This window comes from Eleutherodactylus coqui, chromosome 1, assembly GCF_035609145.1.
Source record: "Eleutherodactylus coqui strain aEleCoq1 chromosome 1, aEleCoq1.hap1, whole genome shotgun sequence".
Lineage (NCBI taxonomy): Eukaryota > Metazoa > Chordata > Amphibia > Anura > Eleutherodactylidae > Eleutherodactylus > Eleutherodactylus coqui.
In genome coordinates this window covers 149,098,911-149,216,393 of record NC_089837.1, presented here as the reverse complement: position 1 = coordinate 149,216,393, position 117,483 = coordinate 149,098,911, and the positions used below count along the sequence as shown (strand labels likewise).

The window sequence follows — 117,483 nt, the reverse complement described above, 5'->3', positions numbered from 1 at the left end:
CAACCAACTTTGTTAATAGTTTTAGGGCTTTTACCCACTAGCGTTTTTTTTAACGCTGCGATATCACTGCATTTTTATCAATGGGACTTTCTAATGTTGAAATCGCATCACACAAAAATTGCAAGTTTGTGTTTTTGCGTTTTTTGTTCGATGCGATTTTAACATTAGAAAGTCCCATTGAAAAAAACGCAGCGATATCGCAGCATTAAAAAAAACGCTAGTGGGTAAAAGCCCTAAAACATGCAAAACATTAATCCTATAAATACATGACTTTATTAGGGCTTTTACCCACGAGCGATAGCTTTCCCTGCGATGCGAGATTGATGATTATGAAACCAATGATTTTCAATGGTTTCACACTAATTTGCGATTTTTCACTCCAGCTTTGCATCGCAGTGAAGAAATCTGCAATACTGCTCAGTGTTGTCAATGGGGCCACGGCAGCCGCACTAGCTCCATTGTAAACATAGGGGTATATTGCCGACTTCTGCCACACCGCGAGCATGAAGGAATCCTCTGCCACAGCTGTGACAGAAGTCCAGGATACTATCCCATTGCTTTTAATGGGGTGGCGCTGCTTTGGCCCTATTGAACGCAGTGGATTGTACGCAACCCCCGCAGCGATGATTTTTGGGGAGGTGCTTGAAATATAAGCCCTTCCCTGAAAATCATCTCTAGCTGGTGAAGAAAAAAAAAAATAAATATATATATATATATATATACACGCACCCATCCGCCGCTCAGGCACGTACTCCGGCTGGCTCCCCGGCACTGCTGTGATGGTCTTTCAGCAGGCGGGGATTTGAAAATTCCCGCCTCCTGAAAGGGCTGTGCTGATTGGCTGAGCGCACAGCCAATCACAGGCAGCGCACAGCCATTCATCAATGAATCATCAAAAATCATCGCTGCGGGGGTTGCCTACAACCCACTGCTTTCAATAGGCATACAGCAGCACCGACCCCATTGAAAGCAATGGAATAGCATCCTGGACTTCTGCCACAGCTGTGACAGAGGATTCCTTCATCCATGCAGTCCCCGATGTAATGCTGCTTTGATGGTCTACACATAGGTCCCTAAGCTTATGTACAACTTCCTGTAATTCTACAGTATCACCCTTTATTGTACAGTGTCAACTTCTCCTTGTTGCTGCCAAACTAGATTAACTTCTTCTTACCGCTCATGTCTACGGGTGTTTTTCACCGTGTATTATACATGCGATGCATGGCTGCGCAATACGCGGTGAATGGAGTAAATGAAAGACTTTCATTGATCCATGCACATAAGCGTGTAGACACTGTGTGTAGATACACACGAGAAATAGATTGCAGCATGTTCTATTTCCTGGCGTAACATGCAGCGTGGGCCCTATGCTTTGTGTAGGTTGGGTATGCAGATGCTATCCATATGCAATACATTGCGTAAAAGTGGCAATTTCATATGCACCCCGCTCAGAAACACAGCTGGGAATTTTTAAAAATAAAGACAGAGTCACACTGCGCATGACCGTTTGCGTGTGACCCGCGGGCATACGCAGTACACTCACTAGCCCATATGCAATCCCTGACAGCTCTCTGCCAGCAGAGCTGGTGTTTACAAACACAGTAAAATGCTGTGGAAAGACAGATACGACTGTGGACAGGAGGCCTTAAAGTGGTTGAGCTACAAAATATGAAGTTATGTATGGACACCAAGTGAAATCTAATATCACCAATATACTGTTAAACTGAAAGCAACACAGGTGTCCCACCATCAGCGCGGCCTGGGTACCAGACCTCTACTTCTGCATTTCAGCAAACACAAGAAAGCACTTACTTCCAGCGTGCTCCCCGTGTCAGTGACATGTATGAGGAGAGCCAACATATTGCTGACAATTATTCCGACACAGGACATTGCTTCCCCTCTGCTTCCTCTGTTGGTAATGTATAAGGGAGTTTGGTAGTTAAGCTCAGTTCAGTAGCTAACCCCACCCCATTGTCCATCACAGTTTAGCTACTGAACTGAGCTTGACTACCAAATTCCCTTATACATTACCAACAGAGGAAGCAGAGGGGAAGCAATGTCCTGTGTCGGAATAATTGTCAGCAATATTTTTGAGATTTTTAAGTGGGTGTAGTGGCCTGGAGGGTCCTCCAGAATAACCACAAAATCCGCAATCCTTTAACACCTGGCTATGCACTCCTATGGAGACATAGAGGGTGTTTTACATAAGAAAGACCCTGTCTTTCCCCCTTATTCATGAGCTTAAGCTACATTGCCTGGCGTTAGCTTTCTGCTGATTGGCCGATTGCCACAACAACCCTGATTGGTAGAGGGGGTGAGGGTAAGAGTCAAGAGCGGGAAAATGAGCAGAGTGAGGCAGGATGTGAGGAGGAGTTTGGTAGAAAGTGCGGGAGTTGGACAGGAAGTGAAAAAGGAGGGAGGGAGTTGTCATTGGGAGGAAATGTAGGAGGAACTAACATTGTCCGTGGTGGAAAGTAGGAGATTTAAAGCTGCAAAACAAAGTGCAGTGTGGAGGAGAAGAGATTGGGACCTATAACAGTGAGTTCTACGAGCCCCTGTTAAGCAAAGCCAGGGAAAGTGAAAGTGGCCCAAGGCTCAGTTACTTCAGTACCTGCATAATAATCATTTGGAAACTATCATCAGATAAGTGGGATTCTGTTTAGAGATGAGCGAACACCAAAATGTTCGGGTGTTCGTTATTCGAAACGAACTTCCCGCGATGTTCGAGGGTTCGTTTCGAATAACGAACCCCATTGAAGTCAATGGGCGACCAGAACATTTTTGTATTTCGCCGATGCTCGCTAAGGTTTTAATGTGTGAAAATCTGGGCAATTCAAGAAAGTGATGGGAACGACACAGCAACGGATAGGGCAGGCGAGGGGCTACATGTTGGGCTGCATCTCAAGTTCACAGGTCCCACTATTAAGCCAGAATACCGGCAATAGTGGGGCCCCCCCCCTCCCAACAACTTTTACTTCTGAAAAGCCATCATTAGCATGGCATACCTTTGCTAAGCACCACACTACCTCCAACAAAGCACAATCACCGCCTGCATGACACTCCACTGCCACTTCTACTGGGTTACATGCTGCCCAACCGCCCCCCCTCCCCCCCACAGCGCACACCAAAGTGTCCCTGCGCAGCCTTCAGCTGCCCTCATGCCACACCACCCTCATGTCTATTTAGAAGTGCGTCTGGCATGACGAGGGACCGCAGGCACACACTGCACAGGGTTGGCACGGCTAGGCAGCGACCCTCTTTAAAAGGGGCGGGGCGATAGCCCACAATGCTGTACAGAAGCAATGAGAAATAGAATCCTGTGCCACTGCCATCAGGAGCTGCACACGTGGGCATAGCAATGGGGAACCTATGTGCCACACACTATTCATTCTGTCAAGGTGTCTGCATGCCCCAGTTAGACCGGGCTTTTTAATTCATAGACACAGGCAGGTACAACTCCCTATTGTGAAGTCCCTGTCGACCGACAGCATGGGTGGCTCCCTGGAACCCACCGGCGGTACACAAAAATATCCCATTGCATTGCCCAACACAGCTGAGGTAGTAATGTCGTGCGTAATACAGGTGGGCTTCGGCCCACACTGCATGCCCCAGTCAGACTGGGGTTCTTTACAAGTGGAAACAGATGCATTTATAATTCCCTGTGGACCCACTGCCTGGGTGGGTGCCAGGAAGCCACCGGCGGTATATAGAAATATCCCATTGCATTGCCCAACACAGCTGAGGTAGTAATGTCGTGCGTAATACAGGTGGGCTTCGGCCCACACTGCATGCCCCAGTCTGACTGGGGTTCTTTAGAAGTGGACACATGTAGGTTAAACTCCCTGTGGACCCACAGCATGGGTGGGTGCCAGGAAGCCACCGGCGGTACAAAGAAATATCCCATTGCATTGCCCAACACAGCTGAGGTAGTAATGTCGTGCGTAATACAGGTGGGCTTCGGCCCACACTGCATGCCCCAGTCAGACTGGGGTTCTTTACAAGTGGACACATGTAGGTTACACTCCGTGTGCACCTACAGCATGGGTGGCTCCCTGGAACCCACCGGCGGTACACAGAAATATCCCATTGCATTGTCCAACACAGCTGAGGTAGTAATGTCATGCGTAATACAGGTGGGCTTCGGCCCACACTGCATGCCCCAGTCAGACTGGGGTTCTTTACAAGTGGAAACAGATGCATTTATAATTCCCTGTGGACCCACTGCCTGGGTGGGTGCCAGGAAGCCACCGGCGGTACATAGAAATATCCCATTGCATTGCCCAACACAGCTGAGGTAGTAATGTTGTGCGTAATACAGGTGGGCTTCGGCCCACACTGCATGCCCCAGTCTGACTGGGGTTCTTTAGAAGTGGACACATGTAGGTTAAACTCCCTGTGGACCCACAGCATGGGTGGGTGCCAGGAAGCCACCAGCAGTACATAGAAATATCCCATTGCATTGCCCAACACAGCTGAGGTAGTAATGTCGTGCGTAATGCAGGTGGGCTTCGGCCCACACTGCATGCCCCAGTCAGACTGGGGTTCTTTACAAGTGGACACATGTAGGTTACACTCCGTGTGCACCTACAGCATGGGTGGCTCCCTGGAACCCACCGGCGGTACACAGAAATATCCCATTGCATTGCCCAACACAGCTGAGGTAGTAATGTCGTGCGTAATACAGGTGGGCTTCGGCCCACACTGCATGCCCCAGTCAGACTGGGGTTCTTTACAAGTGGAAACAGATGCATTTATAATTCCCTGTGGACCCACTGCCTGGGTGGGTGCCAGGAAGCCACCGGCGGTACATAGAAATATCCCATTGCATTGCCCAACACAGCTGAGGTAGTAATGTCGTGCGTAATACAGGTGGGCTTCGGCCCACACTGCATGCCCCAGTCTGACTGGGGTTCTTTAGAAGTGGACACATGTAGGTTAAATTCCCTGTGGACCCACAGCATGGGTGGGTGCCAGGAAGCCACCGGCGGTACATAGAAATATCCCATTGCATTGCCCAACACAGCTGAGGTAGTAATGTCGTGCGTAATACAGGTGGGCTTCGGCCCACACTGCATGCCCCAGTGAGACTGGGGTTCTTTACAAGTGGACACATGTAGGTTACACTCCGTGTGCACCTACAGCATGGCTGGCTCCCTGGAACCCACCGGCGGTACACAGAAATATCCCATTGCATTGCCCAACACAGCTGAGGTAGTAATGTCGTGCTTAATGCAGGTGGGCTAAAAATTTATTTGATTACACTGTAGGCGAGGGCCCACAAAAATTGCTGTATCAACAGTACTAATGTACATCCCAAAAATTGGCCATGGCCAGCCAAGAGGGCAGGTGAAACCCATTAATCGCTTTGGTTAATGTGGCTTAAGTGGTAACTAGGCCTGGAGGCAGCCCAGTGTAACGAAAAATTGGTTCAAGTTACAGTTCCAACGCTTTTAAGCGCATTGAAACTTTTAAAAATTGTTTAGAAAAATTATTTGAGTGAGCCTTGTGGCCCTAAGAAAAATTGCCCGTTCAGCCTGATTACGTGAGGTTTCAGGAGGAGTAGCAGGAGGAGGAGGAGGAGGAATATTACACACAGATTGATGAAGCAGAAATGTCCCCGTTTTGGATGGTGAGAGAGAACGTAGCTTCCATCCGCGGGTGCAGCCTACGTATTGCTTACGTATCGCTGCTGTCCGCTGGTGGAGAAGAGAAGTCTGGGGAAATCCAGGCTTTGTTCATCTTGATGAGTGTTAGCCTGTCGGCACTGTCGGTTGACAGGCGGGTACGCTTATCTGTGATGATTCCCCCAGCCGCACTAAACACCCTCTCCGACAAGACGCTAGCCGCAGGACAAGCAAGCACCTCCAGGGCATACAGCGCTAGTTCAGGCCATGTGTCCAGCTTCGACACCCAGTAGTTGTAGGTGGCAGAGGCGTCACGGAGGACGGTCGTGCGATCGGCTACGTACTCCCTCACCATCCTTTTACAGTGCTCCCGCCGACTCAGCCTTGACTGGGGAGCGGTGACACAGTCTTGGTGGGGAGCCATAAAGCTGTCCAGGCCCTTAAAGACTGTTGCACTGCCTGGGATGTACATGCTGCTCGATCTCCGCACCTCCCCTGCTACCTTGCCCTCGGTACTGCGCCTTCTGCCACTAGCGCTGTCGGCTGGGAATTTTACCATCAGCTTGTCCGCAAGGGTCCTGTGGTATAGCAACACTCTCGAACCCCTTTCCTCTTCGGGAATGAGAGTGGGCAGGTTCTCCTTATAGCGTGGGTCGAGCAGTGTGTACACCCAGTAATCCGTTGTGGCCAGAATGCGTGCAACGCGAGGGTCACGAGAAAGGCATCCTAACATGAAGTCAGCCATGTGTGCCAGGGTACCAGTACGCAACACATGGCTGTCTTCACTAGGAAGATCACTTTCAGGATCCTCCTCCTCCTCCTCCTCCTCCTCAGGCCATACACGCTGAAAGGATGACAGGCAATCAGCCGGTGTACCGTCAGCAGCGGGCCAAGCTGTCTCTTCCCCCTCCTCCTCATCCTCCTCATGCTCCTCCTGTACGCGCTGAGAAATAGACAGGAGGGTGCCCTGACTATCCAGCGGCATACTGTCTTCCACCGCCCCCGTTTTCGAGCGCAAAGCAGCTGCCTTTATGGTTTGCAGGGAATTTCTCAAGATGCATAGCAGAGGAATGGTGACGCTAATGATTGTAGCATCGCCGCTCACCACCTGGGTAGACTCCTCAAAATTACCAAGGACATGGCAGATGTCTGCCAACCAGGCCCACTCTTCTGAAAGGAATTGAGGAGGCTGACTCCCACTGCGCCGCCCATGTTGGAGTTGGTATTCGACTATAGCTCTACGCTGTTCATAGAGCCTGGCCAACATGTGGAGCGTAGAGTTCCACTGTGTGGGCACGTCGCACAGCAGTCGGTGCACTGGCAGCTTAAAGTGATGTTGCAGGGTGCGCAGGGTGGCAGCGTCCGTGCGGGACTTGCGGAAATGTGCGCAGAGCCGGCGCGCCTTTACGAGCAGGTCTGACAAGCGTGGGTAGCTTTTCAGAAAGCGCTGAACCACCAAATTAAAGACGTGGGCCAGGCATGGCACGTGCGTGAGGCTGCCGAGCTGCAGAGCCGCCACCAGGTTACGGCCGTTGTCACACACGACCATGCCCGGTTGGAGGCTCAGCGGCGCAAGCCAGCGGTCGGTCTGCTGTGTCAGACCCTGCAGCAGTTCGTGGGCCGTGTGCTTCTTATCGCCTAAGCTGAGTAGTTTCAGCACGGCCTGCTGACGCTTGCCCACCGCTGTGCTGCCACACTGTGCGACACCGACTGCTGGCGACATGCTGCTGCTAACACATCTTGATTGCGAGACAGAGGAGGAGGAGGAGGAGGGTGCTTTAGTGGAGGAAGCATACACCTCCGCAGATACCAGCACCGAGCTGGGGCCCGCAATTCTGGGGGTGGGTAGGACGTGAGCGGTCCCAGGCTCTGACTCTGTCCCAGCCTCCACTAAATTCACCCAATGTGCCGTTAGGGAGATGTAGTGGCCCTGCCCGCCTGTGCTTGTCCACGTGTCCGTTGTTAAGTGGACCGTGGCAGTAACCGCGTTGGTGAGGGCGCGTACAATGTTGCGGGATACGTGGTCGTGCAGGGCTGGGACGGCACATCGGGAAAAGTAGTGGCGACTGGGAACTGAGTAGCGCGGGGCCGCCGCCTCCATGATACTTTTGAAGGACTCAGTTTCCACAACCCTATACGGCAGCATCTCAAGGCTGATGAATTTTGCTATGCGGACGGTTAACGTTTGAGCGTGCGGGTGCGTGGCGGCGTACTTGCGCTCCAACAGTTGCGCAAGCGACGGCTGGACGGTGCGCTGAACTACACTGCTGGATGGGGCCGAGGACAGCGGAGATGAGGGTGTGGGTGCAGGCCATGAGGCGGTAGTGCCTGTGTCCTGAGAGGGGGGTTGCATCTCAGTGGCAGGTTGGGGCACAGGGGGAGAGGCAGGGGTGCAAACCGGAGGCGCTGAACGGCCTTCGTCCCACCTTGTGGGGTGCTTGGCCATCATATGTCTGCGCATGGTGGTGGTGGTGAGGCTGTTGGTGTTGGCTCCCCGGCTGAGCTTTGCGCGACAAAGGTTGCACACCACTGTTCGTCGGTCGTCAGGCGTCTCTGTGAAAAACTGCCAGACCTTAGAGCACCTCGGCCTCTGCAGGGTGGCATGGCGCGAGGGGGCGCTTTGGGAAACACTTGGTGGATTATTCGGTCTGGCCCTGCCTCTACCCCTGGCCACCGCACTGCCTCTTGCAACCTGCCCTGCTGATGCCCTTGACTCCCCCTCTGAAGACCTGTCCTCCTGAGTAAGCGTTGCACACCAGGTGGGGTCAGTCACCTCATCGTCCTGCTGCTCTTCCTCCGAATCCTCTGTGCGCTGCTCCCTCGGACTTACTGCCCTTACTACTACCTCACTGCAAGACAACTGTGTCTGATCGTCATCGTCCTCCTCACCCACAGAAAGTTGTTGAGACAGTTGGCGGAAGTCCCCAGCCTCTTCCCCCGGACCCCGGGAACTTTCGAATGGTTGGGCATCAGTGACGATAAACTCCTCTGGTGGGAGAGGAACCGCTGCTGCCCAATCTGAGCAGGGGCCCGAGAACAGTTCCTGGGAGTGTTCCCGCTCCTGAGCAGGTGTCATTGTAGTGGAGTGAGGAGGCTGGGAGGAAGGAGGAGCAGCAGACAGAGGATTCGGATTTGCAGCAGTGGACGGCGCAGAACTGCGTGTTGACGATAGGTTGCTCGAAGCACTTTCTGCCATCCAGGACAGGACCTGCTCACACTGCTCATTTTCTAATAACCGTCTCCCGCGTGGACCCATTAATTGGGCGATGAATGTGGGGACGCCAGAAACGTGCCTCTCTCCTAATCGCGCAGCAGTCGGCTGCGACACACCTGGATCAGGAGCTCGGCCTGTGCCCACACCCTGACTTGGCCCTCCGCGTCCTCGGCCGCGTCCACGTCCTCTAGGCCTACCCCTACCCCTCAGCATGCTGTATTACCAGTGATTTGATTTCACAGGCAGGAAATAAATTGGCGCAAGACTGCAGGCCAAATATAATTTTTTCCCTTTTTTGAAAATGAAAGGCCCCACTGCCTCTAGTGAATGAATAATCTAAGTTTAATAACTGTGCTGTGGCCCTCCTAATGTGTCACAGAACGTGAGGGTAGCAGAGTTATTATAACTCTGGCAGAGCAGGTATTTTTTTCCCAATTAAGGAAAGCAAATGGCGAAGCCAGCAGTAAAACGTAGCTGGGTGCGTCTGATTTTTAAACGTTGCACACGCAGCCGACACGTACACACAGCCCTTAGGACGGACAGAGGCAGGACAAATAGAAATTTTTTCAGTTTTTTTCCACCAAAAGGCAGCACTGCGTATATTCAATGAACATGAGAAGTTTAATAACTGTGCTGTGGCCCTGCTAATGTGGCACAGAACTTGAGGGTAGCAGAGTTATTATAACTCTGGCAGAGCAGGTATTTTTTTTCCAAATTAAGGAAAGCAAATGGCGAAGCCAGCAGTAAAACGTAGCTGGGTGCGTCTGATTTTTAAACGTTGCACACGCAGCCGACACGTGTCCACCGCCCTTAGGACGGACAGAGGCAGGACAAATAGAAAATTTTTCAGTTTTTTTCCACCAAAAGGCAGCACTGCGTATATTCAATGAACATGAGAAGTTTAATAACTGTGCTGTGGCCCTGCTAATGTGGCACAGAACTTGAGGGTAGCAGAGTTATTATAACTCTGGCAGAGCAGGTATTTTTTTTCCAAATTAAGGAAAGCAAATGGCGAAGCCAGCAGTAAAACGTAGCTGGGTGCGTCTGATTTTTAAACGTTGCACACGCAGCCGACACGTGTCCACCGCCCTTAGGACGGACAGAGGCAGGACAAATAGAAATTTTTTCAGTTTTTTTCCACCAAAAGGCAGCACTGCGTATATTCAATGAACATGAGAAGTTTAATAACTGTGCTGTGGCCCTGCTAATGTGGCACAGAACTTGAGGGTAGCAGAGTTATTATAACTCTGGCAGAGCAGGTATTTTTTTTCCAAATTAAGGAAAGCAAATGGCGAAGCCAGCAGTAAAACATAGCTGGGTGCGTCTGATTTTTAAACGTTGCACACGCAGCCGACACGTGTCCACCGCCCTTAGGACGGACAGAGGCAGGACAAATAGAAAATTTTTCAGTTTTTTTCCACCAAAAGGCAGCACTGCGTATATTCAATGAACATGAGAAGTTTAATAACTGTGCTGTGGCCCTGCTAATGTGGCACAGAACTTGAGGGTAGCAGAGTTATTATAACTCTGGCAGAGCAGGTATTTTTTTTCCAAATTAAGGAAAGCAAATGGCGAAGCCAGCAGTAAAACGTAGCTGGGTGCGTCTGATTTTTAAACGTTGCACACGCAGCCGACACGTGTCCACAGCCCTTAGGACGGACAGAGGCAGGTCAAATAGAATTTTTTTCACTTGTTTTACAAGCAAAAGGCCGCACTGCGTATATTCAATGAATAATAACTGTGTTGTGGCCCTGCCTACACAATTCTTTCCCTGCAGTATCAATGGAGGGTGCAATGCTCTGCAGAGGCGATTTTGAGAAGAAAAAAAATATGCAGCACAGCTAACAGCAGCCAGCACAGTACTGCACACGGTTAAATATGGCCCTAGAAAGGACCGTTGAGGTTCTTGAAGGCTACACTCACTCCTAACACTCTCCCTGCCTATGCAACACTTCTGTCCCTAATGCCGGGTGCAACGCTCTGCAGAGGCGATTTTGAGGAAAAAAAAAATTTGCCACTGCTAACAGCAGCCAACACACAGCTATCAGTGGCCCTAATAAGGACCTTTGGGGGTCTTGAAGCCTACACTAACTACCAATTCTTTCCCTACAGCAGCTCCGGTACAAACAGCACTGTCCCTCATCTAACTCACAAGGCATCTGAGGCGAGCCGCGGGAGGGGCCGACTTTTATATTAGGCGGACACCTGATCTCGCCAGCCACTCACAGCAGGGGGGTGGTATAGGGCTTAAACGTTGCAGGGGGAAGTTGTAATGCCTTCCCTGTCTTTCAATTGGCCAGAAAAGCGCGCAAACGTCTCAGGGAAGGAAGTGAAAGTAACCTGAACACCGCATGGTGTTCGTTACGAATAACGAACATCCCGAACACCCTAATATCCGCACGGATATCAAGTTCGGACGAACACGTTCGCTCATCTCTAATTCTGTTCTAAATAATCTTAAATGCAAAGAGAGAAAGAGAGAGCATTGAAGATAAAACTGTCTAATATTATCTTGATACTTGGAACAACGTTACTTGCATGCAAAGCAAATCTCAGCATTACTGAGAACTGTAAATAATTCCTATTTTCTCAAGTTTGCTAAGTAAACTGTCTACCTTCGGTTTACAACTAAAGCTACGTAGACTTGTCCCAATTATTTTACCACCCATCATTCGAGTTCACTATAGGAAAAAGGGAGTAGCGTCATGTGACAAAACTGTTTAAAATGATTACTATTGTGCTTACTCCTGTTGCACTGCACTCAACCGAGCTAGGCCCTTTTCAACCATTGTTGGGAGAGATTACAGAGCCACCTGTGACATCCATCTTTTTTTCCCTGTGGTCTTCCCCACAGCGGCTTGCCTCTGCTCGGACGCCGCATGGGCAGTCATACATAACTTTTGCTTTTTCCAGATAACCCCTCTAATTGCTGTTGCAGAAGTTTCCCTTTCCTGGGTGACAGTGTGTGCCAGACAAATCTTAAATAAAGTGACTTAAATAAGGTAAGGGGCATAGCAAGTGTTTTCATTAAAGGGGTATTCCTTTCATGGACATTAATGACAAATCCAGAGGATATTTTATAAATGTCTGATAGATGCAGGTTCCATCTCTGGGACACACACCTGTCTGCAGAACTGGGGTCCTCTGATCCTGCCTTGGCTCATTACCCCAGTCATCAGTGGCCGAGCTTATGGAAACAGCTAAGCTGACTATTTTACACTGCTTCTGTAACTCCCATTCACATCTATGGCAGTTATAGCTCCCTATGTAAATCAGGCTGAGTCATCCAGTGGATGTACAAGACTGTCTTTACCAGCAGCCTGTTGGCCCCAAGGTTGGCCCCTCTCATCAATGACACTCCCAAGTCTTGTGCTGCTGCAGTCGTCAACCTGCATCGGAGAAATTTGAACTGTAATTATTAAGGTATGCTTTTATCAACTAGCAAACTAAACTACATCTGAAAAGCAGAAAACTAAACTACTGTAGAACCGGTCTTGGCTTGAAATAGTAAAATCTGATGACAGGTTCCCTTCAATCTGCCACTGGTTGAAGCAGACATGCATCTTTTATATTTCTTCTACATTTTTTGAGTCCAGAACCAACTACAATACATGAACAAAATCCAATTTGTGAACTAACTCCACCTGATAACTAGGATAACCTCTTTGAGTTACACAGACAACAAAATCATCCCTGTTGGTGCAAAGGTTGAGAACTATTTACAAAATGCAAGTTGGGTAATGTTTATAATCAAAGTTCATTGACCTTTTTCTGAAAAGACAGTATGTTCACAGTTTTTTTTTAATTCCCTACTATTGTCTGAACTTCACATCCCCATATTCCTCTGATTAATACCCACTAATCAGAGATCAGCGAAATCAGTAGCAACCATGAGACTCCTGTCCTTCCTGCTACTCTGCTCGCACTGTCTTGTTGGTTCTGCCAACTACTGTATCATTGAAGATAGGAATCATTTTTTTTTATACAGAGTTACAGACGCCAAAATAAAGGTTAGTAACGGTAAACGAGGCTTAACTTTTGTATTGTAACTGGAATTGCTGGTAGTTTGGTCTTTCAGCATGCACTGACCACAATCCAACATCATGCTTAGATTATGGCAGCTAATATTTATGATGGTATAGAAGCATTGTAGATGAATGTTTATCATCTGACCGTTATTGGATGCTCATGGTCATGAATAATTTATGATGATGATGAATATGTGCCATCAGAATGATGTTCATGATTTCTGTTATTGTATACGAGTGATACTGTTACTTAATTAGGTTTTCCTATAGAATGTCCAAAACAAATACACTAATAAATTCCATTTTGCTATTTATGCTGGTGTATTTCGCCAACATATAAGTGAAAAATTAATACATCTTGTACTTCAACTTTGATAAGTCAAATCTTTACTTTTATATCTACTTCGCTAAAGAGCTTTTGTAGGCTCTACATACTTTCTGGCAAATTGCATAACATTTTCAAAGCCACATGCATATGTCAGAATACGTAGCCATAGGGACTCCATGTGCAGTCCTGTAATGTTCTATGGGAAACTTTATAGCAACGTTTTGACCATTTGGTCTTCTCAGAGATGGTTGAAACGTTGCTATCTTTCATGGAGGAATAAAAGATATTGAATCTGATTGCAAGACTAATGCTGCCATGCATATCTTATTTCTGAGTACGTACTTTGGAGTCGTGATTCAGATTCCAGTGTGGCTTTGCATTCTGCTCCGCTGCGAACAGCTCTTAGGTTGTGTTGCTGGCATACTTTCTTTTTTCAGAGGAGATTACTATTGGTCTCTATATACAGCATCAGTGAGGAGGTTACTAATATAACACATTTTTTCCTTTCACTGGTAAACAAGGTGGGCTGCATCCGGAAATAAATCTGGCATTGATTAAGGAAGCTTCTATACTGACACTGATACCCACCAAATTTTGCGGGCAGTGCGATGCAGACATCAGGGTCTGAGTGATACAAATCCAGATGTTGGCTCTGTAAACTAATGATTTCTTTTTGTTGATCTAGCACCAGTGCCTGTAATCCAGCTAACTTCTCTTGGTAGGAAGCACAAAATTCCTGGAGTTCTGTAACTTGCTTCTGCAGGGCGGTCACTATGGGCCCCATGTTTAGGCGAGATTATTTTGTAACGTCTTACCGGCGCTGGATAGAAATCGTGGGTGTAGTAGCCGTGCAGGTCACTAGAGAGTAGTCAGAATAGCCAGTAGTCGTTATTGGGAACTTTTAGTTGCAGTACAAATGGATGAGGGGGAAAGTGTAGTCAGATGGAAAGCCAGAGATCAGCAACAAGTAATCATGGTTTGCAGGAGAAGAGCAGGTTTAGGAGATGACGCTTAATCAAGGCAATGGAGCACAATAATCTTGCAAGGAGCTGGGGGAAGGGCCAGGCTTTTATGGGAAATCCCGGGAGGCAGGAACTAGGCTAACAGAAACAAGGCTAGGGTATGCAGAGGAGTTTGTCCAAAGGCCTGGATGGCTCAACAGGGAAATACAGTGGTCTGGACAGAACAGAAGGTCCTCGGTTTGAGTCCCAACAGGAGACCTCAAAAAATCACAGAGGTGAGAGAAAATGCTCAAAGACATAACTCAGAGAAAAAGGATATATACTACAGGAAAGGCTCGATTGCCATTTAACCTGGTAGCATGCAGCAAGCCATTTTGCAATATAGAAGAGCAAAAATGTTCATGCGCAGACTGATTAAGCAATCAACTCAACCCAGGGGAGGGGTGACTGCTAACAAACTGCACCATATGAACCGATACCAAGATGACCGCCATAGATAGGTGCACCACACATACAGGCGACAGGAGACCTCATAGCAAAAAATGAAATTGTCTGTTCCTTCCAACACAAGACCCATTTTCGGTGTTGCATATTTGTGCGCATTGCATTTCCTATACTCATGATACTCATTTACACACCCAAAAAAAACCTGCAGTCATGATCTCATACATTGAAATAGCTAATTATCATAATTATGCTAATTAGCATATGATGAATTACATCCTAGGATACTAAAGGAAACAGCAGAGGTCATTGCCGAACCACTCACCATAGTCTTTGAAAATTCATGGCAAATAGGAGAAGTCCCAGAAGATTGAAAAAGGGCAAATGTTGTCCCTATTGTCAAAAAAGAGAAGAAGGCGGACCCAGGACACTAAAGGCCTGTGAGCCTGACTTATACACCAGGAAAGATCTTTGAACAAATTATTAAACAGCATGTATGCAAGTACTTGGATGAGAATTGAGTCATTAACTAGAGCCAGCATGGGTTTGTAACAAACAAGTCACACCAGACATATCTAATTTTCTTCTATGACAGAATTACCAACTGGGTTGATCAAGGATATGCAGTAGATATAGTATATCTTGACTTTAATAAGTCATTTGTCAAAGCATTTCATACCATACTTATTGAAAAAATTACCACATATAAGATTGACGAGGCTTCAAGTGGATTCACAACTGGCGAAGTAATCGCACTCAAACAGTGGTTATAAATGACTGCACATCCAAGTGGAAAAATGTCTCAAGTGGGGTACCACAAGTCTCTGTCCAAGGCCCAGTGTTGTTCAACAGTTTTATAAATGATCTAGAGGAGGAAATTACGAGAAAACTGATGACAAGCGAAATACACGCTTGTGAATGAACCCATTGAAATCAATGCACAGGAAGATGGAGTAAGCCTAGCATTGGGTAAACAATCCAGGCAGACATGAAGGAACATGATTAAGGGCAACGTGCTAGCCTGAAACATGTAAGGCGGCACATGCGCTCTGTTCCTTCATGTCTGTCTGGATTGCTTAATATAGACTAAAAGCTTTTGACCCATGGCTGTGCTTGCTTCGTTTTCCTGTGCATCAGTTGTGGCTTCCAGTCAGTCCTTTCATGGGAGCGACTGCAGAGGAGATGTCTTCTGGTTTAGATTCCATTGGAATCAATGGGTTATTTACACTGTGTATTGTGCATGCAAATTTTGCATGTACCAATATAGTCATGTGAATCTGGCTCCAGGAGGCCTTTAATGAGCAGAAATTATAAATAAGTTAAAAATATGCAAACATTTAAAATTTTCTTATTTGAGACATAAATGTCAAGGTTTGATACGTAGTGTTATTTTTTATACTTTATGTTTAATTTTCCCTTTCAGAATGAAGAAGATAACCAAAGTCCTAATTTTATTGAGTATGAAATACATGAAGGTTCCTGTGACGTGAAGACTAATGAATGTACACCAACTTATGCAGTAAGATTTAAAAATCTTTAATGAGTAATGTATAACAATAAAGGGGTTTTGTCCTTAAAACAAAACAGCGTCTGCAAGCTGGGCCCTACTTAAAATACCAAACGAGGGTATACTTAACTCTCCTGGGGCCGCAGACCTTGCTGATAGCCGGCGCTGGCATTGGTGGTGACTTCCAGGTAGATGGGCCAGGCAGGCGCCACTGGCATCAGCACTTATATACTGGCCACAATGATGCCAGGAGTTTGGGGATGTGATACTGTGGCATCTGATTGGTTGTCTGTTCACTAATTATATGATAGAGTTTGACTTGAACTGAAAAATGATGAAGCTATGATTTTTCTTACAAGTGATGCTGGTGTGCCCCTTGCAGCTCCACAGGGACAAACACTGTTACTGTGCAGGCAGACTAGATCATCTTTCAATTCAGACTATTCAGATGCGCCCCCTTCCCCCTCACAGTCCCGCTGAGCTGTGGTCCCCACCGCTCTGGTCCCAGAATAAGCTGCAGCTGTCATATTCCATTTGTTGTACATGCAGCAAGCAGGAGTTGGCAGGAATAGCTTGAGTGGGTGCACCAACTCTGGCCTGGTTACGGTGGTTGCTACTCTGCCTACAATGGTAGCTTGTGCGGCAAGTGGGATTGCAAAGGGGTTCTTGGCTTAAGCACTTAGTAATTAGTGTAAACTCTTTGTGACACCAGTGCCTTTGAATTAATGCGTTTTTGTGGTGAAATGAAGAGACACGTCCATAGGTGTAACAGTAAAACCAAAGGTACAGAGTTTATTTAGACTTGAGGACTGAGTACACTGTTCACATTTCTCTTATCGCAAACAGTAAAAGCTTCAGCAATTTCTTGAACACATCAAAATGCATACAGTAATTCCTTGACCCTCTCCTGAAGAATGTGATGAGGCTTCCAGGCTAAGTAAAGTGGTTGCTGAACTAGAAAGTTATTTGTGGAGGCATGGAGGGACAGTGCAGGCTCTCTTGTGGACACACTGACTGCTAACTGTGCAGGGACAAGTTAAACTCACAGTTGCAATGTCTAGCTTCCTTCCAGCTTGCAGGAGGATCTCCCCTGGCATAGGTTCCTCCTGACAGGGTTGAGAAAGACTCCTATCACTCTCTGGGCTCTGCCTGCTCTATGCTCCCAGCTCCTGCACTCCTCCAGCACTTGCTTGCTCCTGTCCTTACATCTCTGCTTCTCTCAGCCTTCCCGTCATCTCTTTCTGCTGACTCATTCCACTTTTCTTTCACTAGCTCACTTTTCCGGTCTCACTTGACTCCTCCCACTTGACGAATCCCCAGGGCTCTCTCTCCCCTGGGTCACATGGCCACCTTTGTCCAGTAACATAAATTCTCTCAGGATAGGAGGCAGACCAACCAGAAAATTAGCTGCAAGCAGCCAATCAGAAGGGGCACTGTTGCCTGGCAGATCATATTTAACTCATTATGCAGGGAAAAACAGTGTCTTTCTTCTTAAGGGTGCCTCCTATGTCCCCCTAAGGACTCATAGCGAGGTCCCTAGGACCTATTAACCCTGTGCCTACCCTGTAGGGCCCTCTGGGTCACTATAGTCCCCCCAAACTTAGAACACAGCCGTCCTCGGCGTTAACCATGGACGAGACATATTACCAATCTATGTTTATGACAGCTAGTTTATATTAAAAAGAGAATTGGACTACTTGCAAGTATATATTAATTTTGAATTGAAACGTTGGGCCAAGACAAAGTTGTAAGTCCCGTCTGGTTATGGGACCCTTACATTTCTCTTCTCCCCACATTCTTAAGATTGCACTAATCTCAGTTATGCATGAAATGACATTTAAATTGATTGTAAGACAGGCAACCTGGAATGGAAGAATTAATAGGTTAGCAGCAGACAAAGGCTATGGATCATAAGTCCCAAAAAGTCCACATTATTGAAACAACTGGGAAGAGAAAACATAAAATCATACTGCTAAGTCCAAGTTGAAAAGCCTACAGGGTGACCGCCTTTTAGCAATGGATTTTGAGATTGTCCCCGCTGCAAAAAAATGGCACACAGACCATAAGCTCAGAATGTACCTTGCGGCCCCCTAGTACCATGGCCTTCATAAGCAAATAAAAAACAAAAAACAAAACATCTCCAAGTAGTCTCTTGGGGCACTTCCTTGAGCGTTGCAAACTTGCAGAGTAGTCTCTCAGGGCACGAACCTTGTTATAACGTATCTGTGTAGTCTCTCGGGGTAACATTCTAAGTATTTGTAATCCACAGGGATAAACAGAAAAACACGCCAGAAAAATAAAACAAAACAAACCAACAGTTTTCATGAAAAGATTAAGAAGTAGGCAGTTACTTGCGATAACAAGTTGGTAGCTGTCCTCTGGTGCTCCTTGTGGACTGTCTGGAGGCCAGCACTGGGATTGCTGAGAGCCTTCTCCTGGGTCTAGGTGTAGGACGAGTAGGAATCTGCTGCGGAGTCTGCTGTGGAATCTGCCGTAGAATTTACTGTGCTGGAGACTGTAATATTATTAACGGGGTATGGCACCATGTCATTGGAATAGCCTGATCAAAGAGAGTGTAACACGGAGTGTCTTGCTGCTCATTCGGTTCGGGCTCCAAGAAAGTGTCTGTCTTTTGAGCATCAGAATCTGTCTGTTCCTGGGGTGGTCGCAGGACATACTTTAAGGCGATTGCGATGAACAATTTGAAGTCTCTTGTTGGTCTGGGTAATGTAGTATAGTCCTTTCTCTTGAGATGGAATTGATAATATGACATAAGGTTGTAGTTTCCTCTGGGAATCAAGCTGGCCAGTTCGATGTTCCTTTCGGAGCCAGACTCGATCTCCAACTTGTTACAAAGTAGCATGGGCATGCTTATTGAAGTCCATTTGTTGTTTCTGTTGTTGTTCTTTCATTGGGGTATCAAAAATAAGCTGGACTTCTTTAAAAACCCTGAAAAACCCACAACTCCTGTCCCTACCTACTTGCCCCCTTGGGCTACGCCCCAGGGTGACAACTGGGTGACGGTCCCTACACTTTCTAGGGAAGCGGGACACGAAAACTGAACAAAACAGACAGACACTGGAACAAATAACACAAAGGCAAGTCAGACTATCCGGGTCGGCAACAGGAGGGTATAAGGTACAGAAGGGTCAGGCAAAGGCAAGTCGGGTCCAAAAAGCAGAGAGTCAAATAGGAGTCAAATCACATGAAAACATGGGTGCAGGTGAAAGATCAAACTAACACTGGCAAGGATCTGAGCACACAGCCTGGTTTAAATACTGTCAGAGCTCCCGCCCCAGCAGCTGATTGGGGCGGGGATTCTGACAGCAACCGAGTACACCCAGCAATGCTGGGGAACCCGCCCCCAGCCCTGTAGGAGGCAGAGATGAAGATGCATGCTGGGTTGCCATGGTGCCAAGGACGCGGTGTATGGTAGCACCCGCCACGTCCCTAGCAACCCGGCGGCGAGGGTAGGTAACGAGAACCAGGGCTCCCCTGAGCCGCACCGCAGCCACCTGGATGACAGGACCAGTGGTGAGGGCATGGAGGACTCGCAAACCGCCGGTCCTGACAGTACCCCCCCCCCCCTTCTGCAGGGGAACCCTGTACCCCCAAGACCCAGAGCGGGCTTGAGGGGAAAGGCCCTACGGAAACGTCGAACCAACTGAGGTGCATGCACATCCTGAGCGGGGATCTATGTATGGTCCTCAGGGCCAAAACCCCCTCCAATGGACCAAGTACTGAAGAACGCCTCTAACCCGCCAGGCATCAATCAAACGCTCTACCTCGTACTCCAATTCCCCCTCAACGAGTGTAGGAGAGGGCGGGTTCTGGGAGGGCAGAACTGGGGTTACATATTTCTCCAGCAAACTCTTGTAAAAAACATCATGAATCTTTCATGACTGCGGAAGAGACAGTCTGTACGCCACAGGGTTCACCACCTGAGAGATGGTGAATTGACCAACAAAGCTGGGAGCTAGCTTTAACCCTCTCCAATCCACTGTCTGACGTCTTAAGACATTCTGATTTAGGGCTGTACAACTCTGATGTTGGAAGACATCTGTTGGGGTTCTCTTAATGTATATTGCCAGCCTCTCTGCTGTCGGAGCCTATCCAACGTGTCACTTCATGCAGTACTGGATTTAGCCAGCATCTAGCGCCGTTGTAGAACGGCAGAAAAAGAGTAAACCCCCAAGGAAAACCAGGATGTAAATTGGATTGGAAAGGGTTAAGGATGGAACTTTACGTTTCACTGTGCACAGTTCATCGATAGCATAATCCGCAGATGGCGTTTCAGAAACTGAGGGAGCAGAGAAAGAAAATCGGGGATGGAACGCATAATTACAAAAGAACGGTGAGACCTGAGATGACGAATTTACATGATCATTTATGGCAAATTTGTCGAGAGGTAGAAAGTTAACCCACTGATATTGATTATCTGAAACAAACAGTTGTAGGTATTGAATTAATTCTTGGTTCATCCTCTCAGTTTGCCCATACGACTTGGGATGAAAAGCCAACAAAAAGGATAAATCAAACTGTACTCCTCTATCTGAGACCACATCCTCAGGAATCCCATGCAACCGAACCACCTCTTTAATGAACATCTCAGATAGTAATTTAGCGTTAGGTAGCTTACCCAGAGAAACGAAATGTGACATCTTAGAGAACCAATCCACGATGACCCAACAGACCGTATTCCCCTGCGACGGCGGCAAATCAGGTATGAAGTCCATGGACAGATGTGAACAGGGCTGGATGGAATGGGCAAGGGAAGAAGAAGCCCCTCAGGACGTCTCCTGGCACTCTTCCCCCTTGCGCACACCAAACAAGCAGTGACAAACGCCCAAACGTCCCTAGCCACATGAGACCACCAATAGATTCTGGAAAGTAGTTCCTGAGTTCCCCGGGTGCCAGAATGACCAGCTAGGACCAAGGCATACGTCTCCTTTTACACCTTCAACCTCAACAGTAAAGGAACAAACCGTTTGCCTTCCGGAAGGGCTTCAGGGGAAGACTGCTGCACAGCCTGAATCAGAAGTGAGGGGTCAGAGGAGACAGCGGCGAAAATCACCCCAGGGGAGAGAACCACTGGGCACCGGCAACCTGGTTAAGGAGGTCGGGATGAGTAGAAGAGCATATTGGTTTCTGACTGTGATCCTATTTAGCTCCCTATAGTCAATACAGGGTCTGAGACTCCTGTCCTTCTTATCTACAAAGAAAAACCCCGCACCTACCGGAGACTCTGAGGGTCAGATGTGCCCCCTGGCCAAATTATCTTGAACATACTCCTTCATGGACTCCCTCTCCAGAACCGTAACGTTGTAGATGCAGCCTTTAGGAAGCTTGCCCCAAGGAATCGAGTCAATCTTACAATCCCATTCCCTATGAGGAGGCAATGCTTCAGATAACTGTTTCGAGAAGACGTCCGAGAACCCAGAGAAGTAATCGGGTAGCTCAATCCCCTCGCAGGTGGAGATACCCACCTCCACCGGCCACATGTGATTGGCACAGCGTGAACCCCACTTGATTAGCTTCAACGTGTCCCAGTTAACTATGGGGTTGTGTTCCCTTAGCCAGGGTAGCCCTAAAACTATGTCCACAGACAAGTCTCTCATAACCAGAAACGTGCAGGACTCAGTATGTAAGGCACCTACCATAAACCTTAACTCCAGGGTAACCAGATTAACAGGGAGGCCTGCAAAGGAGTGGAGTCTACCCAACAGATTAGCATAGGAGGGTCTAAACATAAAAAAACGACAGTTTGGCAACAAAATCAAAATTAACAAAATTTGCCGCAGCCCCCGAATCAACAAATTCTACGGTGCAGGCCAATAACATTTTAGACACCTCAGGGAGTACCTAAGCTCCTAAACAGTCCTCCCGACAACTGCCTAGGAGCAGAAGTTTTCCTGCCGTGGCTTCTTCTCACAGAAAATAACAGGGGCAGAGGGAACTACTTTATAAAGCCCTATTCACAGAAGAACCCTAAAATAATCTTTATTGATATACGTTAAAAACGTTGGGCTTAGAAAAATCCACAATTAGTGAAGACAAGACGTACACAAACAGACAAGACACGTGTGCTCTTCCTTAGCACAGTATTATGAAAAGGTGGTTCAAATGATGATTGTAGATGTACGTTATATCAGAAACTGACTTTTTCTGTAAGAACCTCCCACAAAGAATAAATAAAAATAGGAGATTGGAGGGTCTCCAGTATCTAAATTCGAACCTAGGAAATTTATGGGATATTGACTGTCATGATTCAGTACTGGTATAATATATTACAGTCTAATACTTATTCCCCCCCTCTAGGTTAATTAACTGGATAGACTACCTCCACTCCTATGAAGCGAATTAGCCTATGTAGGCAAACAGGTTATGCCCTAACATTTATTGATGTCCATGTAGGGTTGATGTCAATATAGTAGAATAGACAGTGGTCCCATAAATAGAGATCTACTGGTAAAGATAAATCGAGAGTATAATTTCCAAACAAGATAATTGTGGTTCAATGCATTTCAGTTGGACCTACAACTTTTCAAGAACCAGGTGGTCAGAGGTTTCAAAAATGACCGGGGGGTGTCTGGTGTATTGACATCCACTCCTAGATATTAGGGTGGAGATCTGATATATGTCTCCCCACCTAAATAGAACCGTAAGTGATTAAATGATAATAGATATGTTTTAGCGTCAAAATAGTTGCTTTCCAAGTCTCATATATTGAGACTGCGTAGATGTTTTAGAGTGCAGTGGAAGGTAGTGCTCCATTCTGATATATATTTATTTACAGCATATTCCGTACCTTGCACCCACTCACATCTACGGTTAATCTTAGACTAGACATACATGCCCTGTTAGCAGACAACAGAACAGGGTCTAACCTGTTTGATATTACGTCTAGCCAAGACCTAAGTCAATTAATATGACCAGATTAGTGCACACTCTGAGCTAAGCAACGACGCTGAGAAGGGGACAATACCCCAATAGGCTAAGTATAGATAGAAAGTGATATAGCCACCAACCCACCATCAGGGCTGGAGGCTATATCACTTTCTATCTACACTTAGCCTATTGGGGTATTGTCCCCTTCTCCCCTTTTGACTAAGCAGCCTGAAAATGATGTACATTCATGGGGTCAGGACAATAAGTCAAAAATTTCCTTTTGTGACAGGATCACACTACACACACACATGGTCATCAGTTCACTATTCACATACAGATTTCTTACCATAAAACATACCGTCTGTTGTATTCTTTGACATCGTTTTCAGAGTATGACAGTAGTGTCCTACTTGGTCAGTGAAGAGGGACAAACACAACCTCAGGGAAGGACAGATAATCTTGTAAGTAATAAGGTTTCTTACCTTTTGTTGGAAGACCGCTCTGTCTGTCCTTCCTGGGGAAGAGAAAATCACTGAATTCTTTGTTGGGATCTGATTGTGGTACAGCCCTGAAACTTAACACTCTCATTAAAGTCAAAGACATTACATTGCAACAACAACCTTTTGCAATCTGACAGTCACCATAACTTGCAAGTCGTAGTGTGACACCATTGACTTCAATGAAAGTGTAAGGTCGCTGGGCTAAACAGCAATCTTTGGTTATATGACCCTTGTCACAGCCAATGTTGCCTTGTAGCCTTAACCTAATTCTTCTGGAGGGGAATGCTCGTAGCACAGAGTGTAGGCTTAAGTGTTCCTGGGGTGAGCTTACCCTTCTGTAGCATACTGTCTCACTTCTTTTTTTGGCTCCTCTGCACGATGGCATGGTTACTGCTCTAAGCATATGTCCAACTCTGCACTAGCAAGAAGGACTGATCCTTAAATAAAATTTGCCACCAGGTTCATGTGAGAAATAAGGCATGTTTTACACCTATAAGCTCTAACACTGATGTGAAGCAAATATGGTGTAGTTCAACACCAATTGATTAATGCCTCTGGGGCCAGATACTGAAATATGTACAACTTTTTTTTATTGTATATACTTATGTCCATGTTCTGATGCTTAATTGTTGGATTCCTTTAAATTCCCATTTTCTATTTGCTTACTTTTGCTTGTATTTACTTCTTATCGTCTGTAAATGTCTCTGCCATTGCTTAGACTGTTTACTTCTGCCTCATGGTTTCCATTTATAATGGACCGACAGCATCCAAAGGACCTCATTAATTTATAATGGGGTCCATTGCATCCTGGTGTTCAGTATTCTGGCGAAAAAAATAAGCGTTACATGCAGTTCTATTTTATCTATCAAAGGTGATATCTTCAATGTAGACTCCAAATGGAAACGCGACACAGATATGATTATAATTTTAAATGTTATACTAGCCATACACTTTGGTTGGTTGTCAGTAGAGATGAGCGAACGTGTTCGTCCGAACTTGATATCCGTGCGGATATTAGGGTGTTCGGGATGTTCGTTATTCGTAACGAACACCATGCGGTGTTCGGGTTACTTTCACTTCCTTCCCTGAGACGTTTGCGCGCTTTTCTGGCCAATTGAAAGACAGGGAAGGCATTACAACTTCCCCCTGCAACGTTTAAGCCCTATACCACCCCCCTGCTGTGAGTGGCTGGCGAGATCAGGTGTCCGCCTAATATAAAAGTCGGCCCCTCCCGCGGCTCGCCTCACATGCCTTGTGAGTTAGATGAGGGACAGTGCTGTTTGTACCGGAACTGCTGTAGGGAAAGAATTGGTAGTTAGTGTAGGCTTCAAGACCCCCAAAGGTCCTTATTAGGGCCACTGATAGCTGTGTGTTGGCTGCTGTTAGCAGTGGCAAATTTTTTTTCTTCTCAAAATCGCCTCTGCAGAGCGTTGCACCCGGCATTAGGGACAGAAGTGTTGCATAGGCAGGGAGAGTGTTAGGAGTGAGTGTAGCCTTCAAGAACCTCAACGGTCCTTTCTAGGGCCATATTTAACCGTGTGCAGTACTGTGCTGGCTGCTGTTAGCTGTGCTGCATATTTTTTTTCTTCTCAAAATAGCCTCTGCAGAGCATTGCACCCTCCATTGATACTGCAGGGAAAGAATTGTGTAGGCAGGGCCACAACACAGTTATTATTCATTGAATATACGCAGTGCGGCCTTTTGCTTGTAAAACAAGTGAAAAAAATTCTATTTGTCCTGCCTCTGTCCGTGCTAAGGGCGGTGGACACGTGTCGGCTGCGTGTGCAACGTTTAAAAATCAGACGCACCCAGCTACGTTTTACTGCTGGCTTCGCCATTTGCTTTCCTTAATTTGGAAAAAAAATACCTGCTCTGCCAGAGTTATAATAACTCTGCTACCCTCAAGTTCTGTGCCACATTAGCAGGGCCACAGCACAGTTATTAAACTTCTCATGTTCATTGAATATACGCAGTGCTGCCTTTTGGTGGAAAAAAACTGAAAAATTTTCTATTTGTCCTGCCTCTGTCCGTCCTAAGGGCGGTGGACACGTGTCGGCTGCGTGTGCAACGTTTAAAAATCAGACGCACCCAGCTACGTTTTACTGCTGGCTTCGCCATTTGCTTTCCTTAATTTGGAAAAAAAATACCTGCTCTGCCAGAGTTATAATAACTCTGCTACCCTCAAGTTCTGTGCCACATTAGCAGGGCCACAGCACAGTTATTAAACTTCTCATGTTCATTGAATATACGCAGTGCTGCCTTTTGGTGGAAAAAAACTGAAAAATTTTCTATTTGTCCTGCCTCTGTCCGTCCTAAGGGCGGTGGACACGTGTCGGCTGCGTGTGCAACGTTTAAAAATCAGACGCACCCAGCTACGTTTTACTCCTGGCTTCGCCATTTGCTTTCCTTAATTTGGAAAAAAAATACCTGCTCTGCCAGAGTTATAATAACTCTGCTACCCTCAAGTTCTGTGCCACATTAGCAGGGCCACAGCACAGTTATTAAACTTCTCATGTTCATTGAATATACGCAGTGCTGCCTTTTGGTGGAAAGAAACTGAAAAATTTTCTATTTGTCCTGCCTCTGTCCGTCCTAAGGGCGGTGGACACGTGTCGGCTGCGTGTGCAACGTTTAAAAATCAGACGCACCCAGCTACGTTTTACTCCTGGCTTCGCCATTTGCTTTCCTTAATTTGGAAAAAAAATACCTGCTCTGCCAGAGTTATAATAACTCTGCTACCCTCAAGTTCTGTGCCACATTAGTAGGGCCACAGCACAGTTATTAAACTTCTCATGTTCATTGAATATACGCAGTGCTGCCTTTTGGTGGAAAAAAACTGAAAAATTTTCTATTTGTCCTGCCTCTGTCCGTCCTAAGGGCGGTGGACACGTGTCGGCTGCGTGTGCAACGTTTAAAAATCAGACGCACCCAGCTACGTTTTACTCCTGGCTTCGCCATTTGCTTTCCTTAATTTGGAAAAAAAATACCTGCTCTGCCAGAGTTATAATAACTCTGCTACCCTCAAGTTCTGTGCCACATTAGCAGGGCCACAGCACAGTTATTAAACTTCTCATGTTCATTGAATATACGCAGTGCTGCCTTTTGGTGGAAAAAAACTGAAAAATTTTCTATTTGTCCTGCCTCTGTCCGTCCTAAGGGCGGTGGACACGTGTCAGCTGCGGTTGCAACGTTTAAAAATCAGACGCACCCAGCTACGTTTTACTCCTGGCTTCGCCATTTGCTTTCCTTAATTTGGAAAAAAAATACCTGCTCTGCCAGAGTTATAATAACTCTGCTACCCTCAAGTTCTGTGACACATTAGCAGGGCCACAGCACAGTTATTAAACTTAGATTATTCATTCACTAGAGGCAGTGGGGCCTTTCGTTTTCAAAAAAGGGAAAAAATTATATTTGGCCTGCAGTCTTGCGCCAATTTATTTCCTGCCTGTTAAATCAAATCACTGGTAATACAGCATGCTGAGGGGTAGGGGTAGGCCTAGAGGACGTGGACGCGGCCGAGGACGCGGAGGGCCAAGTCAGGGTGTGGGCACAGGCCGAGCTCCTGATCCAGGTGTGTCGCAGCCGACTGCTGTGCGATTAGGAGAGAGGCACGTTTCTGGCGTCCCCACATTCATCGCCCAATTAATGGGTCCACGCGGGAGACGGTTATTAGAAAATGAGCAGTGTGAGCAGGTCCTGTCCTCGATGGCAGAAAGTGCTTCGAGCAACCTATCGTCAACACGCAGTTCTGCGCCGTCCACTGCTGCAAATCCGAATCCTCTGTCTGCTGCTCCTCCTTCCTCCCAGCCTCCTCACTCCACTACAATGACACCTGCTCAGGAGCGGGAACACTCCCAGGAACTGTTCTCGGGCCCCTGCTTAGATTGGGCAGCAGCGGTTCCTCTCCCACCAGAGGAGTTTATCGTCACTGATGCCCAACCATTCGAAAGTTCCCGGGGTCCGGGGGAAGAGGCTGGGGACTTCCGCCAACTGTCTCAACAACTTTCTGTGGGTGAGGAGGACGATGACGATCAGACACAGTTGTCTTGCAGTGAGGTAGTAGTAAGGGCAGTAAGTCCGAGGGAGCAGCGCACAGAGGATTCGGAGGAAGAGCAGCAGGACGATGAGGTGACTGACCCCACCTGGTGTGCAACGCTTACTCAGGAGGACAGGTCTTCAGAGGGGGAGTCAAGGGCATCAGCAGGGCAGGTTGCAAGAGGCAGTGCGGTGGCCAGGGGTAGAGGCAGGGCCAGACCGAATAATCCACCAAATGTTTCCCAAAGCGCCCCCTCGCGCCATGCCACCCTGCAGAGGCCGAGGTGCTCTAAGGTCTGGCAGTTTTTCACAGAGACGCCTGACGACCGACGAACAGTGGTGTGCAACCTTTGTCGCGCAAAGCTCAGCCAGGGAGCCAACACCAACAGCCTCACCACCACCACCATGCGCAGACATATGATGGCCAAGCACCCCACAAGGTGGGACGAAGGCCGTTCAGCTCCTCCGGTTTGCACCCCTGCCTCTCCCCCTGTGCCCCAACCTGCCACTGAGATGCAACCCCCCTCTCAGGACACAGGCACTACCGCCTCATGGCCTGCACCCACACCCTCATCTCCGCTGTCCTCGGCCCCATCCAGCAGTGTAGTTCAGCGCACCGTCCAGCCGTCGCTTGCGCAAGTGTTCGAGCGCAAGCGCAAGTACGCCGCCACGCACCCGCACGCTCAAACGTTAACCGTCCGCATAGCAAAATTCATCAGCCTTGAGATGCTGCCGTATAGGGTTGTGGAAACTGAGTCCTTCAAAAGTATCATGGAGGCGATGGCCCCGCGCTACTCAGTTCCCAGTCGCCACTACTTTTCCCGATGTGCCGTCCCAGCCCTGCACGACCACGTCTCCCGCAACATTGTACGCGCCCTCACCAACGCGGTTACTGCCACGGTCCACTTAACAACGGACACGTGGACAAGCACAGGCGGGCAGGGCCACTACATCTCCCTGACGGCACATTGGGTGAATTTAGTGGAGGCTGGGACAGAGTCAGAGCCTGGGACCGCTCACGTCCTACCCACCCCCAGAATTGCGGGCCCCAGCTCGGTGGTGGTATATGCGGAGGTGTATGCTTCCTCCACTAAAGCACCCTCCTCCTCCTCTGTCTCGCAATCAAGATGTGTTAGCAGCAGCATGTCGCCAGCAGTCGGTGTCGCGCGGTGTGGCAGCACAGCGGTGGGCAAGCGTCAGCAGGCCGTGCTGAAACTACTCAGCTTAGGCGATAAGAGGCACACGGCCCACGAACTGCTGCAGGGTCTGACACAGCAGACCGACCGCTGGCTTGCGCCGCTGAGCCTCCAACCGGGCATGGTCGTGTGTGACAACGGCCGTAACCTGGTGGCGGCTCTGCAGCTCGGCAGCCTCACGCACGTGCCATGCCTGGCCCACGTCTTTAATTTGGTGGTTCAGCGCTTTCTGAAAAGCTACCTACGCTTGTCAGACCTGCTCGTAAAGGCGCGCCGGCTCTGCGCACATTTCCGCAAGTCCCACACGGACGCTGCCACCCTGCGCACCCTGCACCATCACTTTAAGCTGCCAGTGCACCGACTGCTGTGCGACGTGCCCACACGGTGGAACTCTACGCTCCACATGTTGGCCAGGCTCTATGAACAGCGTAGAGCTATAGTCGAATACCAACTCCAACATGGGCGGCGCAGTGGGAGTCAGCCTCCTCAATTCCTTTCAGAAGAGTGGGCCTGGTTGGCAGACATCTGCCATGTCCTTGGTAATTTTGAGGAGTCTACCCAGGTGGTGAGCGGCGATGCTACAATCATTAGCGTCACCATTCCTCTGCTATGCATCTTGAGAAATTCCCTGCAAACCATAAAGGCAGCTGCTTTGCGCTCGGAAACGGGGGCGGTTGAAGACAGTATGCCGCTGGATAGTCAGGACACCCTCCTGTCTATTTCTCAGCGCGTACAGGAGGAGGAGGAGGAGCATGAGGAGGATGAGGAGGAGGGGGAAGAGACAGCTTGGCCCACTGCTGACGGTACACCGGCTGATTGCCTGTCATCCTTTCAGCGTGTATGGCCTGAGGAGGAGGAGGAGGATCCTGAAAGTGATCTTCCTAGTGAAGACAGCCATGTGTTGCGTACTGGTACCCTGGCACACATGGCTGACTTCATGTTAGGATGCCTTTCTCGTGACCCTCGCGTTGCACGCATTCTGGCCACAACGGATTACTGGGTGTACACACTGCTCGACCCACGCTATAAGGAGAACCTGCCCGCTCTCATTCCCGAAGAGGAAAGAGGTTCGAGAGTGTTGCTATACCACAGGACCCTTGCGGACAAGCTGATGGTAAAATTCCCAGCCGACAGCGCTAGTGGCAGAAGGCGCAGTACTGAGGGCAAGGTAGCAGGGGAGGTGCGGAGATCGAGCAGCATGTACAGCACAGGCAGGGCAACAGTCTTTAAGGGCCTGGACAGCTTTATGGCTCCCCAACAAGACTGTGTCACCGCTCCCCAGTCAAGGCTGAGTCGGCGGGAGCACTGTAAAAGGATGGTGAGGGAGTACGTAGCCGATCGCACGACCGTCCTCCGTGACGCCTCTGCCACCTACAACTACTGGGTGTCGAAGCTGGACACATGGCCTGAACTAGCGCTGTATGCCCTGGAGGTGCTTGCTTGTCCTGCGGCTAGCGTCTTGTCGGAGAGGGTGTTTAGTGCGGCTGGGGGAATCATCACAGATAAGCGTACCCGCCTGTCAACCGACAGTGCCGACAGGCTAACACTCATCAAGATGAACAAAGCCTGGATTTCCCCAGACTTCTCTTCTCCACAAGCGGACAGCAGCGATACGTAAGCAATATGTAGGCTGCACCCGCGGATGGAAGCTACGTTCTCTCTCACCATCCAAAACGGGGACATTTCTGCTTCATCAATCTGTGTCTAATATTCCTCCTCCTCCTCCTCCTGCTACTCCTCCTGAAACCTCACGTAATCACGCTGAACGGGCAATTTTTCTTAGGGCCACAAGGCTCAGTCATATAATTTTTCTAAACAATTTTTAAAAGTTTCAATGCGCTTAAAAGCGTTGGAACTGTAACTTGAACCAATTTTTCGTTACACTGGGCTGCCTCCAGGCCTAGTTACCACTTAAGCCACATTAACCAAAGCGATTAATGGGTTTCACCTGCCCTCTTGGCTGGCCATGGCCAATTTTTGGGATGTACATTAGTACTGTTGATACAGCAATTTTTGTGGGCCCTCGCCTACAGTGTAATCAAATAAATTTTAAGCCCACCTGCATTAAGCACGACATTACTACCTCAGCTGTGTTGGGCAATGCAATGGGATATTTCTATGTACCGCCGGTGGCTTCCTGGCACCCACCCATGCTGTGGGTCCACAGGGAGTGTAACCTACATGTGTCCACTTGTAAAGAACCCCAGTCAGACTGGGGCATGCAGTGTGGGCCGAAGCCCACCTGTATTACGCACGACATTACTACCTCAGCTGTGTTGGGCAATGCAATGGGATATTTCTATGTACCGCCGGTGGCTTCCTGGCACCCACCCATGCTGTGGGTCCACAGGGAGTGTAACCTACATGTGTCCACTTGTAAAGAACCCCAGTCAGACTGGGGCATGCAGTGTGGGCCGAAGCCCACCTGTATTACGCACGACATTACTACCTCAGCTGTGTTGGGCAATGCAATGGGATATTTTTGTGTACCGCCGGTGGGTTCCAGGGAGCCACCCATGCTGTCGGTCGACAGGGACTTCACAATAGGGAGTTGTACCTGCCTGTGTCTACGAATTAAAAAGCCCGGTCTAACTGGGGCATGCAGACACCTTGACAGAATAAATAGTGCGTGGCACATAGGTTCCCCATTGCTATGCCCACGTGTGCAGCTCCTGATGGCGGTGGCACAGGATTCTATTTCTCATTGCTTCTGTACAGCATTGTGGGCTATCGCCCCTCCCCTTTTAAAGAGGGTCGCTGCCTAGCCGTGCCAACCCTGTGCAGTGTGTGCCTGCGGTCCCTCGTCATGGCAGACGCACTTCTAAATAGACATGAGGGTGGTGTGGCATGAGGGCAGCTGAAGGCTGCGCAGGGACACTTTGGTGTGCGCTGTGGGGGGGAGGGGGGACGGTTGGGCAGCCCACTCTTGCCGGTATTCTGGCTTAATAGTGGGACCTGTGAACTTGAGATGCAGCCCAACATGTAGCCCCTCGCCTGCCCTATCCGTTGCTGTGTCGTTCCCATCACTTTCTTGAATTGCCCAGATTTTCACACATGAAAACCTTAGCGAGCATCGGCGAAATACAAAAATGTTCTGGTCGCCCATTGACTTCAATGGGGTTCGTTATTCGAAACGAACCCTTGAACATCGCGGGAAGTTCGTTTCGAATAACGAACACCCGAACATTTTGGTGTTCGCTCATCTCTAGTTGTCAGCAGAATGCTCATTTGGCCAACAGCAATTCCTCCTGACCCCCTATACAAATGCATACTTGGCTCATCCTATATGATGTATTAAGTGAAGAGTAGTGATGAGCGAGCATACCCGCTAAGGGCAATTGCTCGATCGAGCATTGCCCTTAGTGAGTACCTGCCCGCTCGAGAGAAAAGGTTCGGCTGCCGGCGGGCGGGGAGCGGCAGAGGAGAGCGGGGAGGAACGGAGGGAAGATCTCTCTCTCTCCCTCTCCCCCGCTCCCCCTGCTCACTGCCGCAACTCACCTGTCACCCGCGCTGGCAGCCGAACCATTTCTCTTGAGCGGGCAGGTACTCGCTAAGGGCAATGCTCGCTCGAGCAATTGCCCTTAGCGAGTATGCTCGCTCAGCTCTACTGAAGAGCATATTCAGTGTTTCCAAAACCAGCTAGACCACTATGTTGCAAAGTGTACACAATTGTCCTTACTATATAAATGGCTCCTTATTCTTCCAGTCTCTCCACTTTACTCATCTCCGTAAGTTATTGATTACCATGGAAACTTTCAGTGCTAATTCCTGCAGTGTGGATGAGATTTTAAAAATAAAAAACGTAATTTAAAATATTAAAACAAAAAATATATTGGAATGCAGCAGGGGCCATTAATCCTATAAAGTTGCAGTTTATCAGGTTGTTTTAATATAAATTAGATGCAAACATTGTTATTTGTAGAAATAAATTTATAACATTGGAATGATTAGTATTATAGTAAAAAATATTTCTTTTGTAGCTTCGAGCCAAGTGTTCTGCTTATGTTCGTTTCGACAAAGAAATGAAAATCAGGAGTGTGGAGTCTCAAAATTGCAGCAGTCCTAAAGGTAAATCATTTAGTCTTACTATTAATTCCAATAACAGCGGTGCCTGCAATTACAAGCGCTGGCCACCACACAGAGGTGGAGTAGTGGCTTCCGCTCTGAACCTAGTGTATCCCAGCACTGACAGCAGGCACTGATGGAAAACCCCTTTAGGTTAGATTTACCAATATGCTATATGTTGTGTGTATATCAATAATTACAAAATATTTTTCTACGTAATATTTTATGTCCAATCAATTGAGACTGTGTCAGGGATACATCCTATGGGCAAAGGGAGTCATAACACCCAGTTTTCAATCTATTCATACATTTCCAGGAAGATCAGTATTTGTCTCTGTATGGTTTAGTTTCTACTGAAAAAATACTGATTAGTATTTACCCAATATCAAAAGAGTAGAAACGGAGGCAAATATACAAAAAATAGGTCATGCTGAGTTTTTAATCCTTTGCAATCCAATTTTGGATTCAGAGTTTCCTAGGGGGTTTTCTCTTTCTGCCATTATACAACAGCAGGATCTGCTGGCTAGAGCCAGTACTGCGGTATGGGGCATGCTAAAGAGGCCCCCCGACAACAGAGCGGCCAGTACTGTACAGTAAGAATACCCTGCCGGACGTCTTCCGACATCGGAGCTGTACAGCCTTCAATCAGAATGTCTTTAGACGTCAGACAGTGGATTGGAAAGGGGTAAAAAACAGCAGTAAAAAATATGGCCATGTGAATAGATTCATAGATTTACACTGCAAAATACGGACCAAACATGGAACTAAAATATGCTAGTCTAAAAGCAGCCTATAAAACATACACAACTCTGAGATCTACAGTTACTGTACAGGCATAAATTACATAATGCATATCTCTGCACATTGGAAAAGATTAAAGGAGAAGTGGTGTCTCAGTTATTATTTTCCTATGGGAGCTGACAAAGGCAGAAGGGGTTGGGCACTGATAATCCCTAACTAATTTCTATGAAAAAGTGAGTGCCTTTCATGTATTTTAAAATGCAGAATGTACCTGTTATTATGGCATTAGCAAAAACGTTTTTGTTTTTTTTACAAGAAATAATGCTATTCTTGTCTATGGGCTGTGTCTCGGATTTATTAATGATATTTCATGTTCCTGATATCGTATCAACATATTCCATAGTGCTGTACTGCGATCATCATGAGGGCTTATGCAGACGGGCATGTATTGGTTTGGTTTTCACGCCCAGCCGATACACATTGCCCCTCTCTGCAAGGGGAGGAGGTGGGACGGGACGGGAGCTAGTGCACTGAGCTCCTGCCCCCTCTCCACCCTCTCTCTCTGCCCCTTACCACTGTTTGCAATGGAAGGGCGGGACAGGGGAGGAGCTAAGTTCTGCCCCGTCCCGCCTATTGCAAACAGTGTTGGGGAGCAGGAGCTCAGTGCACCAGCTCCTGGCCCATCCCACCTCCTCCCCTTGCAGAGAGGGGCAGCGTATCGTCTGGGCGTGAAAACCCGACTGATATACGTCCATCTGAATAAGCCCTAAGTCACGTCTATCCCTGTTCCCACCCACGCTCTCAATCTCCAACAAATAAATGGAAGCCAATTAACCTATTGGCATTGTATATTTTTGTACCTTGAAAGGAAACCAACATCCCCAAAGGAAACTGACACACATATGGGAAAAACATGCAAACATCTATATATATAAAGACGAAAGCCCTCCCTGACTCATTCACTGACTCACTGACTGACTGACTGACTGACTCACTGACTGACTTGCCAAAAGTTCTCCAACTTCCTGATGTCGTAGAAACATGAATTTAGGCACAAGCATAGATTATCTCCAAGAAAGGAAAAGTAATTGGGTCCCAACTCGATTATTCAATTCTAGCGCAAAAGAATTGGCGTCGAAATTTATCTCACTTCCCAATGTCATAGAAACGTAAAATTTGGCACGCGCATTGAATATGTCATAAATACGAAAAGTTCAAGGGTCCCAACTCAATGATTCAATTCTATGCACAAAAGAATTAGCGTTCAAATTTTATGTACGGAATCAAATTCTCTCACTTCCCGGTGTCATAGAAACTCGAAATTTGGCACGAGCATTGATTATGTCATAAACAGGAAAATCTAATGGGTCCCAACTCGATTCTTCAATTCTATGCGCAAAAGAATTAGCGTCCAAATTTTACGTACGGAATCTAATTTTCTCACTTTCCGGTGTCATAGAAACGTGAAATTTGGCACGAGCATTGATTATGTCATAAATAGGAAAAGTTCATAGGTCGCAACTCGATTATTCAATTCTAGCGCAAAAGAATTGGCGTCGAAATTTATCTCACTTCCCAATGTCATAGAAACGTAAAATTTGGCACGCGCATTGAATATGTCATAAATACGAAAAGTTCAAGGGTCCCAACTCAATGATTCAATTCTATGCACAAAAGAATTAGCGTTCAAATTTTATGTACGGAATCAAATTCTCTCACTTCCCGGTGTCATAGAAACTCGAAATTTGGCACGAGCATTGATTATGTCATAAACAGGAAAATCTAATGGGTCCCAACTCGATTCTTCAATTCTATGCGCAAAAGAATTAGCGTCCAAATTTTACGTACGGAATCTAATTTTCTCACTTTCCGGTGTCATAGAAACGTGAAATTTGGCACGAGCATTGATTATGTCATAAATAGGAAAAGTTCATAGGTCGCAACTCGATTATTCAATTCTAGCGCAAAAGAATTGGCACCGAAATTTTACATGAGGAATGTAATTTTTTTCACTTTCCAGTGTCATAGAAACGGGAAATTTGGCAAGAACATTGATTATGTCATAGATAGGAAAGGCTAATGGGTCCCAACTCGATTATTTAATTCTATGCGCAAAAGAATTAGCGTCCAAATTTTACGTACATAATCTAAATCTCTCACTTCCCAATGTCATAGAAACATGAAATTTGGCACAAGCATTGATTGTGTCATAAATATGAAAAGTTAATGGGTCCCAACTCGATTATTCAATTCTAAGCGCAAAAGAATTAGTGTCCAAATTTTATGTGCGTAATCTAATTCTCTCACTTCCTGATGTCATTTTATATGAAGGAAACGTCGCATGGTTACCTCCACGTGGTGTTTCCTGGGTAACGCAGAGAACTATGCAAAATGGTGAACATATGTTTTTCCTCAGTATCTCTAAAGTAACCACGACTTCATAAGATTTTCCGTGTGAACACCAGATAAACACCAGTACCAAATTAACTCGGGCGAAGCCGGGTATATCAGCTAGTATATATATATAAAGCTGAAAGCCCTCACTTACTCACTGACTGACTGACTCGCCAAAAGTTCTCCAACTTCCCAATGTCGTAGAAACATGAAATTTGGCGCAAGCATAGATTATCTCCAAAATAGGAAAAGAAATTGGGTCCCAACTCGATTATTCAATTCTAGCGCAAAAGAATTGGCGTCAAAATTTAACGTACATAATCTAAATCACTCACTTCCCAATGTCATAGAAACGGGAAATTTGGCACGAGCATTGATTATGACATAAATTGGAAAAGTTAATGGGTCCCAACTCGATTATTCAATTCTATGCACAAAAGAATTGGCGTCAAAATTTTACGTACATAATCTAAATCTCTCACTTCCCAATGTCATAGAAACGTGAAATTTGGCAGGAGCATTGATTATGTCATTAAAAGGAAAAGCTAATGGGTCCCAACTCGATTATTCAATTCTATGCGCAAAAGAATTAGCGTCCAAATTTTACGTGCGGAATGTAATTTTCTCACTTTGCGGTGGCCTAGAAACGTGAAATTTGGCACGAGCATTGATTATGTCATAAATAGGAAAAGCTAATGGGTCCCAACTCGATTATTCCATTCTAGCGCAAAAGAATTGGCGTCGAAATTTTACGTGCGGAATGTAATTTTCTCACTTTCCGGTGTCATAGAAACGGGAAATTTGGCACGAGCATTGATTATGTCATAAATAGTAAAAGCTAATGGGTCCCAACTCGATTATTCAATTCTATGCGCAAAAGAATTAGCGTCCAAATTTTACATGCGGAATGTAATTTCTTCACTTTCCGGTGTCATACAAACAGGAGATTTGGCACGAGCATTGATTAGGTCATAAATAGGAAAAGCTAATGGGTCCCAACTCGATTATTCAATTCTATGCGCAAAAGAATTAGCGTCCAAATTTTACGTACGGAATCTAATTTTCTCACTTTCTGGTACCATAGAAACATGAAATTTGGCACGAGCATTGATTATGCCATAAATAGGAAAAGTTAATAGGTCCCAACTCCATTATTCAATTCTAGCGCAAAAGAATTGGCGTCGAAATTTTACCTGCGGAATCTAATTTCTCCACTTTCCAGTGTCATAGAAACAGGAAATTTGGCACAAGCATTGATTTTGTCATAAATAGTAAAAGCTAATGGGTCCCAACTCCATTATTCAATTCTATGCGCAAAAGAATTAGCGTCCAAATTTTATGTACAGAATCTAATTTTCTCACATTCCGGTGTCATAGAAACGTGAAGTTTGGCACAAGCATTGATTATATCATAAATAGGAAAAGCGAATGGGTCCCAACTCGATTATTCAATTCTAGCGCAAAAGAATTGGCGTCGAAATTTTACGTGCGGAATGTAATTTTCTCACTTTCCGGTGTCATAGAAACGGGAAATTTGGCACGAGCATTGATTATGTCATAAATAGGAAAAGTTAATGGGTCCCAACTCGATTATTCAATTCTTTGCGCAAAGTATTAGCGTCCAAATTTTACGTACAGAATGTAATTTTCTCACTTTCCGGTGTCATAGAAACGTGAGATTTGGCATGAGCATTGATTATGTCATAAATAGGAAAAGTTCATAGGTCCCAACTCGATTATTCAATTCTATGCGCAAAAGAATTAGCGTCCAAATTTTATGTGCAGAATATAATTTTCTCACTTTCCGGTGTCATAGAAACGGGAAATTTGGCACGAGCATTGATTATGTCATACATAGGAAAAGCTAATGGGTCCCAACTCCATTATTCAATTCTATGCGCAAAAGAATTAGCGTCCAAATTTTACGTACATAATCCAAATCTCTCACTTCCCAATGTGATAGAAACGTGAAATTTGGCATGAGCATTGATTGTGTCATAAATATGAAAAGTTAATGGGTCCCAACTCGATTATTCAATTCTATGCACAAAAGAATTAGCGTCCAAATTTTACGTACGGAATCTAATTTTCTCACTTTCCGGTGTCATAGAAACGTGAAATTTGGCACGAGCATTGATTATGTCGTAAATAGGAAACGCTAATGAGTCCCAACTCGATTATTCAATTCTAGCGCAAAAGAATTGGCGTCAAAATTTTACATCCGGAATGTAATTTTTTCACTTTCCGGTGTCATAGAAACGGGAAATTCGGCACGAACATTGATTATGTCATGAATAGGAAACGCGAATGGGTCCCAACTCGATTATTCAATTGTAGTGCAAAAGAATTGGCGTCAAAATTTTACATCCGGAATGTAATTTTTTCACTTTCCGGTGTCATTGAAACGGGAAATTCGGCACGAGCATTGATTATGTCATAAATAGGAAACGCTAATGGGTCCCAACTCCATTATTCAATTCTATTCGCAAAAGAATTAGCGTCCAAATTTTACGTACATAATCTAAATCTCTCACTTCCCAATGTCATAGAAACATGAAATTTGGCACAAGCATTGATTGTGTCATAAATATGAAAAGTTAATGGGTCCCAACTCGATTATTCAATTCTAAGCGCAAAAGAATTAGTGTCCAAATTTTATGTACGTAATCTAATTCTCTCACTTCCTGATGTCATTTTATATAAAGGAAACGTCGCATGGTTGCCTCCACGTGGTGTTTCCTGGGTAACGCAGAGAACTATGCAAAATGGTAAACATATGTTTTTCCTCAGTATCTCTAAAGTAACCACGACTTCATAAGACTTTCCGCGTGAACACCAGATAAACACCAGTACCAAATTAACTCGGGCGAAGCTGGGTATATCAGCTAGTCTATATATATAAAGCTGAAAGCCCTCACTGACTCACTGACTGACTGACTCGCCAAAAGTTCTCCAACTTCCCGATGTCGTAGAAACATGAAATTTGGCACAAGCATAGATTATCTCCAAAATAGGAAAAGTAATTGGGTCCCAACACGATTATTCAATTCTAGCGCAAAAGAAATGGCATCAAAATTTTACGTACATAATCTAAATCTCTCACTTTCGAATGTCATAGAAACTTAAAATTTGGCACACGCTTTGAATATGTCATAAATAGGAAAAGTTTATCGGTCCCAACTCAATTATTCAATTCTATGCGCAAAAGAATTAGCGTCCAAATTTTACGTACAGAATGTAATTTTCTCACTTTCCGGTGTCATAGAAACGTGAAATTTGGCACGAGCATTGATTATCTCATAAATAGGAAAAGCTAATGGGTCCCAACTCGATTATTCAATTCTATGCGCAAAAGAATGAGCGTCCAAATTTTACGTACGGAATGTAATTTTCTCGCTTTCCGGTGTCATAGAAACGTGAAATTTGGCACGAGCATTGATTATGTCATAAATAGAAAAAGCTAATGGGTCCCAACTCGATTATTCAATTCTATGCGCAAAAGAATTAGCGTCCAAATTTTACGTATGGAATCTAATTTTCTCACTTTCCGGTGTCATAGAAACATGAAATTTGGCATGAGCATTGATTATGTCATAAACAGGAAAAGCTAATGGGTCCCAACTCGATTATTCAATCCTTTGTGCAAAAGAATTATCGTCCAAATTTTACGTACGGAATGTAATTTTCTCACTTTCTGGTGTCATAGAAACGTGAAATTTGGCACGAGCATTGATTAGGTCATAAATAGGAAAAACTAATGGGTCCCAACTCGATTATTTAATTCTATGCACAAATGAATTAGCGTCCAAATTTTACGTACGGAATGTAATTTTCTCACTTTCCGTTGTCATAGAAACGTGAAATTTGGCACAAGCATTGATTATGTCATAAATAGGAAAAGCTAATGGGACCCAACTCGATTATGCAATTCAATGTGCAAACGAATTAGTGTCCAAATTTTACGTACGGAATGTAATTTTCACCACTTCCCGGTGTCATAGAAACATGAAATTTGGCACGAGCATTGATTATGTCATAAATAGGAAAAGCTAATGGGTCCCAACTCCATTATTCAATTCTATGCGCAAAAGAATTAGCGTCCAAATTTTATGTACAGGATGTTCTTTTCTTACTTTCCGGTGTCATAGAAACGCAAAATTTGGCACGAGCATTGATTATGTCATAAATAGGAAAAGCTAATGGGTCCCAACTCGATTATTCAATTCTATGCGCAAAAGAATTTGCGTCCAAGTTTTACATACGGAATGTAATTTTCTCGCTTTCCGGTGTCATAGAAACGTGAAATTTGGCACGAGCATTGATTATGTCATAAATAGGAAAAGCTAATGGGTCCCAACTCGATTATTCAATTCTATGCGCAAAAGAATTAGTGTACAAATTTTACATAGGGAATGTAATTTTCTCACTTTCCAGGGTCATGGAAACGTGAAATTTGTCACGAGCATTGATTATGTCATAAATAGGAAAAGCTAATGGGTCCCAAATCGATTATTCAATTCTATGTGCAAAAGAATTAGCGTGCAAATTTTATGTACATAATCTAAATCTCTCACTTCCCAATGTCATAGAAACATGAAATTTGCCATAAGCATTGAATATGTCATAAATAGGAAAAGTTTATGGGTCCCAACTCGATTATTCAATTCTAAGCGCAAAGGAATTAGTGTCCAAATTTAATGTACGTAATCTAATACTCTCACTTCCTGATGTCATTTTATATGAAGGAAACGTCGCATGGTTACCTCCACGTGGTGTTTCCTGGGTAACGCAGAGAACTATGCAAAATGGTGAACATGTTTTTCCTCAGTATCTCTAAAGTAACCACGACTTCATAAGACTTTCCGTGTGAACACCAGATAAACACCAGTACCAAATTAACTCGGGCGAAGCCGGGTATATCATCTAGTCTATATATATAAAGACGAAAGCCCTCACTGACTGACTCACTGACTGACTGACTCGCCAAAAGTTCTCCAACTTCCCGATGTCGTAGAAACATGAAATTTGGCACAAGCATAGATTATCTCCAAAATAGGAAAAGTAATTGGGTCCCAACTCGATTATTCAATTCTAGCGCAAAAGAAATGGCGTCAAAATTTTACGTACATAATCTAAATCTCTCACTTCCGAATGTCATGGAAACTTAAAATTTGGCACACGCATTGATTATGTCATAAATAGGAAAAGTTAATGGGTCCCAACTCGATTATTCAATTCTTTGCGCAAAGAATTAGCGTCCAAATTTTACGTACAGAATGTAATTTTCTCACTTTCCGGTGTCATAGAAACGTGAGATTTGGCACGAACATTGATTATGTCATAAATAGGAAAAGTTCATAGGTCCCAACTCGATTATTCAATTCTAGCGCAAAACAATTGGCGTCGAAATTTTACATGAGGAATGTAATTTTTTTCACTTTCCAGTGTCATAGAAACGGGAAATTTGGCACGAGCATTGATTGTCATAAATAGGAAAAGCTAATGGGTCCCAACTCCAGTATTCAATTCTATGCGCAAAAGAATTAGCGTCCAAATTTTACGTGCGGAATGTAATTTTCTCACTTTCCGGTGTCATAGAAACGGGAAATTTGTCACGAGCATTGATTATGTCATACATAGGAAAAGCTAATGGGTCCCAACTCCATTATTCAATTCTACATGTAAAAGAATTAGCGTTCAAATTTTACGTACCTAATCTAAATCTCTCACTTCCCAATGTGATAGAAACGTGAAATTTGGCATGAGCATTGATTGTGTCATAAATATGAAAAGTTAATGGGTCCCAACTCGATTATTCAATTCTATGCACAAAAGAATTAGCGTCCAAATTTTACGTACGGAATCTAATTTTCTCACTTTCCGTTGTCATAGAAACGTGAAATTTGGCACGAGCATTGATTATGTCATAAATAGGAAACGCGAATGGGTCCCAACTCGATTATTCAATTGTAGTGCAAAAGAATTGGCGTCAAAATTTTACATCCGGAATGTAATTTTTTCACTTTCCGGTGTCATTGAAACGGGAAATTCGGCACGAGCATTGATTATGTCATAAATAGGAAAAGCTAATGGGTCCCAACTCCATTATTCAATTCTATTCGCAAAAGAATTAGCGTCCAAATTTTACGTACATAATCTAAATCTCTCACTTCCCAATGTCATAGAAACATGAAATTTGGCACAAGCATTGATTGTGTCATAAATATGAAAAGTTAATGGGTCCCAACTCGATTATTCAATTCTAAGCGCAAAAGAATTAGTGTCCAAATTTTATGTGCGTAATCTAATTCTCTCACTTCCTGATGTCATTTTATATAAAGGAAACGTCGCATGGTTGCCTCCACGTGGTGTTTCCTGGGTAACGCAGAGAACTATGCAAAATGGTAAACATATGTTTTTCCTCAGTATCTCTAAAGTAACCACGACTTCATAAGATTTTCCGCGTGAATACCAGATAAACACCAGTACCAAATTAACTCGGGCGACGCTGGGTATATCAGCTAGTCTATATATATAAAGCTGAAAGCCCTCACTGACTCACTGACTCACTGACTCGCCAAAAGTTCTCCAACTTCCCGATGTCGTAGAAACATGAAATTTGGCACAAGCATAGATTATCTCCAAAATAGGAAAAGTAATTGGGTCCCAACACGATTATTCAATTCTAGCGCAAAAGAAATGGCATCAAAATTTTACGTACATAATCTAAATCTCTCACTTTCGAATGTCATAGAAACTTAAAATTTGGCACACGCTTTGAATATGTCATAAATAGGAAAAGTTTATGGGTCCCAACTCAATTATTCAATTCTATGCGCAAAAGACTTAGCGTCCAAATTTTACGTACAGAATGTAATTTTCTCACTTTCCGGTGTCATAGAAACGTGAAATTTGGCACGAGCATTGATTATCTCATAAATAGGAAAAGCTAATGGGTCCCAACTCGATTATTCAATTCTATGCACAAAAGAATGAGCGTCCAAATTTTACGTACGGAATGTAATTTTCTCGCTTTCCGGTGTCATAGAAACGTGAAATTTGGCACGAGCATTGATTATGTCATAAACAGGAAAAGCTAATGGGTCCCAACTCGATTATTCAATCCTTTGTGCAAAAGAATTAGCGTCCAAATTTTACGCACGGAATGTAATTTTCTCACTTTCTGGTGTCATAGAAACGTGAAATTTGGCAGAAGCATTGATTATGTCATAAATAGGAAAAACTAATGGGTCCCAACTTGATTATACAATTCTATGCGCAAAAGAATTATCGTCCAAATTTTACATACGGAATGTAATTTTCTCACTTTCCGTTGTCATAGAAACGTGAAATTTGGCACAAGCATTGATTATGTCATAAATAGGAAAAGCTAATGGGACCCAACTCGATTATGCAATTCAATGTGCAAACGAATTAGCGTCCAAATTTTACGTACGGAATGTAATTTTCTCACTTTCCGGTGTCATAGAAACGCAAAATTTGGCACGAGCATTGATTATGTCATAAATAGGAAAAGCTAATGGGTCCCAACTCGATTATTCAATTCTATGCGCAAAAGAATTAGTGTCCAAATTTTACGTACGGAATGTATTTTTCTCACTTTCCGGTGTCATAGAAACAGGAAATTTGGCACGAGCATTGATTATCTCATAAATAGAAAAAGCCAATGCGTTCCAACTCGATTATTCAATTCTATGCGCAAAAGAATTTGCGTCCAAGTTTTACATACGGAATGTAATTTTCTCGCTTTCCGGTGTCATAGAAACGTGAAATTTGGCACGAGCATTGATTATGTCATAAATAGGAAAAGCTAATGGGTCCCAACTCGATTATTCAATTCTATGCGCAAAAGAATTAGTGTACAAATTTTACATAGGGAATGTAATTTTCTCACTTTCCAGGGTCATGGAAACGTGAAATTTGTCACGAGCATTGATTATGTCATAAATAGGAAAAGCTAATGGGTCCCAACTTGATTATTCAATTCTATGTGCAAAAGAATTAGCATCCAAATTTTACGTACATAATCTAAATCTCTCACTTCCCAATGTCATAGAAACATAAAATTTGCCATAAGCATTGAATATGTCATAAATAGGAAAAGTTTATGGGTCCCAACTCGATTATTCAATCCTTTGTGCAAAAGAATTAGCGTCCACATTTTACATACAAAATCTAATTCTCTCACTTCCCGATGTCATAGAAACTTGAAATTTGGCACGGGCATTGATTATGTCATAAATAGGAAAAGTTAATGGCTCCCAACTCGATTATTCAATTCTAAGTGCAAAAGAATTAGCGTCCAAATTTTACATATGGAATCTAATTCTCTCACTTCCTGATGTCTTTTTATATAAAGGAAACGTCGCATGGTTACTTCCCGTGGTGTTTCCTGGGTAACGTAGAGAACTATGCAAAATGGTGAACATATGTTTTTTCGGTATCTCTAAAGTAACCACGACTTCATAAGATTTTCCGTGTGAACACCAGTTAAACACCAGTAGCAAATTAACTCGGGCGAAGCCAGGTATATCAGCTAGTCTACTATATGTTTCCCTTTGAATTTGAATCCAGAAGGCAGGTGCTAAATGGCAAAACCCTGTCAACCACTGAGGCACAATGCTGCCCTGGAATTGCAGTCCAGTTCCATCAAGTGAAGAGGATGAGCTCCAATACTACACATAGTTGCATTCATTAAGTTAGGTTTGCATTTTCCTAAGAGAACAAATATCTCAGTCTGCAGCGCTGATAAAGGAAACCTAACAGAACGGAAGAAAACTGAATGCTTTCCATTTGCTTTCCAGTTTTCGAAAAATCCATTGACATCAAAAGGGAAAAAAACGGAAACGTTTATATCACTGGCTGTTTTTCCGGTGAATACAGAATACAAGCTGCTATAACAATAAGGATACCTACAATGATATTAAACAGCTGTATGCAGGATAGTTTAGCATACATCAATACTGCAAAGTAAATGATTTGTCTCTACTGATAAATTAATTTGAATTCTTGTGTTCCAGCTGTAAACAAGCCTCCTGTGAAAGCTGTTCAGTACCCGTGCCTTGGGTGTCCCCAACCCATAGATAAAGAGAATAAGGAGTTGCTGTGCTTTGTTCATTCAAGCATAGATCAAGTAAACAGAGATGCAGATCATCCATTCTACTTTGATTTGAAGTCTATTGTGAATGCCACACGCCAGGTTTGTACAACACATCTTAAGTTCTCATTAAAAAACATTTCCTCAGAGGAGGCTTATAAACCAGTCAGTTTGTATATAAATGAGTAAGTTTAAGATGGCCATATTGTAAAGATGTTGAACAGCCAGAAAGGCCAATATAGAGCATTTTCTGCTGACCATCAGCACTAGAGATGAGCGAGCATACCCGCTAAGGGCAATTACTCGATCGAGCATTGCCCTTAGGCCTTAGTCAGACGGGCGTTTTTTCGCGCGATTTGCGGATCGCATGACGGATGCGCATCCGCAAATCGCGTGACCGGTGCGCGCAAGTCGCCCACAAATCGCCCGAAAATCTGCTCCTAGCCGCGTTTCATTAGAAATGAGCCGGAGCTGTCCAGCGCATTGCATTCAATGGAGACGGCAATACAGCCGTCTCCATTGAAAGCAATGCGCTGCGGGCGAGCCCGGGATGAATTGTCGGTAGGGGCTTAAATATATAAGCCCTTACCTGCAATTCATCCTAAAATGTGTAAAAATAAAAAAAAAATTGTATACTCACCTTCTGCCGGCAGCCGGAGCTCCGCGCGGCCGTCCTGCAGTGCGTGTGAAGGGGGTGTGAGTCAGACCTGCCCCCTGATTGGTTCAGCGCTGAGCCAATCAGAGGCATGCCTCACTCACACCCATTCATGAATTCATGAATGGATGTGAGTCAGACCTGCCCCTGACTGGCTCAGCGCTGAGAGGCAGCAGTCACTCACCCATTCATGAATTCATGAATGGGTGTGTGAGTGTTTTCAGCCTCTGATTGGTCAGGGCTGTGACCAATCAGAGGCAGATCATTCAGCAGGCGTGAATTTTAAAGCCCCGCCGGCTGAATAGTGCCAAGAAGCAGTTCAGGAGAACTGACAGCGGCCGCGGCTGGACTCCGGCTGCAGCTGAAAGGTGAGTATACAATTTTTTTTTATTTTAACACATTTTAGGATGAATTGCCGGGAAGGGCTTATATATTTAACCCCTTCCCGACAATTCACCCCGCGCACGCCGGCAGCCCATTGCTTTCAATGGAGCGGCTGTATTGCCGCTCCATTGAATTCAATGGGCAAACATCGTTCTTCTCTGCCACAGCTGTTACAGCTGTGGCAGAGAAGAATGATTTGTCTTCTATATGTTCTCAATGGGGTCGGCGCTGCTGCCGCCGGCCGCATTGAGCGCATATACAGAAGAGAACAGGAATCGCAGATCGCACATAGGTGCGATCTGCGATTTTTTGTTCTATAATTTATCGGACGAGCGCATAAAAAGCGCTCATGTGTCCGATACCATTGCAAAGCAATGGTTTTAAAAAATCGCCGGACGCATGCGCATGCGCAAATCGCGGCTAAAAACGCCCGTCTGACAAAGGCCTCAGCGAGTACCTGCCCGCTCGGAAGGAAAGCTTCGACTGCCGATGGCGGGCGGGGAGCGGCGGGGGAGAGCGTGGAGGAACGGAGGGGAGATCTCTCTCTCCCTCTCCCCCCCCCCCCCCCGCTGCCCCCTGCTCACTGCCGCAACTCACCTCTCACCCGCGCCAGCAGCAGAACCTTTTCTTCCGAGCTTGGAGGTACTCGCTACGGACAATGCTCAATCGAGTAATTGTCCTTAGCGAGTATGCTCGCTCATCTCTAATCAGCACCTTTTTGTGAAACATTAAAGATGCCAACTGATGGCAGATGTCTGTTAAAAAGTACGTCTGCCACTTTGGACCTTTTAAGTCATTGTTTTATACTATAATGGTCAGTTTGTGGAAGATAGAAGTTGTAAGAGTTAGGTAAATAATGATTTAGATTTTTTCAATGTAGTGTTGAAAGTCCTTTCCTTGAAATGCAGAAGCTGCATGGACATTACAGAGGTGTTTGTGATGCCAAGTGCTAAATAAACCTCAAAGAAACTTACTTTACTTTCACTAGTAACAAATTTCTGCAACATATACTATATCTTTACATCTGTCACTATTTATTTATTACCTAGGCCATTTTGTAGAAACAGTGCAAGTGAATAAGGTGGGCTGCACATACCCATATGAAGACGCCCTAAGGCCCCCAGGGGCGTTGCGGTATCCCGCATCGGAGCTCCGCCGCAGGAGCCGTAGAAAAATCTCTGCCGGTCAGCCTAATTTGATAGATAGGCTGACCGCGGGAATCAGGGCAATTCGCAGCATGCTGGGATTGCCAGCCGCGAACGGAGAATCGCAATGATTCTCCGCTCGTGGACACAGGCTGACACTTTCCATAGCAATGCTATGGAAAGCTTCAGACGGCGTGATTTACCGCCGATGAAATCACTGCTGTGGACAGGGGGCCTTAGTGATGAGTCATTCAGTGAGTGAGTGAATCAGTGAAGGCTTTCGCATTTATATATACTTTATATATACAGATGTAAGGTAGATTGTCTTCAGTATATGTGCATAAGGACTTCTTCACATGAGCGTGTTTTAGTCCTGTTATGTGGCCGTGATAATCACGGACACATAACGAGACAAAATTAAACCATTGATTTTAAGCCTTCGGTTAGACAAACGTATTTTTGTGCATGAATAGGTGTGCAAAAAAAAAGCGGCACTCGCATGTGCCGAGATCGCATGAATGGGGCAATTTTTTAATGCGCAGAAGACCCAAGCTTCATGCACATGAAAATTAAAGTGTAGCCGCTCAAGGAGGAGAGAGAGAAGAAGCCCTGCAGGGCTAGGGCATTTCCCCATAGCAAGGAAAGAGAGCGGAGCTATAGGGAATTTCCCCATAGCAGAGAGAGACGGAGCGGAGCTATGGATTAATCCCACATAGCTCTGCTCTCTCTTCCTTCTCTAGGGACACCCGAGGGATTTCCCTCATAGCGCAGATAGAGTGGGCAGAGCTATAGAGAGGGGGCAGAGCGCTATGGATTCCCACAGAGATTCCCCATAGCAAACCATAGAGGCGGTGGGGCTAGAGGTGTTTGGTTAGGGGTGGGGCTAGGGGCAGGAGAAATACCCTGTTGCTTACATCAGGGCATTTGAAAGGTGCTGTCCAGAGGCACATTTTAAATGTCGTATTGTAAATTCCTGTTAGTCCCCGCAGGGATTAACGCAACCCTCAGGGAGCCCGCTTCTTCCTGCGGGGACTAACAGGAGCTTACAGCAAGACATTTAAAATGTGCTACTGGGCAACACCTTTTAAATGTCATGTTGTAAGCAGCGGGGAATGTATTTTCTGAGCAGGAGTTTCCATTAACTCCTGCTCCCATAGGAGTCAATGGAACCTCCTGCATATTTTGCAGCACGGACCTGCGATGCAGGCATGTAGCCACGCATGTCTTACCTTTGTTAGGTGCATGCCGTTTTGCACACCTACATTCTCTCATGTGAGTGTGTCTATAGGAACCCATTGGTTTTTTTAGAAGTGCTCTTTTTGCGCATGCAAAATCAACGCTCGCCTGACGGAACCCTTATGGTTTCATTTTCATTAATAGTATTCTCGCCCATTAATAGTGCAGGTGAGAAAAGATAAGACTTGCCTTATCTTTCTTGCACATAGTAATAACTACGGATTTGGGCAGATCTGTATGAGGTTATAGACCCTCTCAGATCATGTTGGGTAAAGATCTTGGCAAAACGGGGTCTCTCCAGCAATTCTGGGATTATGGGGAGAGAGTAGCGATTCTTAACAGTAACTTTATTTAGTTCCCTAAAATCAATGCATGGCCGCAAGGTTGAATCTTTCTTTTCTTCAAAAAATAAGGGTGCCCCTGCTGGAGACAAAGAAGGTCGAATGAAACCCTTCTTTAACCCCTTAGTGACAGAGCTTTTTTGCTTTTTTCCATTTTTGTTTTTTCCTACTCCCTTTAAAAAAATCGTAGTTCCTTTATTTCCATCGATGTCGCTGTATGAGGGCTTGTTTTTTGCGGGATGAGTTGTATTTTTCAATGGCACTATTTATTTTACCATATAATTTACTGAAAAACTTTTTAAAAATTCTAAGCGGAGAGAAATGGAAAAAAAAACGACATTCCACCATCTTTCGGTGCGTCCTGTTTCTACGGCGCACAAACGATTACTACGATAACAAACTTATATAGTATTTTTTTTGCTATAGTACTTGTATGTTTTTTTTAAGATATTTAATTTTTTTTCAATTATTTTCTGCGGTCATTTTGTGCGCGCAATAACTTTTTTATTTTTTCGTCGATGTAATTGAGCAAGGGCTCATTTTTTGCGGGATGTCCTGCAGTTTCTGATAGTATCAATTTGGAATACATATGACTTTTTGATCGCTTTTTATTTTGTTTTTTTCTGGGAGACAGGGTAACTAAAAAAGTGTATTTCTGGCGTTCTTTTTTTTTTTTTCAGGCGACGTTCACTGCGCAGGAAAAATAATGAACTACTTTGATAGATCAGACTTTTACGGACGCGGCAATACCAAATACATATTTTTATTTTATGATTTAGATTTTTTAATAATAGATATGGCAAAAGGGGGGTGATTTAAACATTTATAACTTTTTTTTTTTTTTTTACAATTAAAAAAACTTTATTGATTTTTTTTAACTTTACTTTGAAATCCCCCTGGGGGACTTTAACATGCGATGCTTTGATCACTCCTGTAGTATGACGTAATGCTATAGCATTACGTCATACTGCTTTTTCACAGGCAGTCTATCAAGCCAGCCCATGGGGATAGCTTGATAGGCAGTCTGCTAAGGCAGCCCTGGGGCCTTTCTAAAGGCCCCCGGCTGCAATGACACCTGCACGGCTCCCCCGATCTCACCACGGGGGGGGCCGTGCGGGATCCCCGAACAGCGTTCGGGGGATTTAAATGCCGGTGTCAGAATTGACAGCGGCATTTAAAGGGTTAATAGCCGCGATCGGCCGAACTGCCGAGCGCGGCTATTGCCCGCGGGTGTCAGCTGTAATAAACAGCTGATGCCCGCGCTGTATGGAGGGAGATAGCGGCGCTACCCCCCTCCATACACATCCTGCAACAGCAGGACGTAGTTTTACGATAGCGCCGTCACTAAGGGGTTAAATTTTCGTCCAGGTATTCTCTGCGTACTTTTAATTCTGGTTTAGAAAGATTGTAAATCCGCCTGAAAAGAATCGCTGTTCCAAGGAGCAATTCTATGAGACAATCATAAGGTCAATGAGGGGGTAGTTAATCGGATTTTTTCTTCCTGCGGATGCCATTGAAAAAATAGGTGGCAGCTTATCAGCATTCTGCTCACAATCCTCAGGGGTTAAACTATGTTCGAGTGCGAGTAGTGGCATCTGTCATTTTTATTTATAGTACTCAGAGGGGAAGGTAATGGTTCTTAAGTCCTAGTTGATGGATGGATTATGGGTAGAAAACCAAGGGATTCCTAAGATAGCTGGAAACTTGCAAGAAGGGATAAGGTGAAAACTAATAATTTCATGGTGATCAAGTTTAATAATGATTTCAAGTTCGATTGTCTCATGAGTTACAGGCCCCGAGGACAATGGTAAACCATCCACAGTTGCCATATCGATGGTATGGGTTTGGTCTTGCTTGCAATGTTATTATCAAGAGCATATTTAAAGGCCATGAAATTCCTTCCTGTTCCTGAATCTAACAATCTAACATAGCAGAGTATCGGAATGATGAAGTGGAAAGATAGGAGACGTGTCTTATCTTTCACTTGAGTGAGCAATGGGAAGACCTGTGACTTTGGACTCAGAGTGTCAGATTTGCCTTTGGTTTTGGCACTGGTAACGTCAATTTTTTTTAAAACTTGTAGAGGCAGTTAATCGCATAATGTATGGCACCTTTCCTTCTCTGCTAGGGAAAAAGGTTTGCAGATGGCATCAATCTGCATTGGTTCAGTGGTAGCTTCAGCGCTTTGCTGGGCATTTAATGCTGGTTGGCTAAAAGAAAAAGCTGGGTAGTTCCAAAAAGCCTGTAGCTTCTTCTTACATTCAGTAAGTCTTTGATCCACACGAATACACAACTGAATAAAGTTCTCCAAGTTGTCAGGGGTCTCGATTCCTGCAAGTTCATCTTTTACTGGTTCGGATAGTCCTCGTCAGAATTTACTCTTCTGGGTGGCTTGGTTCCATGTGGTATCTGTCACCCAGCGACACAATTCTACTCTATATTCGGCAACAGAGCGTCGACCTTGTTGTAGGTTAGGTAACCTACCCTCTGCTGTGACACAGCGATTCAGATCATTAAATACTTGATTCATAGCTGTAGTAAAGGCATTGAGGCTGTCGAGGGGTTATTGTTGGTCTCCACATATGCCGAGGCCCATGTAAGCGCCTCATCAGTGAGGAGGTTGATGATAAAGAATGCCTTTTTCTGTCACTGGTAAATGAAGTGGGTTGCATCTGAAAGAAGATTCATCACTGATTCAAGATTACTTGGTATTGGCAAAGATGTCCACCAAATTTCGCTGACAGTGCAATGTGGATATCAGAAGCTGAATTGTGTACCTCCAGGAGTTGCCTCTGTAATACCTTGATTTCTTTTTACATTAAAGCAACCCTTTCCTGGTAATAGGCACAAAACTTTTGGATCTCTGTAACCTATTTCCTCAGGGTGGCCACAATGGACTCCATTTTGGGCAAGATTATTTTGTAACCAGTCAGGTTCTTGGTTGGAGCCTCCAGTGTTGTAGTCCATGTGACAGAGAGCATAGTCGGAGGAGAACCAGGAGTCAGTAACAGGTGATCACAGTTCGCAGTACAAGAGAGCAAGAAGGTAACATTGTCAAGAGGAATGCCAGAGGTCAGTAACATTGGGTCTCAGTTTACAGTACAAGGGAAGAGGCAGGTAATGTTGTCAGGAGGAATGCCAGAGATCAGTAACAGTAGGTCTCACTTTGGTTGCAGAGGAGCAGGCAGGTAGTGGAGCTTGTCTATGGCTGTGAGACGCAATAATCTCGCGAGTAACTGGAGTAAGGGACAGGCATTTATAGGAAGTTCAATTAAGGAACAGGGAGGAGCCAATCAGGAACCAGGAGTAGGAGCTAGGGACAAGAACTAGGTTATGCAGAGGAGCTATTCAGACAGCTGGATGCCTCAGTAGGGAGACCTACCGACTGGAATACAAGAGATCCTGGGTTTGATCCTTGACAGCACTATTACTGTTTGGGGTTAAAACTGTGACATTTTTACTGTGTGGTGCATTGATAATGTCTATAGCACAATGCTCCAGCTCCACTTGTCCCACTCTAGTGCATGAGTTTTAAGAGGCTGGGTTAGATAGCAGGTCATGCATATTTAGCATTGTATTTCAAACTTACACAGAGCATGGAAAACACAGAAACCAGGATTAAGTGGAAGCAAAATACAGCCAGCCAGGCGTAGGAGGGATAGAGCTGACAGCAGCCATTGCCCAGTACTACAGTTCTGTTTTTATGTTTTCCAAACTCTGAGCATGCTCGGAATGCAATGATGAATATATCCAGTAGAGGATTATTTGCAATGGGGCCACAAAGTAAGTTATTTTAAAGTGTTGTGAGACTACAAGGAGTTGCAGAACATAACAAAATGAAAAAAAGTGAAAGGGTCTGAAGGCATTCCGAATGCATTGTAAGGTGGCCTAAATACTGAGCTTCAGAGACCAATATAATAGCAGTCTATTATACCAATTATCAAACATGACCCACTGAATAAAATTAATATATCATTTAACCTGCACAGTGCACGCCTTGAAAAAAATAATTACAAAAATGACGAAAATCGCTAACTTTGTATACTATGCCTAATAGAGATGAGCGAACGTACTCGTCCGAGCTTGATATTCGTGCGAATATTAGGGTGTTCGGGATGCTCGTTACTCGTAACGAGTACCACGCGGTGTTCCGGTTACTTTCAGTTTCCTCTCTGAGACGTTAGCGCACTTTTCTGGCCAATTGAAAGACAGGGAAGGCATTACAACTTCCCCCTGTGACGTTCAAGCCCTATACCACCCCCCTGCTGTGAGTGGCTGGGGCGATCAGATGTCACCCGAGTATAAAAGTCGGCCCCTCCCGCGGCTCGCCACACATGCCTTGTGACTTAGCTGAGGGAAAGTACTATCGTGCTGGAGCTGCTGTAGGGAGAGCGCTAGGAGTTAGTGTAGGCTTCAAGAACCCCAACGGCCCTTCTTAGGGCCACATCTACTAGTGTGCAGTACTGTGTTAGCACAGTATTTTTTTTTCCCAAAATTGGATCTGCAGAGCATTGCGCCCTGCAATAGGGACAGAAGTGGGGGTTAGGCAGGGAGAGTGTTAGGAGTTAGTGTAGGCTTCAAGAACCCCAACGGTCCTTTCTAGGGCCATATCTATCCATGTGCAGTACTGTCCAGGCTGCTGTTAGCAGTGTTGCATATTTTTTTTTCTTTCTCAAAACCGGCTGTGCAGAGCATTGCACCCGGCATTAATACTACAGGGATAGAATTGTGTAGGCAGGGCCAGAAGACATACATTATTCATTGAATACACGCAGTGTGGGTGTTCCTTGTAAAAAGCAGGGAAAAAATTCTATTTGGCCTGCCTCTTACAGTACTCAGGGCTCTGTGTACGTGTGTGCTGTGCGCTGAACGTTCAGAAAAAATCAGACGCAGTCAGCTACGTTTTACCGCAGGCGTGCGGCAATTTTTTTCCTGCATGGGAAATCTCTGATCTGCTGTAGGTAGCGAATTACTTTGCATCACTGCAGTTCTGGGACAAATTGGCAGGGCCACAACACAGTTATTAAACTTAGTATTCATTGAATACACGCAGTGTGGGTGTTCCTTGTAAAAAGCAGGGAAAAAATTCTATTTGGCCTGCCTCTTACAGTACTCAGGGCTCTGTGTACGTGTGTGCTGTGCGCTGAACGTTCAGAAAAAATCAGACGCAGTCAGCTACGGTTGAGTGCAGCCTTGCGCCAATTTCTTTCCTGCCTGGGAAATACCTGCTCTGCCACAGTTAATAACTCTGCAACAGTAAAGTTCTGTGACACTTTTGCAGGGCCGCAACACAGTGTCAGTTATTAAACTTATTATTCAGTGAATAGACGCAGTGGGCCTATCCTTTTAAACAAAAGGGAAGAAAGTATATTTGCCCTGCCTCTGTCAGTCCTAAGGGCTCTGGGTACGTGTGTGCTGCGTGGAGAACGTAAAAAAATGAGACGCAACCAGCTACGGTTGAGTGCAGCCTTGCGCCAATTTCTTTCCTGCCTGGGAAATACCTGCTCTGCCACAGTTAATAACTCTGCAACAGTAAAGTTCTGTGACACTTTTGCAGGGCCGCAACACAGTGTCAGTTATTAAACTTATTATTCAGTGAATAGACGCAGTGGGCCTATCCTTTTAAACAAAAGGGAAGAAAGTATATTTGCCCTGCCTCTGTCAGTCCTAAGGGCTCTGGGTACGTGTGTGCTGCGTGGAGAACGTAAAAAAATCAGACGCAACCAGCTACGGTTGAGTGCAGCCTTGCGCCAATTTCTTTCCTGCCTGGGAAATACCTGCTCTGCCACAGTTAATAACTCTGCAACAGTAAAGTTCTGTGACACTTTTGCAGGGCCGCAACACAGTGTCAGTTATTAAACTTATTATTCAGTGAATAGACGCAGTGGGCCTATCCTTTTAAACAAAAGGGAAGAAAGTATATTTGCCCTGCCTCTGTCAGTCCTAAGGGCTCTGGGTACGTGTGTGCTGCGTGGAGAACGTAAAAAAATCAGACGCAACCAGCTACGGTTCAGTGCAGCCTTGCGCCAATTTCTTTCCTGCCTGTGAAATCAAATCACTGCTAATACAGCATGCTGAGGGGTAGGGGTAGGCCTAGAGGACGTGGACGCGGCCGAGGACGCGGAGGGCCAAGTGAGGGTGTGGGCACAGGCCGAGCCAGTGCGGTGTCCAGGGGTAGAGACAGGGCCAGACCGAATAATCCACCAACTGTTTCCCAAAGCGCCCCCTCGCGCCATGCCACCCTGCACAGGTCAAGGTGCTCTACGGTGTGGCAGTTTTTCACAGAGACGCCTGACGACCGACGAACTGTGGTGTGCAACCTTTGTCGCGCCAAGATCAGCTGGAGAGGCACCACCAACAGCATGCGCAGGCATATGATGGCCAAGCACCCCACAAGGTGGGACGATGCCCGTTCACCGCCTCCGGTTTGCACCACTGCCTCTCCCCCTGTGCCCCAACCTGCCACTGAGATCCAACCCCCCTCTGAGGACACAGGCACTACCGTCTCCTGGCCTGCACCCACACCATCACCTCCACTGTCCTCGGCCCCATCCAGCAATGTCTCTCAGCGTAGCGTCCAGACGTCGCTAGTGCCACAGTTTGAGCGCAAGCGCAAGTACGACGCCACGCACCCGTACGCTCAAGCGTTAACCGTGCACATTGCAAAATTGATCAGCCTAGAGATGCTGCCGTATAGGCTTGTGGAAACGGAGGCTTTCAAAAGCATGATGGCGGCGGCTGCCCCGCTCTACTCAGTTCCCAGTCGCCACTACTTTTCCCGATGTGCCGTCCCAGGCCTGCACGACCACGTCTCCCGCAACATTGTACGCGCCCTCACCAACGCGGTTACTGCCAAGGTCCACTTAACAACGGACACGTGGACAAGCACAGGCGGGCAGGGCCACTATATCTCCCTGACGGCACATTGGGTGAATTTAGTGGAGGCTGGGACAGAGTCAGAGCCTGGGACCGCTCACGTCCTACCCACCCCCAGAATTGCGGGCCACAGCTCGGTGGTGGTATCTGCGGCGGTGTATGCTTCCTCCACTAAAGCACCTTCCTCCTCCTCCTCCTCCAACGCAACCTCTGTCTCGCAATCTAGATGTGTCAGCAGCACGTCGCCAGCAGTCGGTGTCACGCGGCGTGGCAGCACAGCGGTGGGCAAGCGTCAGCAGGCCGTGCTGAAACTACTCAACTTAGGAGAGAAGAGGCACACGGCCCACGAACTGCTGCAGGGTCTGACATAGCAGACCGACCACTGGCTTGCGCCGCTGAGCCTCCAACCGGGCATGGTCGTGTGTGACAACGGCCGTAAGCTGGTGGTGGCTCTGCAGCTCGGCAGCCTCACGCATGTGCCATGCCTGGCCCATGTCTTTAATTTGGTGGTTCAGCGCTTTCTGAAAAGCTACCCCCACTTGTCATACCTGCTCGGAAAGGTGCGCCAGCTCTGCGCACATTTCCGCAAATCCCACACGCACGCTGCCACCCTGCAGACACTGCAACATAGGTTTAATCTGCCAGTGCACCGACTGCTGTGCGACGTGCCCACACAGTGGAACTCTACGCTCCACATGTTGGCCAGACTCTATGAGCAGCGTAGAGCTATAGTGGAATACCAACTCCAACTTGCGCGGCGCAGTGGGAGTCAGCCTCCTCAATTATTTACAGAAGAGTGGCCCTGGTTGGCAGCCATCTGCCAGGTCCTTGGAAAACTTGAGGAGTCTACCCAGGTGGTGAGCGGCGATGCTGCAATCATTAGCGTCACCATTCCTCTGCTATGCATCTTGAGAAGTTCCCTGCAAAGCATAAAGGCAGACGCTTTGCGCTCGGAAACAGAGCCGGGGGAAGACAGTATGTCGCTGGATAGTCAGAGCACCCTCCTGTCTATATCTAAGCGCGGTGAGGAGGAGGAGGAGGAGGAGGAGGAAGAAGATGAGGAGGAGGGGGAAGAGACATCTTGGCCCACTGCTGACGGTACCCATGCTGCTTGCCTGTCATCCTTTCAGCGTGTATGGCCTGAGGAGGAAGAAGAGGAGGAGGAGGAGGATCCTGAAAGTGATCTTCCTAGTGAAGACAGCCATGTGTTGCGTACAGGTACCCTGGCACACATGGCTGACTTCATGTTAGGATGCCTTTCTCGTGACCCTCGCGTTACACGCATTCTGGCCACTACGGATTACTGGGTGTACACACTGCTCGACCCACGGTATAAGGAGAGCCTTTGCACTCTCATTCCCGAAGAGGAAAGGGGTTCGAGAATGATGCTATACCACAGGGCGCTGGTGGACAAACTGATGGTAAACTTCCCATCCGACAGCGCTAGTGGCAGAAGGCGCAGTTCCGAGGGCCAGGTAGCAGGGGAGGCGCAGAGATCAGGCAGCATGTACAGCGCAGGCAGGGGAACATTCTCCAAGGCCTTTGCCAGCTTTATGGCTCCCCAGCAAGACTGTGTCACCGCTCCCCAGTCAAGGCTGAGTCGGCGGGAGCACTGTAAAAGGATGGTGAGGGAGTACGTAGCCGATCGCACGACCGTCCTCCGTGACGCCTCTGCCACCTACAACTACTGGGTGTCGAAGCTGGACACGTGGCCTGAACTCGCGCTGTATGCCCTGGAGGTGCTTGCTTGTCCTGCGGCTAGCGTCTTGTCAGAGAGTGTGTTTAGTGTGGCTGGGGGAATCATCACGGATAAGCGTACCCACCTGTCAACCGACAGTGCCGACAGGCTTACACTCATCAAGATGAACAAAGCCTGGATTTCCCCAGACTTCTCTTCTCCACCAGCGGACAGCAGCGATACCTAAGCAATACGTAGGCTGCACCCGCGGATGGAAGCATCGTTCTCTCTCACCATCCAAAACGGGGACATTTCTGCTTCATCAATCTGTGTATAATATTCCTCCTCCTCCTGCTCCTCCTCCTGAAACCTCACGTAATCACGCCGAACGGGCAATTTTTCTTAGGGCCACAAGGCTCACTCATATAATTTTTCTAAACAATTTTTATACGTTTCAATGGTCTTAAAAGCGTTGAAACTTTAACTTCAACCAATTTTTCGTTAAACTGGGCTGCCTCCAGGCCTAGTTACCACTTAAGCCACATTAACCAAAGCGATTAATGGGTTTCACCTGCCCTCTTGGTTGGCCATGGCCAATTTTTCTGATGTACATTAGTACTGTTGATACAGCAATTTTTGTGGGCCCTCGCCTACAGTGTAATCAAATGAATTTTTAGCCCACCTGCATTACAGCTGACGTTACATCCGCTGTGTTGGGCAATGCAATGGGATATATTTATGTACCGCCGGTGACTTCCTGGCACCCACCCATGCTGTGGGTCCACAGAGAATTATAAATGCATCTGAAACCACATCTAAAGAACCCCAGTCAGACTGGGGCATGCAGTGTGGGCCAAAGCCCACCTGCATTAAGCACGACATTACTACCTCAGCTGTGTTGGGCAATGCAATGGGATATTTCTATGTACCGCCGGTGGCTTCCTGGCACCCACCCATGCTGTGGGTCCACAGGGAATTATAAATGCATCTGTTTCCACTTGTAAAGAACCCCAGTCTGACTGGGGCATGCAGTGTGGGCCGAAGCCCACCTGCATTAAGCACGACATTACTACCTCAGCTGTGTTGGGCAATGCAATGGGATATTTTTGTGTATCGCCGGTGGGTTCCAGGGAGCCACCCATGCTGTAGGTGCACACGGAGTTTAACCTACATGTGTCCACTTGTAAAGAACCCCAGTCTGACTGGGGCATGCAGTGTGGGCCGAAGCCCACCTGCATTAAGCACGACATTACTACCTCAGCTGTGTTGGGCAATGCAATGGGATATTTTGTATGTACCGCCGGTGGGTTCCAGGGAGCCACCCATGCTGTGGGTCCACAGGGAATTATAAATGCATCTCTTTCCACTTCTAAAGAACCCCAGTCAGACTGGGGCATGCAGTGTGGGCCGAAGCCCACCTGCATTAAGCACGACATTACTACCTCAGCTGTGTTGGGCAATGCAATGGGATATTTTGTATGTACCGCCGGTGGGTTCCAGGGAGCCACCCATGCTGTGGGTCCACAGGGAATTATAAATGCATCTCTTTCCACTTCTAAAGAACCCCAGTCAGACTGGGGCATGCAGTGTGGGCCGAAGCCCACCTGCATTAAGCACGACATTACTACCTCAGCTGTGTTGGGCAATGCAATTGGATATATTTATGTACCGCCGGTGGCTTCCTGGCACCCACCCATGCTGTGGGTCCACACGGAGTTGTAAATGCATCTGGTTTCCACTTCTAAGGAACCCCAGTCAGACTGGGGCATGCAGTGTGGGACGAAGCCCACCTGCATTAAACATGACATTACTACCTCAGCTGTGATGGGCACTGCAATGGGATATTTTTATGTACCGCCGGTGGGTTCCAGGGAGCCACCCATGCTGTCGGTCCACAGGGACTTCACAATAGGGAGTTGTACCTGCCTGTGTCTATGAATTAAAAAGCCCGGTCTGACTGGGGCATGCAGACACCTTGACAGAATGAATAGTGTGTGGCACATAGGTTCCCCATTGCTATGCCCACGTGTGCAGCTCCTGATGGCGGTGGCACAGGATTCTATTTCTCATTGCTTCTGTACAGCATTGTGGGCTATCGCCCCGCCCCTTTTAAAGAGGGTCGCTGCCTAGCCGTGCCAACCCTCTGCAGTGTGTGCCTGCGGTTCCTCGTCATGGCAGACGCACTTCTAAATAGACATGAGGGTGGTGTGGCATGAGGGCAGCTGAAGGCTGCGCAGGGACACTTTGGTGTGCGCTGTGGGGGGGAGGGCGGGCGGTTGGGCAGCATGTAACCCAGGAGAAGTGGCAGTGGAGTGTCATGCAGGCAGTGATTGTGCTTTGTTGGAGGTAGTGTGGTGCTTAGCAAAGGTATGCCATGCTAATGAGGCCTTTTCAGAAGTAAAAGTTTTTGGGAGGGGGGGGCCCCACTCTTGCCGCTATTGTGGCTTAATAGTGGGACCTGTGAACTTGAGATGCAGCCCAACATGTAGCCCCTCGCCTGCCCTATCCGTTGCTGTGTCGTTCCCATCACTTTCTTGAATTGCCCAGATTTTCACACAAGGAAACCTTAGTGAGCATCGGCGAAATACAAAAATGCTCGGGTCGCCCATTGACTTCAATGGGGTTCGTTACTCGAAACGAACCCTCGAGCATCGCGAAAAGTTCGTCCCGAGTAACGAGCACCCGAGCATTTTGGTGCTCGCTCATCTCTAATGCCTAACAAAACAACAATATAGAAGCCCAATAACAAGTTATATGGATCATCAACTGATACCAATAAAAAGTACAATTTGTCCAGCAAAAAAAACTCCTCAAACAGGACTGCTGATGGAAAAGAATGTTAGGGGTCTTAGAATGTGATAATAAGAAAAAAAAACTACTTTTATGCTGACTGTGTTCTTGGTCTGGGTCAGACCCTTCCTTGGCTTGCATCACATATTGCTCCACCATATTCTGTCACCTTGGTGAGTGCTGCTGACACTATTCACTTTTACTACTGTAGTGATTGCATTTATTACATGGTAATGCAGTACCTAATAAATTGACACAAAGTATGGTTTTTGAAACTTTTAATACATTTTTGAATACAAGTTATATGTTAACCCTTATCCTCTTCTCAGTGATAAAACCGCAACTTAGTCTATTTGTCAGTCAGTGAATTGTTCACATGATTTTTTTCTGCATGTTGGATGCCATACAAATGAAATTTTTTAAAAAAATGGTGGAATTTATTTTTTTCCCAATACCACCCCCTCTTGCACCCAGAAAAATTAATAAAAGTTTTACAATACATTATAAGTACCCAAAAATGATTCCATTAAAATATATAACTGGTTTTGGAAAGAAACAAGCTCTTATTTTTGCTGGGTCAACAGAAAAAAAAGGTTAAGGCTCTAGAAATGTATCAGTGACACAAATTGAGGAATTCTTTGGTCATTAGGGCATAAAATGCGCTAGTTACCAAGGGGTTAAGCAACATTTTTTCCAATCTTGTCAACTTTTTCAGTCATGGGCCACAGTCAGTGCTGAGCGGACCTGCACTGAACTCAAAATCAAATTATTAACCACTCTTATGTATTGAGAAAGAAGACGTGACTTGTAAGACATCCAAACATCAGCAATACATTTTTTGGCTTGCAGCAGCTTACTTTTCTTTTGTTGTAGAATGTGTTCTAAATTATGTGTTCTTATCGGAGCTGTTGCGGGCATGCATTGGCTGTAAGAAACAGCAGTACCCACATTGTATGGATCGGGATCGCCCCGCCATCCCGCTTTATACAAACGGACATACGAACAAATGCACTTACGACGCAGTTTCGGAACGGAACCTTGTCGTAAGTAGGGGGCTATCTGTAATGTGCAACTCATTTTAGAATATAGTCAAGTAATCAAGACATTGCCACGTCTGTCCAGGACTGCCAACAAAAATAAGGAGCGGAAGATACAGGAGCAGTCTTGACAGGGGTATATACAGGAGACTAAGGCCTCATGTCCACGGGCAAAAGAAGAATTAAAATCCGCAGCGGATTTTAACTCTTCTCCTGCCCGCGGATCCGCATCCCATAGGGATGCATTGACCACCCGCGGGTAGATAAATACCCGCGGATGGTCAATAAAAGTGATTTTAAAAAAAAATGGAGCATGAAAAAATCTGGACCATGCTCCATTTTCGTGCGGGTCTCCCGCGGGCTTCTATTGAAGCCTATGGAAGCTGTCCGGATGCACGGGAGACCAAAATAGGAATTTACTCACCTGCTCCGGATCTTCCCTTCACCGCGGCTTCATCTTCTCTCCGTCGCGGCCGGATCTTTTTTCTTCAGGATGGCGCATGCGCGGGGCACGTAACCGACGTGCCCTGCGCATCCGCCGAACCGAAGAAAGAAGATCCGGCCGCGATGGAGAGAAGATGAAGCCGTGGTGAAGGGAAGATCAGGAGCGGGCGAGAGGTAAGTTTATTCTTATTTTTATGCCTCATGTCCGCGGGGCAGGAGGGACCCGCTACGGATTCTCTATGGAGAATCCGTAGCGGGCCTGATTTTCCCTGTGGACATGAGGCCTAAGGGTTGTTAGACGCAGGGCTAGACAGGTGATGGGAGAAAACAACTTTCCTGACTGGACCTGCCACGAAGCAGAGCACTAACCAAACTTCTTGTATGTGCGAGGTACAACATAGAAGAGAAACTGGGGGATTGGAGCAATGAACAGGACCAGCAAACTAACTGGGAACTATGAAAGCACTAGATACAGACCACAGGACACTGACGAACAGACAATCTGACAACTGACTGCCTGACAGACAATCGGAGAGTACATGTTTAGCACTTGATGACCAGGACTGACTGAAACGTGCGCCTCTGCAAGCACCAGATGATCCAGACCTGATGTAGTGATGTCACTCTGGACCTCTAGACTCTTGAAGAAACCATCGAGTGGCATGGTGACAACTATATTTGCCATATGATACAATAACTACTTTGCATATCATGAAAATATAGCAGAGAAACTATTAAAAAGTGTAAAATAGGAGATGAGTTGATGTTATGACCTCATTCATAAACTGTTTTATAATCAATTAACACATTTTCATTACTGATAATTATTTATTATCTGATCATTTTTAAATTAGCTGTACTAACTAATTATCTTTCTTTCTCTATGTTTTCAGGTGATGTTTGGGTGGATATACCACATACAATTTCGTATACAACAAACAAACTGCTCAAGATCTAGCTTTACAAGCAAAGAGGAATGCAAAATAGATAAAGAAGGAGTAAGTGCTTATATTTGTTGTAGAGCAGCTTACGAAAAATATGTAGGTTGATGATATCCAGGTACTGAGCACTAAAGACTTAGAGCTCTATAGACTTTGTCTTTGTGTGGATTTTACACATTTGAAGGGATTGCCCAACTAGGACAACTTTCTTTTGGGAAGCTGCTCCCCAGTCAGTGAGTTAATTGTAGGGATCCACCTAAGATTGTCTAGGATCAGCTGTTGTTTTCATAAGAAGCTGTTGACATGTCCACATTTAGGTTCTATTTAAAGGGGTTCTGTCATTAAAAAAGACAATGTTGCAGCAGTTTTGAGGCCTGCACCTTGCTTCCAGGCCAGACCAGGTTTTGCGTGTGCCCTTGCTTCTCCTGGAGCTGAGGGGTGTGGTAGTTGCAGGAGTAATGTCAGTCAGCACTTGGTGCTGAGTAGCTTGGCTCCTACTTAAACAGTGCCAGCATGATCTCCTGTGCTGGTCAATCCTTCAGTTACCGTTGGACAGCGACGGAGGAACACACCTTGGCTGAAGCTCCTAGCTAAGTTCTTTTATGCTTTGTTTGGTTTTCTGTTTTGCCTTTCTTTTTGTGCTAGGGCTCCCTGAAAGGCACTGGTCAGTGGCCCAGGCATGCGTGCGGGCTCGCACTTGTCAGAGCGGTCAGTCCGCCGAGTAGGCAGGGCCTCCTCCCGGGTTAGGGGACGATAGGGAGAGAATTCCCCTTAGTTTTATGTTTCCTTTTGCACAGTTGTGCCTTTTGTTAGTGTTTTTGAGGTTGCACGCCCGAAGGACGCAACAGACAAATTTTATACTAACCTATTCCTCCCCCCTTTAAGTATAGTATTAAAGAGTGTCCTGTGAAGATATTGAGCAACCATGTAATAGAATGCAACACTGAGTACTCCAGAGAAAAACCATCTCTTTAAAATGACATTTGAGTGGAGTCCAGACAGAGAATCCCCCCTATGATATCTATATATTATAATGTGCACATGAATAGGAGTTGAATGAGTGGACAACTTTAAAACACAAGTCCAAGATTACTGAGATTTGCCACGTATAATTTCATATGGCTGTATCTAATTTAGTACAATAAGGCCGGGCTTACACGACCGTATTTGAATTGCATATTACGTGCATGATGTACGGGCGTATAATACGTAGTACATTGCAGCAATTCAAATACATTAATTTTCACTATTCCACTTAGACTTGCATTCATTGACTGTGTGTAATTCGCTTGTAAAAAAGAATGCAGCATGGCCTATTTTACCATGTATTATGCGCGATAGAGCCCTATTGTTCTCTATGGGTGCATTCGAAATGCTGTACATACGCAATTGCATTGCGTATGTGTGGTGTTTTTGTGCAATGTTGCTAAGAGACTAGTTAAAAAAAGAAAGGAAGGAGGAAGTCAGTAAAAGACAGTGTGCGTGAGATATGCTGTTCAACACACTAGTAAAACACTGCGATTTTTGTGCAGTGTTCTACCATACGTTCGTGTGAATCCAGGCCTTAGGGCTTATTTACACAAGTGTATATCGGCCGGCGTTTTCACAGCCGGACGATATACGCTTCCATCTGAGCAGTCCCACACCCGCTTTCCTCCCCCTTATCGGCTCTCTGCTTCTCTCCTTCCCTCCGAGCGGTTTGTAATAGGAGTGGGCGGGACAGAGAGGAGCTTAGCTCCGCCCCTGCCCAACCCCCTGCCATTGCAAACATCGGAATGGAGAAGAGAGGCAGAGAGCCAGTGAGGGAGAGGGAAGGGGGGGACTGCTTAGAGGGAAGTGTATATCGTCCGGCCGTGAAAACGCCGGCCGATATACGCTCGTGTAAATAAGCCCTTAGACCTATTTTGCAAATAATAGCAATTATTTTTACATATGCATTTTATGTATTATTTTTATGTACAGTTGTGGTCAACGTGATTGACACTCTTGATCGTTTTGTATAAAAAGCCAATATCTTCTGCAATAAGTGGATATGTGCTAACTTTGTGCTTGTTAGAGTATTTTACTGCAGTTCTCTCAAGCTCTTGAATTTTTTCAGGGTTCTTTTTCCCAAAAACAGATTTCAGCTCTCTCCAAAGCTTTTCAGTTGGATTGAGATCAGGACTCCATAGCGGTTTAACCCCTTACCGTTTTTAGCTGTCTCATTTCTTTTTTTTTCCTCTCTACATTCAAAATTCATAACTTTTTATTTTTTCTGGTTATGTACAGTGGATATAAAAAGTCTGCACACTGTTTTTGTCATGTTAAAAAAATCTGACAAGTGTGAATCATTTCAGATTTATTTCCACCTTCAATGTAACCCGTTATCTGTACAATTCCATTGAAAAATAAACTGAAATAATTTAGGGTGAAAAATAAAAACAACTAAACTAAAATAATGTGGTTGCATAAGTGTGAACACGCTCTTATATTTAGGGATGTGGTTGTGTTCAGAATCAGCCAATCCTATTTAAACTCATGTTAATAGCAGTCAGTACTACGCTGCCATTATTTACAGTGATTCCGATTTCCCCCATATAGGGTTCAGCTCTAGTAGGAATTTTCCTGACATTTCTTAGTTGCATTTTTTAGCAAAAGCTGGGGGCCGTAAAGCACATACAGCACATCAAAGGGATCTGATTGTTGAAAGGTATCAGTCAGGAGAAAGGTTCCAAAAAATTTGCAAAGCATTACATATACCATGGAACACAGTGAAAACAGTCATCAAGAGGAAGATTAAATTACCAAGAACTGGATGAACCTCAAAAATTGATGAAAAGACAAGAAGAAAGTTGGTCTGGTAGGCAGCAACAGTGAAGGAGCTGCAGGAATTTTTGGGCAAGTACTGGTTGTGTAGTGCATGCGACAACCATCTCCCTTATTCTTCATATGTCTGGGCTGTGGGGTAGGGTGGCAAGATGAAAGCCTTTTCTAACAAAGAAAAACATCCAAGCCTGGCTATGTTTTGCCAAATCTTACATCGAGTCTGCTAAATGTGTGTGGGAGAATGTGATATGGTTTAATGAGGCCAAGGTTGAACTTTTTGGCCATAATTCCAAAAGATATGTTTGATGCAACGCCAACACTGCACATCACACAGTGAGGATGGTGGAGGCTTTGGGGCTGTATTTTTTGTTGGAACTGGGGCTCTAGTCAAGGTGAAGGGAATTCTGAACAGTTCCAAGCATCAGTCCATTTTGGGACTAAACCTTCAGGCATCTGATGAAAAGCTGAAAGCGAAGAGCAATTTCACCTTTCAGCACGACAACATCCCAAAGCATATCTCAAAAATAACAAGAAGATCAAAGTTTTGGAATAGCCTATACAGAGCCAAGACCTAAAAATCCCATTAAAAATCTGTGAGTTGACCTTGCAATCTCACAGGTTTGGAGCACTTTTATAAGAAAGAGTGGGCAAAGATTGCCAAGTCAAGCCTACTCAAAAAAGACTGAATGCTGTCATTAGGTCAAAGGGTACATCAACGAAGTATTAGTTTTAAAGTGTGCATATTCATGCAACCACATTTAAAAAAAAAAATTCCCACCCTACGGCCTTGGTCAGACGAGCGTTTTTTTGGTGCACGAATAGGCGCGCAAAGAGATTGTGCCTATTAGAACCAATGCTCTCCTATGAAAGTGTTCACATGTTCCTTTTTTTAGAGGCATAAAAAAAAGTCACACCTATCTTTAGTGCGTGTTTTGCAGGATTTCCCATTGACTCCTATGGGAGTGGGATTAACAAGCAGCACACACAACGGATCGTGTGAACAAGAGCGAATGTAGATCGCATATTCTGCTATGTTCACGCGCATTTTCCACATGCGAGAGGCGATCTTTTTTGCACGGCTATTTATGTGTAAAAACAATGCTCGTCTGACTGAGGCCTAAGGCTGCTCTCTCAACAGCTGTTTTTTACCGTGATTAGCGCTGCGTTCTGAACCCCATGCTAATCGCGATACAATGCTCCAATTGATTTCAAATGGAGCCTTGCAGACCTGTACTCCAACTCTGCGCTTTTGACACTGTGATTTTCTAGTGCTGTCTGTTCTATTTCTGTGCGTTTTCCTGCGGTGCAATCTTAACATTGAAAACTCCTATTGACTTCAGGATACCTAAACGCCTATCAGGTGTTTAAATGCTGCTGTCAGTTCTGAGTCAAAGAACTAATGACCACTTGTTTATCTTTCCATGTGTGTGAGAGTTGAATGCAGAGCCTGACAGCGCTTGTGAATGTCAGTTACTGACTCTTAGCTCCGCCCCCTGATCACATGACGGGGACGTCATCACATGTCCTTTGTTTTCCTTGTGTACTGAATGTGGGATTATGGGCGGACTACATCCCCCACAAACCCCTGTGGCCTTAGTTGCTATAGATACAGCAGTATTCAGTCTGACAGTTTGTATGTTGTGAGACAGCTGGACAGCAGTATGGAGACTACAATAAATGACACCTCACAAATGTCCATATACATAGCTGGTGGTGCATATTGACATAGTCCTTTAGAACTATCTTCAGATCTCCTGAACGTGATATCATGTATTCTCAAGTGCTAATGCCGCCAACACCAGTCGAGCCTTCATATAATCGTCAACTGCTTACGTGACACAGCGACAAGCCACGATGTCACCTCAGGCACCAGCTAAAGTTTGTAAATCACGTGCAGCAGATATGGGAAAGCTACAAGCTAACATGTCTCATCAGCAAGCAGCTCAAGTTTGTAAATCCCGTGCAGCTTATACACAAAAGCAACATAGCAGAGCAGTGTGTGACATGCATGTAGCAGAGCAGTGTGTGACATGCATGTAGCAGGGCTGTGTGTGTGTGAGCTGCATGTATCAGAGCTGTGTGTGTGATGTGCATGTAGCAGAGCTGTGTGGTGCATTGCGCCACCAGAAACACTGGTACTATAATAATTACTTCTAGTAGTATCCTTAATGATCCAGGATGTACATTTACGTCCAGCAGCATTGGGGTATGTATAAAGAGAGATCGCGGGGTGACCGCTCTTCATACAGCTTGGGCTGCATCTGTTTATTACAACAGATACCCGCAGACAATAGCTGCAATCAGCCGCGTGGCTGATCAGCGCTATTAACCCTTTAAATGCCGCTTTCAACTCTGACAACGGCATTTAAATCCCCCAAACGATGTTTGGGGGTCCCATATGGCCCCCCTGCGATGAGATCACAGGGGGCTGTGCAGGTGTCATGGCAGCCAGGTTACTTCTAAAAAGCCCCAGGGCTGTCTTAGCAGACTGCCTATCAAGCCATCTCCTTGGGATGGCTTGATAGACTGCCTGTCAGATAGCTGTAACATGTAATGCTGTAGCATTACATCATACTGCAGAAGTGATCAAAGCAACGCTAGTTGTAGTCCCCTATAGGGAGGCTAAAAAAAGTAAAAATAAGATCACTAAAGTTTTACTAATTGTCAAAAAAAAAAGTAATAAAAGTTTAAATTACCCCCCTTTTGCCATATCTGTAATAAAAAAAATCGAAATCAGAAAACAAAAATACATTTGGTATCGCCGCGTCCGTAAAAGTTCAATTTATCAAAGTAGCACATTAATTACCTCGCATGGTGAACGTGGTTCGAAAAAAAAAAAGAACGCCAGAAATGCACTTTTTCGGTCACCCTGTCTCCCAGAAAAAAATTCAATAAAAAGCGATCAAAAAGTCGTATGTATTCCAAAATGGTACTAACGTAAACTACAGGATGTGTCGCAAAAAATCAAGCCCTTGCACAACTACATCGACAAAAAAATTAAAAAGTTATTGCGTGCAGAAGATGGCAGCAGAAAATAATTTTTAAAAATTGTCTTTAAAAAAAAAAAAGTAAATGTAGCACAGCAAAAAAAAAATATATATACAAGTTTTGGATCGTAGTAATCTTACTGACCCATAGAATAAAGTTATCATGTTATTTTTTTTGCAATTTGTGCACCATACAAACAAGATACACTGAAAGATGGCGGAATGTCGTTTTCTTTTTCATTTTACTCCACTTAAAATTTTAAAATGTTTTTCAGCACATTATATGGTAGATTAAGTAGTACCATTGAAAAATACAACTTGTCCCGCAAAAAACAAGCCCTCATACAGATATATCAATGGATAAATAAAGGTGTTACGAGTTTTTAAAAGGGGGGAGGAAAAAACGAAAATGGAAAAAAAAGGGCCACGTCCTTAAGGGGTTAAAGGCTTAACAGCCACAATCAGCATAAGTGCTGATTACCACTGATCTCAGCAAGTGTCAGCTGTCAAAGATGTCTGACACCCATTGTGTATGTAGTGGGCATGTACACACACAACCAATGTGCACCATACATGTGTTAAAGGGGTTGTCCCGCGCCGAAACGGGTTGTTTTTTTTTCAACAGCCCCCCCGTTCGGCGCGAGACAACCCCGATGCAGGGGTTAAAAAAGCAAACCGCACAGTGCTTACCTGAATCCCCGCGCTCCGGTGACTTCTTACTTACCGGTTGAAGATGGCCGCCGGGGTCTTCTCCCCCGGTGGACCGCAGCTCTTCTGTGCGGTCCATTGCCGATTCCAGTCTCCTGATTGGCTGGAATCGGCACGTGACGGGGCGGAGCTACCAGGAGCCGCTCTCCGGCACGAGCGGCCCCATTCAGAAAAGAAGAAGACCCGAACTGCGCAAGCGCGTCCAATCTGGCGATTAGACGCTGAAAATTAGACGGCACCATGGAGACGAGGACGCCAGCAACGGAACAGGTAAGTGAATAACTTCTGATAACTTCTGTATGGCTCATAATTAATGCACAATGTACATTACAAAGTGCATTAATATGGCCATACAGAAGTGTATAGACCCACTTGCTTTCGCGGGACAACCCCTTTAATGCAGCTTATTTTTCCTTTGTAACCATTAGGGCGCATTCAGACGACCGTATACCAGCTGGATTTTCACGCCCGGCCGATATAAAGCATCTCTCTCTGCAGGGGGAGGAGGCTGGAAGAGCCAGGAGCAGTGCACTGAGCTCCCGCCCCCTCTCCACTATTTGCAATGGAAGGGGCAGGGCAGATCTAAGTGGCGAGGCATAGCTCCACCCTACTCTGCCTCTTCTCATTGCAAATAGTGCAGAGGGGCGGAGAGGGGGCGGGACCTCAGTGCACTGCTCCCAGCTCTTCTAGCCTCCCCCTCCTGCAGAGAGGGACGCCTTATATTGGCTGGGCGTGAAAACCCAGCCGATAAACAGTCATCTGAATGCGCCCTTAGGGCAGCCTCACGTGAGCGTAAAATCTGTGCCTGCAATGCGCAGTAAATAGAACCCATTGACTTCAATGGCTTCCTTCATATGTCGTGTTTTTTTGCGCGCATTTCGAGTGCGAAAAAAAATGCAGCATTCTTTATTTTTTTTTTGTGCAATCGTGAATGGAAGGCCCCATCTGCCTGAAATTGTGCACGCTTGCATGTAAGACCATTCTCGTCCCTCCCCATCCTTTTTTTCTCCTGCCATACAAGGCAGCTTTCTGCATAACACAGACAAAGATAGGTTAGGACCTATCTATTCGGGGGAAAAGATTTTGCGCGGAAAATCATGTTCGTCTGAACAAATCTATTATAGATGAGCGAACGTACTCGTCCGAGCTTGATACTCGTTCGAGTATTAGCGTGTTCGAGATGCTCGTTACTCGATGTTCGAGTTACTTTCACCTTCATCTCTGAGACGTTAGCGCGCTTTTCTGGCCAATAGAAAGACAGGGAAGGCATTACAACTTCCCCCTGCGACGTTCAAGCCCTATACCACCCCCCTGCAGTGAGTGGCTGGCGAGATCAGGTGTCACCCGAGTATAAAAATCGGCCCCTCCCGCGGCTCGCCACAGATTTGTTCTGACATAGAGGAGGGAAAGTGCTGTTGGTGCCGGAGCTGCTATAGGGAGAGTGTTAGGAGTATTTTTGGCTTCAAGAACCCCAACGGTCCTTCTTAGGGCCACATCTAACCCTGTGCAGTACTCTGGAGGCTGCTTTTTGCAGTGTTGCACTTTTTTTTTTTGTATATCGGCCGTGCAGAGCATTGCGCCCTGCAGTAATTATACATAGTGCAGGGCCAGTAGTGGTGAGGCAGGGACAGAAGACATATATTGTGAGGCAGGGACAGAAGACATATATTGTGAGGCAGGGACAGAAGACATATATTGTGAGCCAGCTAAGTGTTACAGCAGGCTTGCGCAAAATTATTTCCTGGCTCTGTGTTGGCTGTTACATCACATTCCAGTCCACAGTGCAACAGTCTGCAGTTATTTTACATACTCCAGGGCCAGTAGTGGTGACGCAGGGACAGAAGACATATACAGTGTATATAGGCAGTGGGCCTTTGCAAAAACATTTTGGGAAAAAAATCTATTTGGGCTGCTTGTGACTGTCCTCAGTGTTCTGGGTCTGTGCTGGGTGTAGTTGTCCTCCTAATTCATATGCAGCCAGCTAAGTGTTACAGCAGGCTTGCGCAAAATTATTTCCTGGCGTTCCGTAAGCGAAGTCAGCCTCCAACCACAGGCCAATAAGCGGCACATTTAATTACAGTGTTCTGTTTCTGCATTACTGGTAATACACCATGCTGAGGGGTAGGGGTAGGCCTATAGGACGTGGACGCGGGCGAGGACGTGGAGGCCCAAGTCAGGGTGTGGGCACAGGCCGAGCCAGTGTGGTGGCCAGGGGTAGAGGCAGGGCCAGACCGAATAATCCACCAACTGGTTCCCAAAGCGCACCCTCGCGCCATGCCACTCTGCAGAGGTCAAGGTGCTCTACGGTGTGGCAGTTTTTCACAGAGACGCCTGACGACCGACGAATAGTGGTGTGCAACCTTTGTCGCGCCAAGATCAACTGGGGAGCCACCACCACCAGCATGCGCAGGCATATGATGGCCAAGCACCCCACAAGGTGGGACGAAGGCCGTTCACCGCCTCCGGTTTGCACCACTGCCTCTCCCCCTGTGCCCCAACCTGCCACTGAGATCCAACCCCCCTCTCAGGACACAGGCACTACCGTCTCCTAGCCTGCACCCACACCCTCACCTCCGCTGTCCTCGGCCCCATCCAGCAATGTCTCTCAGCACAGCGTCCAGACGTCGCTAGCGCCACTGTTTGAGCGCAAGCGCAAGTACGCCGCCACGCACCCGCACGCTCAAGCGTTAAACGTGCACATTGCCAAATTGATCAGCCTGGAGATGCTGCCGTATAGGCTTGTGGAAACGGAGGCTTTTAAAAGCATGATGGCGGCGATGGCCCCACGCTACTCGGTTCCCAGTTGCCACTACTTTTCCCGATGTGCCGTCCCAGCCCTGCACGACCACGTCTCCCGCAACATTGTACGACACTTGGACAAGCACAGGCGGGCAGGGCCACTATATCTCCCTGACGGCACATTGGGTGAATTTAGTGGAGGCTGGGACAGAGTCAGAGCCTGGGACCGCTCACGTCCTACCCACCCCCCGAATTGCGGGCCCCAGCTCGGTGGTGGTATCTGCGGCGGTGTATGCTTCCTCCACTAAACCACCCTCCTCCTCCTCCTCCTCCTCCTACGCAACCTCTGTCTCGCAATCAAGATGTGTCAGCAGCAGCACGTTGCCAGCAGTCGGTGTCGCGCGGCACGGCAGCACAGCGGTGGGCAAGCGTCAGCAGGCCGTGCTGAAACTACGCAGCTTAGGAGAGAAGAGGCACACGGCCCACAAACTGCTGCAGGGTCTGACAGAGCAGACCGACCGCTGGCTTGCGCCGCTGAGCCTCCAACCAGGCATGGTCGTGTGTGACAACGGCCGTAATCTGGTGGAGGCTCTGCAGCTCGGCAGCCTCACGCACGTGCCATGCCTGGCCCATGTCTTTAATTTGGTGGTTCAGCGCTTTCTGAAAAGCTACCCACACTTGTCATACCTGCTCGGAAAAATGTGCCGGGTCAGCGCACATTTCCGCAACTCCAAGACGGACGCTGCCACCCTGTGGACCCTGCAACATCGGTTTAATCTGCCAGTGCACCGATCGCTGTGCGACGTGCCCACACGGTGGAACTCTACGCTCCACATGTTGGCCAGGCTCTATGAGCAGCGTAGAGCTATAGTGGAATACCAACTCCAACATGGGCGGCGTAGTGGGAGTCAGCCTCCTCAATTCTTTACAGAAGAGTGGGCCTGGTTGGCAGACATCTGCCAGGTCCTTGGAAACTTTGAGGAGTCTACCCAGATGGTGAGCGGGGATGCTGCAATCATTAGCGTCACCATTCCTCTGCTATGCCTCTTGAGAAGTTCCCTGCAAAGCATAAAGGCAGACGCTTTGCACTCGGAAACGGAGGCGGTGGAAGACAGTATGTCGCTGGATAGTCAGAGCACCCTCATGTCTATATCTCAGCGCGTTGAGGAGGAGGAGAAGCATGAGGAGGAGGGGGAAGAGACAGCTTGGCCCACTGCTGAGGGTACACACGCTGCTTGCCTGTCATCCTTTCAGAGTGTATGGCCAGAGGAGGAGGAGGAGGAAGAGGAGGAGGAGGAGGAGGAGGAGGATCCTGAAAGTGATCTTCCTAGTGAGGACAGCCATGTGTTGTGTACAGGTACCCTGGCACACATGGCTGACTTCATGATAGGATGCCTTTCTCGTGACCCTCGCGTTACACGCATTCTGGCCACTACGGATTACTGGGTGTACACATTGCTCGACCCACAGTATAAGGAGAACCTTTCCACTCTCATTCCCGAAGAGGAAAGGGGTTCCAGAATGATGCTATACCACAGGGCGCTGGTGAACAAACAGATAGTAAACTTCCCATCCGACAGCGCTAGTGGCCGAAGGCGCAGTTCCGAGGGCCAGGTAGCAGGGGAGGCGCGGAGATCAGGTAGCATGTACAGCACAGGCAGGGGAACACTCTCTAAGGCCTTTGACAGCTTTCTGGCTCCCCAGCAAGACTGTGTCACCGCTCCCCAGTCAAGGCTGAGTCGGCGGGAGCACTGTAAAAGGATGGTGAGGGAGTACGTAGCCGTTCGCACGACCGTCCTTGGTGACGCCTCTGCCCCCTACAACTACTGGGTGTCGAAGCTGGACACAGGGCCTGAACTCGCGCTGTATGCCCTGGAGGTGCTTGCTTGTCCTGCGGCTAGCGTCTTGTCAGAGAGGGTGTTTAGTGCGGCTAGGGGAATCATCACGGATAAGCGTACCCGCCTGTCAACCGACAGTGCCGACAGGCTTACACTCATCAAAGTGAACAAAGCCTGGATTTCCCCAGACTTCTCTTCTTCACCAGCGGACCGCAGCGATAGCTAAGCAATACGTAGGCTGCACCCGCGGATGGAAGCATCGTTCTCTATCACCATCAAAAACGGGGACCTTTTTGCTTCATCAATCTGTGTATAATATTCCTCCTCCTCCTCCTGCTCCTCCTCCTGAAACCTCACATAATCACGCCGAACGGGCAATTTTTCTTAGGCCCACAAGGCTCAGTCATATAATTTTTCTAAACAATTTTTATACGTTTCAATGCTCATTAAAGCGTTGAAACTTTCACCTGAACCAATTTTTATTTTAACTGGGCTGCCTCCAGGCCTAGTTACCAATTAAGCCACATTAACCAAAGTGATTAATGGGTTTCACCTGCCCTCTTGGTTGGGCATGGGCAATTTTTCTGAGGTACATTAGTACTGTTGGTACACCAATTTTTGGGGGCCCTCGCCTACAGTGTAATCCAATTAATTTTTAGCCCACCTGCATTACAGCTGACGTTACATCAGCTGTGTTGGGCACTGCAATGGGATATATTTATGTACCGCTGGTGGGTTCCAGGGAGCCACCCATGCCGTGGGTCCACACGGAGTTGTAACTGCATGTGTCCACTTCTAAAGAACCCCAGTCTGACTGGGGCATGCAGTGTGGGCCGAAGCCCACATGCATTAAGCACGGCATTACCTCAGCTGTGATGGGCAATGCAATGGGATATATTTATGTACCGCCAGTGGCTTCCTGGCACCCACCCATGCTGTTGGTCCACACGGAGTTGTAACTGCATGTGTCCACTTCTAAAGAACCCCAGTCTGACTGGGATATGCAGTGTGGGCCGAAGCCCACCTGCATTAAGCACGATATTACCTCAGCTGTGATGGGCAATGCAATGGGATATATTTATGTACCGCCGGTGTGTTCCAGGGAGCCACCCATGCTGTGGGTGCACACGGAATTCCCATTGGGGAGTTGTACCTGGCTGTGACTATTTATAAAAAAACGCGGTCTGACTGGGGCATGCAGACACGTTGACAGAATGAATAGTGTGTGGCACATAGGTTCCCCATTGCTATGCCCACGTGTGCAGCTCCTGATGGAGGTGGCACAGGATTGGATTTCTCATTGCTTCTGTACAGCATTGTGGGCTATCGCCCCGCCCCTTTTAAAGAGGGTCGCTGCCTAGCCGTGCCAACCCTCTGCAGTGTGTGCCTGCGGTTCCTCCTCATGGCAGACGCACTTATAAATAGACATGAGTGTGGCGTGGCATGAGGGCAGCTGAAGGCTGCGCAGGGACAGTTTGGTGTGCGCTGTGGACACTGGGTCGTGCGGGGGGGGGGGAGTTGGGCAGCATGTAACCCAGGAGAAGTGGCAGTGGAGTGTCATGCAGGCAGTGATTGTGCTTTGTTGGATGTAGTGTGGTGCTTAACTAAGGTATGCATTGCTAATGAGGGCTTTTCAGAAGTAAAAGTTGTTGGGAGGGGGGGGGGGCCCACTCTTTTCGGTATTGTTGCTTAATAGTGGGACCTGGGAACTTGAGATGCAGCCCAACATGTAGCCCCTCGCCTGCCCTATCCGTTGCTGTGTCGTTCCCATCACTTTCTTGAATTGCCCCGATTTTCACAAATGAAAACCTTAGCGAGCATTGGCGATATACAAAAATGCTCGGGTCGCCCATTGAATTCAATGGGGTTCGTTACTCGAAACGAACCCTCGAGCATCGCGATAATTTCGTCCCGAGTAACGAGCACCCGAGCATTTTGGTGCTCGCTCATCTCTAAAATCTATTGAAATCAAATGTATCGCTCAGTCGCGTTAAGCCGGCGACTTTTTCACGTGTGTAAATGCCTCCGCAAGTACATTCATGTGAAATTAACTTGAACGAAAACTCCCGGGCCTACTAAGATTAGCTGACCCGCCGAGCTTGTCAGCTAACCTGCTTACTAAGTAGGCTGTCTCGCCTACTCAAACATGGCGCTACTGGGACTGCGCCGATGTGAGCAGTCTCAGCAGCGCAATGAAGCTCAGTAAAATGTGCTGATGTGGGCGCAATAGCCCGCCTTCATGCATCATGCATATCGTATATACGTCTCGCAATAGCGAGCATATATGCGCTTACGCCCATGTGAGACTGCCCTTATTATATAGTGCTGAATGTGTGCTGTGGATATTATCCTGCTCTAGGACACATTTTGTTGAGCTTAAACCTAGTTTCTTACACTTGTATTATCACCGAAAGGACCAGTAAAATAAAATATAACCTTTAATTCAAATGATTAAAAATTGACGTGTCAACAACTTATTTAAAAACCAGATAAAAGTATAGGTTGAGGTGATATCTGCAATATTTATGCAGCTATTTATTATTCTCACCAAATTGAGTGTATCTACAAGGATGCACGTTATTGCACTTAAAGTGTCTACAGATCTTAGTGGGGGAGTTTTACTACTGATTGTATATCATAATTGGAATTGTAATCGTATATCTCTATTTCTTATCTGTAAGCGATGTTTACACTGAAGGAGAGCTGTTAGTTGCCTTTATTCACAAGTTTTGGCGCAGCTACTCCTGTTGCAGATAGATGAATTGATATTCCAATGAATGTCAAGTATCTCAATAAGAGTGTTATACACCCTCAATGATGTATTGACAATAATCAATGGTGTATATGTTATGCACCCCTGTGTTTTATATTAGATCGGGTTGTGCGCATTGCATTCATATGATGACTGATGGTATGCTCCGCGTACACCCGTCCAGATCACTATCTTTCAGATGTATAACAGATAATATCCCCAGATCTTGGTGCTACCTAGTGCAATGAATCGCCTAATAACTCTCTCTTCTGATAAATCTATGTCCTGCGTGATCCGTCATCTATCTTGTTTCTTTGACTAATCACTGGATATATAGGGTTAACCTAATATAGTTCCCTTTTAGTCCATCAACGCGTTTCAATAGACCCCTTTATTCAGAGGCTGTATCATCAGGATGGTTAAGTTCTAGAGGTATAGAGGTAGTATGCAGCCTGTTCGGCTGCTTGATAGTAAATGAGCAGAGATGGTACGTGATTCCCTCGTCTGGGCTTAAATATCTGTTGCCCCGCCTACCTATCAGGGGCTTGTCCTTCCTGCTCCAATGAGCAGCGCTGGGAGGGTCTGTCTCTGTACACCGCGATGCTCAGTTAATCCCGCGCTTGCGCAGTAAGTAGTTTAAGTCCCAGCCATCAACTTACACTTGGGAGCACACCTTACTTTAAATGCGCTCATATTCAGGGGTGCAATAATGTTGATCAAAACTGTATGTCTATAAATTTTCATACTTTTGTGCTTTTACAGCAGGTGATTATCATTACAAACATTACAATCCATAAATGAATCATCACATGAAAACGAATTATAACTGCAAGAAAACTTTTTTTTCAGGAATCCTTTAAATGCACCGCACGGGTGGATGTGACTCCAGATCGTGTAGTTAACTTTCCTTTCCTGGAGTGTAAATCCGACATTGGTAAGCGTTTATGCAGGGGATACAAAGTTTAATCTACTGTATATACTCGAGTATTAGCCGACCCGAGTATAAGCCGAGTCAATAAGTTTTACCACAAAAAACTGGGAAAACTTATTGACTTGAGTATAAGCCTAGCTATATTTGAATATATACTAGGTTAAAAAAACTGCAATACACACCTCCCAGCTGGCGTCTGTGTACCCGGCGCGATGGTCTCTCCGGCGGCACGGCTAGCTGCTTCAGAATTCTCCCCACTGTCATCTTCCTGCTCAGCTTTGAATCCCCTGCCGTCAGCGTTATGTAAGTAAGCGCTGTGATTGGATTGAGTGCCAGCCAATCACAGCTGGCGCTCGATCCAATCACAGTGTTTACTTACACAGCGCTGATGACGGGGAATTCAAAGCTGAGCAGGAAAATGACAGAGGGGAGAATTCTCAAGCAGCTTGCCGCACTGCTGGGGAGACCATAGCGCCGGGTACACAGACGCAGGCTGGGAGGTGAGTATTGCGGGTTTTTTGTTGTTGTTTTTTTTACCTCACTCGAGTATAACCTGAGGGGGGCTTTTTCAGCATAAAAAAATGTGCTGAAAAACTCAGGTTATACTTGAGTGTATATGGTAACTTTCCCTAAAGACACATATAGTGACAGCGTTTTACAGCTGTGATCTCAGCCGTGACCCTCCGTACGGCCGTGTATGGCGGTGAAATTGTACTGTGTATAACTGCGTACTCACACAGGCGGTCCTGAGGAGTGCACCTGTTTTTTTTTGTTTGTTTACATTTCGCAATCCTTAGAAATGATGTGTATAGCCGCAGCCCATACGCAATGTAATTGAATGAACATGTGTTGCATGCATAGTTATCTTCCTGTATGTAGGCATTGCTGCCAGTCAAGAGCATCACCTGTATGTTCAGCTATTAAATTGTGCTAATGTTGGTGCCGTCCATATACAGATAGAAAAGATGCTTTCATATGTATTGCTGATATTAACAGTTGCATTTCTAGTTTTTCTGCCTTTAGCCTTTGTTGTTAGCCCTTTAGTTTTTTATTTTTGTTTTACCGTTTTGCACTGCTTCTTTCAGTTGTGTGATATCAATGCCAGTATCAGCCATCGTGTTCTTTGGCGGCCGGGTCTTCTTTGCCACTGATCTGTCCAAGCATTATAATTTTTTCTAGCGACTCTGCTCACATTAGATGGGCAAAATACGTGAGTCTGAGTCTGGTCACCTTGCCCCCAGAGATATATCAGGTCTTATACGATTCAGGACTTTCTCTGTTTGCTGCTCTCGCCGTCCAGGGCATACGCAGCAGCTTTCACCAGCACCACAGCTCAAACGCATCAATCCTCCTTCTATCAGCTTTTTTCGCAGTCCAGCTGTCACATCCATACATGGCTTCGGGGAAAACAGTGGTTTGCACTATCCTGCGTTTAGTTGTTATACCAATATTCCTACTTTTGCAGATTTTGTTCATGTTTAGCATCGCGCTTCACCCCAAAACTATCTTACGTTTTATCTCTGGCATAGATTCTCCATCTTGGTCAATTTTTGAACCATGGAAGATGAAATTCTGCATGCATTCTACAACCTTGTTGTTAATTTTGATTTGAATTTGTCCATTTTTTGCAATTGCCATAATTTTTGTCTTCTTTAATTTCAGGTAGAGGCCCATTTTTTCACTTTCAGCTTTAAAGGGGTTGTCTCGCGGCAAACATCAAAATTTTACATTAGCCCATTCCCCCTGTCACCCCCCTGGCATAAAATAGCATTTTAAAGCGGTTTTTAAACCTCTTGCTACTCACCGATGTGATGAAAGATGAACTTATAAAATTCTTCTCCCAAGATGGCCGCCGGTCCTTTCCCAGGGATGCACTGCGGTTTTTTCCCATGGTGCCCTGCAGGTCTTCTCCCATGGTGCACCATGGGCTCTGTGCGTTCCATTGCGGATTCCAGCCTCCTGATTGGCTGGAATCGGCACACGTGACAGGGCGGAGCTACGCGATGATGCGTACAAGGGGGCGGAGCCAGAACGCCGCCTCTGCCCGGACCATCCAGAAGGGAGAAGACCCTTCTGTGCAAGCGCATCTAAAAAGGCAAGAAGACCCCGAAATTAGACGGAGCCATGGAGACGGGGACGCCAGCAACGGAGCAGGTAAGTGAATAACTTCTGTATGGCTCATATTTAATGCACAATGTATATTACAAAGTGCATTAATATGGCCATACAGAAGTGTATAACCCCACTTTCTTTCGTGAGACAACCCCTTTAATCTTAGATATCAGCTGCTTCAGACCAGCTTCTGTTTCTGAAAGCAGAGTTGTGTCATCTGCGTAATTGAGATTGTTGATATTTCTGCCACCTATTCTCACCCCTATATCCAAGTCATCTAGGTCCATTTTCTGCATGATCACTTCTACATATAAGTTAAACAAGAAGGGTGAGAGGATATGTAGAGTTAAGGGTCCCCTCCATCACCTCAAAATACGTGTTTCATGTTGGTCTTGTGCACTGTCTTGTTTGTGGAATGCATCAGGCTTATGTGTATTGGACGACGACAGGCATGAAAGGGTTAATGTTTAGGTCATGTCTGGAAAATGTATTGTTTTGTCCCTTGTGCAGCTTAAAAGAGTGGTCACATGATTGGGTCAGTGAGTGAGCTACTGAAGACAGCTAGTCAGTGAGAGTGGCAGAGTCTGGGAGAGGGATGGAGGAGTGCAAGAGGTATATTCTTCGTTAAGACTGTTACATTTGCTATTGCTGTGAAGAGAAGTTAAGTAAATGGTTAGAACTGAACGTTCAGAAAAATGTATACTTTGTGTGTGGGTTATTTTATTCCCGGAATGGATGTCGGAGTAACCCACTGCAGAGGACAGAACGTTGGCGTCATGACTGGATTACAGATAACCGTGATCTCCCCCCAAAGTTGGGTCCCCAGCTACCCTTAGAGAGGAGATAGTAGAGCCCGGTGACAATGCAAATACTCTACCCCGCTGTCTCCTCGGCTGAGAGCCTGCTCCTCAGACGCTGCAGATGCAGCCCTGTTGGACACCTTTGCCGATCCCAAACCAATCTGTGTCCCCATACTGAGTTCTCACAGTGGCTTCTTGATTGGTATAAAGTGATTTTATCAGCTTGACTAGACGTGCTGATACGTCCAGCTCTTGTAGGGCGAACCATAGCTTGTCATAGTTGACACAATCAAAGGTCTTGATGTAGTTGATGAAGCACATGTAGATATTCTTTTGGTATTCTTGAGCTTTTTTTCATGGTCCATCGCAGGTTGGCAATGAACCATTGTGTGCTGTGTTCTCTGTATAACAATTGTTTCTGTATAACAATAACATACAATACCATCAGGGAGGCATCTGATTGGCTCCAAATGTATAATTTATAGTTTTTGATCAATTGACAAAATGGAAAGCGAATAAAAAAAGAGAAATGGAAATTCATTCATAACAGCATCAATTCTTCTATGTACACTTGCACACAGTTTTTTAAGGAAAGTTGTTCCAAATATCTTAGAGAACTGACCACAGATCTTCTATATATGTAGGCTTGCTCAAATTCTTCTGTCTCTTTAAGTAATCCTATGCAGACTCAATAATGTTGAAATCAGGGCTCTCTAGAGGCCATATTATTACTTCCAGGACTCATTGTTCTTCTTTACGATGGAAGATAATTCTTAATGACATTGGCTATATGTTTGGGGTTGTTGTCATGTTGCATAATAAATTTGAAGCTAGTGAAACGCCTGCTTGATGGCATTGCATGATGGAGAAATATCTGCCTGTATTTCTCAGTATTGAGGACACCATTAAACCCCAAATCCATTTGCTGAAATGCTGCCCCAAACTTGCAAGAAACCTCCACCGTGCTTAATTGTTGCCTGTAGACACTTATTATTGTTCAGCTCCCCAGTCTTGCACTGAGTAAACTGCCTTCTGTTACAGCCAAATATTTCAAATTTTAACCCATCAGTCCAGAGCACCTGCTGCCATTTTTCTGCACTTCAGTTCCAATGTTTTGTGTATAAAGCATCAATTGGCCTTGTTTCTACATTGAATAAACACATAAGTCCATCAGGTAAGCTCACCTGCTGATAGTCTGCATTATCCTAGCAACATACACGGAATCAGTCCTGAGTGTAAGAGATTTTTAATAGTGAATACAGAAAACACATAGATCCAGCACAATGCAATGAAACTAAAAGCCCTTCAATTTATTGGAAAAAAATAAAAATATAGAAGCACACAGCCCAAGCTAGGTGAAAAAAGTTGTAGAGCTATACATTTCAAACAAGAGTCCTTTTACAAAGCTGCATCTACAGTCTTCAACGTTGCCATTTCTTTGTGCTTCTTCAAAAGAGTTTGAACAGCAAATCTTGAAACCCCAGGCTGTTTAGAAATCTTTGCCTAGGAGAAACTTTGCTAATACAGTATATTTACCTTGTGTTATGTTGCTATGCTCAATTTTTCTATGGTGTATGACCTGTGACAGGAAACTGTCTCCCACAACCTCATCTTTGTATCAGAGTTTGGCCATTTTGATGCTGTTTTGAAGACAAAGGATGGTCACAAGTGCTGAGCAATTAGTGCATGGCAAGCTTTTGCGTCTGTCAATTATCACACCCCCAGCTGTACTGAACACTCTTTTTCATAGCACATTGGCAGAAGGGCAGGCAAGCATGTTGTAAATCTATGGCCACTTGTCCAGCTTAGACACCCAGAAGTCAAAGGAACTAACACCATGTCTGAGTACATCTATGTGGGAGCTAACATACTCTTGGACCATCATGGTTAAATGCTGCTCGTGATTGTGAATCCTGCCTTGCGTCTTTGCTATAGGCTGCGATAGGCAGAAAAAACTATGCTACGCATCTGTTAGACTTGCCCTGCAACAGGTTGTGGTGCTGCTGCAGCTTCCTGCGAATCCGCTATGAGCCGCAGAGCTGCAATCCACTGTGGATGCATCCCAACAACCTTGGAGAAATGCTATACTCAAGCTGCTTAACAGTCTGTCCTGATAGTGCTGGATTTTGAGATTCCTCTCCATTGCTGGAATGAGATTTGTCATTTTGGCTTTGTATTGGGGATCAAGGATGGTAGCTACCCAATAATGATCTGATGTTTTGATGTGGGCTATGCAATGGTCCTTCTACAAGAACTGTAGCATAAAAACAGTCATATGCCTCAATAAGCCTAAGGGTGAAGGCCCACATTCCTTGAGGTAAGGCCTAAGAGTCCTGCCATTTATGTAGAATAACTGGGTTTAGTGATGGATGGAAGGAACGTTGCATACCCCCCTCCCCTGCCTCTGGCCCTATATTATCCCCCACCTCTTCTTACTCCTCTATACTTCTCCTCTGGGTGGATAAACGTGTCTGAAAAGACGCACCCTCTTTCTTGCCCAAAGCCACCCTCCCTGCAGTGCTGAGTGATGGCTGACTGGCCAGATAGTTGGGAGATTGGTATCCCTTCCTCCTCCTCCTGTAACAGCAACATATCATTGATCCTGAGGCTCTGTAGCTTATGTTCCAGCAGGAAGACAACATGGACAATTACAATGATCAGTGTATCATCACAGCTGACAATTTTGGTCACTTCTTCAAAGCGGTCTAAAACAACACACGCATATTTTATCTGTAGCCACTCCACAGGCGTAAAGTGACCAACCTCCATGCAGCATCTGCTAATAGCATACACCATCTGGTACTTCATGATTGCTCTCTGCTGCTGGCTTAGCCTCTACAAGATATGCAAGGTTGAATTCCATTGTGTAGGCACCTCACAGATGGGATGGTTGGGTGGTCGCCCAAACTGTCACTGCACCTCTGCAAGATGAGAGGTGGCTGGTTATAAATGCCAAAATTTTGAGCACAGTTTCCTGGCCTTTTCCAGCACTGGATGTATTTTTTTAGGAAGTGATGCACTACTAGGTTCATCACATGGGCCAGGCAAGGTATGTGTGTGAAATTGCCAAAGCAAAGGGCTTCTAGCAGGTTGGCCACATTGTCACACACTACCTTGCCTGGCCTCATATTGTGTAGGGTCAGCCATGTGTTAGTCTGGGTCCGCAGAGCCGTCAACATCACTTCGGCGACATGGCTGTGCTCCCCTAGACATATGAGTTTTAGAACAGCAATTTAGCTTTTACTATGTGCACTGCTGTATGAAGATCGGATTTTGTCACATACGGATATCTGTGCCAAATTGGAGGGTATTGAATCGCAGTATAAAAAAGCGGTGGAAGAGAAGGAGGAGGGTACAGACAAGAATGAATGTCCCATAACTCTTGGGGGTAGCAGCTTCATTCCCCACCTGCAGGACATTGACCCTGTGTGCTCTTAAGAATATGCAATGCCCCTGGCCATGTTTGCTGGAGTACATGTCTGGAGGGCTGGCTGCTCACCTGGAACACGCTGGGATAAGAGGTAAATCAATGTTGGTGAAGGTGGTGTGATGGTGGTGCCTCAACCTTTGCTGTCTATTTCTCACTCCTGGCTCTGAAGCCTGCAGATCAATTATCAATTGTGGAAGAGAGGCCTGAAGTAGGTGTGCTACTACACCTATACAAAACTGCCTCTCTGTGCTCAGAGGCTACGGCATGAACAGGGAGGAAGATGGAGGAAGACACAGTTACAGCAGCAGAAGAGGGACTCTTTTGCCTGTGACCCAGTTGGGCTCTCCAATGCAGCGAGTGGTGGGAGTTCATGTGACTATCTACACATGTTGCGTTGAGGTCGTTTGCTGCTTTTAAAACACTTACCACAAATCATACAGATGACCACTCTTCTGTCATTGTGTGTGTATTCTAAGAATGCCCAGGCTGCATGAGTTCTGTGAGCAGACCTGGATGTGTGCCTGATGGTGGTTCTGCTTGGACTAGTAGTAATTGATGGTGATGCTACAGCACTTATGTTTGTCTGCTACTCTGTCTTAGCATGGTGCTGCCTTGCAATGTCTGCCTCTTTCTCTCCCCTTGAGAGCTTCTATTTTGACTCTCCCTGCCTCTACATGTTAGATTATGTAGCTCATCCTCTTCCACCTCCTCTTCCTCTTTGTCATCCTTCTTCTCCCGAGTGGACTCTGTCACAGTGAGCTCGTAACTCCATTTCACATCCTTCTCAGTAGGCAGTGCCTGTGGAGGGCTGACCATGCGCACTGTCCCACCCTCATTTTCCTCTTTAGAGGAAGAAAATGGTCGCGCTTCAGTGCATTCAATGTTTTGGTCTTCTCCATCTCGTAAATTTCCCGGTTGACATGCATGACACTGAAAAATCAAATAGTTCCACAGACCTATCCATGTGGACTGCTTCAGAAGCTGTAGAGGGGTTTGGCACAGGGTGAAAAATTGGTTCAGACTAACCCGGTTGGGTTTTGCAAAATCGGGACAAATTTATCACCCAACTGATCAAGATGAGCAATACTATTGATCACACCAAATATTGATTTTATATTAAAAAATGTTGTTCATTCATTTGCATTTCGTTAATTGACAAAAATAAACTATTAATGCTTTTAGGCCTCCTACCCACTTGCGTTTTTTAATGGAACTGTTAATGGAACCTTCTAATGTTAAGAACGCACTGCACAAAAATCGCAAAGCACAAACATGCGATGCATTTTTAACATTAGAAAGTCCTATTGACATTTGCGTAAATGTAAAAAAAAAAACATGTGGGTAGGAGCCCTTATTGAGAGCATTCTTATTCTGCAGCATTTTTTCCAAACCTGCTCAAAACTGTTGCAGAGTACTGTAGCTGAAGGCCTCCTTCCCACAAACGGATTTACGCCGCGTAATTCGCGGCGAAAATCAGCTGCGTTGCCCGCTGCTATTAGGTTCTATTGAACCTAATAGCACAATGCTAACGATGCGGAATTCCTCCGCGGAATTCCGCACCGTGAAATCTCCCGTCCTCACCCGCGGCATGCTCTATTTGCCGCGGGTGTACGTGCTGTAACACAACGGAAGATAGCGTGAAAACGCTTTCCTGCCTACCGCCGCCGCGTCATATGACGTGGCCAGCGCGTCACGTGACACGGCCGGCCACGTCATGTGACGCTGTGGGCGTGTCACATGACGCAGCGGCGGTGGGCGGGGAAGCGTCTTCATGCTATCTTCCGCTGGTAAGTATGGGGTCTCTGGGGGGCGCCGTGACGGGCTTCGCCGCGGAATATTCCGCGGCGGAGCCCGTCACGCTCGTGTGAAGCCGGCCAAAGGGTGGCTTCACTAGGGCATGTGCATTTTTTGAGGACTTTGCGCAATATATTTGCGCTATGGACAAATCTTTTTTGTGTGCGTATCAGTGGCTATCGGGTAATGTGAACAAACCCATTGACATCAAATTTTATGGGCGCAAAGATGCGTACAATTATGCCCTTGTGAAGAAGCCCTAAATCAACATAATGAGGTTTCTTATTTTGTCTGAACATAGTTTAAGCTCAAGTAGAAGCAATTACCTCTAAGTATATTTTTTACAGGCTCCTATCTTCCCATGTCATGTGGTGCAAGAAAGATATAGGTTGAATACATAAGTGTTTTACCTAATCTAATTCCTTGTAAAATGATGTTTGGAGTTGACTTTTATATGCTGATTATATGTTTCTACCCCCCAGGTGTCTGTATTCATTGTCTTGTAGACATACAGTCTAAAGGCCCTAAGCTCCGGAAATTATTGGTACAGGTTGTAGACGAATACAACATCAACAGCAACCACACAGAACTTTATGCTGTTAACATGATTACACGTGCTATAAAAAAGGTTGGTGTGAATATGATGACTTTCATCTTGACAATTCCGCTCCATGTCTTCTAAAAGGGCATATGAACATCATAGAGGGGTATCCTTTGTCTAGGACTTCCAGCTATGAGCCGGAGAGGAGAGTCCATAAGGCTATGTTTCTATATGCAGGCGGCTCTATTTTTGTAATCAATAAAAACGTAGAATTTCCATAGTTTGGAATGTTCTTTGACAGTCTGTAAGTAAGCACTGAATAAGAAAAATAATTCATGTTGGGTCAATCAAGTAGTAGTATACCCTATGATGGGTGTCAGCTGTTTGAAGCAGATAACACCTGCCACAAACGGCTGCAATTGAAGCTAGCTCCAATCATAGCTGTTTGACAGATTACATGCAGTCAGTCCTGACCACGGCCTGTAAGCTGTCAGATAGTAGGGGAAGTGCTTGACAAGGGTATAACAGATTCGTTCCCTGTCGTAGCTTGCCCTTTACCTAGCAAGAATATATACTCATCCCATCCAACCCCACCTACTTAATGAAAAAACACATTTTTTTTTTTGGATAATTTTGGCCACAGCAGCAATTTTATTACAAAACAACATTAAATCAAATTAACTCACAATTAACTATTAACCCGTAATTAATCTTCCCCTCCAATACAAGGGAAGGTCCTTAGAGCCCTTACATCTGTCACCTCCCCATTTTTAAAATATATATCTATATAAATATTACTCAAAAATGCCTCCAGCTGCATTCCAACCGGCTTGGAGACCCACTAGCCTTTTCCCAGGCTACACCACACCACTATCTCTGCAGGGACTACTTTCCCTGCCAGAGCCCGGAGGCGACAGACCCAATACCAACCATCAATAAACCGAGGGGGAAGGTGGCTATCCACCGCCTGCCTACAATAATTTGTGACCAACTCCAAGGATCCCCCCCAGCCGCCACCACAAGCATGATCTGACCACCTCAGATCTGCACCGCCCCTCACACAAACAATGCCTTCTCGATCCCCCTTGAAACGCCAGGGACCACAAGTTGATTCCCACCTCATTCAGATGAACACCATCGCTCCTCCAAAAATTCCCCTAGCCCTTTTCCAAATCTACATGCCACACCACAACTCCCCCATTTCTCACCACACAACTGGAGACTTCCCTATTCAACTGAATCCGCACCTTATTTTTTTCCCGCTGATCTTGCATCCCTCCAGGATTTTTGCGGCACAATTTCCAATCATATAACCACCAGCCTAGGAAACAATTTAAAAAAACACAAGATATCATACCTGATAGCTCTCGATAGCCCCCAAAAAGGCCTCCTCCCTAAATCGTCCCCCCCCCCCCAACATGCAGCACCAGGATATCAGGTGCCCTGTCTAATCCCACAAGATGGAAACATTCAGCTAGGATCCTGCACAACGACATTCTCCATATCCCTATTTATTTCAACATCACCCATCCTTCTGCAAAACCTAATTGCCTTCCCTTAGGTTGTACTGTTGCCCTCTCAGCACCCCCAAAAATATATAAATGCTCCAGAATCCAAACTAGCGCCTGGCGAGGATCTGTTAAAGAAGGGAGAACATGACAAATGATAAAACAAATTCCTAATTCCCTCCCTTCATAACAACTGCAGTCTAATATAAGACCTAAACCTTCCCAACTCCATCTTCCGATCCTCTTAATTATATTGGTACTCAAGCCCCATGTTGACGCCCCTGTCACCACCCTTACCCTGAATGAAACTGGCACTATCCATACCCAGGTTTGCTAAAGCCTTTCAAAAAACTGCAATTAGTTGAAACCTGGATAAAAAAAAATGACCCATTCTCATGCCATAACAATGACCCTGTCTGTACACCAGCCAACTCAAAATAGAGCTTCCAACACCCCAAAGGGCATATCCGTGCCCCCCTAACTGGTCTCATACAAAAACCTTTTTCTTTTTTCCATCTGATCTGTCTTGGACCTTTGTATAACAATCTCATGCCGCTCATCCATACATCACACATCCTCCATAAATAATCCCCCACCTCTCCTCCTACTAGGAGAAACCAATTCCCCTAACCGCAATGCCCCAAAAAACACCAATGAAAAAGCCAACCGAAACAAAGCCAACTTATAAACCCCTAAACAACTTATTTCCAATACCACTCCCAACTCCTCCAATAATTTGAATGACACAGGCCAACATTTATCCGGTCTCCCTTTACCCTTTTTAAAACCTCATAGGGCCTGTACTACCAAAAACAGTTTTGTCACACCCTGCATCCCTCTTAATTTAAAGCCAAAGGCTAGCCTGGCTGTAAATCGATTCACCTTCACTACCGATAAACCCTTTCTATGTGCGTTCCCCAACCAGTGCAATAACGCTCCCTCTCTATCGCTATCATTCCTTATGTCTTTTAAAAACTCTACCCACTGTTTTTACTCCAGCCATGCTGCTTCATATGCTCCCCTTGTACCTGGCATCAGTGCTTAACTTATCAGGTGCTCCGCTGCTTGCCGACCAGTTTCCAAAGCTGAGCTGGGCAACTCATTCCTATGACATCTGTTCCAGGGGCCACCTCTCCAAAATGCTTCCACTGAAAACGAGAGAGAGCATCAGCTATTGAGTTTTGTACACCAGGTACATGCACCGCCATCACCCACATGTTTAATAACAATGCTTGTAACACCAGATATCGCAGCAAACTCACCATTGGGGGGAGAAGATGCCATCTAATTGTTGATGGCCTGAACCACCTCAAAATTACCGCAGTGAAAACGCACCTTCTTGTCTTTCAAACGCTCATCCCATAACGACATAGTGACAACAATTGGAAACAACTCCAATGCCACCAAATTTTTAACCAAACCCGACTCCTTCCATTCCTATGGCTAACTCCCCCTGCACCAAAACCCTTTGCTGCCCGCCGCTTCTATAAAAAGCTCACAATCAAAATTTTCCAATACCTCCAAAAACATCACCAATTTGCCATTATACTGCTGCATAAAAGCCAACCACACATCCAAATCCTCTTTGTGCTCTCTCCTAAATGAATAAAATGATACGGTAATTTTGCTCCCTACGTTGCAGCTGCTTACTTTCTGCAAAAAATCCTACCCATGGGCATGACCCAAAAATTGAGCTTACCCAACAGCGATTGTAATTTCCATAATGTAACCTTGTTTACCGTGCTAGCCCGCCTTAGCTCTCATTGCAAATCCTGGATTTTCTGACCAGGCAACCTACATTCCTAGCCTCTGAGACGACAGTCTTTCAGTTTTTTGGGGGGCGAACGGCATCCCAAAACGATGTGCCACCCATTCCACTGTTGTTAACAATGATGAACATATAGGTGATTTTGCCAGCCCCACACACAAAAAATCATCCAAATAATGGATTACTGAGTCAATGTCTGCCACCTCCCTTATCACCCATTCCAAGAATGAACTGAATGCCTCGAAGTATGTGCATGAGATTGCACATCACATTGGCAAACACCTATCCACAAAATCACCCATAGCCAAAGGCCTACATCCTTGTGATATATATGTAATGCTCTGCTGCACTGCTTTTCTCTGTCTAAATTACTCATCATATTGCAGCCAAGCTTGGCCCCATAGACCCTATACGCCTCCCAATTTAAATGCAAATAGCAAAAAAGCCTGAAGCCAATTAGTAAAAGTCTGCAAAATCAACCGCTATCTCTTTTTTTACTCCTCCTGCTTTTTATATTCTGTCCTCTTTTCCTTATCCAAGTTAAATATTTCTAATGGGAGTAGTGAGAATACCCCTACATAATCATCCAGCCATATTTTTTTCCTTCACCTCCTTTTTTAAATGGGCACCCAGCTGAATTTCAAAACAAATGTAAACTTCCCCTTTTGCCCTATCATCCAAATGGATACCTTCCCCATCTTTCTCTGTCTGTACCGCGACCATCACCCTAGACACTTGCATGCGCTCTGTTCCCTTCCCCATGCTCTCGCATGAAATACTTGCATTTCTAGTTGGCATTAATGGCATTGACCATGCCATAACCAGAGACGGGTCACACATCGCATCTACCCTAGTACCCCCCTCACATGTGGCTATAAGTGCCTTTGTGCATCCCAAAATGACCCTCACATCTACCTGCGTTCCCAAGCCACCTATTTTGCTGCTCATTCCCCCAACTAGACTACTACCCGCGTGCCCCACACCGCTGTCTGAACTGAACGGACACAACATAGAAGAAATGTCACCTGGCCACACACGGACTGTGGACCCACCAGCGGCAGACTCTGCCTCTCGCTGCCCCATGACAACTTCTCCCCTGCTACCGAGACTTCTCCCATCTGGACTCAGGAACATCAGCGACGATTCCCCTTCTCCTGGAACGAGTAACAATCTCCCTGAGGATGTGATGTGGCACTGTGGTGGGGATGCTCCCCGATTGGTTCAGTGCCAGGCAAGTGCCCCCCTCGCACCTCCTCTACTCCCTGAATTCATTCACCCACGCGCGGTCTAGGCCAGAGTGCAGGGCCCAATCATCTCATAAGATTCCTTCCAGGCCTAGTCTCACCTCTGGCAGATGGATCAGCAGGAGACTGACCTGGAGGGTGCGCGGAGATGCTCCTAGACAGCAGCAGTCCCTCGGAATGAAGTCGGGGCTTAAGCATGCCAGCGCACGTGCTCTCCTTTCCCATCTCTCACGTCTGCGTCTTCTGAGCTGTCCCTGGTGCTGACAAGGCCTCTTGCACAGTCCTCTGCAGACAGGCTTTCCCGCGGACTGACACAGCAGCCTGGAACTCTTCCATCACATGATCGATCTCCATGGGTAAGTAGGATTTCTTCACCTTCCCAATCTTCCTTCTTTTCCTCTTGTTCTCCTCTTTTTCTCTGATATCACCAACTGTTCTTCACACACTTTCTCTGCTCCACCTTTTTTTTTTTCCAACTCCACCTTGCATCTAAGATAATCACTTACTTCCCACACTCACTGTTAACTCTGTCATGCCTGGCCTCCACCCATGGCCTTGCAGGCCAAGGTGTGGCCCGTACTTTAAAAGTGAATGTCAAATACAATATACTGAAATATTTTAGTATTGCAGTATATTGTAAAAGCAATCTAAATGAAATTAAAAACCTAAAAACTAAAACAAAAACAAAATTCCAATTTTTCCTGCAAAACAATCTAAACAATCATAAAAAAGCATAATTTGTATGACCATATCTGAAAAAGCCCAAACTAAGGCATTATTAATTTACAACAGTGAATTCTGTATCCTGTGCATAGGGGAGCATTTAGAATTCCAGCGCAACTCTTTTAGGGCGAGCACCCACTGGCGTTTTTTTACCTGCGTTTTGCGTTTTGCGTTTTGCGTTTTTCCTGCACAGGCATAGAGATAACATGTGTTCCTGTCCACTGGCGTTTTTTTTGCGTTGCGTTTGCGTTTTTAACATAGGAACTGTCAGTTGCATATGTGTCCCTATTTTTCTCCTAATGCACCCATGAATGTCAATGGAAATTAACGGAAAACGCCGCGAAAAACGCGCGGAAAAAACGCGGGAAACGCGGCGAAAACGCGGCGTTTTTTTCCCGCGGAGAACGCAAACGCCAGTGGGTGCTCGCCCTAAAGATGTCATTTTTACAGCAGCATGTAAGCCACAAAAGCAAAATGCCCCATGATATTTTGTATTTGCATTTTTTTTATCCATTTCATCTCACTCAAACATTTTTAAACTTCTTCCAATGCATTATATGGTACATTGAATTATACCATTAAAAAACACAACTGGTCCTACAAAAAACAAACCCACATAGGTATATTAAAATGTTATAGATCTTGGAATGTGGGAATGAAGAAAATGAAAATCTAAAAATAGTTGGTAATTTAAGCAACCTTTCACATGGGGTGAAATTCCACCGAGGCAAGCAAATCCGCAGCTGGGGAATCCCACACCAAAATCTGCAAGTTTAAAGGCCCTTTTACACGCAACGATTCGTTCTTTCACAGGAGGTTTAAATGGTAATAGTTGTGTGTAAGCATGCTGAAACTGAACGGCTGGACGATTCTAAACTGCTTAAAAGATGAACGTATATAGTTCGGTGTAAGCAGCAGCGATTCAGTGCTGAACGTCCGCTACTTACAGTGAATGGAGAGGGGTTGAAGGAGAGCAGGGAGAGAACTCTCCCCCGGGCGCCCCATCTTCATGCTGGACGCACTGTCAGCGATCCAGCGATGCTCACACTTGTGCAGAGTGAGCATCACAGTGACAAGTGTCTGGCATCGTTTGCCTGTCACTCATTATATGTAAAAGGGCCCTAACTGGATTTTGATTCAGAATTTACCGCAGCTTGCAGTACATTGTGCAGCCTATTCTGCCCTATGTTAAAGGTTCCAAAGGGCTAATGATGAAATTATTATTATTATTATGGGTCACCTAGAATTTTTCTTTACTAATTACAACCAGATAGAGTAACATATTCTTTTCTTTTCATTTGTTTTTATTTTCTGATTTGGGTTTTTTTTTTCATTATATTTTTTTGAAATGATTATGTGTGAAGTCAGTAAATAAAAACACAAGAAACATTTTAAAACTAGAGATGAGCGAGCACCAAAATGCTCGGGTGCTCGTTACTCGGGAGGAAATTATCGCGATGCTCGAGGGTTCGTTTCGAGTAACAAACCCCATTGAAGTCAATGGGCGACCGGAGCATTTTTCTATATCGCCGATGCTCGCTAAGGTTTTCATTTGTGAAAATCTGGGCAATTCAAGAAAGTGATGGGAACGACACAGCAACGGATAGGGCTGGCGAGGGGCTACATGTTGGGCTTCATCTCAAGTTCCCAGGTCCCACTATTAAGCCACAATAGCGGCAAGAGTGGGCCCACCCCCCTCTCAACAATTTTTACTTCTGAAAAGCCCTCATTAGCAATGCATACCTTAGCTAAGCACCACACTACCTCCAACAAAGCACAATCACTGCCTCCATGACACTCCGCTGCCACTTTTCCTGGGTTACATGCTGACCAACCCCCTCCCCCCCCCCCCCCCGCATGACCCAGTGTCCACAGCGCACACCAAACTGTCCCTGCCCAGCCTTCAGTGCGTCTCCCATGAAGAGGAACCGCAGGCACACATTGCAGAGGGTTGGCACGGCTAGGCAGCGACCCTCTTAAAAAGGGGCGAGGCGATAGCCCACAATGCTGTACAGAAGCAATGAGAAATCCAATCCTGTGCCACCTCCATCTGGAGCTGCACACGTGGGCATAGCAATGGGGAACCTATGTGCCACACACTATTCATTCTGTCAAGGTGTCTGCATGCCCCTGTCAGACCGCGTTTTTTTATAAATAGTCACAGGCAGGTACAACTCCGCAATGGGAATTCCGTGTGCACCCACAGCATGGGTGGCTCCCTGGAACACACCGGCGGTACATAAATATATCCCATTGCATTGCCCATCACAGCTGAGGTAATGTCGTGCTTAATGCAGGTGGGCTTCGGCCCACACTGCATGCCCCAGTCAGACTGGGGTTCTTTAGAAGTGGACACATGCAGTTACAACTCCGTGTGGACCGACAGCATGGGTGGGTGCCAGGAAGCCACCGGCGGTACATAAATATATCCCATTGCATTGCCCATCACAGCTGAGGTAATGTCGTGCTTAATGCAGGTGGGCTTCGGCCCACACTGCATGCCCCAGTCAGACTGGGGTTCTTTACAAGTGGACAGATGTAGTAACAACTCCCTGTGGACCCACAGCATGGGTGGGTGCCAGGAAGCCACCGGCGGTACATAAATATATCCCATTGCATTGCCCATCACAGCTGAGGTAATGTCGTGCTTAATGCAGGTGGGCTTCGGCCCACACTGCATGCCCCAGTCAGACTGGTGTTCTTTAGAAGTGGACACATGCAGTTACAACTCCCTGTGGACCCACGGCATGGGTGGCTCCCTGGAACCCACCGGCGGTACATAAATATATCCCATTGCATTGCCCATCACAGCTGAGGTAATGTCGTGCTTAATGCAGGTGGGCTTCGGCCCACACTGCATGCCCCAGTCAGACTGGGGTTCTTTAGAAGTGGACACATGCAGTTACAACTCCGTGTGGACCGACAGCATGGGTGAGTGCCAGGAAGCCACCGGCGGTAGATAAATATATCCCATTGCATTGCCCATCACAGCTGAGGTAATGTCATGTTAAATGCAGGTGGGCTTCGGCCCACACTGCATGCCCCAGTCAGACTGGGGTTCTTTAGAAGTGGACACATGCAGTTACAACTCCGTGTGGACCGACAGCATGGGTGGGTGCCAGGAAGCCACCGGCGGTACATAAATATATCCCATTGCAGTGCCCAACACAGCTGATGTAACGTCAGCTGTAATGCAGGTGGGCTAAAAATTAATTTGATTACACTGTAGGCGAGGGCCCCAAAAAATTGGCGTACCAACAGTACTAATGTACCTCAGAAAAATTGCCCATGCCCAACCAAGAGGGCAGGTGAAACCCATTAATCGCTTTGGTTAATGTGGCTTAATTGGTAACTAGGCCTGGAGGCAGCCCAGTTAAAATAAAAATTGGTTGAGGTGAAAGTTTCAACGCTTTAATGAGCATTGAAACGTATAAAAATTGTTTACAAAAATTATATGACTGAGCTTTGTGGGCCTAAGAAAATTGCCCGTTCGGCGTGATTATGTGAGGTTTCAGGAGGAGGAGCAGGAGGAGGAGGAGGAATATTATACACAGATTTATGAAGCAAAAAGGTCCCCGTTTTTGATGGTGATAGAGAACGATGCTTCTATCCGCGGGTGCAGCCTACGTATTGCTTAGGTATCGCTGCTGTCCGCTGGTGAAGAAGAGAAGTCTGGGGAAATCCAGGCTTTGTTCATCTTGATGAGTGTAAGCCTGTCGGCACTGTCGGTTGACAGGTGGGTACGCTTATCCGTGATGATTCCCCCAGCCGCACTAAACACACTCTCTGACAAGACGCTAGCCGCAGGACAAGCAAGCACCTCCAGGGCATACAGCGCGAGTTCAGGCCACGTGTCCAGCTTCGACACCCAGTAGTTGTAGGGGGCAGAGGCGTCACTGAGGATGGTCGTGCGATCGGCTACGTACTCCCTCACCATCCTTTCACAGTGCTCCCGCCAACTCAGCCTTGACTGGGGACCGGTGACACAGTCTTGCTGGGGAGCCAGAAAGCTGTCAAAGGCCTTAGAGAGTGTTCCCCTGCCTGTGCTGTACATGCTACCTGATCTCCGCGCCTCCCCTGCTACCTGGCCATCGGAACTGCGCCTTCGGCCACTAGCGCTGTCGGATGGGAAGTTTACCATCAGTTTGTCCACCAGCGCCCTGTTGTATAGCATCATTCTCGAACCCCTTTCCTCTTCGGGAATGAGAGTGGAAAGGTTCTCCTTATACCGTGGGTCGAGCAGTGTGTACACCCAGTAATCCGTAGTGGCCAGAATGCGTGTAACGCGAGGGTCACGAGAAAGGCATCCTAACATGAAGTCACCCATGTGTGCCAGGGTACCTGTATGCAACACATGGCTGTCCTCACTCGGAAGATCACTTTCAGGATCATCCTCCTTCTCCTCCTCCTCCTCTGGCCATACACTCTGAAAGGATGACAGGCAAGCAGCATGTGTACGCTCAGCAGTGGGCCAAGCTGTCTCTTCCCCCTCCTCCTCATGCTCCTCCCCCTCCTCCTCCTCCTCCTCCTCTGGCCATACACGCTGAAAGGATGACAGGCAAGCAGCATGTGTACCCTCAGCAGTGGGCCAAGCTGTCTCTTCCCCCTCCTCCTCCTCCTCAACGCGCTGAGATATAGACATGAGGGTGCTCTGACTATCCAGCGACATACTGTCTTCCCACGCCTCCGTTTCCAAGTGCAAAGCGTCTGCCTTTATGCTTTGCAGGGAACTTCTCAAGAGGCATAGCAGAGGAATGGTGACGCTAATGATTGCAGCATCCCCGCTCACCATCTGGGTAGACTCCTCAAAGTTTCCAAGGACCTGGCAGATGTCTGCCAACCAGGCCCACTCTTCTGTAAATAATTGAGGAGGCTGACTCCCACTATGCCGCCCATGTTGGGGTTGGTATTCCGCAATAGCTCTACGCTGCTCATAGAGCCTGGCCAACATGTGGAGCGTAGAGTTCCACTGTGTGGGCACGTCGCACAGCAATCGGTGCACTGGCAGATGAAACCGATGTTGCAGGGTCCGCAGGGTGGCAGCGTCCGTCTTGGAGTTGCGGAAATGTGCGCTGACCCGGCGCACCTTTCTGAGCAGGTATGACAAGTGTGGGTAGCTTTTCAGAAAGCGCTGAACCACCAAATTAAAGACATGCGCCAGGCATGGCACGTGCGTGAGGCTGCCGAGCTGCAGAGCCTCCACCAGATTACAGCCGTTGTCACACACGACCATGCCCGGTTGGAGGCTCAGCAGCGCAAGCCAGTGGTCGGTCTGCTCTGTCAGACCATGCAGCAGTTCGTGGGCCGTGTGCCTCTTCTCTCCGAAGCTGAGTAGTTTCAGCACGGCCTGCTGACGCTTGCCCACGGCTGTGCTGCCGTGCCGCGCGACACCGACTGCTGGCGACGTGCTGCTGCTGACACATCTTGATTGCGAAACAGAGGTTGCGTAGGAGGAGGAGGAGGAGGAGGAGGAGGGTGGTTTAGTGGAGGAAGCATACACCGCCGCAGATACCACCACCGAGCTGGGGCACGCAATTCGGGGGGTGGGTAGGACGTGAGCGGTCCCAGGCTCTGACTCTGTCCCAGCCTCCACTAAATTCACCCAATGTGCCGTCAGGGAGATATAGTGGCCCTGCCCGCCTGTGCTTGTCCACGTGTCTGTTGTTAAGTGGACCTTGGCAGTAACCACGTTGGTGAGGGCGCGTACAATGTTGCGGTAGACGTGGTCGTGCAGGTCTGGGACGGCACATCGGGAAAAGTAGTGGCGACTGGGAACCGAGTAGCGCGGGGCCGCCGCCGCCATCATGCTTTTGAAAGCCTCCGTTTCCACAAGCCTATACGGCAGCATCTCCAGGCTGATCAATTTGGCAATGCGCACGTTTAACGCTTGAGCGCGCGGGTGCGTGGCGGCGTACTTGCGCTTGCGCTCAAACAGTGGCGCTAGCGACGTCTGGACGCTGCGCTGAGAGACATTGCTGGATGGGGCCGAGGACAGCAGAGGTGAGGGTGTGGGTGCAGGCCAGGAGACGGTAGTGCCTGTGTCCTTAGAGGGGGGTTGGATCTCAGTGGCAGGTTGGGGCACAGGGGGAGAGGCAGTGGTGCAAACCGGAGGCGGTGAACGGCCTTCGTCCCACCTTGTGGGGTGCTTGGCCATCATATGCCTGCGCATGCTGGTGGTGGTGGCTCCCCAGCTGATCTTGGCGCGACAAAGGTTGCACACCACTGTTCGTCAGTCGTCAGGCGTCTCTGTGAAAAACTGCCACACCGTAGAGCACCTTGACCTGTGCAGGGTGGCATGGCGCGAGGGGGCGCTTTGGGAAACAGTTGGTGGATTATTCGGTCTGGCCCTGCCTCTACGCCTGGCCACCGCACTGGCTCGGCCTGTGCCCACACCCTGACTTGGGCCTCCGCGTCCTCGCCCACGTCCACGTCCTATAGGCCTACCCCTACCCCTCAGCATGGTGTATTACCAGTAGTGCAGAAACCGAACGCTGTAATTAAATATGCCGCTTATTGGCCTGTGGTTGGAGGCTGACTTCGCTTACGGAACGCCAGGAAATAATTTTGCGCAAGCCTGCTGTAACACTTAGCTGGCTGCGTATGAATTAGGAGGACTACTACACCCAGCACCGACCCAGAACACTGAGGACAGTCACAGGCAGCCCAAATAGATTTTTGTCCCCAAATGTTTTTGCAAAGGCCCACTGCCTATATTCAATAAATATATCTCTTCTCTCTCTGCGTCACCGCTACTGGCCCTGGAGTATGTCAAATAACTGCAGAGTGTTGCACTGTGGACTGGAATACAGCAGTGATTTAACCGCCAACACAGAGCCAGGAAATAATTTTGCGCAAGCCTGCTGTAACACTTAGCTGGCTGCGTATGAATTAGGAGGACTACTACACCCAGCACAGACCCAGAACACTGAGGACAGTCACAGGCAGCCCAAATAGATTTTTTTCCCCAAATGTTTTTGCAAAGGCCCACTGCCTATATTCAATAAGTATATCTCTTCTCTCTCTGCGTCACCACTACTGGCCCTGGAGTATGTCAAATAACTGCAGAGTGTTGCACTGTGGACTGGAATACAGCGGTGATTTAACCGCCAACACAGAGCCAGGAAATAATTTTGCGCCAGCCTGCTGTAACACTTAGCTGGCTGCGTATGAATTAGGAGGACTACTACACCCAGCACAGACCCAGAACACTGAGGACAGTCACAGGCAGCGCAAATAGATTTTTCTCCCCAAATGTTTTTGCAAAGGCCCACTGCCTATATTCAATAAATATGTCTTCTGTCCCTGCCTCACAATATATGTCTTCTGTCCCTGCCTCACAATATATGTCTTCTGTCCCTGCCTAACCACCACTACTGGCCCTGGACTATGTATAATTACTGCAGGGCACAATGCTCTGCACGGCCGATATACAAAAAAAAAAAGTGCAACACTGCAAAAAGCAGCCTCCACAGTACTGCACACGGTTAGATGTGGCCCTAAGAAGGACCGTTGGGGTTCTTGAAGCCTAAAATACTCCTAACGCTCTCCCTATTGCAACTCCACCAAGACAGCACTTTCCCTAAACTATGTCAGAACGCATCTGTGGCGAGCCGCAGGAGGGGCCGATTTTTATACTCGGGTGACACCTGATCTCGCCAGCCACTCACTGCAGGGGGGTGGTATAGGGCTTGAACGTCGCAGGGGGAAGTTGTAATGCCTTCCCTGTCTTTCTATTGGCCAGAAAAGCGCGCTAACGTCTCAGAGATGAAAGTGAAAGTAACTCGAACATCGCGTGGTACTCGTCACGAGTAACGAGCATCTCGAACACGCTAATACTCAAACGAGTATCAAGCTCGAACGAGTACGTTTGCTCATCTCTATTTAAAACCCTTGAGTTACACGATAGGCCATAACCAGAATGCAAAGCTGAGATTTTTGGGCCTCAATAAATGTGATTTGGTATGAGAGAGAAGGTGTGATGGGGATTGGGTTGGATTAATAACAAAGGGGGATATAAAATGAATAAATATGAATATAAAATTAAGAAAGCCCCTGTGTGTATATATGTGTACTTGTTGTAATTAAAATGGAAATAACTGCTAATTGTAAGCACATTCATATAATCAATTAACTATATCTATTCTTTATTCTGTAGGGTTTCCAAAGACAGTTTTTATATGAGTTACATGTCACAATAAGAGACACCAACTGTTCCAAGCCGGAGTATTCCATTTTGCGACCTGAATGTGTCTTTAATGAGACAGGAAACTATGTAAGTCAACCTGTAAATATTCATACATGTACAAATTCATACATTCGTAAATGCTTTTATAAGAATAATGTTTACCACTCACAATATGGCTTATAGTCAATGAACAGAAAAGACCATTGTGACAGTTTAGGCATGTACTCACTGGCGTAACTATAGAGGATGCAGGGGATTCAGCTGCAACCAGGCCCAGGAGCCTTAGGGGGCCCATAAGGCCTTTCTTCTCCACATAGGGAGCCCAGTACTATGAATAAAGCATTTCAGTCGGGGGCCCTGTTACAGGGTTTACATTGGGGCCCAGGAGCTTCAAGTTACACCTCTGCATGTACTGTATATATAAAGATGAAAGCCCTCACTGACTCACTCACTGACTGACTGACTGACTCGCCAAAAATTCTCCAACTTCCCGATGTCATAGAAACATGAATTTTGGCAAAAGCATAGATTATCTCCAAAATAGGAAAAGTAATTGGGTCCCAACTCGATTATTCAATTCTAGCGCAAAAGAATTAGCGTCGAAATTTAACGTACATAATCTAAATCTCTCACTTCCCAATGTCATAGAAACTTAAAATTTGGCACGGGCATTGGATATGTCATAAATAGGAAAAGCTAATGGGTCCCAACTCGATTATTCAATTCTAGCGCAAAAGAATTAGCGTCGAAATTTAACGTACATAATCTAAATCTCTCACTTCCCAATGTCATAGAAACTTAAAATTTGGCACGGGCATTGGATATGTCATAAATAGGAAAAGCTAATGGGTCCCAACTTGATTATTCAATTCTATGCGCAAAAGAATTAGCATCCAAATTTTACGTACAGAATCTAATTCTCTCACTTCCTGGTGTCATAGAAACTCGAAATTTGGCACGAACATTGATTATGTTATAAATAGGAAAAGCTAATGGGTCCCAACTCGATTATTCAATTCTATGTGCAAAAGAATTAGCATCCACATTTTATGTACGAAATCTAATTCTCTCACTTCCCGATGTCATAGAAACTTGAAATTTGGCACGGCATTGATTATATTATAAATAGGAAAAGTTATTTGGTCCCAACTCGATTATTCAATTCTAAGTGCAAAAGAATTAGCGTCCAAATTTTACGTATGGAATCTAATTCTCTCACTTCCTGATGTCATTTTATATAAAAGAAACGTTGCATGGTTACCTCCCCGTGGTGTTTCCTGGGTAACGCAGAGAACTATGCAAAATGGTGAACATATGTTTTTCCGGTATCTCTAAAGTAACCACGACTTCACAAGATTTTCCGTGTGAACACCAGATAAACACCAGTACCAAATTAACTCGGGCCAAGCCGGGTATATCAGCTAGTTTGATAATAAAAATGATTTAATTGTGGTAATCATACCCATCACTATAATGTATTTTTGTATCTATGAGAAGTAATGTAACATATGAAACTTTGTAATGTAAGTTATTAGCAGAAAGCATTTCCTGTCTGCAGGTTTTGTTTTTTTTTTTGTTTTTTTTCTTAAGCTCCATCTTCCTCAGTCTTCCAAAAACTCCTTATAGAAATAACAAAAGACAGGGGGGAGGAGAATGGAGCTCGTTTCTATGTGAGTTAGGAAAATAATAATAACCTTTATTTGTATAGCGCCAACTTATTCCGGAAAATAGTTGAGCTAAAGGAGCTTTGCTGTTTCTGTAACTGGGCTAACATACAAAATGCAGATAAAAGTACTACACTGTGACTCAATTACACCTCTATAAAATGACCATATATATGTAAAAATATGACTAACATATTAAACTGATGAAAAATCAGACATCTGATGTGACATGCAGGGTACATAGGAAATGAATCTTTATTATTGTGTCGACACGCAGGGACATACGACATCCAAATCTCTGTAAATCTCTCTTGTAAAAAAAAGTTGGGAGGGAGTGAGAGGGGGTCAATGGGGGATCATAGCTGCAATCTTCTTGGTATCCAGTTACACAGTGTTCACCAGCTACAACTTGAGAGACAGTATCACACAGGAGAGGATTAGGCTGCCTGTCCATGACCAAGGCCGAATATCGCTAGCGAAATTCTGCAGCGGGGCAGCAGGGGGGAGAACTGACAGGTATCTGCAGTGAGCATGCCGCGATTTGAATCCTGCAAGCCGATAATTGCTATGATTCTCAGCTAGTGGACGTCGGCCTGCGCTTTCCATAGTTAGCCTATGGAAAGTGTATCGTGCGAGATCCGCAGGTGATTTATCACCGCGGATCTCGCAATGACAACTCGCCCATGGACAGCCAGCCTTAGGGCTTATTCAGACAGGCGTATATCATAACTTTAGCTTTATTAACTTCCCTTCTTTGTATAAATGTAGTTGACGTAAAGATGTTTTTCTCTAACAAAAATACATATAGTCTGCTCCCAATTTGCGGATCGCATGCGCTTTAAAAAAAATCACAGCATGCTCCATTTTCTGTGGATTCCCAAATAGACAGCTTCCATTGAAGTCAATGGAATCCGTCCGATCGGCGACACAACCGCAGCTGACATTGCGGACATGCCACGGATCTGCGGGAAAGCAGGAGATTTTTAAAAAACAATTTGGACAGCACATGTGCACGTTGCACCAGCCGGCATGCCCAGATGCATCTGCCGTGCAGAAGAAAAGAAGATCCGTCTGGAACAGAGAAGACACGTACCGCATCCGGACAGATGAGAAAATGTCCATGGCCGCGAGCAGGGTTGGATCCCGCTACGAGCTCCCATGGGCAGTTTTTAATGTTCACAGTAACATAGAGGGACCTGCCGATCAGTGTCTGGAGTAAGGAGTATGGTGGGGTGGAGAAGGTATTCATGTATCTTGACATCACCGGAAGTGTGGGTGGTGTCTAGATACTTGGTGCTTGACAGGGGGGTGACGCCCCCTGTTCCTGATTGGCTGTATTTTCAGGGTTTCACAGCAGGTATTGGCACTCACCACAGCACTGTGGTCTCCTCATCTCAGTATAGTGCGTGTGCAGCTGCTGCCACTGGGACTGTAGGCGGCGGCGGTGGCATCCCCCAGCAGCACAGCACTCGGTGTGCTGTCCACTTAGTGAGGCCGCTGTGAGTTTCCCCGACGGCGGACTTACGCCAGTAGCGGTCCAATAACTTTTCCAGCTCGGTGTGCTGTCCTCTTAGTGGGGCCGCTGTGAGTTTTCCCTGCGGTGGACGTACGTCAGCAGCGCTGCACTAACTTTTCCAGCAGCAGGGCAGCACCAACTCTTGCCTCTTAGCGGGGCCGCTGTCACTTTCCCCAGCGGCGCCCTCCCCGCTGCAGCACAGCACAAACTGTGGTCTCCTCTTACCAGCCCTGCTATCACTCTCCCCAGTGGCACTGTCAGTGGCGAATGCAGTGTGAAGAGGATCGCCTCCACTGCCTTGTAGTGGGCTGCAAGGAAGAAGCAGAGAGTGGTTGCCCCGGGGCCAACTGACATCTGTTTGCCGGCAGCATGCTAAGCCCCACACACATTAACCCCTTCACGACTAAGGACGTAAGGGTACATCCTGGAGCATCAGGGTATGTATGAAGAGAGGTTGCAGGGCAACCTCTCTTCATACAGCGCGGGCGTCAGCAGTTTATTACAGCTGACACCCGCAGGCAATAGCTGCAAATGGCTGTGCAGCCGATCGTGGCTATTAACCCTTTAAATGCTGCTGTAAGTTCTGACAGTGGCATTTAAATCCCCCGAGCGATGTATGGGGGTCCCGTACGGCCCCCCCGCGGTGAGATCTAGGGAGCCGTGCAGATGTCATGGCAGCCGGGGGGCCTTCTGAAAGGGCCCAGGGCTGCCTTATCAGACTGCCTATCAAGCCATCCCCATGGGGTGGCTTGATAGACTGCCTGTCAAAAAGCAGTATGAGGTAATGCTATAGCAATATGTCATACTGCAGGAGCAATCAAAGCATCACTTGTTGTAGTCCCTCAGGGGGACTTAAGAGAAAAAGTGTAAATCAGAGCACTAAAGTTTTATTTATTCTACAAAACAATGGCATAAAAGTTTAAATCACCCCCCTTTTGCCATATCTATAATTAAAAAATAGAAATCATAAAAGAAAAATACATATTTGGTATCGCCGTGTCTGTAAAAGTCTGATCTATCAAAGTAATGCATCGGTAAATTTCGTCCGAAAACAAAAAGAACGCCAGAAATGCACTTTTTCAGTTACCCTGTCTCCCAGAAAAAACTCAATAAAAAGTGATCAAAAAGTCGTGTATTCCGAATTGTTACTAACATAAACTACAGGACACCCCGCAAAAAAATGAGCCCTCCCACAAACACGTCGATGGAAAAATAAAAAAGATGGCGGCAGAAATTAATTGAAAAAAATTAAATGTCTTTGGAAAAAAAAAAAAGAGTAGTATAGTAAAAAAAAACTATACTAAGTTTGGTATCGCAGCAATCGCACTGACCTATAGAATAAAGTTATGTCGTTTTTGTTGCAATTTGTGTGCCATAGAAACAAGATGCACTGAAAAATTTTACTACAATTTTTTAAAAGGTTTTCAGTACATTATATGGTACAGTAAATGGCAACATTTAAAAATACAACTCGTCTCGCAAAAAACAAGCCCTCATACAGCGACGTTAATGGATAAATAAAGGAGTTACAATTTTTTTTGAAGGGGGGAGGAAAAACTGAAAATGGGGGAAAAAAAAGGGTTTGGTCCTTAAAGGGTTAAGAAACAGCCTCTTCACCGGACTAACACTGCAGTGCTTTTTGCCTTGGCTGGAGAGTTAGGGTTAGGGATGTTTTAGTGTTAGGCTTACATTATTTGTTGCAATAATGTACGCCCAACACATACACTAATCCCTAACCCTGCAGCCAAGGCAAAAATTAGTACACAGTGTGTTTCAAGGACCTTTGAAAAGTCACCAAATTGGAAGCTAGGGGTGTGACAGGGGTGTTCCTAAATCCCTGCCCTGTCAAACCCTAGCTGCCTGGTGGCGTCAAGATACAATAATACCAGGGGAGAATACATATATGAATATGCAGGGCCTTCATTAGACTCCTCTCAAGTCCAGCTCTGCAAAGTTTCAGAAGTAAGATTTGCAAAAACCAGTAAACTGACTGGTATACACACAAAAATCAGTGTCTGTCACTATTCTGCAGCCCAGGCAGCCTAGGGGACCTGACAGTGCACTTTAATAACTGCTAATTCCTGATATGATTTTCTGCTTCATTCTAGGATCAGCTGTCTTGTGAAACAAAAATAAATGTTACAGACAAGACAATAAACTTTCATTCACCACTTCAGTGTGATTTACGTCTACAGGCAATGGTAAGTGTATTTTTTCTTGTTTCCCTTGAACACTCTTGCAGTTTTCAGTTTCTAGCATTATGTTGATTTTGTGTCTGAGTAACAACATACTGCCATCCTTCATCAATAAAATTCGGACATGAATTACACAACTTTCAAGTGGAACGTTGTGGTTTTTGAACCATTTTCTTTTTGTCATTTGTGCATTAAATTTTATTGTACATATTAAAGGGATTGGCTATTTTGAGGTTTATCTTGCTTATAAACCGTTTTTGTAAAAACTTCATAAAACCCCTTTAAAATAACTATACAGAGCTAATTGGGCTTTATCCACATCTGTATTGTGATTGCTGTTTTTAATGGAAACCCCACCACAGTGTGCCTGATCCATCACTATAATGATACTACTAATGGACACCATTGACTTATAATGGGATGAGAAATGTTTTAACTTGAAGCTGTTGTATGTAAAGCTATTTTTCTATCCAATATAATAGAATCCTCTAGTACAAATGTCAACACAGCATTTCTGTTATCAACTAGAAAGATAAGACTCAACTCATCTCTGCAATAAATTAGACCATCTGACGAAAGGAAAGTTGACATGATTAAATATAATAAAATTTATTTCTCATTCGTATCATTTGGGGACATACCTGAAGACCTTGGGTATAGCTACTGCCACTAGGAGGCAATACTAAGCAGAAAAGTGTTTGCTCCTCCTACTAGCTGTACCCCTCCTGCAGGCACCTGTTATGGACAGTGAGTGTGGACCACTGTGCCAACCAACTGGTTTGCATGTTGGCTAATCCTAAGTAGTTGGAGCAATTCTGGGAGTCACCTCTCTTTGGTAGAGGGATGAAGACAGATCTTTTCCAGTCCTGTGGCTATTTTGCTGATGCCCATACTGCTTGGTACAGTGCTGTGATGGTTTTTACTGGTACTAGCAGCAATAGCTCTGTCAGTATGTTATCTATGCTTGGTGTTTTATTTTTGGCTAGTGGTTTCATTGCCATAACCACTTCCGACTCCATAATGGAGGGCTCCAAGTCCACAGGCTCCATCTCATGCAATAGTCCAAGTTATGTGGTTGCAGGCATATAGTTCCTCTGTGTATTCCCTCCACCTATTCTTGATACTCTGCTGGTCATTTAGTTTCTTCATATTGAACTGTGAGAATAAGCCTCGCATATGGCCTTTCATGGCTTTTGCTTCGAGATGTTTGCAATGCTCATTCTAGTCCATTTCCTTGTCTTTCCTTGCCGCACGCTGAAAATCTGCATTTAATTGCCAAACTTCATCCTTGTTGCCGGCCATTTTTGTTGTTCTTCTTTTATCAGCTATTCTCAGGGTTTGCTCGGACAACCAATAGTGTCGTTTTTCCTGCTTCTTATAGGTGAAATGCTTACTGGCTGTTTCCATAATGTGGACTGTATATCGTGCCATGGTTCCTCTGGATGCTTTTCTGATGTGTCAAGCAGTTTGAATCTGTTTACTACCTCAAAAGTGTATGATTGGGGGATTTTCTCTCAATGGAGCATCCTTCTTAAAGGGGTTGTCTCGCAAAATCAAGTGGGGTTATACATTTCTGTATGGCCATATTAATGCACTTTGTAATATACATCGTGCATTAAATATGAGCCATACAGAAGTTATTCACTTACCTGCTCCGTTGCTGGCGTCCCCGTCTCCATGGCTCCGTCTAATTTCGGGGTCTTCTTGCCTTTTTAGATGCGCTTGCACAGAAATGTCTTCTCCCTTCTGGACGGTCCACGCAGAGGCGGCGTTCTGGCTCCGCTCCCTTGTACGCATCATCGCGTAGCTCCGCCCTGTCACGTGTGCCGATTCCAGCCAATCAGGAGGCTGGAATCCGCAATGGAACGCACAGAGCCCATGGTGCACCATGGGAGAAGACCAGCAGTGCACCATGGGAGAAAACCGCAGTGCATCCCTGGGAAAGGACCGGCGGCCATCTTGGGAGAAGAATTTTATAAGTTCATCTTTCATCACATCGGTGAGTAGCAAGAGGTCACCGAAATTAGACGGAACCATGGCGACGGGGACGCTAGCAACGGAGCAGGTAAGTGAATAACTTCTGTATGGCTCATATTTAATGCACGATGTACATTACAAAGTGCAGTAATATGGCCATACAGAAGTGTATAACCCCACTTGATTTCGCGAGACAACCCCTTTAATGCTATGGAATTTGATCTTGATCTTAGTTGCAAAGAGTTCATGATTAGTGCAGTCCGCACCAGGAAAGGTTTTTTTATTGCAATGACTGAACTTCGCCAACAATGATTACACAGGATGTAATCAATCTGATTTCGATGGAGGCCATTGGGAGATGACCACATGTAGAGTCAGCGTTTGGGTTGCATAAACCATGTGTTTGTTATTCTGAGCCAATTATTCTTGGCAGTACTGTACCAGGCGATCACTGGTTTCATTTCTTTCACCAAGCCCAAATCTTTCTGTGATGGTTGCTTCTGGCTGGCTGACGATTTTGGAATTGAAGTCACCCATAATGTAAATGATGTCCTTCTTTGGCACTTCGTTTAGAGTTTTCTTGGTGTTGGCATAAAAATCTTCAATGGTTTGCTCATCTGCATCAGTCGGGGCATAGATCTGTAAGATTGAGATGTTCACTGGTTTTCCATGTATCTGGATAGCAATGATACGGTCGCTGATTGTTTTAAAACTTTCTACCTCCTTTGAGGTCTGCTTGTTTGTAATAAAGGCTACTCCATTACTCTTGATTTTCTTGTGTCCGGCATGGTGCATTGTAAAGACATCAGACTGAAAATGGACATTTTCAAGAATATCAATGTTAAGTCTTGCCATTTTGCATTTCACAATGTCCATTTTCCCTAGACTCATGCCACGCACATTCCATGTTGCTAGTATGTGAGCTTTGGTACAGTGCAGTCTTTTCCTTTCATCATGAGGTGCATCAGCAGCTGGGCTTCCCGAGGGCTTTTGTTGGGTCATGAGGAAAACCCTGTCTATTTGTACTCAGACTTTTCTCTTCCGCTGTTGCATTTAGAGAATCTTTTGTCCTGGGGGGCCTACCATCAGATACCATATTTTAATTATTTAAGAGCTCTTTCATAGGGTGTCCAAGGTGAAGTTTTTACAGAGTAGCTCGCCAGGTCTTTCCCTAACTCTCCCCATTTATTCGGGCCTTTATCCAGCTTCTCTGGATACGGCCAGACTTTTATCTTACACATCGGCAGCTTCGGTAACTGCAATCCGCACTTTGTGGATTAAATCTTGGACACAGATGCCTACTCTAAAAGGTCCTTAATAGGTCTTCATTTTGTTGGATCACGACTTTTCAAAGTCAGAATTGATGAAATCATCTCAGAGGCAACTGGAGATAAGATTTCTCACCTAAAACAGAACAGACTCAGACATACAGAGAGACAGTCGGGAGAATGAGAACTACATCCTGAAGTCTTTTAGGCACTTTCTCAAAGGTGCAATCACCCAGACGTCAATCTCATGCCATCCAGAAACAATTGCAAGCTGCAAATCTTTGTGGCCAGGACTCAGTACCTCCAAGCTCGAGCAGTGAACGCATTAGTAATTCAATGGGCAGAATTCCAATTCCTGTACAATATTCCCCTCTTCCCATTAATCCCACGATTTCTCAAGAAGATCAAGATAGAAGGGCTTCCGTTGATTCTCACTGCCCCAGATTGGTCCCACAGGGCATGGTACTTGGATCTTGTCAACCTGCTCGTCGACTATCCGTGGTATCATCCTCTTTGAGATGATCTTTTCTTGCAGGGGCCCCTCCTCCACCCGAATTTGCTTTTGTTTTGTTAATGGCATGGTGGTTGAAGTGGTAGTCTTAAGAGCCTGTGGATTTGCTAAATCTGTCATTCAAACTATAATGAAAGCTAGGAAATCCTCCTCTCAGGTTTCTCATCACATTGGGAAAAATGTATTTAGCTGGTGTGAACAATGCAACTTCCACCCTACGATTTTTTTTTTTAATCCCATCTCCTATTCTTTCTACAGGAGGGTCTAGATATGAATTTGTGTCTTAGTTCTCTAAAGTATCAGGTATCCGCACTATACTCCATACTCTTCGAACATCCACTGGCCTCAAAGTTGGCTGTCCGTACTTTTCTACAAGGGATTGCTTATGCTGCTGCTCCCATAGCGTTCACCTTTTCCTCATTGGAACCTTAATGTTATGGATTTACGGGAATGGTCACGGCATACAGGAAATGTGGATTCAGTGGACCAACCCACCAGGCTGAAGCCAGACCTGGGGTGGTTGGTAGCTGACTCCTCAGAAAGATGAACTGTAGACAGGAAAAGGAGGACTGACCCTTGGCTGCAGAGGGAATAGCAGACCCCTACCTATAAACAAATCAAACTCCCGATAAGGGTGGCCCTGTGCAAGAACCTCGCGTCTGACTATATCTGATGGGGTAAAGCATGAAACCAGACAGATCTGGCAAGCAGATGGAAACAGACAGAACTGACAGCTGAAAGAGGAGCACACAGATGTAGAACTGACATAAAACTGACAGAAAATCTGTACAAACAGATCAAATATGCAAGAAGCCTCAGACAGAACAGAAGGTCTGAAATGAACCCAACACAGAGAGGCAGATAAGACACAGATCAAACAGAACTCAGACATACAACACTCACCTGCATACCTGCTCACCTAGCCAGATGGAAACTAAAGAATGTACAAGGTATTGTCATATATTGGCCAAGATACTTAAGCCTGCAAGCCACTTTACGGCTCCTTATTGTCTCATGGGTCCCTACACTACGAAGACAACTAAAGCCAGACTTGCACATATATGATGACACAAGACAGAATTCACACAGAAAGCTGCACTGAAAAGGCAACAAGTCACACAGAAAGCTGCACAGACAAGCAAGAACCCAAGACTGCTCACACTGAAAGCCCAGCAGATACTGAAAGGTGCTGGTATATATATGTCGTCACAGAAGCAGATTAACGTCTAAATTATTAGTAATAAAGCCCTTTCACAGTTTAGACAAATCTAAAATGATAATTCTTTATTAATTATATTTAAAAATTACTTGAACGAACACGGGGCACAACACAGAAGCCACTGGGTTGATGGAGATATGAGAGTCTATTCAAGGACCTAGGTGCCACATCCTAATACTGCTTCCCTCTGTATACAATCATAGCAGAGAGGAAGAGCATGTTATAGGAAGTTGGCAACGTACAGTGGCTTTAATCAACGAACAATTAAAAAGAACTCGGACCAAATTCTATACTAGTGTCCCTCTCTTGTGCTCTTAGTTCACTATCAAAGTAACAAACAACTCAGCTACCATTACTAGATAGACTCAGCAATGAAGCTTAAATAGATGAGCATAGTATAGTTTTAAACAGAGGGAAAATAAGTTTCTAGAGAGCTGTGTTGTAATAAAGGTTGATTGAAATGTATCATGCAGTAGTGCGGATCTTCATATCATTATTCAGAAACCTATATGCCTCTCTAGAAACCCTCTTATGCTTGAATTCATGCGAGCAAAAGAGAAAGGATATAAGGACAAGTTGTGGGCCCAGTATAAATGTCAGTGAGCACACTTCTTCTCCTTCCAGGGCCTGTTTAGTAGTCCTGGATTCTTAATTCATTCAGATTACTAATATCGGCATTGATGCACTCATAGTTAGCTCTCTCAGTACTGTATAATCTCTTTCCATTTATTCTCAACGCGTTTCTCCGCTAATAATGGCGGGTCATCAGGAGATCAATGAGTTTAGTACTAAAGGATCAATTTTATATGTTTATTAGTACACAAAGCACGAATCATTGGTGCTTGTTCATAATGTATAACGCGTTTCTCCGCTAATAATGGCGGGTCATCAGGAGATCAATGAGTTTAGTACTAAAGGATCAATTTTATATGTTTATTAGTACAAAAAGCACGAATCATTGGTGCTTGTTCATAATGTATTTCCGAGTTTACTCCGAACCAATATCAAGCATATACTGCCAAGTAACGGTAATATCTCGTGTTTAATATAGAGGGAGACTCTTTGAGGTATTAGAATAAAAGTGGCATCAGAGATGTGGGCTAATAGTGGGTCTTGAAGGACCTTTTTGCCAAAGGATGCCCCCTGACCAGACCAAGACTGTTGTCCAAGATAGTCTATATAACAGCTAGGTCTGATTCAGTATCTCAGCATGCACAGTAACAACTCTTTGACTGTGCCTGAGAACGGGCAATATGAAGCAGATAATGTCTGTAGCGGCAGTTGTATTAGAGGAGACCTCTTTAGAGAATAAGCCCTCTTTAGAGAATAAGCCCTCTTATGCCAACATGGATAAAGCGTGCACAGTAGCAATTCTTTAGCTGTGCCTGTGAACGGGCAAAATAGAGCAAGTACTGCCTATAGCGGCAGTTATATTAGAGGAAGCCTCTTTTTTAAAATTAGAGAATAAGCCCTCTTATGCCAACAAATAAATAAAAGTGACCCCTGTCAAGTAGTGCAAGGCTCAGGTTTTCCAATAAAGATGGTATAGGCAAAACCTGAGTCTGATCTAGTAGCTAGATATATGCACAGTGGGGTCACTGTAGCAGAGTCTCCATGTCCCTAAATAGGTCTCTATCTGAGATATAGTGGTATAGAGTATAGCATGAATAGAGCAGCGCCTCTGGCCTTGGTGGTAGGTCAGGGCTAAATGCACTCCACAATTAAGACGCTGACAAAACAGTGGCACAAGACAGACATAAAACATTATGGAGGGGCCCCATTAACTCTGGGCCACTACACATTATATGGTACATTAAATAATACCATTAAAAAATACAATTAGTCCCGCAAGATTAATTTAAGACTTTATAAGATTGCTAAAAAATATATATAAAAAATAAGGCCCAGTACTGAATACATACTGAAGTATCAGAATATGTATCATTGATAACCACCCGTGGCTTTCTAACATTGATCCAGTTACTCACTTATACACACCCCGACCAAGCATTCTCATTTTATATACCAACCTATTACGGCACCTTTCATATAAGCAGAATTATTCCATCAGGACGCAGTGGAATTTACTGCTGCGGAATTATGCAACAAAATCAACGGAATTGCAGGCTGATTTAAGCTATTTTCTTACCGCATGAAAATCAGCGCAGAACCCTGCTGATTTTGGTGTAGAATTTACTGCGAAGTGTGGTGCGAAATGGGGAAAATTCCACCTGTGTGGAAGGTCTCTAAGCGGCACAGTATCAAATAGTTTTAAGAAATCAAGATATATGAAATCCAGTGACTCTCCCCACTCTAGAACTTACTTCCTCATAGAAGATGATTGAATCGGTTTGAGAGGACCGATCCCACATAAACCCATGCTGATATGGAGATATACTGTGCAAAAGTTTTAGGCCAGGCTCACACGGGCAGATTCCAATTGCAGAACCTGTGACTGTCATCCACATGGAGGATCTGCGCCCAAACCCGGGCATTGAAATGCATGTAAAATCACTTTTTTGCTCACACTCGTGGATATGTATTGCATATGCCGCGAGCGTAGGAAAGATTGCAACATGCTCTACTTTGCCGCGGATTCCATAAGGACGACTTCAATTGAAGTTGATGAAGGCTGTCCAACACACAGCCAATATGCAATTAACATTGCATTCAAAGCAAAGCAGAAGTAAAAAATTACAATTTTTGTTTTTTTTAATCAATTATGTGATTTTAAAAAACAGGGTTTTTTTGGACAGCAGACATATGAATGGAGGCTTTCATCCAAAAATGGATACCCCCATTTGTCCCGTGTTCAGAAACATACCCATTGTGGCCCTAATTTTCTGTCTGGATGCACAACGGGGCCCAAACTGAACGAAGCGTCAAACTTTAACTGTCTATTGACTTTTACATGATCGCCATTATCCATTGGATAATGGCGATCACGTGACCGAAGACCGCTCACCGCGGCCCCCCGTGACATCTCTAAGATCTTGGCTACCTTTAGTAGCCAGGAGCAAGAAGATTTTAAATTTCCTCTTGCCCTCCCCAGCTTCTGCGCTTGCGTCCACCATTTTGGCGATGGGCCCATGCGCCAAAACTGGGGGAAGGTCCGCGGATAAGGATCCCATCAGAGGACATCGCCGGTGGCCCTATTTAAGTAATTTCACCTCCCCTCACGGATCCGATCCGTGACGGGAGGTGAAATTTGAGCTTTTACGTGATCGCCGTTATCCATTGGATAACGGCGATCACGTGACTGGGAAAAGCGTACCATGGCACCCCATGAAATCTCCAGGCTCTTGGCTACATTTAGTATTTTAAATTACCCCGCCAATCTGCGGCTTTTGCGCCTGCGTCCGCCATTTTGGCGACGGACACGTGCGCAGAAGCCAGGCAAGGTCCGCGGATAAATCTGAGGGTTTAAAGTACCTAATTTCATCTCCCCTCATGGATATGATCCCTGAGGGGAGATGAAACAAACTTTTTTCTTTTTTTTTTTTTTACACTTTTTAAACTTTTTTTTTACTTTTACATGATCACTGCTATGCATTGAGCAGGAAGCTGTCACCGGGAGCTGCATACAGCAGCTCCCGGTGACAGCTTCCTGCTCTCGGCTACTCATTCTAGCCGGGAGCAGGGAGTTTTTAAATTTCCCGGGCCTCCAGGCTCTCTGCGCATGCGCGTGACGCATGGAGCTATCACGTCCTGAGCCTGCAGGGCTTTCATTCCTAGAGGATGCATATTTCTACGTCCTCTAGGAATAAAGCCCAGCAGGCCAGGATGTAGAATACCGATTGGGCCGTCACTAAGGGGTTAAACTAACACACACTTATTGCCTGATAGAGAGCTAGTATGTTATGGAGCTCAGTAATAGCACACAAGTGTAGGGCTCGTAGGCCCAATGTAGACTGACAGACCTGGTCGGTGGTGTTCTATACCTGTTTAAATAGCAAGGGTACCGCCCCCATTCCCTGAACATTTGCGGTGTCGGGCCAATTAGAAGAGTCAGCAGAGACCGATCACTCGCGTAGCCGACGTCGCGCTCTATCTGATCTCATCAGTTCAGGTCACGTGACTATCATGTGACATGATGACGTCTAAAGGTTCTCGCGTAATTTCGATGGAAAAACACACGCACGCGCACTGCTGGAACTGTTTCTGTGTCTCTCGCTAGTGCAATGTAATGCGTGGTGTGAAGTATCTTCTTACATGGAGCATGCACCGAGTGTTGTGCCATATTGCTGTTCATTAAACGCACTTCAACATAATATAAAGATAGTTTCCAGATGGTATAAGTTTTTATGGCCAATATTAACTACCCTACAATTAGGCAAGTATGGTAAATAGATGAAGGTATAAATTCAAACATTCAGGTAATTAGAAGATAAATAGTATATGCCCTAAATAAGGCTAGGTGTGACATAGCAACCAAAACTCACGTCCATTATTAATAGATGTTGTATTATTAGTAGATACCAACTATCATAGATACAATAAGAGTATTATAGTTAGTTGAGAGGTAACACAGCACGGGGAATCAAGGTTGGGAAGGGGCACAGAGAGGGATGCCATGTAGCGATGAGGTAATTTAAATGAAGGAGACAAAAGAGAGGCATTCATTGAGACCCTTGGGGGCACTGGATTCAAGACGATGAATCCATGCCGCCTCTTTTTGTAGGAGTTTGCGGTCGATGTTCCCCTTCCGTCCTGTCGGTCGTATAATTTTGATGCCTCTAAAGATAACCGATTGAGGATTGTTTTGATGTACCTCTCGCATGTGGGTTGCCAAACTAGTTTTTTTGAGTTTTATGCAGAGATGCTGACAACAGGTAAAAAGAAAATGTTGATGAGAAAAATTCACTGATTTAGTATTTTATTTGTGTTTTCCAGGCTTTTTCACCAGGCCTCGGTGGCCTGTCCCCTTTACGCAATAGACGTAATATTAAAAATGAAGAGAATGATGGAAACGGTATGCTAAAATTATTCAAGCCTCTTAAAAGAACTGAGCAACTGAGCAGCAAGCGACACGGGCATAACTATAATAAAGGACACAAACATGGAAAAACAAGGGAAAAAAGACAAGGAAGAGAAAATTAAGAATGAACATCAGGACTCTTCAGGAGGCAATGAAAATGAAGTCACTCAAGCTCCTTAGCAACTAACAAAGCCAGTCATTCTAAAGCCCCGAAATTTGCCTGCTGTACAAACAGCACCTGAAGTGGCCAAAAGTCAGGAAATTTTCCGCAATACGGATGAAACATGTAACAGATTCTCCAGAACTTCCCACTGATATTGTACCAAGAAGTCCCAGAAGAGTGTGGCAACCAATCAGCCTGACTCCTACTCATAAAACACTTAGTGATGATGATCTGCTTGCTGCTGTTGTCTCTACACTTCCATCAGATCAAATTATAGAAAAGAATGAGCTCTTTACCCCGAAACAAATTACAACAGGTTTTCCCGATGATGATGATGACCTGTTGGGGCTAAATTAAGAAATTTACAACATTTTAACCTGTCTGCAAGCAGCAATAATATCTGTATTGCTTTATATTATGCAAGTATGCTCACAAAATAAAATCTCACATATTAGAAAGAGACTTGCCGTTTATTGAGTGGCATAGCACTTACCCCACATTGTATTACTAGAATAATATGCAAAGCCTTGTCTGTTGACAAGTATTTAATATTTCATTATAGACTACATCGCATCTAGCATTTTTATCCTAGTGTTAGGGCTCCTTCACACTGGGGAGGACAATATCGGGCTGTGATTCGTGGCCCGATATCACACTTGCCACCATGTAAATGCCACGTGGATGCAAGGGATTCATGTGAAAACAGCCCCGCATCACTGTGGAGATGAAGGGAAACCCTGTCACAGCACGGCAGAGGATCATGACGTGCTATTGTCTGCAATGGGCGATATCGCAGCCAGATAGAACATGCTATGATTTGTTTCCTGCATAGCATCAAGCCATAACCAAGTTGCAGCAATGTTTCACGATTTTTCACGGCTAGCTGCAGCGTCTTGCAGTGCTCTGACGCTGAGGCCCAGAAATCCCTTGCTCGGCAAAACAGCTTTAAATGACTTGAAATGCCTCACTAGAGGCACCTGTCATTGTTTAAAAGCGCTAACCGCTGTTAAACTCCCTCCCTCTCCCTTTGCCAGCCGGCTGGCATAGATTCCTATTGGAGTCTGTGGAGCTGCCATCGTTTTGCCATCAAAAGATAGGACAAGTCCTATTTTTTAATGTGAGAGAAATGTTAGCGTTAAAAAAAAACAAAACGCACCTATTGCGTTGTTTTGATGCACGATTTTTTTACGTGCATCAAAAAATCGTTCATCTAAAATAATGCATAGATAACCATAGGTTCTTTTACATGTGGTTTTTGACGCGCCTACTCTGTGTTAAAATGACATTCATGTGACAGAGGCCTTAAGGGTTCAAATTTTTTGCACACAGTTCTCTCATTATCTATCATTCTAGCATTAAAAGGGCAAATTAGTCCATTGTCAATTCTTTCTATGCTTTTCATGGATTTCATAAATAAAAGTGCAGATACCTTATTTAGGCCGGCTGCACATGGAGAGGTTGGATTTTGCATGTGGGAGCCTGAAGCAGAATCCAGCCCTGACCGCGGCCAGCATACGTGCGTACCTGCCTCTTTTCTTCTTAATTAATCTGCATTGTGGATGGCAACGGCAAATCGCCGTCGGATATGTGCAGCACGGATTTTCCTTTAAATGTTTCTTTTTCCCACGCCTTTACTAGGATGGGCTGCAGGTTTGACAGCTTCCATTGATGCATTAAAATAGAACATGCTGCAATTTTTCTTCCGCTCACGTAAATCGTAATTCAGTTCCGCGAGTGTGAAGGAAGAAATGCTTTTCAATAGTATGTTCTGAACGGTATTTGCTGTAAATCACTGGTGCAGATGCCGATCGCAGATTCTGCAATGCAAATCCCTTTGTGTGCAGCCAGCTTTAAAGCTCATTCATGCAAGGGACCTAATAGCAAAAAAATTCATCACCCAAAAAAATCTAACTGCACAAAATGTGTGAATGGATGATTTTTCTGCACTGAAGTCCCGAGCTGTATTAGCATTGAAACCTGCCGGGGGTTCCCTTCATCTCTCTCTCCAGTGAAAGGAAGCCCCGCCACAGGGATGAAAGGGGTATCCCTAGGGCTTCCCTTCATTGCCAGGACTCCCTTCATCTCAGCGCAGCTGGAAGGGTTCCCCTGCAGGAGAGATGGAGGGATTCCCCAGAAGCGTGGCTGGAAGATAATAAAGATAATCTTTATTTATATAGCACCAACATATTCCACAGCACTTACAAAACAGGGGAGAACAGATACAAGAAACAAAGATACAAAAACCACGGTTACATGACGTAATCGATTGATGGAAACAATAGGGGTGAGGGTTCGGCTCTAACGAGCTTACATACTACAAATAATGGGGTGATACAGAAGGTACAGAGGCTGGGGATGTGCACGGTATGGCGAAGTGGAGAGGGATGGATGCTATACACATAGACAATGCTCAGACATAAGCCGTGTATTGGTTGAATCGGTATGACTGCAGGGGCTGGATGGTTTCGGCTAGCAGGGATTGCAGTCAGAGAGGCAAGGAGCATGTTATCAGGCAGAGTAAAGAAGAGTGTGGTTTAGGGGATATGGTATGCCTCC

At 45.7% G+C, this 117,483-nt stretch overlaps 1 protein-coding gene across 1 annotated transcript; it reads left to right on the top strand.

The window, feature by feature from the left end:
* Positions 1-12,701: 12,701 nt before the first annotated feature.
* On the top strand, positions 12,702-115,385 carry LOC136626582 (kininogen-2-like). The gene is made up of 10 exons (XM_066601635.1): positions 12,702-12,848; positions 16,024-16,119; positions 32,707-32,794; positions 44,968-45,146; positions 62,524-62,628; positions 77,250-77,334; positions 85,950-86,095; positions 99,407-99,523; positions 104,725-104,817; positions 114,680-115,385. Exons 1-10 carry the CDS (start codon positions 12,729-12,731, stop codon positions 114,884-114,886), a joined length of 1,236 nt encoding a protein of 411 aa, XP_066457732.1. The 5' UTR covers positions 12,702-12,728; the 3' UTR covers positions 114,887-115,385.
* Positions 115,386-117,483: the final 2,098 nt, after the last annotated feature.

Coding starts and splice junctions, on each gene's coding strand:
- LOC136626582 (XM_066601635.1), top strand. CDS start 12,729: ATGAGACTCCTGTCCTTCCTGCTACTCTGCTCGCACTGTCTTGTTGGT. Junction 16,120..32,706: donor AATGTACACCAACTTATGCA/GTAAGATTTAAA, acceptor TTTCTTTTGTAG/CTTCGAGCCAAGTGTTCTGC. Junction 32,795..44,967: donor AAATTGCAGCAGTCCTAAAG/GTAAATCATTTA, acceptor CTTGTGTTCCAG/CTGTAAACAAGCCTCCTGTG.